The sequence below is a fragment of the Pelodiscus sinensis genome, chromosome 2 (assembly GCF_052426305.1).
Source record: "Pelodiscus sinensis isolate ZL-2025 chromosome 2, ASM5242630v1, whole genome shotgun sequence".
Lineage (NCBI taxonomy): Eukaryota > Metazoa > Chordata > Testudines > Trionychidae > Pelodiscus > Pelodiscus sinensis.
Window position 1 is genome coordinate 141337485 of NC_143053.1, and position 144179 is coordinate 141481663.

At 42.3% G+C, this 144179-nt stretch overlaps 1 long non-coding RNA gene across 1 annotated transcript; it reads left to right on the forward strand.

Moving 5' to 3' along the window:
- The first annotated feature begins 27385 nt into the window (after nucleotides 1-27385).
- LOC142827227 (uncharacterized) lies at nucleotides 27386-88654 on the forward strand. Its single transcript, XR_012901811.2, has 3 exons — nucleotides 27386-33026; nucleotides 36674-36766; nucleotides 88299-88654. It is a non-coding gene; the product is annotated as an uncharacterized LOC142827227 (long non-coding RNA).
- The last annotated feature ends 55525 nt before the right edge of the window (nucleotides 88655-144179 follow it).

Sequence of the window (144179 nt, forward strand, 5' to 3'; positions counted from 1 at the left end):
CCACCCCCTCTCTGCTAGTACATTTTTTGGCAGGCTGGTCCAGCAGCCCAGCTTGCATTGGGTCCAGAACCTACCCCCACTGGTGCTTTTAATACATTGCAATCTAAGACCAGAATTAGTAGAACTTAATTTAGCAGACCCTGTGTTTATTGGGAGTATTAGGAGCCAGGTGGGCAGGCAGCTTGGCTCAGTTCCAGCTTGTGCCGGGTCTGGGACCTCAGACCCACTCCAGACAGGGGCTGCTGCCACCCTGCACTGTTGCCTCTACATCAGAGGCAGCAGCACAGGGCGACAGGCAGCTGGTCCGTGAGAGGTGCTGGTTTTTAAACTGGCTCCCCTCATGGACCAGCTCTTGCCTGGCACCCCATGCTGCTGCCTCTGATACAGTAGAAGCAGCACAATGTGGCAGGAGGCTTCTCAGGGGTGAGGCTGGAGCACACTGTCTGCTGTCCCCACCCCTGGGGACTATGGACTAGTCAAGTAACCGATAAGAATTCATGAGGTTAATTGACTATTCAATTAACCGATATTTAACATCCCTCCCCCAGATCAATATCTATAGTTATTCTAGCACTTGTATAAATGTGACAATGGAGACAGCTCAGTCAATGGAGAGGCTTTCCACCACCCCTAGGTTGGACAAAGATACTCCCTCTGGGGTACGTATTTATACACAAGTTAGGCATTCCTTTTCATGTTTCACCCTCTGACATATCTGGGTGCCATCCATTGATGTATCCAAAGGCCTCCTACTACCTTGTATATGTTGGTTCGATCAAAACAGCTCTATTCCTCATGTTGTCATCCTGACCTCATCTTTAGGATAGGTCATTGCGTTCTTGTTATTGGTGGAGAATGTGCTGATATCGAAGTGTTCTGGTACCACCCTTCTGGAATGTGCTCACATCAATGTTCTATGCCTTGCCCCTCTTAGAAATACGTTTCTGCAGTAGCAGCCCTCTGCTCCACAAATTCTGTAAGCCAGGCCTGCCTCTTGCTCACAACCTAACATTGTTTTGTATCAGCCAAGTTTTGACCACTTAGGTCCAGGCTTCAGGCCTCTGATACACGGACCCTTGTTTCAGGCCCTCTTTCTACTAGAGGGCTTTGCAAAGCTCTGTGTTGAAAGAGGTACCAGCACCTTGCATTGATAACTAAAGCAACAAAATGTGGGAACCTCATAGCCGTAAGTGGAGGAGGCATTTAAAATGAAGAAAAAAACAAATTCTGAATCAAGATACTCGAGTCCCAAAACTTGAGTATCTTATTTCTCTTCTTCCTATTTGGCACTGGTAAGGCTACATCTGGAGTACTGTGTCCAGTTTGGGGCCACTCGCTACAGAAAAAATGAGGAGAAACTGGTGGGAGTCCATCGAAGGGCAATTAAAATAATTAGGAGGCTGGGGCACATGTCTTATGTAGAGAGGCTGAGGAAACTGGGCCTATTTAGTCTGCTGAAGTAAAGAACGAGGGAGAATTTGATAGCAGCTTTCAACTATCTCAAGAGGATTCCAAAGAGAATGGAAAGAGGCTGCTCTCAGTGGTGGCAGATGACAGAATAAGGAGCAATGGTCTCAAGTTACAGTGGGAGAGGTCTAGGTTGGATATTAGGAAAAACTATTTCACTAGGAGGCTGTTGAAGCACTGGAATGGGTTACCTGGGGAGGTGGTAAAATCTCTATCCTTAGAGGTTTTTAAGGCCAGGCTTGATAAAGCCCTGGCTAGGATGAATTGGTTGGAGATGGTCCTTATAAGCCAGCCTTCTCTGTCAGTAAGGCTGCCCTGGAGCATTGGCATCTCTACGTTGCCCCTGGAGATTGTCAGGCTCAGAGTCCTGGTTTCCCATCAATTATCCCTCTTTCTTTTGGTACTGGGAGCTAGCCAACCAAAAAACCTGATTAGTTTTAGTAAGGTCCCAACAGTTTTCTTAGATGGAAAAAAAAAGCACTGTTACAAGAAAATGCTAAACTGAGCATAGCAAAATATAAATGGCTCTTTCTGCATGATCAAATTTAAATATGAGAAAAGTTGGTAAATCATGCCAGTTGAGATAATTTAACTAAAACAGTGACTAAAAGCAAACAACATTCCAAGAACAGATTTTTAAGATAAAAGAAATGATTTCACCCTCCCTTCCAATTTTGCTTTTCTATATTGAATACTGCCAAGTCTTTCCTGTTGGAAGGCTAACAGTATCATTTAACCTGATGCATTCTACAGCAGATCTCAGGAAACAGCCTTCTTTCTGTTACTGGGCTCGGCTTCTCAAACCATATAGGCTAGTTACCCAGCCCTGACTACTTTCCCTCACAGAGTCTGAGTTCAGCAACAGGAAGCATATTGAGCATACCACAAACTATCACACTCAATTCCAGATACTTCTGAACGTGGGGTGCTAATTGTGCATCTGCCTATCAACAAAATCTGATACAACTCATTCCTACTCATCCCAAATAGTTTGCTTAGGGTATGTCTACACAACATTATTTCAGAATAACGTTAGTCGACACACAATCCCATTATTTCAAAATAAATTCGAAATAACAGGCTTCTTACTCTGACTTCTGTAAACCTCAATGTATGAGGAGTAAGGGAAGTTGGAGGAAGAACACTCTATTTTGAAATAAGTGCCATGTAGCTGTGTAGAAATTTTGAAATAAGCTATTTTGACTTACGCTCAAGTTGCATAGCTGATTTCGACATTAGCCTTGCTGTATAGATATACCCTTACAGAGATATCTTCCTGTTAGGCATATGGGTTACATTTGCTCTTGGTGATATGCAAAACAAGAAACCTAATGAGCATATAGGGTGAAAAGAATTTGTTGGCCTAAGGAAGAGAGATAAAGGTTTAAATTACTACATGGGAAACCTGGGAAAGTGACCAGAGGTCAGAGGGACTATAACTCTTATATTATCTAAACCCACAATTTTGGCTCAACCTACTATTTACATATATTACTCACATGCCATTAAGTTCCTTAGCTGTATTTAAAGCAGTTTGCCCTCCCTCAGTCTGGGTTACAGCAATTTTTGCATCTGAGGCAGTCTGCATGGTGTATGCCAAAGGGGAATAGCTCCATTTCATATCTCAGGGCCATGCATCACTTTGAAAGCAAGTCAGGGCCAGTGGCGTAGCGAGGGGGGACAGAGAGGAAAGTTTCCCTGGGTGCCACTCTAGAGGGCACCAGTTTGGTCCCCCTCTGCTCCTCCTGTCATCCCTCAGCTTGCCTGCTCCTTCTCCACCCACTGCTGGTGGTTAGAGCCTCCTTCCCACCTCTCTGCCCCCAGCCCGACCCTCCTCCATCTCCACTAGCAGGTTAGTGCAAGGAGGGGCCTGGCCCCAAACTGGAGGGGGCGGGGGGGATGTAGTACAAGCTCTCTCCCCTCCTCCCAGGGTCAGGCTCAGCTGTGCACCAGGTTTGGGGCCCTGCCACTTGGCAGCAGCAGAGGGGGCACAAATTTTGCCTTTGCCCATGGGTGCATAACACCCTTGCTATGCCTCTGGTCAGGGCTCATACTTAAACATGCATCTCTGTGTTTGATCAGAGCCCATTCTAGGGGGAAAGAAAACAACAAAGGCTGGGAAATGATTCTAGGACAATAATGTAATTTACAAGACTGGGGAACTATATTAAAAGCATTGTGAACAAGTCACCGAAGGTGACATCTATTGTCTTATTCATTTCAGAAGACTAAGGGTATGTCTACACTACCCCGCTAGTTCGAACTAGCGGGGTAATGTAGGCATACGGCACGGGGTTCGAACTAGCTGGGATTTAAAAATGGTGGTGCCCGGTTTATGCAAATGAAGCCCAGGAAATTCAAATCCCGGGCTTCATTTGCAAGTGCGGTATGCCTACATTACCCTCCTAGTTCGAATTAGGAGGGTAGCGTAGACATACCCTAAGATACTGTCCTTGATACTTGTTATTAGATCAACATTCTCCTTTCTGTCTCTTCTCTCTAATAAATTGTTGGTAGTTCCATATTTTATTTTGTTTCCTACAGTTCAAAACATACAGTCTAACCAGTCATCTCAGGCCCATTTGCAAATGGATTAAATTATCAGGATTAAAAAGCATAAATCTGCATTTTAGGTTATAAAACAAAGTGAGAGTTGTCAGTGTAGCCTGTTTATGTGTGACAGCTTTGTGTCTATGTTTATTTATATGTGCTCTTGACCTATGCATCTTTTTATGATTTACAATGAAAAAAAATTTTTTTTTAAAGTATAAAATGCGTACTTCAGTGGAGCACAACCGAGACCACAGACACATGGAAAACTGGTGAAAAATGTTCAATCAGCATTTAGACCTGCAATGAATCTTATATTGACGGTGAAAGCAGGGCCACAGAGGTATGCAGAAAAGCATTAGAATCCAGAGAAAATAAGGAGAAAATGTGAATAGTCAGATAAAATAAAATGTGACACCTCTCACCTCCACCCCAGGCTCCAGAAAAACAAACAGAAGTAATCACAATGGAGAAAGGAGAATGCACAGGACAATTAAAAGCATTGGATCAGATGCAATGCAAAGTATCACTTAAAATCTATGCCCAATCCAGAAAAACAGTTCAGCACATACATATGTTTAAGAATGTAAATAATTCCATTGATAGTAATGGGACTATGCATTTGCTTGAATGCTTTGCTTTCCTAGGAATTATGTGTGCACACACATACACATGTTTCACAGATGAGTAAAGTTACAAAGAAAGCTACAAGAAGAATAAAATTATTTCCTAGAGGGAAACATCAAAAAGTCAGTAGAAAGATTTGAAGACAGGAGACCCAAAATGATACTGCATAAAACTGGTATTCAAGTTGTAGTAAAAAATTGCCTCAACTGCTCATAACATAGCAGCTACAGGAACAATTTCCTTTTCAATAACGAGGATAAACTGATTCTTGGTGACCTCATTAAAGGCTGCTTCTGCTGAGGTGTCTAGAGGCTAGCTGCAAAGCGAGAGAAACAAAACAAGAGTAAGAAGCTGAGTGTAGAGCTAGATGGGAATTTTCTGACAGTAAACTGGAATGGAAAAAAAATCCAAACTTTCCAAAAAGTTGGCATTTTCCTTCCACTAAAGGTTCTACCCAGGAACCAGAGGCAGGGACAATTAGAAACCCCTCTGCCAAAGGAGCGCCAGGGCATGAAGTAGCTGCACAGCCACAGTGAAGAGCATGAAGTGGGAGCGCTCTTTCCTGTCTGTATCTAGTTCAGTGACGAAGGCAGGAGGAGTAGACAGGACAGCAGAAGATAAAAATCCATTGTATAGGGCTACTTTCCTCTGATTATATGTATCCAGAAGTCATATTCTGCCTTTTCCATTTCCTTAAGACATTGGAAAACGTATTCCCCTATTTTGTCTCCCTCTCTTTGGGTACATTTACACTGCAGAGAAAGATTGAAGCTACTGCTGTCAGCCTTCAGGGTTCGCATTAGCAGTCTAGTGAAGACAGCTAAATTGAAGTGAGAGAGGCATTGCGGTTGATGCTGGTAACCCTGCTTTCATGAGGAGTAAGCAAGTCAAAGGAAGAATGTTCTTCCTTTGACTTCCTGCAGCGTGGACAGCACCAAAAGCTGAGTTAAGCTACTTCTACTTCACCTATGCAATTAACGTAGCTGAAGTCATGTAGCTTAATTTGACTTTGTCCCATAGTATAGACATGCCCTTTAAGACCTTGAATGTCCTGGTTTGAGGGACTTCATCCTAACTAATATAAGAGGAATGGTCAGAATACTGCTTAGGCTTTACAAAAATATTTTAATGTATTTTATGGATTAAAATGTTCACAATTGTATGATTTTCACAATTACAAGAGAGGCTTAACAGTGGGGAGGTGGGATCAAACAGTAATTATTAAATGACAATAGATATTGAGATTCACAAAATTCAAGCTTTATATCCATGTAATGGGTTCTGGCCTCTTTGTTCACCCCCTTGTTCTGGGTGTGGTTTGCAAGGGGATTGGGGGGAACCCAGGCCCACCCACTCCTCTGGGTCCCAGCCCAGAGACCCTAAATAGCAGTCACTGCTTAAGTTTCAATGTCCCAGTTGCTGTCACATCCCTGGGCCACTTCCCCAGGATCCTGCTCCATCTAGCCCCTCTCTAGGATCTTGGGATTGAACCCCTTGTCTGGGTTTGGCCCAATTGTCCTGGTTTCTTGGCAAGCTTCCAGCTGTAGAACCAGGCTCTGTCCAGCTACACTGCACAGCTCCCACACGGAGCTGTCCAAAGTTCCGAGGTTTCCCCAGTCAGCCCTGAGGCCTGCTAGGGTTGAGCTCCAGGAAGAAACTGCCTGGCCCTGGCCTAGCAGCTCCTTTTGTATCGGGCTGCTGCACCCTGATTGGTTACCACAAGGACTGCTTCTCTATCCAGCTAGGAGGACCTCTCCACTGCTCCTGCTGCTGGCCAGGGTGCTGAAAGGTCTCAAGCAGGAGGGTCGGCTTTGTCCAGCTCATCACAATCCATTAAAACACTAATTATCAACACCACTTATCAAAATATACAAAGTAAATATCTTTAAATCAAACTCCAGTAAGTTCTCAAGCATCATTTTCCTTCATTTTTGTCTATCTGTAAATGTCAATTTATCTTTGGGAATGTTTTTCCCATGGTTTGTGTGTATATGGTGACATTGAGCTTGAGGCTTTTCATCAATATTGCTAATCCTCGCAAGCATAATACAGCCAGGAAAGTGGCAGACCCTAAGAATGGGATGAGAAAATTGCACAGACAGGCTTCTCTTTATATGGATCTAGTGGTACAATGGGATCTTGTGTGAGGTTACCCTGGTTCAAGGAATGGTATCTCTTTTGCTATAAGCTAACACAGTGAAGTTCCTATAAATACATGCTTTGCTGTGTGATTCTTCTCCCACAATAGGGAGCATTGAGAGTAACTTTGCTGAAATCAGTGGAGTTGGAAAAGGATTAAATAGTAATAAGAAGCCAGTCACATTTTTTATAAAGAACAGAATCAACTATATAGTGAGAAACTAATCAGATATCACATTATGACTCTATGGATCAAAAATTACTTGATTAAACACCAGGGTCATTTAGAAGCTGTATAAGAAAAAAAAAAGACACTTAAAACACCTTATTCTACAGATATTTGGTCCACTGGTTCATCTTGTTATTATTGCCTCATTACTGCCGCCACGAGGAGTAACGGTAGTTCGAATTAGAAAGCCTAATTTGAACTACCTACTCCATGCCACGTGTAGCCGCGGGCACGGAGTCTGAACTACTGGGGCTTTAAAAATGGCAGCGCCCGGCAAGATGCAAATGAAGCCCGGGATATTTAAATCCCAGGCTTCATTTGCAACTTCGGTTGCCTACATTAACCACCCTAGTTCTAACTAGGGTGGTAGTGTAGACATACCCTAACTTATCTTTATTCAGCAGCTCCTTATATACCAGGCTGCCGAACCCTGATCGGCTGCAGGGCCAGCTGCTCTTCTGCCCTGGTTGGAGGCCCTCTCCACTGCCCCCGCTACTGGCCAGGGTGCTGAACGGCCTCCAGTGGATGATGGGGCTCTGTCCACCCCATCACATTCCTCCCCCCTCAGAGAGGTTCAGGAGGGTTATCCCTGTAATCCATCTCTGCAACTGCCGTGGAGAAGAAGTCTGCATTCCTATGGTGGGAGCCTGGTTGGTGTTCCACCATGAAGGCATATGGCTGCAGTGCGAGATACCACTGTGTAATTCAAGGTTTTGTGTCCTTCATCTCGCAGCCATTTTAATGGCACATTGTCTGTGATGAGGTGAAATGAGGCTCCCAATAGGTAGTAGCTCAACACTACCACTGCCCAGAAAATAGCTAGACATTCTCATTCCACTGTCAAATATTTGGTTTCCTGTGGGTGCAGTTTTTTGCTTAGGTACAAGATAGGGTGTTCCACTCCCTGGAAATTCTGGGACAACGCTGCCCCCAAACATACTGTTGAAGCATCCGTATGCAAGATGAATGGTCGGGAGAAGTCAGGGCATTGGAGCACTGGTTGTTGTCCCAGAATGTCTTTCGTGCTTTGAAACGCCTTTTGGCATTTGGGGGTCCACTTTACCACATTAGGTGTGGAGGCTTTGATAAGATCAGATAATGGAGCCACCAGGGTGGCAAAGTGGAGAATAAAGCGGCAGTAATTGTTCGCCAGTCCTAAAAGGCCCACACCTGCTTTTTAGTTGTCGGAACAGGACTCTTGTCCAGGGCACCCGTTTTGTCTTGGAGGGGTTGTACTTTCCCATTTCCTACTAGATACCCCAAATATTTGGTCTGCTGCATATCCAATTTGCATTTCTTGGGGTTTGCAGTAAGTCTTGCTTCTTGCAACACCTGTGAAATGGTCGCTATGTGGGTCAAGTGTGATTTCCAGTCTTCACTAAAGATGACTACGTCATCTAGATAGGCTGCTGAGGATTGCCTACAATGTTGCAGCACGTGATCCATTAGGCGCTGGAAAGTGGCTGGCGCCCCATGCAGCCCAAAGGGCATAGTTATGAATTGGAAGAGTCCTAGTGGGGTGGGAAAAGCCGTCTTCTCTCGTGAATCCTCTGAGAGTGGTATCTGTCAGTAGCCCTTCGTTAAGTCTAACATAGTGATGTATTGGGCTTTTCCAAGCCTGTCCAGGAGCTCATCCACATGCGGCATCGGATATGCGTCAAACTGGGAGATCGCAATGACAGCTCTAAAGTTAATGCAGAAACGGATGGTGCCATCGGGTTTTGGTACAAGGATTACTGGACTGTACCAAGGGCTTTGGGATTCTTCAATAACCCCCAAGCTTAACATGTCCCTAACTTCCTCTTCTAGGGCCCCTCTGAGTTTTTTAGGAATTCAATAGTTCTTGTGCTGGGGTTTAGCTGACTGAGCTATCCAGATCTGCTGGGCCACCAGGTAGGTTTGCCCTGTGAGCGAGGAGAAGAGATCTCTAAATGGTTTCAGCAGATTCCTGGCCTGCCATTGCAACCGTGGAGGTGTAGGCAGTCTGAAATGGGTACGTCAGCTGGGCCTGTTGAGGGCTATACGTCTGGGCCTAAATCTTCTGTAGAGTCGTGGGGTTCTAAGAGCAGGACTTCTGGTGCTATCCAGGGTTTTAATAAATTCACATGGAAAATCCGTTTCTCCTTATCAGGACACCGAATCTCATAATCCTCGTCTCCCACCTGGCGTATCACCTCATATGGGCCCTGCCATTTGGTTCAAATTTTGCTCTCTGAGCTAGGTAGCAGCAGCAAGACCCTGTCTCCTGGCTGAGACTTGCAGCACCTCTCGTACAGCAATCATTAAGTATGGCAGCAGTCGGTCCCAATTGCGGGGGTCTGTACTTACGAATTTCCTTAGCATGCTTTTTAAAGACTGATTAAACCTCTCAATGAGGCCATCTGTTTGAGGATGGTAAAACGGAGGTATGAAGGGGCATTACTTTGAGGAGAGTCCAAACATCCTTTAATAGGCGGGACATAAAATTGGTCCCTTGGTCAGAATTTCTGTGGTAAGGCCTACCCATGGAAAAAGGTGTACTAGCTCAGAGGCCATGGTGGAGGCCCTTATTGAGTGTAGGGGAATGGCCTTGGGGTAGTGCGTAGCATAGTCTACAATGACCAGGATATGTTTGTGGCCCTGGGTGTTTTTCTCTAGGGGGCCCACCATATCAACTCCTATTCGATCAAGGGGGTTGCTTACCAGGGGTACAAGTACCAGGGGAGCCCACCCTGTCCCCTTTGGGGCAACCCATTGACAATCTGGACAGGAGGCACAAAAATCTGCAGCTTCCTTATAGACCCCTGGCCAAAAGAACTGGACCAGGAGGCTGGCTAAGGTCTTTTCTCGACTCAGGTGGCTCGCAGAGGGGATTGAATGTGACAAGTGTAACACGGCCCTCCGGGCCTCTTGAGGTACCAAAAGATGGCATATGCCCTCTCCAGTAGTGGGTTCCTTGTCTACTTGATAAAGCAGGTCCTTTTGGAGTTCTAAGTGGGGAAACTGTGAGGCAGGGGTCTCCTGGGTAATGACCCCATCAATAACCGCGATCCGAGAGTATGCCTCTCTCAGAGTTTCATCATCCTTTTGCCCTTGGATAAAATCATATGAACTAGTTAAATATTATAAATCCATCTCCGGGAGGGGTCCCCCTTGTGAGGGATGTCTGGGGTCCACTGGGGTACCCTCTTCTTCGGAGGAGGCATCTCCTGCCTGTGACAGTTCCTCAGCTGGGACAATCTTCCCCACCACGTGGGTCTGGAGCCAAGCCTTACCCTCCATCCATCGGGTCCAAGAGGACTTCCTTGGCGTCTCCGGGGATGGAGGTCCTTCACACAGGTCAGAATCAACTATGGGAAACAGTTCCTGCAATGACTGTGGAGTTGGTTCCTCAGAAAGGGAAGCCCTGTCTGGTGAGGGGAGCAATGAGGGGAACTGTTGCCAGTCCCGGCCAATTATGATGTGCCAGGGAAGGCGCTTGGCTATGCACACCTTGATTTTTGCCTCACAATCCTTCACCTTCACTTGGACCTAGGCAGTAGGATAGGGGTGCACATCCCCATGTATGCACGTCACATATTGGAGGGTGCACTGACTCCCTAACCAGGGTCTGGAAGCACCCTGAGTCTATTAACCCCAGTACCTTGCGACCCTCTACGGTGACTGGTACCACATAGGCCTTACGCTGCTGGTCAGTCCCTGGGTCAAAACCACCACACATCTCAGCAATCCCACAGTCCAAAAAGTCACACTCCATGATGGCACATGACCTGCTGCAATGTCCAGGCTTCCCACAGCGGAAGCACACTAATGGTCCTGGAGTGGGATCCGTCTGACTCAGCCCCTTTTGACCCCTTGGAACTGGACTTGGTGATGGTTGGGGAGAAAAGGGCCTCTGTGAGGTATGATGCTCCTTAGTGGTCATGCGCGGGGTAGCACTCGATCATTGCTTGGGTTCCATAGACACTTCTTTCTGTGGCCTGGGGGTGTTCTTCGCACAAGGGGACAGCCCGCCCTCCAAGTGAGACCTGGTGGGATTAGTAGGCTCAGCTGCAAGCAGGAAATCCTCGGAGCTCTGAACCACTGCAGCCAGTGAATTGGGTGCTGCCGACGCACCCAAGTTTGCATCGCTGTTGGCAGGATGTCTAAATACTGCTCAAACACTATTGAGTTCATAATCTCAGAGGCTGAACAGGTGGATGGGGTGTAGCCACCAAGAGACCCAGTCCTTGAGGCGCTGGGCAATCATTCGGGGCCGGGCTCCAACCAGAAAAGATTCCACACAGAACTGCTGTTGGTAGGTCTCAGGGCAAACTCCGAGATGGTCTAGGATGGCCACTTTTACGGCCCCATAATCAGCTGCGGATGCATCATCCAGGGCCCGGTAGGCAGCCTGGGCCTCCCCAGAGAGAAAGGGCACCAGGTGCGTAGCCCACGTACCCCTTTCCCAGCCTGCAGCTGTGGCTACACACTCAAAGGTAACCAGGTAGGCTTCTGAGTTGTCGTGCGGGCTGAGCTTGGCTAGCAGTACCCCAAGTCCTGAACTGAGTGGACTACTGGGCACAGGGGATGCCAATCACTGGAGCATGGCCTCCTGGAACTGGTGCTCCTGCTGTTGCCTCTGATGCTGTACCTGCTGTACCTCCAAGAGTACTCTCTGCTGTTGCAGGGCTGCTTGCCGGGCCTCCTGTTGTGCTTCCAACAGGGCCTTCTGTGCCTCAGCAGTGCTATGCTGCTGCTGGGCCAGCAACCTCACCAAGTCCTCCATTACCCCTTGTATGCAGGGCGGTTCGGAGAGACTCGCTTCCTGGTACCAGTGTAACAGGTTCAGTCCTGTCCACGAGCGCCCCTTAGTGGCTACAAGGGGGCTCACAAGAATGACCTTGCCCACTCGGGGTGAGAGATAGTCCAATTGGCGGTCGAGGTCTAGGGTTCCCCCCTTGCCCGGGGATCTTCCACGTCGCCACAGGCTAGCCTCCTGTTGTAGGATCTAACCTTGGTTCCTTGAAAAGGTCCAGCTCCCACTCAGAGCTGGCCCAGGTGCTGATGCTCCCAGCCAGCCCAGAGTTCTGGCCAGGTTGAGCTCAGGGAAGGAAGTAACTGACCTTCACTCAGCAGCTCCTTATATACCAGGCTGCCGAACCCTGATTGGCTGCAGGGCTGGCTGCCCTTCTGCCCTGCTTGGAGGCCCTCTCCACTGTCCCCGCTGCTGGCTAGGGTGCTGAATGGCCTCCAGTGAATGATGAGGCTCTGTCTGCCCCATCACAGGGGCTGACTAAGTGCCAGATTGACAAACAGGAAAGCCAACGGCTGGCCATGGAAAGAATGCTCAGAAAGGGAAAAGTTGGCTGTAAGGAGTCAGGTTACAGAAGCAAGAGGGAAAACAACCCCAGTATTGTTCCCACAAGCAGAAGGAGAGATAAGTTTGTCTTTCTCAGCCAGAAGGGTTGACACTGGCTCAGAAACCTGGGCTCCATAAAGAAGAGAATAAGTCCGAGTATGGCTATGCCTGTGGGGGCTGACAGCTAGCTGGAACTAATATGCTTCCCTGCACCTGAAGACAGGCAATGGCCAGGACATGAGACTGCCAGGGTGCCACTGTAGCTGAGAGGTATAGTGGCTTCAGATTGCGCTCGAACTCCACCAACCACCTTAGGTTTCTGCAGAGATCTGGGGGTATTTTTGTCACTTTTGTGAATATTTAGAGTGTATTGCTGTGGCATGGGCTGGTTATCTATTCATTTGAGATCCTTGATTCCCTTTATCTGTTCTCTTTCCATTCCTTTAATTGAACCCTTTCTGAAAATAAAGATTGCTCGTCCTTGATCCCCTGCTGTTATAAGCTGTAATGTCTTAGAGGCCATTGGGGTTATCTATTAGTGGATGATCTGGCCATTAGGCAAAAAATGCAGGGCCAAGTAGTCGTCAGCAGGGTCCTATGCCCTTGAATAGTGAAAGCAATGCTTACTTTCAATGTCAATACATGCGCTAGCCACCATCAGAAATATTACCTTTTTAATGGTAATGACTGTACCATTCATTCTATTTTCTTTGTGCTGACATTTCTTGTATTCTTCAGTGAGTCTCCACTTTCTTGATTAACTTCCTTGTAGAGTTTATTATAGTGTTCAGTGTTGGTCTTAAACAGAATTAAAAAGATAAAAATCAGAAAATAGAAAACTGACTTCACATTCTGTACAGGTCCTTGTGCTATAGTATCCAAGACTAAGGTACTGCAGTGTCTTCCCAAATATACAGGTGACAAAAATGCTTTCAGCTCATCCAGAAAAAAATATAGGTGTGTCTACATTCAAAAAGAATGTGTTCTTAATTCATGTTAGCTAAACTGGGTTTAAATAGCACTGAAGACATGGGAAGTTAGTTTTTTTTATAACTCAGGCTAGCCGCTCAAGCTTATGAGGGAGCCTGGGGTTAAACTTGAGTTGCTAATCCAAGTTAAAAACAAATTGCTGTTTTAACTCGAGTTAGCAAAGGTGAATTAGCTAACTGGAGAGAAGGTCACTTTTTATTTCAGTGTAGGAATGATTGTGGTGTAGCTAGCTTCAAGCCTGAAAAAATGACAGACATTTCTCAGTAATATTTTTTCCAGCTTTCCTGCAATTGAAGGACATTTGGATTTCTGGAGTGGGCTGATTCATCACGAGGCTAGAGATGACTGGACACAGAAAATAATTTTTGTGGGCTATTTTATTCACCATAAGCACACTCTTCCTCGAACAAAGATGGATTAGACCAGAGCTCTCCAACCTGTTTGAGCATGAGATCAGTTTTTGAATTTAAGTGCAATCCAAGATCTACCTGAAATATAAATACCCTTGCCCCGCCTCCTTCCCACCCCTTCTCCAAGGCCTTACCCCTGCTCACTCCATCCTCCCTCTCTTGCCCGTCCTCACTCACTTTCAATAGGCTGGGGCAGAGGGTTGGAGTGCGGGCTCTGGTCTTGGATTAAGGGATCTGGAGTATGAGGGGAGCTCTGAGTTGCTTTTGGGGCAGGCAATTGGGATGTCAGAGGGGGTTCTAGGTGCAGGCTCTGGGATGGTGTTTGAAGACAGGGGGCTAAGGCAGGGGATTGGGGTGTAGGAGGGGGCTCATGACTGGGGAAGGAGTTTGGAATGTGGGCTCCAGCTGGCCACTGCTGTTGGCTCCCGGTTGGTGGTGCAGGGGGGGTCAAGGCAGACTCACCCCTGCCCTGACCCTGGACCACTCCCAAAAGCAGCCAGCAAACTCCATCCCAAGTCCTGTTGTGCCCCCTGTCTGCTCTGTAGAAAAAGGATACAGATTAGAAGGGGGCACTGTGACATCAGCACCCCTCCTCTGCTCCCCTGCCCTGCACAGCAACTAGGAGGCTCCTTGGGGAAGGGAGAGCTCCAAGGCAAAAGGCAGGAGATGAGCAGCAGTGGGGTGAGGGAACAGCTGAAGTGCCAGCACTTGATAGCCTCTTGGCCAAAACAGTCAAGATCACCTGTCAGAGGCTCCAAGATCAACCCATAGATCCCAATCCACAGGTTGGTGACCACTGAATTAGACAGAGAAAGCCAACAGCAGTTACACAGATATAATTTCATTTCCAGAGTCCTAGCTAAACAGATGTTTATCGGCAACTTTAGTCAGTAGCGTCTTTACTGATGACTCCCAAAAGACTCTGGCTATGTCTACACTGCCCCCTTTGGCGTAAAAAATATGCAAATGAGGCAAAGCATGGAATATTGCCGTGCCTCATTTGCATAATAAACGAGGCTCTCTTTTTGCACAAGAGGCTTATGTGCAAAAAGGAGCCGTCCACACGGCTCCTTTTTGAGCAAAAACCCCCTCTTGCGCAAGAGCCTTTCTTCCTGAAAAAAAGAGGAAGAATGGCTCTTGGACATGAGGGGGTTTTTGTGCAAAAAAGAGCCGTGTAGACAGCTCCTTTTTGTGCATAAGCCTCTTGCACAAAAACGGAGCCTCATTAATAATGCAAATGAGGCATGGCAATATTCCATGCTTCGCGGCATTTGCATATTTTTTGCACAAGAGCGGCTAGTGTAGACATGTCCCCATTTCTAAATGTCCCCATTTCTAAATGTCCTTTTGTGTCTTAACCCCATCCCAAGTATATTAAAAATTATTCTGAGTCTTGCCTATCCTTTGGAGATGTGTGGTCAAGTGCATAGACTACAGCCACAGGGGGCAGTCTGATGCCAGGCATCCCCCTTCCACCTCCTGCCCTGTCTAACAAAAAGCCTCGGTAGCATGTTATGTCTCCTTCACAATTTGATGCAAAAATAAGCGAGCCATTCATCAGTTTTGTGTCACAAATGTGGTAAGTGGGTTGGCAAAGGTGATTTGCAAAGAAAAAAACTGATCTTTTTGCATTTTATTTCATATTTTTACTTCCTTATGGTATAAAAAAGATCTGGAAGTCTAGGCAAGTTTATTTTTTCATGCTTGATTTTTGTCTTTGAAATGTTGGGATTACAAGTCTTTTCTAGCCTGTATTTACTGGGAGATTTCTTGGATCACTAAGGTTATATGTGTTGGATGATTTCTCAGCGCGAGATTGAAGGGTCAAGACAGATATAACTTTAATTGTCAAACACTGTTTTCCACTGAGTGTGTGAGTTAAATAGGTGCTAGGAAAAATCCAGCAAAGAGAACATCATAGCCTAAATAACATTCTCTTCCCTCTAAGGCTGTGTCCAGACTCAGGGGTTTTTTCGAAAAAAGTAGCCTTTTTTCGAAAAAACTTCCCCTGCGTCCAGACTCAGGCCGCGTTCTTTCGAAATTAAATCGAAAGAACGCGGCTTTTCTTTCGACAGCTGTACACCTAATTCTACGAGGAAGAACGCCTTTTTCGAGGGAGATCCGTCGAAAGTAAGTGAGTGTGGACGGGGGGAGCCCTTTTTTTCGAAAGTATTGGCCTCCAGGAAGAAGCCCTGGTGGACAATCTGGGCCATGGGTTGCATGTCTGTGGTTCCTGGCTGCAGCCATTCCTTAAAGGGACAGGCACCCTCACAGCCACTTGTTGCAGAGAAGGAGCCAGAGCACACGGCTACTTTGCTGCAGCATGTCCCAGCCCCAAGACCGTCCTGGCCCTTCCACAGAGCCTTCTGGGGACCCAGCCAAGGGCTCCAAACGCCGGGCACCATCCTGGTCTGGCCCAGAGCTCAAGAGCCTTCTGGAGCTCTGGGGAGAGGAGGAGGCCTTACAGGCCCTCAAAAGCAGGCGGCGAAATGCCGACATTTATGGCCGCATGGCAGAAGCCCTGGCCCAGAAGGGCCACTACCCCCGCACGCAGGACCAGGTGCGCTCCAAAGTAAAAGAGCTGCGCCAGGGGTACGTCAAGGCCAGGGAGGAGAGCTCCCGTTCTGGGGCAGCCCCCTACTACTGCCCTTATTACACTGAGCTGGACCAGATCCTGGGTGGCAGTGGTGAAGCACGCACACCACGGCGGTTCGTCCAGTCTGGATTGGCAGACCCTGTGGTGGACGTTCCCGAGCAGGACCCAGAGCAGTCTGGAGACGGGGACATGGTGCCAGAGGAGGAGGATAGTGAGGAGACGGCGACCCTCACCCTGGAGCCAGTCACCCAGACCCCAGAGGCCTCCCAGGCGTCATCTGGCGCAGGAGAGGAAGCAGCAGGTGAGTACAGTGAGGTTGTGTTACACCCGGGGGGGGGGGGGGAGGTAGGTGGGTGCACAGTGGGTGATGCACAAGGGAAACCTGTCATGCTCAGGCTGATGCCCAGGTCACACACACACAGTGTAACCTTCAGAATGTCTGATTCCCCTGTCTCAAGGGAGAGGGCATGCTCTTTTGGACAGCTGTTGCACACATGACTGATTGTGATAGAAATGTAGCCGTGTTACTCTGATCTGAGGAAGTGGGTCTGGCCCAGGAAAGCTCATCCCCTAATAAACCATCCTGTTAGTATTTTAAGTGCTACAGAGTCCACTTTTTAGGACTGATTGTGTCTTCTTCTTTTCCTCCACAGCCGGACCAGCCGTGGAAGAGGGCCGCAGCACCCCAGCCCCACCTCCATCTCCATCTCGGGGACATGGGAGCCGCAGACACAGGCGTGTCTATGCGGACATCCTCAGGCAGCACGTGGAGGCCGTTCAGGACCTCAACTCCATCCTCAGAGAGAGGGCGGAGGCAGAGGATCGCTGGCATGACCGGCTCATGGACGAGCTGGTCCTGCAGCGCACGTCCCTGACTGCCACTCTCAGGGAGGTCTGCGGCTTGCCTGCTCCTGTGCCTGGTCCTGCTCCTCCAGCACCCCATGACCCCACCCCACCAAACCCCCCTTCCACAACAGCATCCCTTTCCCCCCTTGGACCTCCCTCTCCCTCAGTCCCCACAGTTCCCCAGCCCCTCTCTCCTCCTGGCCCTCCTCTCCCCCAGGCCTCCACGTCCCAAGAGCACCCCAGCCAGCCACCGACAGGTGCACCACCCGATCCCGTAGCCATGGAGCACCCCGAACACGAGGCCCAGGCAGGAGAGGGAAATCAGGCAAGCACCGTGCAACCTGATCCCCTTCCCCCTCCAGCTTTCCAGTCCCCTTCCCTCCTCCAGGTTTCCAGTCCCCTTCGCCCCTCCAGGTTTCAAGCACCCCCATCACCCCAGTTAAAGCACAAACAAAGGGTTGAACAATATGTTTGTTTATTGTAAATAGTTTTTTCAACAACAAAAATGAAAAAAAATTTTGTTATGTTTGCTACAGGAATACTATTTTTTGAGAATATGTAAAAAAATTAAACAGAACATTTTATTTTGCAACACAACCTGGTGTTACTGATTTGTCCAAACAGGGTCAGGAGATGGGTTGTGGAGGGAAGCTTCTATTGGGCCAGGGCCCAGTCCCCAGGCAGAAGCCCCTCACTACAGTCAGTGGCCTCCACTGGAGAATTGCTCCCGGAGGGCCTCCCGTATGCCAACAGCAGACCGGTGAGCCTGGCGGATGGCAGCTGTCTGGGGCTGGGCAAAGGGCCTCTCCTGGCCATGAGCACCTCTACCCCACCCTGGTAGGAAGGCCTCCCCTTTCCTCTCCACCAGGTTATGGAGAACGCAACACGCGGCCACCACCTCAGGGATGTTGCTCTCCCCCATGTCTAGGCGTGTGAGCAAGCACCGGAATCTGCCTTTTAAACGTCCGAACGCACATTCCACCTGGTTGCGAGCCTGGTTAAGGTGAGCATTAAACCGCTCCTTGCTCGCATCCAGGTGGCCGGTGTAGGGCTTCATCAGCCACGGCATCAGGGGATAGGCGGCATCAGCCACTATGCACACCGGCATGTGCACATCCCCAACCACAAACTCGCGATGCGGGAAAAATGTTCCTGCCTGAAGCCTCCGGTAGAGGTACGAGTTCCTGAAGATCCGGGCATCATGTGCCCGCCCTGACCACCCAACACAAATGTCCGAAAACTGGCCACGATGGTCGACCAGGGCCTGGAGGACCATAGAAAAGTAGCCCTTTCTGTTTATGAATTGGGCTGCTCGATGGGGCGGTGCACGGATTGCAATGTGTGTCCCATCGAGCGCTCCTCCACAATTTGGGAAGCCAAGGGCAGCAAAGCCGGCCATGACGCTGTCCAGATCTGGTAGTCAGATGAGCCTGTTGAGCAGCTCCGAATTGATGGCCCTCACCACCTGCAGAACGAGACAGACAACAAAATGTTAGAAGGGGTGCCTTATCTCTTAGGAGGAGAACCCACTGCCCACCTTCCCTCTCAAACACCCCGGGAATCCCCTCCTCAGAACCCCCCCCCAACAATTCAGGGTGAATGGAGGAGCTCCCTCCCACTCCCACTCTACTTGGCCCTTCCTGACAGTCTCCCTTCCCCCCACCCCAAACTGTGACTGTCCCCAGACAATGACTTACCTCCATCAGGATGGATCCTACGGTAGACCTGCCCACTCCAAATTGGTGTCCCACGGAGCGGTAGCTGTCGGGGGTTGCCAGCTTCCAGAGGGCAATGGCGACCCTCTTTTCCAGGGGGATGGCGGGCCGCAGGTGGGTGTCTTGCCGTTGCAGAGCAGGGGCGAGCCAGGTACACAGCTCCTGGAAAGTGGTCTTTCGCATCCTGAAGTTGCATAGCCAGTCTTGGTCATCCCAGATCTCCATCACGAGCCGGTCCCACCAGTCAGAGCTGGTGTCAAACCTCCAAACACGCCTGTCCACAAAAAAGTTTGGAGGCAAGGGCAGTGCGGCTGCTTGACGGAGGAGCCCCTCGTACCTCTGGTCTGGGTCCAGCTGGGGAAGTAGCCTCATGACTGTGTCATGCAGATGCAGCAACAGCTGCAGTATGATGGTGTGGGGCCATCGCCTGCCCAGGGGCAGCTCTGTCTCCATGCCAAAAAAAAAAGGGTCTCAAACAGAAAAACCTCCAGAGAAAAAAGCTGCTGGGGTGTCCCAGGAAGCTGAGCACTCCAAACCAGCACTGCAATGCCTTGCTTACTTCCTCGAGGGACAGCAAAGGCAGCTGCAGGAGCAGAGCAACGGGTGTTCAGGAGTGTCCCTTTCACCACGCGTCTCTGCAAAGGGCAGGCAGGCAGCACCCGGAAGGAAATGCTGCCCCCATGCCCTGGCAGAAGCAGTTCCGGGTGGCTTTCAATTTCGAAAGAGCGTCCAGCAGTCAGGACGCTCTTTTTCGAAAAAGCAGATCGATTTTCCGATCCGCGCATTGTAGTCTAGACGCGCTCTTTCGAAAGAGGCTCTTTCGAAAGATGCTTTCGAAAGAGCCTCTTTCGAAAGAAGCTTGCAGTCTAGACATAGCCTAAGTGAAAATCCGGTTTCACTGACATAATTTCTCCGGTGTCGTAATCGTGTCAGTTCTCTAATTATTGCTAAGGATTTTCCAAGGTACACAAGACCTGAATGGCTACTGTAAACAAGCAACCAACCCCCCCCAAATAAAATATTCAAAAACATATTGACTTTTTTATACATCAAAATGGGGGACCCAGTCCTTTCTAGCTATTTAAGTTCTTATACATACTCACCACTGAAGAAGCTGATACCTTTGTAAATCAGCCTTTCAGATACTGATGATTCTTTTACTATGGCCCCTTCCCTACAACCATGGTCCGGCCTCCAAACTATTCCTCCTCCCTTCATACATTCACAGAGTTTTAGGCCACAAGATCATCTAGTCTGATCTCCCCTCTGTCACAAACCACCAACACCACCCAACGTCTACATAATAAATCTAACAACAAAAATTAGACAGAAGTATTACAGCCCATAGGAGACTAGATTATGTGCCACAGATAGAGATTAGCAGGGATGAAGGTTCACCTGTGCTTGAAGCCCCCAAACAACAGAGAAATGATTAAATGGGATGCACCCAGATATTCCTGTAAAATGCCCAACACCCACATGCTCCACAAGGTCACTGCCTGTGAGGAGTCAGCACCCACCTTTCACAGGTGCCCCTTCTGGTTGGGTGTGTCTACATTCTTTATACCAAAGCTGGACTGGTTTAAAGAGAGCTGTATCTCCAGGACTTCCTCCCTGGAAACACTATCTTCCAGTGGTCCTCTCCGGGCTCAGCCTCTACTCAGTTCCTACAGACAACCAGGAACTCCTTCAATGCTCCCCTAGTCCATTGGTCCCTGAAGGAAACTATCTTTGGCTTAGTTCTAGCAGTCAGCCAGCAATCTTGCTTCTCAGGTCCCTTCCATCCACGTAGCTGCCCTTTGTGCTACTGTTCCCTCAGCCAGGCCTGCAATCCTTTTTTTATCCAGCTCCAAGCAGCAACTTCCCTGTCTCTGGCTCCGGAGCTTTTTTTTATAGGGGATCTCCTGGGCCCTGATTGGCTGCTTCCCCTGAAGTCTCTCTAATCTGCCCTGGGAACCTCTCCACTGCTCCTTTCCTCATGTGGGTATGAAAGAACTGAGTCCTACATCAGGTCTTATCAGATTGGCAGTGTGATGGGGTGGGCCTGGGGACACATTCCTTTTCAACCCCACATTTGGTGATCAGTTAGACCTTGAGCTTGTGCACAGGGATCAACCAGAAAAGCACCTGATAATGCTCATTGTCTGTTCAGAGCCCCAGGCCATCCTATTCAATGTTCCTTCTCCAGCCATGGACATTTCTGATGCTTCAAAGGAAGGAGTTCAAAAATACCCTCTGAGAATACATGGGGCGGAGAGGGAAATGCCTTCATGACCTCTGCTGGTGTCTGGCTGAAATGCTGAAGCAAAAGATGTAGGAACATAAAATATAATTCAGAAATGAGCCCACAGGCTGTTGAGGTCTTGCCATTGCAAGCAACCCCATCAAATAATTGTACTCACAGATTTGGCCAGTTCTCTCTTTAAAATAATTAAATGGATTTCTCCCTGTGATATCCTATGAAAAGACCATTCTGGAACTTCCCTCTTCTCATGGTTAGAAACCTTATAATTTCCAGCCTGAGTTTGTTTGTGACCAATTTATATCCATTGGCTCTTGTACCGATAAGGTTGTTTAGCACTTCCCCCTCTCTCACTCAAGAGGCAGTGGGAGACAGGTGAAGGAGGAGCCTCCGAAAGAGAAATGAATTAATGATGAGAGAAGTAGGAAGAGAGAGAGAGGAAAATATCACAATATTTCAGACTACATAAGATATAATTAAGTGTGTGATCAATAGTATCAAAAGCAGAAGAGTACAAAGGAAGGCACTCTCCCCATCCAATGTTTATTTCTATGGAGCCAAAGAGAGGATTATAGACAAGGTTAAAGGCTACAGAGATTGGGTGTATAAGAATTAGCTCAGATTTTGTTCTCTCAGCCTGTACAGATGGTTTAGGGAACAATCTGGCCCATGGAATTTGGTGAGTTCCCTAATTACTTTACTTAGGAGTTTTAAACTATAACGTATATTTTAATCATCTATTCATGAATTTCCCTTTTCTTTGTTTTTCACTTATTCATACTCTGCAGATTACTCATTTCATAATGCTGAACAGTTAAATTTTTTTCTTTTTCATGAAATATTAGTGTAGAAGTATAAGAAATGTTAGTCCTGCATTTAAAAGGTCGTAAGGTGTTTGACAGTGACTAGAATTGATGAAGCAAGAACAATGAATTATAAAGGAAACTGTGAGTGCAAATGAGTTACAACCTTACAAATGTGATTTAAAAAAAATGCCAAACATTCAGTGCAGACGCTGACAAAAAACAGGTGTTCTTGTTCTTTTTGACCTCATCTCTCACTTCTTTGATTTCCATTTTATTTGCTTTATGGCTGTTATTATAGGCACCACCAGACACTCCCACTTCAGTGTGCTAGCAATGGCCCAAATAAGTGCCTAACCAACTGCATCAATGCGGAAACAGTTGAGCACATGAAGAGGAGGTGCAAAACTCATTAATCATGCAGTCTTCCTTTCTGGGACCTGAATTGCCTGACACACAAGCATTGTGAGTGGCTCGTGCATCTGTCAAGTCTACCAGATGCCAGTTTTAACCTCACCGTTTTTGTGAAAGCCATTAATCAATATCCATTATTTGCCATTGTAGCACAGGGTCCTAATTAGGCAACTAATGAAAGCTGAATGAAAAGGTAACCCTTCTTTATAGATGGCATTTTAAATGATCACGTGCTCCTCCAGACAAAGAAACTTGCATATTTTTCCTGGATGAAGTGATAATTAAGAAGTGATTGCAATCCATATATTTCTTTGTCATGTATTATCTTGAATTATGATGTCATCTGGCAGGAAGGATGGGACCATGAGCAATAAAGTGAAATGAAGAAACTCTATAGGCTATGTAGTGACTTTGGCTAGGAACAATTTGCATGAAATAGGGTGTTTCAGTGCTGCAGAACAAAGTTGAAACAGGGCAGATATTGCACAGCTCTTCATACCACTCAGACTGCCAGCAGAAACCATATTATTTTAGGGATTTATATCAGATCTGTAATAATTCACTCCAGGCAGAAATAGCACAGATGTTCTCAGAAGCCTGCAGGAGTTCTTTCTTCCTTTCACAAAGGTCACTCTGGACCATTTCAGAACAATTACAATAAAGAGAGAGCACAATTCTCCCCTTGGATGCACATCGACAGCTCCCATTGATATCAATAGGAGCAGTAAATTATCTGAGGGGAGAATATGGTCCAAAGCTGTATAATGTACTTCAGAGCAGCCAATATTATGGTCTGTCATTGCAAAATTCTCATGAACTACTCTGAGGGATTTTCCTCTAATTCTGTCTCTACATTAAAAATGCTATAAAAAAAAAATCAAAAACACTTTTATGTATATACATAATAGCTGAATTTTCTTCCACAACAATATTATTTTTCATGATATAAGGATTTAAATAGGGACTAGATAGATAGATAGATATTGTCCCTGATTTAAATCCTTATATCAGGAAAAATAATATTGTTGTGGAAGAAAATTCAGCTATTATGTAACACATCCAGTACATGATCATGAATACTAAAGAAAAATGAAGCAAACAAACTGGGAAAAATCTTTAATAACATTTATTATGGCAATTAAACACAATACAAAAACTCCTGATAAAGATTAGAATTCCTTATTAATAATCATTGGGATATATGCATATTCTGCAGATTTTGAGATTAAATTGGCAAATTGCTTGTGCTAAATAGTAGCTGACACTCTTTAACAAAACTGTAACAATCTTCTTTCTGTGCTTTCAAGAAGAAATAAGTATAAGTGTTGGATATGAGGTTTTGGTGGCAGGACGTTAGTATGAAAATGCATGCCCATTACTTCTGAGGGAATTTTGCATCATAATATTACAAATTCTTGTCACAATATTTTAAAATTCTGCAAAATCTTCATTTTTTATTTGTCAAAATAACAATATAATCCTGACACTTTCCATTATTTTTTTTCCAAAATATTTGTCAGTGTGTATGTCTCTAGCAATTTAGACAAAGATTCTGGTAATTTATTTTTGACAAATAGATTCCTTACTAGGCATATTAATACAGAACTTAGAGAAATTCATTTAAATTACAATATAGAACTTTGTTACCTGGACCTGGAAGAATTAGTGTAAAGGCTTGGGGAGCATCAGGGGTCATAAAGGAGCTAAAGGAAAGGGAAGAACCCGAGAGTACACCTGAAGGGTTGTTGGGTGTGGGTGAGAGAAATATGGAACATGTATTTGGGGGGGTGGGAGGGATTGCTAGGAGTTGGGGAGCCTTTCCTATGCTGACCCTGGCTGACTCCAAACCTCTTCTCTAACATTCAGTCAGGAATATCTGTTCCATCTCCACACCCTGCAACTTCACTCCCCATTCACCCTTTGGATCAATGCTATCACCCCACTAGCTTCTGTGTCCACATACAATGCTGCCTCCCCCATTAGCCATTCTGAACCCTCAGTCTGTGAGACTCCCTCAGCATCCTCTTGTACCCCCCTGTATCCACTCCAGGCAGGGTGCTGTGATGAACTCCTGGGTGAATTCTGCCCAACAGTGCGCACAAAGAATTTTTCACCCACAGAAAATACATTCTGCTCTAGAAGTGCTGCAGTTCCACACTTTGCCCACCAAAAGCCACTAAGGCATCAGAACAGCTATTTGCCTTCAGGTGAAAGACAGAATTGCAGCACTTCTCAGGAAGAATGTATTTTCGGTGGGGAAAAATTCTGTGGTTTATATGAATTCTGTGAATCTGCAGTGGCGCAGTTTTCCCCCAAGAGTAGTACACATCAGTGTTGTTCAGAGATGTAATATAAAATGTTCTCATCCTCATGAGTTCTTGATGCCTTTTTTAAATAACTTCAATAGTGTGTGAAAAAACCCCAAGAATTAAACATTAACATTATAGATGGACTGACCTCTGGCACAAGCTTATTATATTAAAAAAAAATCTTGAATACATGGGAAATCAGTGCCTCTAGAATGAGCAAATCTGACAGTGCTGTAATATGTTCATTTCTTCTGAAAATTTTACTTCTACAACAGTGTCCGTGATAGAACCAGGGAAAATACTTCTCCATCAGAAATTGATTTCAGTTAGTACACACTTCAAAGATATACAAAACTGAGTGGGAAATCACTTTCTGGTGGTAGTTATCCCAAAAGTTTCAGATTATGGGATTTCTTTTTCTTTGTGTTTTCTTTAAAAATCCCAACAGATTTTTATACTTTGAGCCCCACAAAAAACCTTTTGAAGTTACTGAAGAAATTCCCAATGATTTCACTGTGCTTTATAACGTACCAAAATGGCAAATACTAAATTGCTTCAAATCCAAATGCTATTTTCAAAAGTACCATAAATGACTTAAATACAGGTCCCATTGACTTTGAATTGGACTCACACTCCTAATTCACTTGGGGACTTTTGAAAATCTCACTGATAATTTTTACAAATATTACCTATCTTTAATAACTGTAACTAGATATACAGAGTTATTATCAGTAAGCAGAAGATAATTATATTACAAAAATCCACTTTCAGTTGATTTATGCATTGAATCATATAATTGGAAGGGATCTCAACAGGTCATCTAGTCTAGTCTCCAGCATTCATGGCAGGACTAAATATTATCTAGATCATTCCTGACAGATGTTCTGTCAAATCGCCCCCACATCTCTTCTACAGACCAAGCCCAGTTCCCGCAGCTTCTCTTCATAAATTATGTACCTCTAAAATCCTAAGTTTCATTCCCTTCCACTAGACTCTCTCCAATTTGACCAAATCTTTTCTGTTGTGGGGGGCCCAAAACAGGATGCAGTTCTCCAGAAGCAGCCTTACCAATGCTAAATAGAGGAGAATAATGACTTCCCTCAACCTGCTGGCAATACTTGTACCAGTGCAGCCCAATATGCCGTTAGCCTTCCTGGAAACAGACCCATTGTTGACTCATATCTAGTTTCTCATCCACTGTAATTTCCAAATCCTTTTCTGCAGAACCGACACTAAGGGTATGGCTTTGCTGTGGTGGTTTTTTTTTTTCAGAAGAGGTATGCAAATAGTGCTCGAATTTGCATACCTTCTTCCATTTTTTTTCCAGAAGAGGCTTTTCCGCCATTTGGCCCTGTATATACAGAGCCAAATGTCGGGAAAACCCCCTCTTTTGAAAGCCTCCTTCCTCATAAAATGAGGTTTATAGAGGCTTTCAAAAGAGGGGGTTTTTGCCCCGACCTTTGGCCCTGTGTAGATGAGGCCAAATGGCAGAAAAGCATCTTCCGGGGAAAAAAAACAGAAGAAGGTATGCAAATGCGAGTGCTATTTGCATATCTCTTCCAAAAAAAACCCCCATAGTGTAGCTGTATCCTTAGACTATTGGGCCCCCAGCCTGTAACTGAACATGGGAGTCTTCCATCCAAAGTTCAAGACTCTGCACTTGTTCTTGTTGAACCTCATCAGATTTCTATTGGCCCAGTCTTCCAATTTGTTTAGGTCACTCTGGACTCCCTCCCTTTCCTCCTCTCCCCCCAGCGAGTTTCCTGAAGGTGCACTCATTCCCATCATCCTGATCATTAATGAAGATGTTGTACAAAACTGGCCCCAGATGAACCCTTGGGGCACTCTAATTAATAAAGCAATTGTTCACTACCCATTGAGCCTGACAATCTAGCCAGCTTTCTATCCACCTTATAATCTATTCTTCCAGTACATACTACTTCAAGCTGCTAGAAAGAATACCGTGGGAGATTGCATCAAAAGCTTTTTTAAAGTTAAGGTGTATCACATCCATCACTTCCCCTATATCCAGAGAGCCAGGTATCTCATTGTAGAAAGAAATTAGGTTGGTCAAGTATGACTACCCTTGGTGAATCCATAGCGACTTTTCCTGTTCATCTTCCTCTCCTCCATGGATTCCTTGAGGACCTGTTCCATGATTTTTTCCAGGGACTGAGGTGAGGCTGGTTGGTCGGTAGTTCCCCAGATTCTCTTCCTTTTCTCTTTTTAAAAGATGGGTGCTATATTTTTTATCTTCCAATTGTCCATTATCTCCATTGATCATCATACATTTTCAAAGATAATGGTCAATGGCTCTGCAATCACATCAGTGAACTCTCTCTGCAATCTTGCATGCATTAGATCCAGCCCCATAGACTTGTGCATGTCCATCTTTTTCTAAATAGTCCTTAAACTGTGTTTTCATTACTAAGAGATGTTCACCACCTCTCCATACTGTTTTGCCCACTGCAGCATTTCAGGGCTATGTCTAGATTACCCTTGGCTTCCAAAAAAAGATATGCAAATTAGGTGTGAATTCACATATCTCCTTCCGATCCCTTTTTCAGAAGAGGTTTTTTCGAGGAAAAAAAAAGCAGTCTAGATGGTTTTTTTCGTACAAACCCCCACCTTTCTTGAAAGAACCCTTATTCCTCAAAAAATTAGGTTTACAGGGTTCTTTCAAAAAAGGGGGCTTTTTGAGCGAAAAACTCTGTCTAGACTGCTTTTTTTCCCCAAAAAAATCCAAAAAAGGGATTAGAAGAAGATATGCAAATTCATGCCTAATTTGCATATCTTTCAGAAGCCGAGCGTAGTCTAGACAAAGCCCAGGAGTATAACCTTCCCTGTTAAAGACCGAGACAAAAAAGCATTGGGTACTTGAGCTTTTTCCACATCATCTGTCACACAGTTGCTTTCCCCATTTAGTAAGGGACCTGCACTTTCCCTGACCTTCTTCTTGTTGCTAACTTGTCTGTAGAAATTTTTCTTGTTATCCTTCACATCCCATGCTAGCTGCAACTCCATTTACACTTTGGCCTTCCTGATTACATCCCTGCATGGTCAAGCAATATTTTCATATGCCTCCCTAGTCATCTGTCTAAGTTTCCACTTCTTGTAAGTTTCCTTTTTGTATTTAAGCTCAGAAAAGATTTCTCTGGTAAGACAAGCTGATTGTCTTCCTGTCTGTTTGCTTTTCTTTCTGCTGATTTGATTGGTTTATTCCTGCACCCTCAATAAGGTCTCTTGAAAATACAACCAGCTCTCCTGGACTCCTTTCCTCCTCATATTAGCTCCCTAGGGGATCCTGTCCATCAGTTTTCTAAGGGAGTCAGTCTGCATTTTTGAAGTCCAGGGTCCATATTCTGCTTCTCTCCTTTCTTCCTTTAGTCAGGATCCTGGACTTGATCATCTCATGGTCACTGCTGCCCCAGTTGCCCCCTACTTCTACTTCCCCTACTAATTCTTCCCTGTTTGTAGGTCAAGAAGAGCATGACCTCTATTCGTTTCCTCCAGCACTTACACCAGGAAGTTGCCCCAAACACTCTCCAACAACTTCCTGGATTGTCTGTGCACTGTTGTACTGCTCTCCCAGAAGATGTCAGGGTGACTGAAGTCCCCCAGGAGAACCAGGACCTAAACTTCTATTAGTTGTCTAAAGCCTTGTCTGCCTTATCCTCCTGGTCTGGGGGTGGGGGTCTATAGTCTATTATACCTTAGGAGCATACCAAAGACAATGCTTGTAGCCAGGTCGATACTAAATGAACTAAAGATGTGTTAACTAAGAAAAAGAAACAAAGTTGAAGCAGGAAAACACATGCACAGAAATGCGTCACAGTTTTAGTTTCTAAAAGGTGGTTGAAGCTTCTATAATGAGTAATCTCTGAATGTCTTCTAGAGAACACAGGGTAAGTAGTTGAGGATCTCTTGGTTATGCTTATAAATCGTACCCTTCCAACACTGAAGAAGCACAGAGATGCAGTTTATTCCTGTCAGAATTTTTTATCCTTTCTCCCAGAGTTCAAGCAGCTGGAATCAATCCTCATACATACCTGCCCCTCTTGGGTATGTGGGGAACAGTTCATGAAATCTTTTGTTGTTTGATGTTACACAATGTTTTGTCTGGTATTTCTGGGCCTTTTGCTGGCCAGGAGAACATTTTCTGAATCAAACTATTATTTTGCCTTTGATAATGCCTTTCTCCTCACTGTCAGAAGGTTCCTGGTTTCAGAGCAAGCACTTAAATATTACCTTCTACTATGGGACATAGATATTATAAGTGAGATTAATGTGTACAACAACTTACAGTTCGATAATACTAACACACAGGTAAGTCAAACTGGTTTCTAGCTAGTCTGTGTTCATTTGAGGCTTAGGGGCTTTGGCATAGTGTGAGCAAGCATAAGGGCGTGTGCTTTGCTTTTGAGTTATCTGCACTAAAGGAGTCAAGTCCCACACCATTTAGAACATTCTGTTTTTTGAATCCATTGTTTTAGTCCATATTTTTTGGTTGCCAAATATGGCTCACATTTGAGCTTTGGCAGATTGGGAGGTAAGAGGCACTGTCATGCAGTGACGGCATTGAAGAAACTTTCAGAGTCAGGACCTGAAATTGCTTGGTTAACTAAGACAAAGGTACAATCTAACCCGTGGGAAACTTCCCATTTAAGATGTTATATTAGGCACAGTCCTGAAAAATGTTAGCTGCACCATGCCAGGAGGCAGACATCCTCCCTTGAACAGTTGCCGCCTTGTTTCTTCCTTGCTCTGGGGGATAGGAGGCTAATGAGGGTAATAATTTGATGTATTTGTCACTGGTGAATGCCATGATTCAACAGCCCTCATATTGATTTAAATGAGCTGGCCAATGCACTTGGAGAGGAAAACCCAGCCTCCACTTTCTCTGGGGTCAGGCAGCATATTGGGCACACATTTTCTATTTGCTCCTTTGAAAACAGACAAGTGGTCAGTGCCCAGTTTTATACAGAGAGGAAGCAAAAGATGAAATAATGCCTCAATAAAAAGTTTAAAGGAGAGGAGAAATTTACTATCAACAAAAACTAGAATATGTAAAAAAAAATCTTTTTTTTTATTATAAAACATAAAGGGTTCCACTCTCCTTTTGATATGCAAATCACTCTCCCATTAACATCAGTGAGAGTTAAAGCCACTGGCAGCAGGCACCAGTATCAGCTTTCAGACTTTTCCCTGATCTGAATCAACAAAAAATGTGTATTCCTCAAAGCAGCTGCATTAACAGACAAGGAAGTGTTGAATCTTCTGCTGCCTGTTCTTTGTATGAAACTAGATGCTGACCACTTCTTGTCCTTAAAGAGACAGTATAAGTTTTATATAGGCCAGTCCCAAATGTCGATTTATTAACTAGTATTTTTCACTCTTTTATAACTTAACTCCTGGGAGGATTTAACCTCCATAACTCTCTCAGCCACCAACATATAAATAAATCCCAAATACTCCCATTTTAGACAAAAGGCTACCATGGAAAAATTCAGTCCAGAAGGTGAAAACATAAAATAACAATATGTAGAAATATGGGTAATTGTAGTGTAAACAATCTTACTACCTTATATCTGGGTTGACTTGTAGAGCTCATGGGCAGAGGGTGAATCTATGGGTTGGGGAGACTAGTCTCCTAGTCCTGCCCCTTCTGCCACCTTCCCACTTGTTCCATGCTCTCTGGCATCCATCCCCAAGTGTGGCCACTAGCACCTGCCTCAAACTTGTGCCCTCACCTTCCTCGGCCCTGGAGCACTGAACAGTGCAGCCCCAGTTCCCCCCTGCTCTGGAGTACTGGAGGGCCAGGGAGCATGGCCCCAGCCTACCCCTCTAGATGCTCCATGTGGTCCAACCCCTGGGCAGCATGCCTCAGTGCTCTGAGCCACACAGCCTGGCCTGACCCCCAGCCAGCCACCCCGCACCTGTCCAAGCTGCCTCACTTCCCCCACCGCACACAGATGGTGTCCTGGCCCCAACACCACCCATCCCCACCTAGCATTGAGTAGCACCAATCCCAACAGTCTCCCTAGAGAGCAACCTGTCTAGGCTGGGGCCTCCTTGTAGCTGCACACTGCATGTAGGAGGAGGCGTGGCCGGAGGTGAAGCATGGGCAGTACCACCCATGGCTATTTGGATAGGCACAGCCTTTCCTACATTATGTACCACCCATGTTTACAGCACGGCTTTAATAATAGTAGAGGGACACAGAAATAGCTTGACAGACAAAAGACAATACATGTTTTCATTTGTCACTTAGTCACATCTCCAATGCCACACAAATTATGCCAACTTAAGCTATAGTGTAGACATAAAGTTATGTTTGCACTGTACGTTACGTCAACTTAAATTACATTGATGAACGTCAACTGCTGTAATTAAACCACTTTTGCACATCCACACAATGCTTCTTGTGATGTCAGAGTGCAACCATATTTGGTGCTTTTGCATCAAAAGAGAGAGCAATGTACCGTGAATAGTTATCTCACTGTACAACTTGCCTCCATCTGCCCCTTGGTGCTCTTGGAAGGGATATCAGTGCTTCATGGTAATGGACTCACCACCCCATTATGTAGTCCCCTCTGCTCTGTTATTCTATACGTTTCTACATTTTGGGCCACTTTTAAACAGCCCCTGTGAACTAAATGCCTGCTACCTCTGTCTGAAAGCGTGGATCCTGCACTACTCTCCAGTTTTGTGATGGGGATTATAAACACAATATGGCTGATAATGCAGTACCTCATGAGCTGTGAATATAAGAATGATACAATGGTGTCTGTTCTGCCATGTATCGTGGAAAGAAACAACTCAAGATTGCTATTGAAATTCACGGACAAGCTGCGTGAGGTGGACTACTGATACTTGGCTCAGGAAAAAGTCCCTGAGTAGCAGGATCACATGGTGATGCAAGTCTGGGATGATAAACAGCAACTGCAGAACTTTTGGATGTGCGAACCTTTCTGGCACTGTGTGTGGAGCTTGCCACTGCCCGTCAAAATGAGAGCTGCTTTCACTGTGAAGAAGTGGAAATCACTGTCTGGAAGCTAACAACTCCAGGCTACCAATTAACTGCCAGTCAGTTTGAAGGTGGAAGGTTGCACTGATGCAAGTGTGCAAGTCTATAGTATAATAGGTTATAGGGGCATTGCTGAGAGGTCAAATCAAGGTAAATTGCTTAGAAACAGGGCTATTTACAAAGCTATTCCTAGGTTAATTTGTACCTCAGATCTTACCCAAAAGAGCACGCTATGAAAATCTTTTAGAATTTAAAATGTAAACGTTTATTAATAAAAGAGAAAAAGAAAAGGTTGGGAGTAAAATCGTTAAAGGATCGAATTACAAACACCAACTGCAAGATTACTGGTGCAGGCTTGTAGCAGAGGTGGAAAAGTCTGCTATCTTATAAGTCTCTGGAATTCATCCTTAGTTAAGATGGGTGATCAGTCCTTTCAGGCTCAGTTCATAGCCAAGATGCTTCTGAAGTGATGAACTGGAGCAAAGGCCAGTGGAGGAACCTCTAGGGTCCTTTTTATAATCTTGCCCATGTGGAGAGAATTCCATTGTTCTTGCTGCATGAAAGTACCTCCCAAAATGGAGTTTGTCACATGAGCAAGTCACCTGTCCATGCACGATTCAGTCCTTAGCAGCATTTGCCTATGTGCTGGTTTGAAGGTTCACAGCAAAATTCCTTAGATGTGGATTGCACCACTCAATGTCCATTGTCAGTGAAGTACTGCTATTCACTTGAGTAGCCTCCTTCCCCCTTTCACAATAGGTGGGAGAATCCTTTTGATATCTCCCAGAAGCAAATACTTGGAATACCAGTAGAGAGCCACTATTTATAACTTTAAATACAAACATCATACATGCTTATGAATAGTATAAACCAAATCAGCTAAGCATAAGCTTTCAGTAGATACCTCACTTGGCCCACTTTGTACAAAATTTTGGGCAAGCATACTAGAGTAGATGCAATAATGTTCATCTCAGAATTCAAGGGTCATTAATCAACTCCTGCTGAAAAGAAGTGTTAATCTATGTAATGTGTGAAAAATTGTGGATGGGTTTATGGAAATGGGATTCCATAACTACAGTGGGGTGATATATGGCATGCATATTCCCCTTTTAGCCCAAGACTATCTGTGATATAATACATCAACGGAAAGAGCTACTTTTCTATGGTATTGCAAGCACTGATGGATCACTTGGGTCATTTCACCAATATCGACATGGGCAGGGCTTGAAGAACGGTGGCGAAAGCCGCTCGCCAGCCCCGCACTGCGCATGTGCAAGACCTGCATTGCACATGCGAACGCTGCAAATGAACAGGGCACCCAGCTGAAATCTACTTGTCACGGGTGAGTAGATTCAATACTTTGTCAAGCCTTGAACATGGGGATGTCAGGGAAGGGACCACAAACTAAATATGAGTCAACAGTGTGACACGGTTGCAAAAAAAGCAAACATGATTCTGGGATGCATTAATAGGAGTGCTGCGAGCAAGACACAAGAAGTTATTCTTCCTCTCTACTCTGTACTGATTAGGCCTCAGTTGGAGTGTTGTGTTCAGTTCTGGGCACCACATTTCAAGAAAGATGTGGAGAAATTTGAAAAGGTCCAGAGAAGAGCAACAAAAATGATTAAAGGTCTAGAACACGACCTATGAGGGAAGACTGAAAGAATTGGGGCTTGTTTCGTTTAGAAAAGAGAAGACTGAGAGGCGATAGGATAGCAGTTTTCAAGTATCTAAAAAGGGTGTTACAAGGAGTGGGGAGAAAAATTGTTTTCCTTGGCTTCTGAGGGTAGGACAAGAAGCAATGTGCTTACATTGCAGCAAGGGAGGTTTAGGTTGGACTTTAGGAAAAACTTCCTAACTGTCAGGGTGTTTAAACACTGGAATAAATTGCCTAGGGGGGTTGTGGACTCTCCATCACTGGAGATATTTAAGAGTAGGCTGGATAGACATCTATCAGGGATGATCTAGACAGTGCTTGGTCCTGCCTTGAGGGCAAGGGACTGGACTTGATGACCTCTCAGGGTCCTTTCCAGTTCTGTGATTCTATGATTTAGAGTGGGAGTTTGCATTGCTCAGCATTGCTTAAACTCTGCCCTTATTGAAGTCAACTGGTGTATTATCATTGACATCAATCAGTCAGTGCTGGGTTAAACCAACACTGAATGCTCTGAAAAATTCACTGTTAACATTCTACACTATACCTGTCAATGACTTCTATGACAGTTCTAATCTATATCTTTAGAGACCTCACTCGATAGACATATACATCTCTATGGCTCCATATTGCAAATATTGTATTGCATATGGGATAATTTAGGATGAAAGGTACCATATGTATGTATATATAGCAATGCTTGTGTGTGTGTGTGTGTGTGTGTGTGTATATATACAGGGCTCACCAAGCCGCAGCAAGCCCTGCTCACCAGCCGTGCGGTTCGGCACGCTGCGCATGCGCAGACCACGCTGCACGGCTGTGCTGGCTGGTAATCTACTTTCCATGGGTGAGTAGATTACATTAATTGTCGAGCCCTGTGTGTGTGTGTGTATATATATATATATATATATATATATATATATATATATATATATATAAAGCGAGCAGCAGAAAGGAGCATATACCCATTGTAATTAAACACTTTCTGGGGAAAAAAACTGCAGATGTTCTTGCAATAGAGTGATATTTGTCTAAAGAAAAACAGCAGAATATGTGCTGGAAGACCCATTCATTATAATCAGACCTTTTAGATCCTAAACCTGAAAAAATTCTTCGACTGCTAAGATGCATCATGCTAAAGTCAATCCAAAAAAAATCTCAATGTATTGAGAATGATAGCACTACAATAATTTCCTGAGTTGCTTCACACAGATGTTTCAGGTTGGCACTATTTGAGATCTAAACAGGTAAATACTCAACCCTCCTCTGAACACCCTAATATCTGTAACCACCTGGTTTCTCTGGCCAATAGCTGAAATGGGAGAAAAACAAAAGTATCAATCTGCATTCAGTTCAGATGAGCATCCAATAATGTGGATATATCTGAACTATTCAAACATTTATAATCCACAGAACTGGGTTTAAAATTTCTCGTGAGATTTTATGCACTTCAGCTTCTGGCCAGAAATACACGAGAATATACTTTTTGTTATGTTTGACACTCTCATTCTTACTGAAACTTGTGCATTTAAATTGTGTGCAAAAATGAAAAACAAACAACTCACTTCTCTTTCTACCTGAACAATTTCTAACTTTAAGTCAGACAGATCTGAGTTCTATTTTTTAAAATAGATTTAGAATAGAGGCAAGGAAAAGTAGTTTATCAGAATGGGCACACTCATTCTTAACCTCTAATCTATAGCTTCTCACTGATGTTCTTGTCTATAATCTAGAAATTAAAAAGATGTAAGTACTTTATCAAAGTAAAAAGTGGATCATACTATTGTTTTCATCCCTCTCTCTGTGGTTAAAAACAAAACATTGATGTGTCCAATCCATATAATTAAAGGAAATTTCTGCGTGAAGCCCTTTAAATATCATTTGGTAGAAACTACATTTGACTGTAGTTTTCCTTTTCATGTGGATGCTCATTCTATGCAGACCATACATTTATCATTAGCTTTATTAGAATATGCACAATATTCAGATCCCAAATCTGGTTTGTTGCAATAAATACCTAGGAATTTATTTAGATGCCTTTTGCATTTTCAGGTGTACTGAGGCAGACTCTAATTTCACTTACACTTGTATGAAAAAGGAATGAAATTTCATTGTCAGTTAAACTACTCTGAATTTATTCCAGTATAAATTACATACTAATTTTTCCAATAAATATTTTACATAGTGTAATCCTTCTGCCAGGCAGAGTTGGTAACACCAAGGGCTGGGTTCAATATAGAGGGGTTCTTCTTAACAATGCAGCACAGAAATGGCTTGAGTCCCCACCCAGTAATCTGAGAAAATTAAATGTTACCTCTTGGTCCCTCTAAAATGCAAGCACTGAGTCAGTGTATAGCAAGGGAAACTTTTAATAATAAAGGGGACGGGGCCCAGCATTAATCTGGAAAAATGCCACAATGATAATTTGCAAGCATATAACTTTGAGCAAAATGCCCCCCTCCAGAATACATTAGGCACTTGCCTCAAGTCCTCACCTTGTCTTAAGTGGAGGCTTATGATTAATTTATACTTAACTATATTAATTGAATAGTGATTTCTTACTCAAGAAATCTGCAATTGTCATCATTTTAATAGAACAAAGCAGCAGAAGGAAACTGTTTTTGAGGGGGCCTGTAACTCATGAACCTGTTGGTCGAATGACCCCAAATTTTGATCACTAGTGTGAACCTGTGCCTAACAAAGCACTCCAAACTTCAAAGTAATCACAGTGACCATTTAGATTTTAGATCATTAAAGGAGTTGATCTGAAAAGCATATAAATTAGCAGAAATTGAATCCTTCTAGCTATTCTTCTGTATTTGTGCATACACAATGTAAAAAATGCACATTTTCTTAAATACTGTACCCACTTTGGGTTGGCATCAGACTTAGTGGTTGCCCTGCACTTGGGTAAAACTAAACAGACTGCGATCATTTTGATCTGTGCCATATCAAGATTTTGATCTTGTCCAACCCCTGCTCCTAAAGACTCTTTTTTAAAAATAGACATTCTTCAGGGCTTATGTCTCTAGAGCCTCTGTCTCAAATTACTCCAAATTTGGGCCCTTTAAATGTTCAGTGTCTCTTCCTGGGGTACACCAAATTTAAAACAAATCTGACTGAGCATATCAAATTTAGAATTTGGAAAGGTCAACTTTTAAAAAGACATTGTGAGCCAACCTGAACTATAGTGGTGCTTGTACATCACTATAATATATATTTGTGCTATCTCTGTCCCAGCATTTGCAGGCACTGATCAGCTTGTAGTAATAATTCTTGATTTGCATGCCTCAGAGAATCGCTGGTTGAATGTATATATATTTTCCCTATGCTAGGACTCCATCTTGGATCACACATGGCTGTGGAGACACAGAAGAGGGAGCAGGCAAAAGAGAGTTCTTCCATCTTTAGCTGAAGCCATGGAGAAGGTAACAACCTTCATTACAATTATGAGACTGACCATAAGCAGGGAAAGCTATCTCTATTACGTTGTAATAGTCTCCTTAACAATATATCTAACATGTTTGTCTGCATCTTACAAGACTTGCTGGAATGCTGGTTTCTTTGCTCTGTCCTTACAGGTCCATTCCCCCCTACTCCTCCTCAAAGAGTCCCTGGGACTTTTGGCCCAAGGTCTTCTTGGCTATGCCTTGAAGTGGGCATTGCCCTTTGTTCACTCTCTGATTCCAGTGCTCCCAGAGTCTTCTGATTCCTCTGTTCCCACTCCAGTGTGAATGCCACCTAGGATGAAAAACAGGTTCAGTAGGAAAGCACTGACCATTTCCTAGAATGGGCATGTTCTTGATGAGTTGCCTGACTGGGGTTTATGAACTTTAATCTGCTAGTACGTGGTATTGAGGGATTTAATTTTTCCCCTGAGTCTCTGCTGTAAAAGCAGCCAGTAAATATGGGGTTTAAATACCAAAATGGTGTCTATATATTGGTAAGTGACTCTTAGTGCAGAAAAGGAGAGCATATGGAAGACAAGAAAATACAGCTCTGGAGGAATTATGACAAGGCATTGGAAGACTATCAGTACCCAAATTCATTAGCCTGAATCCTCGCTGCAAAGTGGACAGGTTTCCAGCCTGGAGTTAAAGTGGAACCTGGGCTCTAACCGTTATCCAAACCTGAGGCAGCTAGCCCAGGATAAAGGCACCATCAAACCAGGAGGTTTTGTGTGTGCACAGCAGGGAAAATGGGGACAGCACCAAGGTAAGAGTCTGCAATCAAGAGAGAACATGCGGCTATCCAAGGATGCAAATATTAACAAACCCATTTTATAAACTTAAAAACCAATAAATGGTCTGGTAGCACTTTAGACTAGAGACTAACAAAACACGTGGATGGTATCATGAGCTTTCATGGGCACAGCCCACTTCTTCAGATGACCAGAGTTTTAAAACCCGTTTTATGTATATCTACATTCCAAGGACTGTTCTAGGACAGAGAGAGACAGGCAATTTAGACAGAAGCCATGTTCGTGAATTTGGGCTGAGATGCACTAATTCAGCAAACCCATGGCTCAGTCTTAGTGGATTTGAGGCTTGATCCAAAGATGACAGATTGTTTCTCCTTTTGAAAGACACTCTTATTCAGAATGATGATAAGGTACCACACACATTTATTGTTTACTGTGCACTTCTCTCACTGGATATTTAGGTGTTAAAATAACCCTTATGAAGGGCAAATTTCGTATTTGTACTACCTTCCTTATCTGTTTAATAAGAGCTTTATTGTACTCCTCTAGGTTGGTCAGTAACAGAGATTGAAGATCCCCTTTTGAGCTTTTATTGCTTTGTCTGAGCCAGTATCATTTTTTCCTGTTTGCACTTTTCTATTTGTTTGTTTGTTGTTAATACACACTCCTCCTCCCACTCTCACCTTCCTTCTCCTGCCCCTTGTAACCACAGCATTTCTTTCATTATTGAAGTTGCAGTAGCGTAAATTGTCCTCCTACATTTCTGTTATGTTGCAGTTTTCATCATATTGCATTACCTTGTATTCATTTCTTTTTTTATTACTTGTGGTTCCTGGCCCCACTGTACATAGACACCTAAGAGGGTCTTTCTGTCTTTTTGTCTTCTTTTCGCCTTTGTTCCTTTCTCTCTATTAAGTGCATTTGTACATAGGGGCATTTGTGATCCCTTTCTGTTCATCTTCATTTTACAGTCCGAAAGATCAAACTGTCCACTGTTTTATCTGACCTCTGTTTTTGATCATTAAAAAGGAAAAAAATCTTCTTCCTGTCAGATTAAAGTGATGAGAAGCTTGATCAGATACAAGCCCTAGAGATGGGTATCTTATTGTTCAAGGAGAAAGCACCTCCCCCCCCTAAAAGGGGGAGGGGGAAATCAGTAGTACACATTCTTCCCTCTATTCCATAGATTGGAATCTAGAATACACCCTCCTAACACTTTCCAAATACTTAGTTTTATTGTTGATTATAATTGCTTATATGGCACTGCATTTACAAGGTACATTGGAAGACATGTCTCCTGTCCATCAGAGTTTTAAATGTCAGCCAGAGAAGACAAAAACAATGAAACAATAGTTGCAAGAAGAAGATATGAAGCATTCAAGGCAGAGAAAAATGTAGAGCATTGGTTCTCAAACTGGGGGGGCGTGAAGAAATTCCAGGGGGGGTGCGAGGCGACCCAGCCCCCTCATCAAATTTTGCTGTTCTGGTCAGTTCCTTTTTTTTTTTTGTTCAACAAGTTTTGCTCCTATTTTTTGGGGGTGGGGTGGGGTGGAGGTTTCTTAAAAATCAAAAAAGGGGAGTGATGCTGAAAAGTTTGAGAACTACTGATGTAGAGGCAGTTTGAAGCATAGGAGGCTACATGACAGAAGGCACAAAGTTGAGAATGGGAGACAGAGATAAAAGGAGCAAAAAAAATGAGACACCTGGGTAGGGAAAGAGAGAACATAAGATTAGATTTTTAGCCAATGAAGACACTGAGGCTGTGTCTACACTGGGCCACTTATTCTGGAAAATCAGCCGCTTTTCCGGAATAAGCTGCGAGCTGTCTACACTGGCCTTTGAATTTCCGGAAAAGCAACGACGCTCTACTGTACAAAATCAGCCACTATTCTGGAAAAACTATTCTGTTCCCACTCGGGCATAAGTCCTTATTCCGGAACACTGTTCCGGAAAAGGGCCAGTGTAGACAGCCCAGTAGTCTTTTCCGGAAAAAAGCCCTGATCGCGAAAATGGCAAAATAGATCGTGAAAATAGTATTCCGTTTTAAGCAGTTCCGGAAATTCATGCCAGTGTAGACACAGCCTGAAGGAAAACATTTATGTGTTATGAGAGATGGAAATGATTTTTGGCAGTGCATATAGTAAGAGGTTTTCCATTTATTAAATGGGAAGAAGTAATAAAATTCAGTGAAGGAGTGAATATGAGAGGAAAGCAAAAGTTCAGATTGAATACTGATGTTGTGAGGACAACTATTTCATTTGACAGTTCTGACTGTCTTTGGAGACCTATGGCAATTTCCGCCTAGTACTCCCATTTCCAAGCACTAACACTACACTGAATGCAACACAATCCTCCAAATCAGTCCTAGCAGTAGTACATTATCATCTAGAGGAGAAAAACATTAAAAGATTTCTGTGTAAATATAAAGCTATTAATATAGCAATTAATATAATAGCAGATGGTTCTGATACTGAATAAGAAGAATTTGGCAATGTTATCAAGCCTTTATAATTGTATAGCTGCTCTCATCTCAGCATCTTAAATGCTGTATAAATAATCTGACAATGTTTCTCCTTCCTTACTTATAATTTACCTAGCATAGCATGTAGTGCTCTGTACACAGTTCAAAAATTTAAATACCTACAAAAATCAGCCCAGTTAACATGCAGTCAGGAAAAACAAACAAACAATAATGTAAGCCGTGCCCACTCAGTGTGGAGTTCTGCCCTCCTCTTGTGGTGCTTAGGCTACTGAAAGACTGATGAGCCTGCAATGGCAGCAGCTAAGTGAGGCAGATGCTGTAGCTCAGATATTTGAGGTTCATGTCTAATAACTCAGAGATCCTGTGTTTGACCCCTGCTGCCGGCAATGTGTGCTGGGATATCAGTATTGCAATAACATTATATAATACTCACTCATCCAGACAAAGCAAAAAACTAGACTCTTCCAGTTTCTTGGAGAGAGCCTATGGGCCTTGCAAAGTAGTTGGAAAGACAAAGGACTTGTGGGCTGTGTCTAGACTGCATCCCTTTTCCGTGAAAGGGATGCAAATTAGACATATCGCAATTGCAATGAAGCGGGGATTTAAATCCCCCCCCCCCCCGCTTCATTTGCATAAACATGGTTGCCACTTTTTTCCGGCTCGGAGCTTTGCCGGAAAAAAGCACCAGTCTAGACGGGGATTTTTCGGAAAATAAAGCCTTTTCTGAAAGAATCCTTATTCCTCTTAAAATAAGGGATCTTTTGGAAAAGGCTTTATTTTCCGAAAGATCCCCATCTAGACTGGTGCTTTTTTCCGGCAAAGCTCCGAGCTGGAAAAAAGTGGCAGCCATGTTTATGCAAATGAAGGGGGGGGGATTTAAATCCCTGCTTCATTTGCAATTGCGATGTGTCTAATTTGCATCCCTTTTACAGAAAAGGGATGCAGTCTAGACACAGCCATGATGTATAGGACTCGGTATCCAAAATCAAAAGCCTCCACTGGGAATGCTGTTCCCCAATTGCTTGATATTAAAATCCAGCAAGTGTCAGTTCAAGTATAACAACTGAAACTGTTATGAGTGAGCACTAAGTCTCTTAGGCTTGGTCTACACTAAACCAGGAAGGTTGCTTAAGATATGCAACTGCAGCTACGTACCTTAAATTGAGCCTTGGCAAGAACCACACTTCAGAAGGCTGACGGGAGCAAATGTTCCCATCTGCTTGCCTTACTCCTCGCAAAAGGAGGCGTGGGAGCTGCCCTCAGTTTTCAATTTATACTAGACCCACTAACTCTAATGCCAGAAGATTGACCCCTGGAGTGTCAATCTTCCCATAAATATAGACGTGCCTGTAGAGGACAGAACTCTCACTGAAATAATAGGCTAAATTCACCAATGATGAATTCGATGATCATACTCCATGGAATTACATACAAATTGGATTTGCTACGTGTCTTTACTGATCTGCAAATAAGTAAGCAAATACCTGTCAATGGCAAATAAGAACTCTGATACAATATCATTCTACAAAAGGACCACTCTCTCCAATACAACAAATAATGATAGATCCTTGGGGTTTTGTAATCATTTGTTGTTAGTTCCATTTTATGTGCATTGGCGAAGTTATGCATGTAAAATGTCTTTGTGCATTATTTCTGTAACAAAACTAGTGCAATAAATCTTGAATGTTACATGTCATAAAATGTACTTTAAAATCTAAAATGGCACAAAAATATCTAACATCAAGTTCAACACCAAACTCAGCCACAATCTGTTGCACACTTTTCTTTTATATGCTTTTCCATAATTTTGTAAAAAAATTATGCACTTGAACTAAGATTGACTTGACACAAGTGATAAGGTGACCAGATGTCCTGACTCTTTTAATATCTTGTTCCATGTCCTGATGGTGTTTTTTATTATTATTGAAATGGGCTCTTCCTGCATCTCTACTTCCCTTGAATTAATAGGCAATTTAGACAGCCTGCAACTGTGTCTGGACATGCAAATCAAATACAGCTGGGAGAAGGTAATAATGCCGAATTACCCATCAGAGAGAATAAAAGAAACTGTGTACATAGGAACAAAGTATTTTATGTTTGGTGTATGAAAATGTCTTCACAAACTCTTCTGGGGGCTTTCTACTTTAAAACTAACAACATGCTTCATGATTGTAAAAATGAAAAAATAAAAACTCTTACTACATTATCTAGAGACCTTCCAGTTATTGTTCTGTAGCTTAAAGATTTGAATCCTGCATGCAGATTAATAAAAATCCAGTCCTGCTCTGAGGTGACATTAAACTCTGTGGGTAGTTCTAGAAGGTTTTTCAAATTCTACTTCAAGGTGTTGTGGGTTTTTTGTGTTTTTTTTATGGCCACTTGAAAGGATTTGCATGTAGTCTTCCCACACAGATAATTTTATATATAGCTGGTGTCCCCCCCCCCCCCTCAAAGTCTTTGTTTTCCTTGGAAAAATTTGACTTTTTTGTTTAAAGAAAGTTTTCAGTTTTATGCTTTTTTTAAATTGGCTTTCAGTCAAAAAATTGTTAATTTTTGGGTTTTAGGTGAAGTAAATTTTTAACAGTAAGGAGACCCTTTTTATGAATTCTGTTGTCTAAAACAGTTTTTAAGAATTTTTTTTTCAGCCAATATTACCTATATTTTACTTTATTTGAACAATGTCAACTAAAGTCCTTGGTAGTGTAACAAGCCAGCAGATGGCATCTAAGTGTAAACAGCAAACATCTGGAGGATCAATGGCCAGTACTGCAATAAACTGAAGGATTTCAGGACATTTGGGAGAATCTTAGAGGGTGGACTCTAAGAGTTTGTGGGTGATGGGCCTCAGCAGAAGAAAGGAAGACGGTGTTCGCCAAGGAGCAATGTACTACACTGAAAGTCCAGAAGTAGCAGTTACCTGAGATCTACAAAAACCCACACAATACCACACCTCCCAATCTCATGGGTTAACAGAGTGATTCAATCACTGCCCTATAACCTATCAAAGTGGTATCCAGTCTTCTACTGGATATATATAAAGTTATATAGGTGGGAGATCTGCCCACCTCTTGAGCTCATATCTGGGATAGATGTATTAGAAGTGTTAATCAAGCCATCTGAGTGTGTCATGTAGATAGGAGAATATCTTGGTTGTGTGAGCCAAGTTCCTAAGAGGCATCAGGGTAAGAAAGACAGAAGAAATACTATGATCTCAGTGTCACTGAGCAGTGTCACTGAGCAGGGATGGAGGCGTTGGTGTGGATTTGGGATCAGATAAGAAGGAAGTTGGCAGTGTAAAAAATCATGCAGAAAGTTTAACAATCCCTGCATAGTCATGAGAAAATAGTCCAGAATGCTAACTGTCTGCTGAGTCAGGCAATCTTTTGTGGCCCAGTAAGTGAATTCACAATGCAGGGACACTGATACTACACAGAAGCCTTGAATAACCATCCATCCTGAGCCAAAATACTCTGAGGTCCCATATTGCAGCCAGCTGCAGTTCTAACATGCAACCTCTAAGGTCAGAAATCTCAGAGTAGGTATCCTGTCACAATGAAGATGGGGATAAGAGGTGAGCCATCACTTGAGGTGGTCTCAAAGCAAGGCACAACAGGGGAGCAATGCTGAGATTTATCCATGGCAGACTGCAGGCTCAGGAAACCTAGGGCAGACCACAACAGGTGTCTTGACCATTCAGGAGATATGAGGACTATCCGAAGTCACTTCAGCAGAATGCACAGTGCATCCTTTCAAAAAGGTGGAGCCTAAGTGCAGTAGCCAAATCCTGGAGGATCAATTGCCAAGAGCAGCAAGAAACCAAAGGATATGACAATTCCAGGAAGCTGGAGGGCATTCTCACTTTAGAAGGGTAGTACATGAATCTGTCTGTGGCAGTGGGTGTCGGGGAAAAGAAGGAGGACTGTACTATTCTGAGTGGGAAGGGCTGCATGAGCCTGCGGGAAATGACTCTGATGAACACAGAAGTACAGGGCTGGTGGTGAGCACTTTGGACTCAGACTCATGTTTGTCCAGAGGGGCAAGAATAGGCCAATAGCTGAGGAGCAAAATACCATCAGGCCCAGAGGCCCGGACTGAGTAGCCAGCAGAGAAGCAGATACCTCACCAGGTTAGCACATCTCAGCTCTGTGTCTGCCACTAATGGGATTAGAGATAGCAGGTAAAGGTTTGGGGGCATCTGTGGAGGTGGGAGAAGAGACTGTGCTGTTGTTTCACTGTTCCACTGTTGAATTCCATTAAGTTTACAGGCTTCAATCTGGCACATTGGTCTGCCCCAAACCATGGTCTAGCAAAAGCCCCACTGTGTTCTTTCTGGACTTATGTAAGCAAAGGGGACAGAGAATCGTGCAGGCTCACTACCTTAGTTTGTTTCCCAGTGCTTGTGTCAAGCATGGAGGGTGATGGGGGATGGAGGATGGGCCAACAGTATCAGTTTAAAGCCAGGGCATCACTTACTCTGCTTTCAGAGTTATCTAAAGAACAGACGAGAGAAAATTTACTTCATTTCTGTATTCATGTGTCATGAGGTACACTTCTATCTTGTATACAAGAGAGTTGCACATTAGCAACTTGCATGTAACTGAACAGTGGGCTTTTAATTCAGGAATTCAGAAAAAAAAATCCCTAGCCATCCCATAGCTCCTAACATCTAGGGCAGACAGATATTCAGATTTTCTCCAAAGAATGCTTTGAAACCTATTCTGGACAAGAGCCATGCATAGATCATAAGGGACCATGGATACTAGGCCTCCCTTGAGCTTCTGCCAGACTGAAGACCCATAAAGTTTATTGTGGTGCACAGTAAACTTTGATTTCAGTCCTCGTGGAGTTACCTTGCTTTAATTATTTTAATTTATTATCCAGTAAATGTTGTTTAATTTTTGTTTACTGTTGTGTTTTGTGGTTTGTTTTGTAGGTTCCCTAGGGTCTCCTTTTCTTCTTGTATTTCCTTCTAGGACCCAGAGATAAGAGTTGTCTGGTGTAGGGGAATAGTATTCCCCAAAGCTCTCTATGTGGCCCGGTGATTTTCCCCACCTCCCTTCTCCTGTCAATTGAAGAGGAACTTGTGTGTAGAAGGGTGGGGATATTGGGTAGTCAGGGGGCAGAATGTATTGCTCTGGCAAGATGACAACGGTTGGTTGTGTATTGATTTTTCTGGGGATAATGAAGAGCCGTGAAAGCCATGCTGTGTATCTTTTAATTAATGACTCTTTCCTGTTCTATCATATTCATTATACTCTATAAATACCTACAAGGGGAACAAATACATAGTAATGGGCTCTTCAAGCTAGTAGAGAAAGATACAACATGATCCAATGTCTGAAAGATGAAACTTGACAAATTCCGATGGGAAATAAGGTGCACAATTTTAATAATTAACCAGTTTACCAAGGGATGTGGTGGATTCTCTATCACTGACAAAACTGGATTTTTTTAAACTAGCAGGCTGTGCCCTATGCTCACTACACTCACCAACCCTCCTCTCTGGCCACTTAATAGTCCTATATAAAGAAGTATATCCCATTGTGCTGTGTGTGTATTTGACTGAAAATTAAATACAATGAGTAATCCTGTGGCACCTTAGAGACCAACAAAAATAAATAGAGAGAATTATGAGCTTTCATGGATAAAACATGAAAAGCTCATGATTCTCTATATATTTTTGTTGGTCTCTAAGGTGCCATAGAACTATTCATTGTTTTTAAAGCTACAGACTAACATCACCACCCCTCTGTGACAAAAGGTTAAAAGAAGATTCTGTTGAAATAAGCAAGTTGACAAGAAAGCAAGAGATGTCTGTATTGAATCAGGAAGAATAAGACTTTTGCCCATCCTGTAAGCCAAACCTGAAGTCTCATTTGGTCTGGATGTGAAATTCTGGGGTTTTACTTAGCAAGGAATAATGAACACATTTTTGTTTATTTTGATCCATCTGGGTATGCAGCCTTGAGTTTTGAGTTCAGATGACCCTTACCCAGAACTAGTGTGAGGATGCTGCAGTGGCAGTCCCATAAAGTGGGCTCTTGTCATTAGCAGAACATTGTTGGGGAATCTTTTGACTTATGCTAACAGCTGATTTCACAGGTGAGGTCCGTTGCACAACTGCTGTGAACGTTTACATCCATATGGTAGGTAGATTGGTTGACGTTGATGTGCTTACTCCCAAATTTCCTGATTGGGTAACTGGAATGTGCCAAGTCTTTCAGAGCTGTGCTTATTATATATACCATTTATTATACCATTGCAAATATTATCCACTGTGGAATCTTGATGGCTTGGCAAATCTCTATCATATTAGCTCTGCCCTTGTGAATGCCACTTCACTTTGCTTCTCTTCCTTCCACTTAGGTTCTCAGATTTGTTCAGTGTGCTTGCACATTGGGGGTAGAAAAATACCAGTTAGGTTACTGCACACAGGAAATACTTGACAACTTTCACTAACAACAACAGCTCCCTGTGAAGAGTGGAGATTCCCCATAATTCTTAGTGTGGAATTACAGTACATATGGACCTTCTGATGATTCCCTAGCAAGTCAACATCAGGGGATAATAGGGCATTTGCCTTTTTTCAGGCCATTGGCAGTAAGAGTGTATGGGTCTAGTGCTTCATATCTACTTCTTCAAAAGATGTTTCATAGGTGGGGTGGCAAAGGAATGTACCATGCATGGCTCTGTGATATGCCAGAATCCCCAGAAGACTCGGGGAAGGGGACCGAGAAGGCTACCTGGCTCTTAGAAGATGGAGAGGGTATAAGGCACCAGGAAAAGGACAAGAGCTAAGGGTAGATGTTCCTAGGGCCCAGAAAAGAAGGAACATCTGTTAGGGTATGTCTACACTTGCCCCCTACTTCGAAGTAAGGAGGCAAATGAAGCATACTGAAGTTGCAAATCAAGCCCGGCATTTAAATATCCCGGGCTTGATTTGCATGTTCTTGGCCGGTCACCATTTTAGAAATTTACTAGCCTGGAATAACTGCCTGCGTTTACAATCGGCAGAGAAATGGGAGTCTGATTTAAAGCCCCTAATTCGAATTATCTGGTAAACCTCATTGCAGGAGGAATGCCGCGTGTAGATGTGGGCAGTTAGTCCAGGCTAGTGAATTTCTAGAACCCATTGTGAACCTTTGCCAATGTTCATAAACAAAACAAAGCCTGATCCTACCCTAATGTTGGTAGAGCTCTAGAGTCCATGGAAACTTTTTATCCTAGTCACAATATCTTTATGAGATAGGAAAATATTATCAATCTCATTTAAGAGGGGAAGGCAGAGAAAGTTTAAGTAATTCATAGAGGTGTTGTGTGGATTAATTAACTAATGGTTGTAGAGTGCTTTAGACATATGAAGTGCTATATAAAGGGTAAGTATTATTATGCTTGTTAGAACTGTAGCAAGCTGTTCACTACAGCTTCTAACAAACAAGCCTCCATAGACTTAGTTTGCAAGTCTACAATTTCCCTGTCATTCTGCCAACTCTCAATCTTGTGATTAGTTGAGAGTCTAGGAAAAAAAACAGGACTATGTAGCACTTTAAAGACTAACAAGATGGTTTATTCGGTGATGAGATTTCGTGGGTCAGACCCACTTCCTCAGATCAAATAGTGGAAGAAAATTGTCACAACCATATATACCAAAGGATACAATTAAAAAAATGAACACATATGAAAAGGACAAATCAAATTTCAGAACAGAAGGGGGATGGGGGGGGGGGAGGTAAATGTCTGTGAGCTAATGATATTAGAGGTGATAATTGGAGAAGCTATCTTTGTAATGGGTAAGATAATTAAAGTCTTTGTTCAAACTTAGGCATAAAGTGTCAAATTTAAGCATGAATGACAGTTCAGAGGATTCTCTTTCAAGTGTAGTCTTAAAAGGCCTTTGAAGCAGGATGCAGGTAATCAAGTCGTTGAGACAATGTCCTTTCTGGTTGAAATGGCAAGAAACTGTTTTTTCTTTGTGATCCTGTCTAATATCTGTTTTGTGGGCATTGATCCTTTGGTGAAGTGTCTGAGACGTTTGTCCAATGTACATAGCAGACGGACACTTTTGGCACATGACAGCAAAAATTATATTTCTGGATGCGCAGGAATATGTGTTCTTGATCTTATAACTCACTTGGTTAGGTCCAATAATGGTATCAGCAGAGTGAATATGTGGACAAAGCTGGCAACGGGGTTTGTTGCAAGGGAAGGTACCAGGGTTGGTATTAGTGTGGTATGTCCTGTGGTTGTTGGTAAGAATCATCTTGAGGTTAGGTGGTTGTCTATAGGGGTATGTCTACACTACAAAGTTAATTCGAACTAACAGCCGTTAGTTCGAAATTAACTTTCATAGGCGCTACACAGGCAAACCGCTAGTTCGAACTTAATTCGAACTAGCGGAGCGCTTAATTCAAACTAGGTAAACCTCATTCTACGAGGACTAACGCCTAGTTCGAATTAAGTAGTTTGAATTAAGGGCTGCGTAGCCACTTAATTCGAACTAGTGGGATGCTAGCCCTCCCCAGCTTGCACTGGTGGCCACTCTGGGCACCACCAGGGAAACTCGTCTGCCTCCCTCCCAGCCCCAGAGCCCTTAAAGGGGCACGGTCTGGCTACGGTGCCCGTGCCAGGTGCAAGCCTGCCAGCACCCAGCCAGCAGACCCTGCACCTGGCACGGCACAGCACGAGCCAGCCACCCACTGCCACCCAGCCCTCCGCCTCTTCCCGGGACCAGGCTGGTGGCTCCCAGGAGCCTGCCTGGGGCCGCAAGAGGCGGGCACCCGCTTGGTCTAGTGCGGAGATCGTGGACCTCATCGAGGTTTGGAGGAAAGCCTCCAACGTCCACGACCTCCGCACTAGGCACAGGAAAGTGGCCGTCTAGGGCAGGATAGCTGCCAGCCTGGCCACCCAGGAGCAGGTTTGCATGAAAATCAAGGTGGTCAAGTGAGACCCCGACCCTGAGCCCTGAGCCCTGAGCTTAGAACATAAAAACATAAGAATGGCCGAACTGGGTCAGACCAAAGGTCCCTCTAGCCCAGTGGCCTGTCTGCCGACAGCGGCCAACACTAGGTACCCTGGAGGAGATGGACCGAATACAATGACCAAGCCATTTGTCTCGTGCCATCCATCTCCAGCCCTCCACAAACAGAGGCCAGGGACACCATTTCTACCCCCTGGCTAATACCACTCCATGGACCCAACCTCCATGAATTTATCTAACTTCTCTTTAAACTCTGTTTTAGTTCTAGCCTTCACAGCCTCCTGCAGCAAGGAGTTCCACAGGTTGACTATTTGCTTTGTGAAGAAGAACTTTCTGTTATTAGTTTGAAGCCTGCTACCCATTCATTTCATTTGGTGTCCTCTAATCCTTCTATTATGGGAACTAATGAAGAACTTTTCTTTATGCACCCTCTCCACACCACTCATGCTTTTATAGACCTCTATCATATCCCCCCTCAGTCTCGTATTTTCTAAGCTGAAAAGTCCCAGTCTCTTTAGCCTCTCTTCATATGGGACCTGTTCCAAACCCCTGATCATTTTAGTTGCCCTTTTCTGAACCTTTTCCAAGGCCAAAATATCTTTTCTGGGGTGAGGAGATCACATCTGTACACAGTACTGAAGATATGACGTACCATAGTTTGATACTTCCCTCCTCCTCCTACTCCTGGCTTCCCCCTTCCAGCTCCCTCCTCCCAGGTTTCCTCCTCCCCTCTCCCACCCTCTCTCTTCCCCTCTCCCACCTCTTTTTCCCAGTCTCCCCGAGTTTTGTTCAATAAAGAGAGTTTCTATTTTTGAACACACGTGTCCTTTATATTGTACATCAGCAAGGGGGGCTAGGGAGGGTAAGTGGAAGGAGGTGAGGGAAGAATGGGGTACGAGCCCCCGATGGGGAGGAGTGGGGTGGCTCTGTGGGCTCCTTGGAGTGGAAGCTCTCCTGCAGCCCCCGGATTGACACCCCCCCAGATGGCAGCCTGCGGCAAGTGCAGCCGGGCTGATGGCCGAGTGCTGTGATGTGTCGAGTGTGGGCCCTCCGGGCACTCCAAGCCAGGACTGCTTTGCTGTCCCTCATCGAGATAGACAAGCGAGCGGGGAACCCCTGAGAACTGTCTGGCCGGGGTGGGGACCGGGGTGGGGGTCGGGTCCCTTTAAGCACAGCCCTCGGCTAGCCTGAGACAGCAGCTCCACGCTCTAAGTCCTCATCTGATGCCCTGCTGGCACTGCTTCCGGCCATCCTTAACCTCGGTTCAGGGTCCACTCAATGTGGACATGCTAGTTCGAATTAGCAAAATGCTAATTTGAACTAGTTTTTATGTCTAGATTCACTAGTTCGAATTAGCTTGGTTCGAATTAACTAATTTGAATTAAGTTAGTTCGAATTAGCACTGTAGTGTAGACATACCCTAGGAGACTATGGGTCTGTCTCCCAGAGCCTACTGGAGTTTAGTATCCTGTTCCAGTATAGGCTGTAGTTTATTGATAATGTGTTGGACAGGTTTAAGTTGGGGGTTGTAGGTGATAACAAGTGGTGTTCTATTGTTGGTTTTCTTGGGTCTGTCTTGAAGTAGATGGTTTCTAGGTATTTGTCTGGCTCTTTCAATTTGCTTTTTTATTTCTCCGGGTGGGTAGTTGAGGTTTATAAATGCTTGGTAGAGATCCTGAAGTTTCTGGTCTCTGTCAGTGGAATTAAAGCAGATGCGGTTGTATCGAAGGGCTTGGCTATAGATGATGGATTGTATGGTGTGTTCTGGATGGGAACTGGAAGCATGTAGGTAACTCTATGAGTCAGTGGGTTTTCTATAGAGAGTGGTGTCTAATTTTCCATTGCTGATTTGTACTGTCGTGTCCAGGAAATGGATCTCTCGTGTAGAATGGTCCAGGCTGAGATTGATGGTGGGGTGTAGGTTGTTAAAATCTCTGTGGAATATCTCCAGTGTTTCTTGGCCATGCGTCCAGATCATAAAGATGTCATCAATGTAGCATAAGTAGAGAAGGAGTAAAAGGGGACAGGAGCTGAGGAAACGTTGTTCTAGGTCAGCCATAAAGATATTAGCATACTGTGGGGCCATGCATGTACCCATGGCTGTGCTGCTGATCTGGAGGTATAAGTTGTTCTCAAACTGGAAATAATTGTGGGTGAGAACAAAGTTACATAGGTCTGCTATCAGATTGGCAGTGGTGTCCTCTGGGATAGTGTTTCTAATTGCTTGTAATCCGTCTTCATGTGGGATGTTGGTGTATAGAGCTTCTACATCCATGGTGGCAAGGATGGTGTTATCGACGTTTTGTAGTTTCCTTAGGACGTCAGTAGTATCTCGGAGATAGCTGGAGGTGTTGGTTGCATAGGGTTTGAGAAGAGAGTCTACATAGCTGGATAAACCAGGAAAAAAAGTCTTCCAGCCTCTTACATGGAGTGGAAGTTCTCATCAGTTGCATGTGTAGCCTGTAATAGTTTTATTGAAGTGCAGCAGACACGAGAGAGTGATTTTTCAGGACAAACAGCTAGATTCAGTAAAGTAGTAAAAATGTGCTATAAAGTACAATGTTAAGCTGCAAGGGGTTGGCTCGAAAAGCCAATAGGCCTCCTTCATTTCTAACTGATGATTGAAGCTACGTAACAGTGCTCATATGGGGGAAAATGTGAAGCTGGATTTTGTGTGCTCCAGCCATGTGGTGGGAAGGAGTCTGGAGCACCATCACTGACTCCCCAGTGCTGGTGGGGAGCCCTGAACCTCAGGGGCTGGATCCAGGCAAGTGAGGGGCCATATCTAGCCCCCAGGCCTGAGGTTCCCCACCCCTGTCTTAAAGGCTCAAGATCCAGGAGGCAAATAAACAGAGACTATCATCAGTCTTGTTTATTCACAGAACAGGAAGCAGCAGTATAAACTTGCTTATGCTGCTTTGATACCTCTGGGAGTATGAAGCCAGTTCAAACTCCGTGAGTTGAGAGTGTGAATTTTTTAAACAAATTTGTCAGTAAAACTGAAAAATACAAAAAATGGGCTTTTTTGTGTGATTTTGTTATTTTACTTGTCTCCTTGTAATGCTTTTCTTCCCTCCCTCCATTTTTTTCCATTAGAAAAATGGAAAAAAGGTTTTTGATCAGGTAATATTTTTATTTAGTGAACAAGCAGACAATAGGATTATACAAGAATCTTTCCTGGCAGAGTTGGTCAGATTATTCACTGCAAATCACTTTATTTGTGGCTTTACCTGTCTCTTCTCTTTGTGAATCATTCATATGTCAATATATTTTCTGCTATTGTATTAGTTATAAATATTTGACAACTAGATTGCATAAAAATGTTCAAACAATGGGCTGTGTGAAAATGCTTTGTGAGGACTACTCGTGTATCACATGGTAATTTTTGCACCCATTTCAAGTGCAGGAGTAAGATTGAGACTAGGAAATGACAAAAATACACTTCTGGTATTAATTTTAATATGAATATTTCTTTGTGCTAAAATGCTTGAAACTCTGGGAATTCAGATATTTCACAAATATCTGGTGGTTATCTAGATGCTCATGTATGACATGACACCATGAAAGAAAAATAGTCTTTATTTGCGAGTTTTATCCAGAAAATTATTCATGAACCATTTTAATGGTTTTTCTAAAGGTCTGCTTCTTTATACTTGCTCCTGATTTTAAAAAGTAAAATAGAATTTATGTGGCTTCATTTAACATGCACTAGCTTTGCAATTACAGAAGAGATCAGAATAGATGATCTCTTCTTCCCTTGGAATCTACAAACCGTACGAATCTGTGATCTGTCCCTTTAAATACTAAGGAACAGGTCAACTTCCAAAATGTCCCTACAAGAATTCTATCCAATCAATAGGTCAGGGAATACAAGATCTAGTGAGACCTTATGATCATTCACTAGCCACTGCTATCAACAATCTGGTACCATTGTATCCCCTTATGTTGGATGATTATGGTTCTTCAAGCTCCAACAGATGTTAAGAGAAGGAGATTTGGAAATGTGTGTGATTAACAAACAGAGAGATGTAGTAGATACGAGCAAAATAAATAACTAACAAGCCTGTACCTCGGGTACAAGGTAGACTAAGTGATTCTATTTCTCTTCTGGCATCACAACTGAACCTCTCCACATCATGAATGGCTCTGTTAATCATGCCTTCTCTGAGGGCTTGCTTACATACAATTTTTATATCACTATATTTGTGTGGATACCAGTATAGTTAAAGCAGTACAACTATCTAGCATGGATGCAGTTATACCAGTACAAAAGTAGTTACATCACTATAGCTTATTCTGCTAAATCTACATTTCTAAACTGATAATAAATTTATCGTAATATGAACATGTATTTAGAGCTGCTCATAAATGCACATCTAATATCCCTCACTGGAAAAAACTACCAACCTACTTTACAGAGTGTTCCTAAATTCAATTAAAAATTGAATTCCCAAGGAAGATGTGCGTCAATTTTTATATCCCCAAAGATGTCCACTGCTACATCTTCTGCTGCTCATGCCAATATGTTCTCCTGAAGATGCTGAATAACTGCAAACTCTGGGTCTTCATGTACCAAAACAAACACTGCTGGCTACTTGGTTACTGAATCTTGAAGTGGTGAAGAAGGAAGTTTTCCAGAAAGGCAGAAATGGGGGTCACAGACTCATCCTAAATCATTACACTCACAGTACACACAAGGGAGCATGAAATAATCCTTGTGTTGCTAATAATAATGGGAAGGTGAAATTGGAGGAGGCAGAGTGCTGAACAAGACTAAGGGGATATCTAGTTACGCAAGCGTACGCAGTACAGTATGGTAGCTAAAATGGAATTTTAGGCTGTGTTTGAAGAGGGATCATATTTCAAGCTTGGAAAACAACAGACCATCTTTAAAGGGGTCTTGTGCAATAACATCTGGAACATAGAATTTAGGTATGACAACCTCATAGCCAGCCATATTGACAAACAAGAGGGACCTCAAAGAAACTGACTTAAAATGATAAGGGAGTCTGGAAGAATTGATCAGTGAGGAAAGATTTTAAAACCTTAACCATGTAACTTGGCCGAGTTACAACTAAAGGGGGAATGTGACTTAATTCTGTAAAAGTGGAGGTATAAACAACAGAGAGAGGGGACTACTGAATAACACTGAAGAAATGGGCTGTGCCCATGAAAGCTCATGATACCATCTACATGTTTTGTTAGTCTATAAAGTGCTATGAGATTATTTGTTGTTTTTTAAGTAACAAAAGTGTTTGAGTAGAGGTCATGGGATAAAAAGAAAGGGTAAATTTAGGCTGCAGTCAGGAAACATTTCTTGATAGTGAGCTGTGGTATGCTGTTGAAGTTTATTGGGAGCTAAAAGAAACCCATTACTTGGCACAGTAAACCAGTCAAAACTCAGATAAAACCACAAAAGGAAAACACTCCTTTACTGATGGAGAGATAGAGTTGATGAACAAACAGGTCTTTGCAGTCATTAGCTTCAGCAAGCCAAATTAAATCTGGGTGTGACTCCATTCACACATCAGACTGTGTAATATTTAGGAGAACTACAGCTCAGGTTTGAACCTCTGGTGATGTTGTATTGTGCTTTAACAACTGCCAAAATCTCTAGGAAAAAGAGAAAAATCTGGGTTTAACTTTTGCGACATAAATTACTTTCTCCCAAAGCCAAAACAAAGCCCTTAAAATTATCACAGTGAGATTGTTTATATAAATTCATAAAGGAAAGGTGCAGATCACAAACAAACTTTAGTTTCATAGTTCATCTTTAAAACTCCAAAAATTAGACATACATGAATGTAAGTGATGCCAAGATCATGCCCGGTATTCTGAGAAGTAACTAGAAACCATTTAGTGTAGACCATCCATTAATATGACTATGCAACAGAAATATTCAACTCTGCGAATGTTGCTGAATTTAGCTGATAATTATTGTCTCTAGAAAATGTATTATATGATCTGTCCCTTCCTAATGAATATTATTTTGCAGTTGAATTAGTGAATTGGAGTCTTCTTTCTCCACACACTAGCTGACATATTTTTGCAACATTCATGACTTGCAAAGTATGGGTACCTTAAACCACAGCTCTTCCCTTGTTTCAAATGGCATGTAGTTATCCCCTTGGAAGTTCTGAGTGGTTGAGCAGAAGCTGCACTGAAGTCCCTGGATTTTTATTTGGAAATGAATATGTTCAGCATCTTGCAGGGCCAGGCCATGCAGTATAATTCTTATCCTTTCCCGATTGTCCCAGTTTTGTTCCATTAGCAGATGAAAGGCATCATATGCTTGACTGCATTATCTATAAATCTGGTGTATCTTACACAGGGCTAATGGCAATCTATAGTTTATCATGCTTAATGCTATCCTCTGGGAATAAAACAAAAGATGCTATTAGTGCATTCTCCCTTATTATGAAATTATGCTGTGCTAAACCATGAGTGTATTTAAGACATCTGTGATTTTTCATTTTCAACTTTAAATATGAAAGTACTGTTAATTTGTTGACTAAAAATAATTTGCAATGGTTTTTTAGACTTTCCCCAGGTTCTATGCAGCCTTCACAGTGTGATTGCTTTATTTGGCACATCTTTGTGCTTATTTACAAGGTGATTCTTTTATACAATCCCAGTGATAAAAAGTCAATATTGTAATGACAACATTGCAGAAAAAGACATGTTGTGGTGGTTCATTCTTCAACATATTGATGGAATATAGCAATGGCAAAATTATCATAAATTTACACCTAATACATTTAGGGTGATAAGCAGAATACAACAAACTCATTTCTTGAATGTTATGACAGAAACAGTTACATGTAGCTGCTAGGAATTTCAAACTATGAAATTTCAGACATGCAGTAGAATGTATCCACTTGATGAGACAACATATTGCTCAATATTTACATTATTTCCGTTATCTAATTCAGCCAATTAAAAATATTGATATAGCTATCTAATTTCATTAAGATCCTACATGACTATAAAATTAGCCAAAAAAGCAAAGCTAAAATAATAAGTAATGACGTTAACACTGATTTCTAAGACCCCATTGCAGAATTACCCAGGTCTGCTGTATGCTACTGATTGTAACCATTAATCACAATCTGGCACTGGTCTTGCTTAGGGCTATTTCTTTCCCCTCCTCCCTCATTTTAATCTCTGAATTTTTATTTTGAAAATTTCTCTGAAGTTTGTTATACAGTGTTAAGTTTCCACAATTGTTTTGTATCATCAGGTTCAATTTATGATTACTTTCCATTTACTCAGATACACAATAAGGTAGGATCTATATAGGATAATGTGGAGCTTTCTACCTTTAGGACTGAAGGAGTTTATCTAGTCTTGGAACAAGACATTGGTGCTTGAATTCACAGAGTTTGGGGGGGTTTCCCCCTGAAATCCTAGTTATCCACCAGTGTTAAGTGTCCTCTTTCAACTGTCTGGCTAGATACGTCAAGTGTTATTTTTTAGTTTTGGAGCGGAACCTTTTCACAGAAAATTAATCTTAAAATCTATACAACCGGTCCCTGACTTACGAACAAGTTATGTATCAAACACTAGGTCGTAACTCGATCTGTTCGTAAGTCGGATTACATTCACTTACGTATGGCCGCGCTGTTCATAAGTGCAGATTTTGTTCGTAACTCGGGTTCCAGCTGCATAGGAGGTTGGTCGTAAATACGAATGGTCGTAAGTCAATGTGTTTGTAACTCGGGGATTGTCTGTAGTGTCTTTTCTCCACTAACAGTGTGCAGGAGAATAGCTAACACATATTAGTTACTTCCATGTAAAAACATCATTCTCGGCAGTGAAGGTGTGCTCATCTGTCTTACTCTGGGAAATTACATCATGTTAGATCACATACCCTAATGTAAAACACTCTGTATAGACATGGTCATGCTCAGATGACATGTTAAAAACGACTTCTGCTTAGCAACATAAAGTGCTAAGATGTGTTTAACATCACATTATTGAACACATTCTAACAAAAGATTTCTTAATATAGATTTTCTGTTCCCTTAAGGCATAGTGCATGTCTTTTCTAAAGTGCTTTCATGAGGGATAATGGTGAGTGGAATAGAAGAAGAATTTGTGTAGAGGAATTGTCATTTCCCTCTCTGATTCTTAAGAGGCAAACTTGTGCACTGCTTTAGTATAATTGGTACATGCACCTGGATGTGAAGTGGATGGAGCACATTTTATAAATTGAAACATAAACTAAATCAATATACTGGCACAGATTGCTTTGCTAATTAAAACAAAAAAACAAAAAAACTTTGCCATCATAGGAAAAATCAAGACTTTCAATATAGATATAATTGGAACATTGTTAAAGACAGCTTTTAAATCAAACTCACAGCAGCTGGCACTGGACACTTTATGACACTATAAAAGATGCCAATTTACCTCTACATGTTACTATAGTTCTTTTGTCTCTGTCATGTTTTGACCAATCACATATTTTTAAAGATAGCATTAACATTTTCAAATTTTATTAAGGAAAAAAGTGACCATCTGAACAATACTGGCTTCCTTTACCTGCATAACCCCTCACTCTATACTAAAGATAGCCCTCAATTGCCAAAAAGACAATTGGCTTTTTAGTAGTAGACGTTTGGTTTTCTGGATGAAAGCCTTTTTCTGCAAGTCGTGTGCAAAACTTAACAAAATTTCACAATAATTGATTCCGAGCCTCAGGTGCAGAAGTAACTCTAGTTGCTCTTTGGACTCCAGGCATCCTATTCTGGTTCTATTTGGTAGGTCTTCAGTGTGATAAAAATCCCACAGGACTGTGTGTCAGAGTCTGGGTTAGCTGACTTGGGTACTGTCATGATTATGAGAGAGGGTTAGCAGCTGGGGGAGTAAGGGGTTAATTACACCTAGCTAGGTGGAGTGGCCAATAGAAATGTAGGTAAGACTTTCAACTGGGACAAAGGAATTTTGTTTTTTCCTCCTTTGTCTCTGGGGGGTTTGCTCTGTAGCTACTGAGAGAAACAAGCATGTCTCTCTCTCCCTCGAAGAAAAGACTCTTTCTTCACTTTCTGTAAGTAGGGTAAAGTTTAGATAAATCAGTTAGGTTTTATTGTTTTCTCTTTGGGGATGAGGTCTGATGTCTGGGCACACTTTAAGAAACGGTTAGTTTTTCTCCGTAACTAAGTTACAACTTTGTCCCAGTTGAAAGTCCTACCTATATTTCTATTGGCCACTCCACCTGGCTAGGTGTAGTTAACCCCTTATTTCCCCAGCTGCTAGCCCTCTCTCATAATCATGACAGGTACAATGGACTTAGGTGGTGTAGCTGAAAAATTTCAATACAGATGTTTGAAATTGGGCGGGGAGTCCAGGCCATTGACTTTTTATCATGGTGTAGATATATTCGCTAAAGTCGATGGCGGTGTTGCTATTGATGGCATCGAGGTCAGGATTTCAACCTATGTCTTTAGTTCTTACAAAAACAAAGAAAGTACAGTCTTCTAGAATGTGGGAGGTTGGTACTACAAGTTACACTCAGTTTTGACATAGGTACTGTGCATGCTACCTCTCACGAAGCTATGTGACTGACTACAGCTCCTTTGCTTTCTAACCATGGCTCACTTTTTCATAGAGACTGACTGTCATGTCAAATTGTGCCAAACAGTGGGATACTCTTTTTAATCAGGATTGGTGCTTCAACCTTGCAGAAGTGAATGAAAGGAGGTCTTTCACTGTACCACCTGCTTTCTGATGTTTTTCTTATTTGTTGTTTCCCTTGCTTTATGAAGAACAATTAATAATCAGCTCCTCAACCAACTGCTAGTTCTTTTCTCATTTCCCTTAGTTTCTTAGGCTGCTTCCATCTGGTCCTGAGGCTTATCCCCTTTGAGATTCAATAACTTGATTACACATTCCTTATTATGGTTCCTGCAATGTGCTACACGGCATGCATACAACAGGACTGGTGGTTTAGAAATTAAGGGAACTGAAGTTTATGTGATGAATTCAGTATTTCTATACTTCACTTTGAAGCTGCAGAGCTGTTCAAATGTTTTCAGCAGCTCAAAATATGCCCATGACTCTTAGAGAGAGCTCACATTTCCAGGCAGAACTTGATTACACATTCCTTATTATTATTTCCTGCTATGTGCGACACAGCATGCATACAACAAGATTGGTAGCTTAAAAGTTAAGGGAATGGAAGCGTTTGATGAAAATTCAGTACTTTATACTTCAATTTATACCCAACTCCGTCTGCCTTCCAATCAGATGGGGAATCCAAATCCTCTGCTTAGCGAGGTCAGTGCATTTGAGCATGATCTCAGAACATGATACGTACAGTCCTGCCAGCTTTTATTCATACAATATGGATAACAACATTTTGTTACCCTGAATTTAGCACTAAAGTGATTTGTAACCCGACACCAGCCAAAATTGAGAACTTGTGCAACTCAGCTCTGTCTGTTAGGGTGTGTCTATTCAGCACAGTTATTTCGGAATAACTGACATTATTTCAAAATAATAACATGAGTGTCTACATAGCAATTCCATTATTTTGAAATAAATTTGAAACCACGGACAGCTTATTCTGACTTCTGTAAATGTCATTCCACAAGGAATAACGCCTATTCTGAAACAGCTATTTCAGAATAGCAATAGTGTGGACACTCCACTGATGCTATTTCGAAATAGCTCCTCCCCAGGACCATTCAAACTAATTACTCCCCAATGCCTCTTGGGGCTCTAAATCGAGGTAGCACGACCACATCAGGGAAGCCCACCCTGGACTAATTTGGAGGCTTCCCTGTAATGTAGATGTCCTATTTCAAAATAAGCTATTTCGGAGTATTTCTTCTGGAATACAGGCAGTCCCCGGGTTACATGGATCCGACTTACATCGGATCTCTACTTACAAATGGGGTGAGGCAACCCCGCACTAGCTGCTTCCCCCCAGCAGACCAGGGAGACGCAAAGCTAGCGCCTCCCCCCCCCCCCCAGCAGACTAGGGAGACGCGGAACGGCTTTTCTCAGCAGACACCTCAGCTTGAGAATAAAGGACTGAGGGAAGTGAGGTGTGGGAGAATAAAACTGAGCTCTGGAGAAATGTTTGGCTAGAGTTTCCCCTACAATATGTACCAGTTTCGACTTGCATACAAATTCAACTTAAGAACAAACCTATAGTCCCTATCTTGTACGTAACCCGGGGACTGCCTGTAGTTTATTTTGAAATAAGTGGGCAGTGTAGATGTTTCCTTAGATACTTGGACAGAGTAGGTGTGTTTATGTAAATACAGCCTTGAAGTCTCCCCTCCCCCCATTCCCAGCTCATCACCCGATGCCAAGGGAGAGTTTATACAGATCTCTCACACTCACACTCACACTCACACACAACCTTTTCCATTTTTTTTGCCTTTCACAAAAATTAATAGGATTTCTCCCTTTGATATCTGGAACACTCCCTGAAATGTCGCAGTTGACCAGATACAGCGTTCAGAACTCATTACCTTACAGAAAAAATAATCCCACTGATTTGAGTCTCACATTGCTCTGGCTACTAGGAAAGCATGAGAGACATAATATGCCTGGAGTACAAAAAAATGATTTCTGCAGAGTTCCTGATGAAGTCTTATTCAGAGTCTTTACCCATGCCAGGATTCTAGGACGGGGGTAGGATTTCTTGTCATTTTCACTCTCCTTTTTAGTAAAATATGGCACAGCAGACAAGGAGGTGTGTCCAGAAGCAGGCAGAAGGGAATTCTGGAAGGATGGGCCCCACCAAATCTCAGATACAGACTTGTCAGTCTACTCCATCCCTAGACAAGCAGAGAGACAAGGAAAGGAAGCTCTAGTTATCATCACCTTCCAACAGGGGAATACAACAACATTGCCTCTTAGTATGGAAAGAATCACAGAAATTTAGGTCTGAAAGGAATGTCAAGAGATCATCTAGTCCAGTTCCCTGCCCTCAGGGCTAAGCATTATCTAGACCATCCCTGACAGGTGTTTCTCTAAACGGCTCTTAAAAATCTCCAAGGATGGAGATTCCACACCCTCCTTGGGCAATTTATTCTAGTGCTTAAATACCCTGACAAGTAGGAAATTTTTCCTAATGTCCAACCTAAACCTCCCTTGCTGCAGTATAAGCCCATTGCTTCTTGTCCTATCATCAGAGGTTAAGAAGAATGTTTATTTCTGCTCCTTCTAACAACCTTTCATGTACTTTTCCAGGGTAAACAAACCCAAAATTTTCACTCTTCCCTCATAGATCATGTTTTCTAGACCTTTAATAATTTTTGTTGCTCTTCTCTGAATTTTCTCCCACTTGTCCACATTTTTCCTGAAATGTGATTCCCAGAACTTGGACACAATACTCCACTTGAGGCCTAATCAGTACAGAGTAGAATGGAAGAATTACTTTTTATGTCTTGCTCTAGAGAAACATTTGTTCTATAAGAAAGCAATTACAGAAACCTTTGTTAATGGATGAGGTCTAAAGGAAACAAAGAAGGCATCTTCAAAAGAAACAGATTTGCATCCATGTGAAATTACTACTGTTTTACACAGGAACAAGACAGTGTGTTTGGAAGATGTTACCTTAGAATGGCAGCCTGGTATAAGAAAAGGACTCCAGGCTAGAATATCTCAGTTCTAATAATTTCTGCCATTGACAAAATGAGATCACTTTTAGGTGCTTCGTTTTTAATGCAGATAGAGAATAAAGATATCATTTACTCATAAACATTGTAGGATTCTATTTGCAAAGCACGTTGAAGAGATAAAACACTTTAGTCAGTGGCAGTGCCAAATATTACTTGTAATACATTTCTAATCCAGTCTAGAAAAATAATTAAGCCTATATCCAGTTTAGAAAAAATAATTAGGTCTAGAACACCTAACAAATCTGAATGCGGAGAGAGCCATTTCAGTCCCCTTTTTTATAGCACCATTCTCCTTCACCACACTGCAAGAAGGCTTTGTTGCTGAGACAAAAATCCAGGATGTGGGAGAGGACAGAGATGTAGAAGTCTTAAGGTTGGAATGGCAAGAGGAGAAAATGTTTGAGCAGTATGAGAAAGTTTGACTGGTTTGAGGGTGCATGGGTAGAAGAGTGTAGAGAATCAGCAGTGAGGACAAATATTGTTGCACATGATAAGGCCAAAAGAGGCTATTATGATCATCCAGTCCAGCCTCCTGATGACATAAGCCATAGGACTTCACTGAATTAACTTGTTTGAATAAGAGCAGGTCCCTTAAGGGGGGGGGGAGGGGAGAATCAAAATTCAACCAAACCTGATTTAAGATTTCTACTGACTGAGAATCCACCATAACCCTTGTTACATTGTTTCAGTGTTTAATTATCCTCACTGTTAAAAGTTCACACCTGATTTAAAAACATTAGAATGGCCATACTGGATCAAACCGAACCATTATCTAGTTTTCTAAAGTGATCAATGCCAAGTGCTTTAGAGAGAGTGAACAGAAAAGGTAATCATCAAGTAATCCATCCCATTCTATCTGGCAGATAGAGGCTGGAGACTCAATCCCTGCCTGTCCTGGCTAATATTAAATTCTACTCTGAATTTCTACTCTAATTTCAACTTTCAGCTACTGGGTTGTCTTATACATTTGTCTGCTAGTTGCTAGCCCTTTATTCTCCAGGTAGGGACTTACAAACAGTGCTCAAAAACTGCTGATCAAGCCTTAAAATGATACCATTGAGAAGAGCACTTTTTATACGAGATGTCATTTTTTGTGTACTCTGAATGGCATGTTTTCAGAAACAGGGAAGCACCCTGGTTCCATATGAAGTATATTATCTTAGAATAAATTTAGCAAGTATTGTTTTGCAGAGTTAGTATTTATTATTTTGGAAGGGTGATAGATGAATTGAAACACTTGCTATTTTAAGGGGAGGACACACTTGATAAAATTATTGTAGAGAAACCATTATCCTTATAAAAAAAATCACTTTGCCAGTGATTAGGGGATTCCACCATCCTAACTGAGGTACAAAACATACAAAACAAAACAAACAAATAACAGAGTAATTCAGAGTTTTGAGATGCTGTTCAATTGAGGACGGAGGATGCAGTTTCCATTTATTGTGCCTGATGTTTCTCTGCTCAATTCCTTTCCCAGCAACTATAATAAAGAAAGGCAGTTGAAACATAATCCAGACAAGGGGACTGCTGGTGAAAGAGAGATCGCAATAAACCTGAAACATGAGAGAAGTTCATGTAGGATAACATGAAGCAAAAAGCTAACCAAACGTGCTGTTTTCATTTCCTTTTCCACATGCCATTTTGTATCACAGCTTTTTCTAGTTCAATAATTATGAAAAATATTAGGAAATATTTTCATAAATAAAAGCCCCTGAATTTAGGGGCTATGCTTTGGAGAATCAAATCATTTTCCTTCATGAACATTGGGACAAAGATTGCTACTTTTCAAAATTCAACCGCTGAAAGTTCCATGAATTTTAGAATGAATTATCATTACTCAAAAAATCATACTGTGTATTAGTAATTATTTGCTATCCATCTTATTAAAATATTGGTCAGGATTGTCATAACTTTTAACAATGTGAGATCTATGATCAATATTATATTGATAAATTATTAATAAATTCTAACACTTGGTTACCATAATAATAAACAGACTTTAAATATTTTTGTATTTGTGTCCTCATCTAAATATGACACACACAAGTAAAGTTCCTTTCACTTTCCCTTAATTTTCTTCTCTAGCTTTTTGTGGAATGACTTCATAGAACAGCATAAAGTACAAATCTGTATTGTTTTGACCTGGAAGTGTTGACCTTTGTTAAATAAAGTGGCATTGTTTTCTGCCTGGGGACCAGATCGTCTAATTGCAGAAAGATGGCTGTGACACAGCTGGTGTATGGGTTTGTTCCCAAGGTAACTCTTCCATAAAAAGTAATTCAAAATCAATCACTTGGTTTATAGAAACAGAGCAGGTGCTCTGTGCTCCATTAGGGGGAAATATTGTTTGACATCAGAGGGTAATGTTTTAATTCAAATCCCACCCCCCTTAGTAAAAAAGAATGAAGTCCTTTGTCAGTGTCTGTTACAGCTGATAGGAACATAGCTATTTCAGTTTGAAAGGTATTCAGGGATTTCTGTTGTGGTGTACTTGAGTTAGCCCTCTACCCTTGCTCTCCAAATTTCTCCTTGAACCCAGAAAACTTGATAGAAAATTGGCTGAAACCTTTTTAGTTTTCCCAGTGTTGATCTAAAACCACAGGGTTAGGGACTAATGGGCTATGTCTACACAGCAGCGTTATTTCAGAATAACACCAGTTAACAAGCATGTTATTTCAAAATAAATTTGAAATAATGGGCTTCTTATTCTGACTCCTGTAACCCTCATTGTATGAGGAGTAAGGAAAGTCGGGGGAAGGGTGCTCTATTCCAAAATAACTGTTGTGTAGATAGCTTATTTCAACTTTTGGCGCTATTTCAACGTAAGCTATGCAATTAGTGTAGCTCAAGTTGCGTAACTTATTTTGAGTTTAGCCCTGTTGCGTAGACGTGCCCAGGATGATATTATTGATAACATCTATTACGCCATAAAGTGCCTCTCACAGAAAAATCTAAAATTGTTCAAGGAAAAAAAAAAGATCTTTTAGTTTAAGAATTTTTATTATTTTTATTAAGAATTTTTATCTGATTGATTTCTGTGGGCCTCTTTCTGTTTAAATCAGTGGGAGCTGAATTGGGCACTTAATAGTTAATTATTGTAACAGGTATGGAAAAATTCCTAAGCAACCAAACAAATTCCCTCGGGCTACCCCTTTCTGAAAACAAACTGACAAAGGGAGAAATGGGCTGGTGCCCTTTTTGTTTCTTACATGGATGAAGGCCTGAAAGGGTTTCCCCCTCATCCTCTCCACATAACTCATGTTCTTTTCCTGCTTCCTTTTTACTTCTGATATTGGTTCCAAACGAAAACCTGGAACGTGCTATGATTTAAAAATATTAGATATTATCAGGAAAATGAAGTTTAGGGCTAGAGCCACAATGGGTACTTAGACTCAGTGTTACAAAACAGAATTTTTAGGTGCCACAAGTGGAATTCACCACTTTATATTAGGCACCCAGGCTCCCTGTACACTTCATGGGGAGAGTTAGGCAGATTAGAATGAGATCCACAAAAGAAGCAAGCTGAGTAGGAATCTAAGCAGTAGAAAATGCCGAGGAGAGGGGCAAGGCCTAATCCCACTTCTACGAAGCCCAACTCTCTTTCACAGTAGGCACTGTGCTCCCTTTGGGACTCATGGCTGTGAACTCTTTCCTGCAGTTAGGTGCTTACAACAAGTCAGTCTGTTTTTGTTCACTAGCTCTGTGGCTAGAGCACTCACTTTAAACAGGGGTTAAGCTTCCCACTTTGCTTGATGTGCAGGAAGAATTTGAACACAACTCTCCCACTAACGTGCCCTACCCTCTGCACTTTGATGAATTCTGGGGGCACTCTCACTGTCTCCTGTTGAACCTTGTTTCATTTTCTATAAAATATTTAAATAGTCCTTGGAGCAGGAACTTGGACTTGGTCATTCAAATGAATGCCCCTACTCCTGGGTGACAGAATCATTGTCACTTTTGTGCAATGAATATTTAGTTAGTTATACAAAGTTGAGCAGTTTCAACATGAGAAAGAAACAGAAGCCAAAGTGGGGATTTGAGCCTTCATCTTGTGTTCTAGGTGACAGGCATATTGGTTTGGGCAGGGGAGGGGGGAAAGAATGAGCAGAAAGGTGAAAGGAAGCTACCATCTTGTCTTCTTTCTTTGTTTCAGACAGATTTGATCCTGCAAGGCACTGAAGTGAAATGTGATGGTCTATCCCTGGCGGTAAGTATAGGGATGGTGCAGTAAATTGTTCCATAGTTACTATGGGCAATATTGATTCTGGATGACACATTGCTCATGAAGATGCCAAAGAGTCAGATGAGGCATGTGCTCAAGGTGGCTCAGCGCCCTTTGGGCCCTTTGTCTGTCATTGGCCTCTTCACAAGTATGGTGCCATTACAGCTCACTGTGAGGTGTCCTTCTGAGAAATATTTTGGCAAAATTCAAGGAATACCTGTTTAAAAGCCTTCTTGAGGCTGTGTGAGATGACAAAAGGGAATTCTGTGGAAAAATCAGTGTAGTGATGCAAAGGAGGAGTGTAGTTGCTGCTTCCTGGCTCTGATGGCTAATTCAAATGCAAATACATCAAGCCAGTAAAAAACCATCTCTTCCTCCTCTACATCTGAATCCAAGCACCACATTCAAGCAATTTATTTTGGACTTGAATTTGCAGACTGGAAAATCAAAGACCTACATATTCAGAAGTTTACAGTACATGTTACAGAACATTTCACCAACTGATACTGTATGAACAGTTATTGGTTTAAAAAACTGCACTTTTATTTTTCTTTTGGGAATGCTAGAAGTTTGTGTGCCCATCCTGGTGAAATATATTTTGTTTTTACTATTGTGTTGTCTCTTTTTCCAGAACTGCCAGTGCAGCAAGTTGTTCAAAAAAACCAGTTACTTCAAAAGGCAATTCTTTAATTATACAATTCTGACAACTGTTATGAGACAGGAAAGGAAGAAAAAGGGCAGGACATTCTAGGCCATCAAACAAATATATTTTAAACAAAAGCCAAGAAATAAAATAGCTACCTGAGCTCCCTTCCACATCCTCAGTGGTTTTCTCCAGGCTCATCTGAGCTGGGTCTGCGTCACCCTCAAATAGCTGTTGTCTGTCTGTAGTATCTGCATCCTCTATATCTTTCTCCATTGCTGTACACTACTCAAGTTCCTTCATTTGGATCTTGAGGTGTTTGAGGATGAGGTCCCAATCACATATGGAATCCAGTTCTGCATAGAAGTGGCAGATAAGGTACCATCCCAGATTTTTTTGTTGTCTTCTTTTGCTTTGTTGCTACCCTCTTTTGCTTTATTGTATGATTACTTCCATTCCTTCCCCTTGGTCTTGCATTGGTGCTCATCTTAGTTGTAGCTCAGCTACTACATGACCTCTGCAATGTCTTTAGGGATGTATTTATTTCTGAGGTTGTCACAGCTGGGCTTTAACAGTTCATTCTCCCTTCATATGTATTCTTTCCAGGACCAGACAGCAATATGAAGTTTAGCTGGTAAATAACAGAGGACAGTCACTGACACACTATGGGACACCCAGTGCTTGTTGGTAGTGCTGCTAGTGGGCATGTCAGTTCTCCCTCATGACAGTAGCAGCCTCCTCTTGTCTCTTGGCCTTCTAGCCAGATCAGTTCCAATTCTCTCCCCTTTCCCTTATACAACACAACTCAGCTAGCATGTGAAAGGGGGAAATACCTCCCCCTCAGGCTGCATCAGAAGCAGGTATCCCTCCACTCAGAAAGGTACCTTCAGGCAGTTGTGGATGGAAGGGTCCTGCCTTCTCTCAGACATTGCAAGTTAAACATCCTTTCTCCTCCCTGGTCTGCCCACAAATGAGCTGTTTTGCCTCCTTTTAACTCAGGTTATACATCTCTTGCACATGTGACAGGGTGGGGTTGTCTGAGCCCAGTGCAGTTCCTTAAACATGCATGGCCAGGTGTGAGCTTTGACCACTGCACCACACAATGTGATCTGGATCACTTGGGAAGCTGGGCAGAAGCAAACAATGTGTGTTATAATACAGCTACATGTAAATGTGTACATCTAAGAGCAAAGAACATGGCTACATCTACACTGGCATGATTTTGCGCAAATACTTCTAACGCAAGAGTTTTTGCGTTAAAGCATTTGCACAAGAGAGCGTCTACACTGGCATGTGCTTTTGTGCAAGAGATGTGCTTTTGCGCAAAAGCATCCGTGCCAGCGTGGACTCTGTCTTGCGCAAGACAGCTCTGATGGCCATTTTAGCCATCGGGCTTTCTTGTGCAAGATTTCATGTTGCCTGTCTACACTGGCCACTTGCGCAAGAACACTTGCACAAGAGGGCTTATCCCCGTGCGGGAGCATCAGAGTATTTGTGCAAGAAGCACTGATTTTATATATTAGAACGTCAGTGTTCTTGCACAAGTACTCGCGGCCAGTATAGACAGGTGGCAAGATTCTGAGCAAAAGTGGCTGCTTTTGCACAAAATCATTGCCAATGTAGACACAGCACATATGTATAGAATGGGAGAGTCTATCGTAGGAAGCCCTGTGGCGCATAATCAGCTGGACATCAACTCCCAATGCAAAACTTTGGCCAAAAGAGCTATTGTGTTCTTTGGATAAATAAAACAAGGGAATCTCAAACAGGAGAAAGGAGTTCATAATGCCTCTGTTGGGTTGAGGATCTCTGGATTTGAAGCCAGTGTGGAGGGTTGGGCCAACTTCCCTTACAAGTCACTGCTGTAGTAACACACTAAGGCTATGTCTATACTGCAGGCTTCTTGCACAAGAATGGCTGTTCTTGCACAAAAACTTACAAAGCGTCCATACTACAAGCCAACTCTTGCGCAAAAAGTTCTTGCACAAGAAGCCTGCAGTGTAGACATAGCCTAAGGGTGCGAATAAACTGCAGAGTTTTTTCAGAAAAACAGCCATTTTTCTGAAGAAACTTCACTTACGTCCACATTGCTATTGCGTTCTTTTGAAAAACAAATCGAAAGAATGCAGGATTTTTTCTGACATTGGTAAACCTCATTCTACGAGGAAGAATGCCTTTTCCAAAAGAGCTCTTGCAGAAAAAGGCATATGTGGACACAGAAGAGGGAGATTTTTCAAAAGAAGAGGCCTCCAGGAAAAAGCACAGGTGCCCAGATGGCCACTCCACCCATTGTAATCACAGCTTAAATGTGAGATAGTGTCCATTTAGTGTGAACACTATCTTTTGAAAAAGCAGATAACTTTTTCCATGCTCTTTGACAGTGTGGACGCTCTTTTTCGGAAGACTTTTTTTGGAAGATCTCTTCCAAAAAAGCTTCATTTGAAAGAAACCTGCAGTCTAGACATACCCTAAGAAAAGCCCATTTGGGGAACACTGGAAGCAGTCTGAAAGATTTAGATGATACCCTGGTAGGGGGAGAACTTTAATATGACTTAGCTGGAGGATTAAGCCAGAAAGAGAAAAGTGCTCTAGCTCCTAGTAAATGATGGAAGCTATGGGCTGAGTAATGGCAGGAAAGAACATCAGATCATATGGAAGAGAGAATTTCTCTGAAGTGCTGCTAAGAGGTGCCATTTTAACAATGATAGTTATTAACCAACTGGAATATTCTACCTGCAGTTATGTTGGATTCTCCATCATTAGTAATTTTTAAATTAAGTTTGGATGTTTTTTCCTAACAGAAACGCTCTAGTTCAGAGGTGGGCAAAAAGGCTTCCTTTGGCTGGATCCTGCCTGCCAGGCAAGTTGATCCAGCCCATGGGGGCCCTACCACTCCCTCCACTCCCAGGCCAATCAGCGTCTGGGGGTGGAGGTAAGCACGTGATGTCTCCTGCCCTACCCCAACCCTGCAAGGAGAGCACGATGTTTAGAAGCTCCACGATCTCCTAGCCAGGCAGGAGGAGACTTTGTGAGCAACCCCTGCCCCCAAGCCCTGATTGGCCTGGGGGAAGGGAGAGCGTGCAAAGTCTCCTCCCACCCTGTGAGGGGCCTGGTGCTTGTAAGTGCTGCCTGCTCTTTGCAGGATGGGAGCAAGGTGGGAGGAGACTTGACATGCTCCTCCCATACCCAGACCAATCAGGGTTTAGGGGCAGGGGGAGCACGTGAAGTCTCCTCCCATCCTGCAAGGGGCTCAGTACTTAGTCAACCAGCAGCTGCTACTCAGCTGGCAGTTGACTCGAAGCACGGCGCTTCCTTGCAGGGCAGGGGTGGGGAGCGAAAGACTTCATGTGCTCACCCTCCCCAGGCTTTGATTGACCTGGGGGCAGCAGGGAGAGTACACAAAGTCTCCTCCTGCTGCCAGGGGCACAGGTACCTAGAGGGAACTCCCAGCTGTTCTGAAGAGCTGGCGGTTCTCTTAGGGGGTGGGGGAGAATGACTAAGACTTTGTGCGCTCCCCAGACCAATTTGGATCTGTGGGTGGGGAAGCACAGAAATGTCCCGGCCTCGCCCCTTCTGCCTGAGGTCCCGCCCCTTCCAGAGCAGCCCGGGGCCACTTAAAAAATTTCTGATATGGCCCCTAGTTAAAAATTATTGCCCACCCCTGCTCTAATTCAAACAGGAATCAATTTAGGGAAGTCTTGTAGCCTGTGTTATACTTGATGTCAGACAATTCCATCCAGATGATCTATTAATTATTAAATCATTCAGACTTTAAATAATAAAATGATAGTATTGGAGTACTTTGCATTTGTCTCTATTTACCTTGGACTATTTCTCCATTTGTCCAGATCATTTTGGATCATAATCTTATCAGAAAAGCACCAGCTTGGTATCATCTTCACACTTCATAAGTGTACTCTCAATGCCATTATCCAAATTGTTGATGAAGATATTGAACAGAACCGGTCCCAAAACTGACTCTTGCAGGACCCCACTTGTTATGTCCTTTTAGCATGACTGTGAATCATAGATGATTACTCTCTGGGAGTGGTTCTCCAATCAGTTTTGCACTTATCCCTCCCCGATAGTGGATTTCTTTTCTTTGTTCATGTCAACATGAGTTTTCTATTACTGCCTGTTTTAAAATTAAGAGTGGATGTTTTGCAAAAATCTGTGCTCTGTGAATTATATTGGAGAAGTTCTGTGGCCTATGTAATACAGGAGGCTAGAGAAGGTGATCACAGTGTTGCTTTTGGCCTTGGCAATCTATGAATCTGGACCTAAATGGTTTAAAGATTGTATTAATATAAATAATATAAAAGAAATTGTAAGTACTATTCTAATATGGTGTTTTTCATTGGTAAATCTCACAAAGCTTTATAAAGGACATTGCTTCATTATCCTCAATTTACAAATGGGGAAACTGAGGAACAGTTACTTGCCCAAGGTCATCCCCTCCCCCACTAATAGCTGAGAACAAATAGAAACCAAATCTTCTGAGTCCTTGTCTACTGTTGGATCCACTCAAGACCACTGTCTCCCTACAGAAAAAGGAAAAATTAATTTCTCAATACATTAAGTATATCTGTAAAGTAGAAATTTAAATAAATATATAAACAATGGTGACTTAATCCCAGATACTTAATCCTATAGCCAGAGTGAAAGTGTAGCATTCCAAGATGGGAGTCACAAAAACATATTTTTCCATTTTTTTCCCATATGCCCTCAGACATTTTCATCTTTCTTTAAACAATATCACAAGGGTCTCCTTTTGGTTACATAAGATAGCTTTCTGAGGTCCCTGAGCTTTGGAAAATCAATTTTTGGGTTACAGTAAAACGGACTTTTCTCTCAAAGCCTATTCAGGATTTCTGCTTTATCCAAGTGCAACTAAATGTACTATAAAATCTTAAATGAATTTGACCATTGCCTCGCCCGTCTGACCACTGCAAAATTATGGTTACAAAAATCTGGCCATGCATCAGCTAAGAAGTTGAGATATTTTTGGATGCATTTAGTACTCAGTAGAAAGTATTCACCATCATTTGAGTAAGTCTCTCAACATACTGCATCCTTAATTCCCTTGCCTAAAGGAAGGCTTTTTGTGTCTGAAGAATTCACATGAATGAGCACAACCAACTTTTACTCAAATATTTGTATTACATTATCGGTGAAAAGGGAATGGTCTAGAAAATATAGTGAGAAATTGATTTATAATAAAGCTAAATCCACTATAGGATTTAGAAATCTTTCCCAAGAAGATTTGGTTGCCTGAGTCAGGTCTGGAAAGATATGAATCTTTTCTTTCTTGTATTACAAAATATCCTTCTGATGCCATAATTCATTGATAACTCTGTATTTGCCCCATATAGTTGTAAGAGATTGTTAAAAATCTGTAAGTCTGTAGTGATAAGAAGAGCAGTGAAAGACATTATTAGTGAAATTCAATACTACATAAGGATTTGTGAAAGAAAGAATTGATGATATAGTATGAAATCTAAAAAATATGTAGCCAGTAAGTATGTTCCTTACTACTTAACTGGTCTCATTAGTTGTAATGAGACAACTTGACTTGGGTACTATTCAACATGTGTGAATGTGGTAAAATCTGCCCCCTAATGATTTTTGAACCAATTTTGGGGTGTTTTGCATGCCTAATAAAGAAATATTGTAAGTATTAGCATGGCTTTCCAGGACCTCAAATTTGGAATTCAGAGACAATTACACTACTTAAGATTTTACACTGTTGTTCTGAATTGCAGTTCTCAGATTTCCTAATTTGGAAGAAAATTCTGTAACAGATTTTATTTATCATTAGGTCCCACAGTTTTCAATTAAAACAATCATTTCAATATTTCACTTAATCAAAACATTTTTGAGACTAAACACTTACAAAATTGTGTCTAAAATATCTTCCAAAGTTAGAGTAGAAATGAAATAGGAGAAGACAATTTGTGAGGCTAAGGGCTCGACTCTATGCCCACTGAAGCCTATGGATAGACTCACATTGTTTTCAGTAGGCAACAGACTGTGCCTTGAATCCTAATTATATATGGTACAGAGATACAAAACAGTAAAAAATGTTTAGGTCAGGAAGTCTGCTGCTGTCAGACATCTCAGAAAGCACAATACCCTCACAAAGTAACCCATTGTATTTCATGGTGGAGATAGAGTTCCTTACTGCTTTCCTTAGTAATTGTAGCAGTAAGGAGGAACAGTGAACAGGCTCACTCTTAGCAAGGGGAAGTAATAATGTCTCTGATGGAGAAAAGAGGAAAGATGACTCATTTCATAGTTGCCTGTCCCAGACCTAAGGACATAGTCTGCCCTTGTATGCATGCCCATATCTTCCACTAACTTTAATGGGAGCTAAGTACACTTGAAGATGAGTGTTACATTGGCCATTTATTTAGATGCTGCATAATAGTTTGGAGAACTTATAGTCTAAATAAGCTTCTGAACACGTGTTGTTTCCATATGAGGATACTCAAGTATATTCTTGCTTACTTCATCACTGTAAGGAAATGCAGTCACAGCCTGGATATCAACCAACCATACACAAGCTATTTTATCCAAGTTATTGTACCAACTGATTCCGTAGCTACTTACTTTGGCTGTACTCTATTTACAAAGAGTGAATTCTATTGTACAGCATTAACTTCTCTAGTACAGCATCCTCGGGACCTAACCGGTGCTGAACCATGAGAGGTCAATATTGTCTATCATCATTACCAACACTTCCACTGCTTACTGGACTCTTAGAAGACAGTTAGGGGTATATTAGAGCTAAATAACAGCACAGAACACTGAGAGCCAGGTGTGATAGCTGTAAACAAACTTTATGGGACTGCAGGAAACTTGGCCATCCCCATGATAAGTGGACATCCAGCTAACTAAAATCATGCCAGACCACAGATGTTACTGGACCAAAGGGTCCTGGACTAGAGAGGGTCAACCTGTAGTAAAATGAGCTTATAAAATATTCATATTTGTGCACTTGCATGTGGTGGCACAAATATTTATATATTTATTTAATGCAGTACATAATACAACTCCTTTAGTTCATGAATTCTTATAGGGCAGACAATAAAAATCATGCAAAAGTTCAGACAATAAATACAGGCATATATTTACTAATATTACCTTCCCTAAAAGACATGAATGATGATTAAAACAACTAACTATCTTTATTAATATTAGTCACTCAGATATTTACATTCATATTCAAATAATGTCTAACATCACTCGATATCATGGACTACTGTGTTTAAGGCTGAGATTTTCAATGGAGACCTAAGAAAATTAGGTACTTACTCCCAATGAATTCTTAAGTCCCTTATAAAAATCCCACCCTTCAAGTCTCAGCATGCTAAGACCATGCTATTGCAGAATTATATCAGATTTTCTAGGTTTTTTTTTAAATTAAGTTTTGAACTTACATTTATGCTTTGATGGAAAAATCTGATACATTTTTAAATTACTCAGAAATTTAAATAAATAGCATTTTTTGAGGAAAAATATATTCTGTTTCTAGAAGATAACTCATTATTAAGGTTAGGTTTAAAGTTCAGTTCCAAAAAAAAACCCCAAAACAAAAAACAACCTGTGCCTTTTATATATTGAGTCCCTATATTAACATGAACTATTATTACCTCTTTGCTACAATGCTGTGTCTAGACCGGCATGATTTTGCGCAAAAGCAAATGCTTTTGCGCAAAATCTTGCCGTCTGTCTACACTGGCCGCACGTATTTGCTCGAGAATACTGACTTTGTAATGTACAAAATTAGTGGTTCTTGCGCAAATACTCTGACGCTCCTGCCCAGTGTAGACAGAAACGTTAATTTCTTGTGCAAGAAAGCCTGATGGCTAAAATAACCATCGGAGCTTTCTTGTGCAAGAGAGCGTCTACACTGGCACAGATGCTTTTGCGCAAAAGCAAATCTTTTGCGCAAAGGCACATGCCAGTATAGACGCTGTCTTGCGCAAATACTTTTAGCGGAAAAACTTTTCCATTAAAAGTATTTGCGCAAAATCATGCCAGTCTAGACGCAGCCCTATTGTTAGTATGCTAACTCAGATGACAGCAAGTAAGATTAGGCTTGCATAAGAACATAAGAACATAAGAACGGCCGTACTGGGTCAGACCAAAGGTCCATCTAACCCAGTATCCTGTCTGCCGACAGTGGCCAGCACCAGGTGCCCAGAGAGGGTGGACCGAAGACAATGATCAGGCGATTTGTCTCCTGCCATCTGTCTCCAGCCTCTGACAAACAGAGGCCAAGGACACCATTTTATCCCCTGGCTAATAGCCTTTTATGGACCTAACCTCCATAAAATTATCTAGCTTCTCTTTAAACTCTGTTATAGTCCTAGCCTCCACAGCAAGGGCTCAAACCTTAAACTTGTACTATAGATGTAGCCTGGTTCTGCAAACATTTATTCACAAGACTGACTTTAAGAATGCGAGGATGCATTTACAGATCTGGATCCTATGGGAACAACAGATTCCATTCCATCTTGTGTATCATCACAAGAACTGTGTACTTTAGTTCCAGTCTGTTACAGCTATAGAAATTCATTGAAGGCCATGGGATTGCATAGATGTCACTGAAGGTTTAAATGGGCCTGCAAAAACTTTTTAATTTGGATGATGATGCATGTATAAAAGAAAACCCACCTTACATGCCCAGGCTGAGTTTTCAGCACTTTCAATTAAAAAGTCTCATCTTTGCATTGAAAACCAAGTAACTTTGATACAGAAAGTGAAAGAAAATAAACATAGAACTTCTCAGTGCATTTTTACAAATCCACTTTATAGGGTAAAATAATTTTTAATGTAATTTGCAAGGATTGAGATGTTAATTATTAACAGTTTGATTTTTATGATGGAAAAGCTAGTTCAAGCTGCAATAGAAACAATAATATTGCCACTGTAATTCTAAAACAATCACATTTAAATTTCCAAATGGGGGACAGGTTGGATTTGAATGAATTGTTATGTTGCCAAAGAAAAATGTAGTATGTTCACTCCCTTCATGTTTGTAAATCTTTATTTCAGGCTTTACTCTCTTTAGCTAAATTATCAAGCCCTAATTACATCCAAGTCCTATAATTCTTATCAGCTTTTCACCATAGTCCATCCTTTCTTTTGTCTCATTGATCCTCCTTTTTTCCCATCCTTATTAAATCTCACTTCTCATGACTATGCATTGTGTCGACAAAGTGGCTGGTATTTGCAAAGATCTCTGAACGTCTTCCTCTATTTTCTCTGCCCTGCTTCTTTTGCCATTGTCAGTGAGACACTTTGTGGGCAGAGGGTTCACCATGTGGACATCTCATTGCAGTATGTGGCCTGAAATTTGGTTTTCTTGTAGTTATTAATCTACAATTATTTTCTCATTCCTCCTTTGAAACCGACCTCAAATGCATTGGAGTCATATGGTAAATGAAATGCAGCGTATCATTTCTGGCACATCTATAGTGATATATTCTGGTTGCTGCAAGCTTTGAACCTGCTAATTAAACAACATATGACACCAGTCCTAAGTCACTGCTGCCCAGGGTCAGGTAGTGTGTCTCTTATGGATTTTTCTGTTTTGTCTTCATAAAAAATAATAATCTGTCCTTCACCCGAACCAATGCAAACAGAATGTCAGGCTATTCATCTGCAGCCTGAAAAATCTTTGTTAATGATTGATGACAAGATGTGCAAATTAGGTCATGGATGGTTTAAGGTATTGTAGGAACAGAGCCAACAAACGGGCACATTTACAACCTCGTTATCCATCATACCTGTCTTAGCTGCCATATGGAGAATAAAATGCTATTACCTTGCGGAATAACAATTGCATCTGATTATTTTGCTCAGACCACTGTTAATCTTCTTTTCCATGCCACCATGTTGAGAGAGTAATTATAATGCTTCTATGAAAATGATTGTTAATGTGGGCATGTAAAAACCCTATGCTTCTATGCTTGGGACCTACTGCATGAGTATTTTGGCCCAGAGCTGGATTCAGTTTGTTTTTATTACAATAATTGGAGTGAATCCAATCCTCAAGAGACTAAGGACTAACAGGTAGCACTGCTGGATGGACACACTCTGCCCCCTCTCTCTCCCCTCCTCCCTGCCTCCTCCCCCCCCCCCCCCGAGAGAGAGAGAGAGAGAGCGCTACACAACCCTCCCCCTTCCTACGGTCCAAGAGCCTGGGCTCCAGTCCAAACCCAAATGTCTGCACCACAATTGAACATCCTTTTAGCCTAAAGCTGCAGTGTAAACATATACCTAGTGTGTAGGGCTACGTGGAGATCCTTTGCTGGTTCTATGGAAGTCTATTCCTAGACCCCAATCAGGGTCCAGCCAAATGCTGCCTATGGACACAATTAGTGCTATTTTCCCTATGTGTGTGTGTCCCGCTTTCCAGTATGCATTTACCTTTTGTTTAGTGTTCAGTATTGTGTCATGCCCATCCTTGTATATGCAGATCACCTTGGGTATGTTTACACAGCAGTGTTATTTTGGAATAATGTTATAGAATCATCAAGCTGGAAAAGACCTCAGGAGGTCATCAAGTCCAGCCCCCTGCTCAAGGCAGGACCAATCCTAACTAAATCAACACGGCCAGGGCTTTGTCACGCCGAGACTTAAACACCTCTAGGGATGGAGATTCCACCACCTCCCTAGGTAACCCATTCCAGTGCTTCACCACTTTCCTAGTGAAATAGTTTTTCCTAATTTCCAACCTAAACCTCCCCCATTGTCATATTCTGAAATAACATATTGTGTGTCTACGCAGCAAGCCCGTTATTTTGAAATAAATTTGAAATAACAGGTTTCTTACTCTGACTCCTGTAAACCTCATTGTACGAGGAGTAAGGGAAGTTAAGGGAAGAGTGATCTCTCTAACTGCGGTGTAGACTGCACCAAAAGTTGAAATAAACTATTTCAACGTAAGTTATGCAATTAGCATAGCTCTAGTTCGGTAGCTTATTTCAAGTTTAGCCCTGCTGTGTAGACATGCCCCTTCAGGCCAGGCTAGCTCTTTTGGGAGTCCCTTACCTTCATTTGAAGAAAGAGAGAGAATGTCCTGTCAGAGAGAACAACTGGGACCATTTTCAGAACCCTTTCTCTGCCCTTTGCAAATACGCCTCATCCTGAGAGCAGCCACAAAGGAGAACTCTTTTCTCTCAAACAGAGTCCAAAGGTCCCTCTGAAATGTGCACTGTGAAAGCATGTAATCCAAACTTCAACAGGGGTACATATGTGAAAGGAGGCAGAGCAAAAGCTGCTTTGTGAATTTTAATTCAGAATTCCTCACTTTTGCATGATTACAGCTTCAGATGTGAACTGGTTTTGCCCATAAATATACAGTAAGAGGGATCTAGAAGCTACATAATACAAAGAAGGTGTATTTAGACAGATAAAGTTCCGTGGTGATGGATGTGAATGGTACTCTCCATGAAACACAAACAGGAATTTAGAAAGGTCTCTAGCCATGAATTCAATAAAAGTAATGATTATGAAGGTAGCAGCAGAGCTCTGTCATTGCTTAGCAGTCACAAAGGTATTGGCAGCGTGAAAATGCTTGTTCTAAAGAACTCTAGGGAAATGTATAAATCTATTGTTGTCCTTTCCAGACTAAAAGAAAGTAATTATCTTGGCAGAAGTGAAATTCCTGTTGTGTTTGCTTTCCTTAGCACTTTGCTGAGAGGTCGTCCTTTAAACTTTTGTTAAAATAAGTAATGGCTTCTATCTTTTCTGCTGTATTGATCGCATAAGTATACCCATATTTGCCCATATTTCATTACATATAAAGGGAAAATATGTACTTGTGTGTAGTATTATAATGGGCTCCTCTTTGCCTTGATGGTTCTGAAACTCAGTATGAGACCAGAACAACATTAATGCTGTTTTCCCCTGACATTGTTTATTTTTTATTGCGGGAAAAATATACAACAAACAATGATGGATTTCTGACAATAGTTGCTTTTTCAGCCCTGTAATTTGTTCTCAGCTAAAAGAAAATGAGAACTGAGAGAAACTGTGAAATGGGAAATGTCTCCATGGATATCTGACACTTAAGCACTCTCTTGTGTGTGTTTTGTTTTGTAAGGTAGGTCAGTTCAATTGATACCAACTGGTTTACTAGAAAGCCGGGGGGCCTTATGTAGTCATCTGACCTGATTAAAGTTATCAGTGGCATTGGTTCCTGGCCCTACCTTGGCTATTTAACTTTTTTTTTTACCAATGACTTGGAAGAAAACATAATATCATCTATTAAAGTTTGCCGATGGCACAAAAATTGGAGAAACAGTAAATAATTAAGTATACAAGTTACTGTTACAGTTTCTTGGCACACTGGATACAAGCAAACAATATATGATTTCATATGGTTAAATACATACAGCTAGGAATGACAAATATAGATCATGCTGACAGAATGTAGGACTCTCCTAGGAAGAGGAGATAAAGACTGGGAGGACGGGGGGACATTTTAGATAATCATCTGAACTGGAGCTCCCTATGTGACACTGTGGCCAAAAGGGCTAATGCAATCCTTAGATATATACATGGGAATTTAAAGGCTGCACAGAATAGGTACTTGCATACCCTAATGTCCACATTTATGGGACAGATTTAGATGGACACTTGAAAACTGGACTCCATTCTGAAAGTGAAGGTCAGCTCAGAATGCAACTGAGAATACCATATTCATTAAATACAGAGAATTATTATTCACTGGTACAATGAATTGTGTATAAGAAACAATGCTTAATAAACAGTCTCCTGTCTTACAAGAGTGCTCCAGAAGATCTGTAACAATTGGACTCCACTGAAGCCAGATCTACACTATGGGGAAGGTTGGCTTAACGTATGCAATTCCAGGTGTGTAAAAATTGTAGCTGGAGTTGACGTACCTTAAATGCTCCCATTGACTTCCCTTATTCCTTGTGCGATGTAGGAATTCCAGCATCAATGGAAGCGCTCTCAGTGTTCGATTTAGCGGGTCTTTACTGAACCTGCTAAATCAAACTCTGGAAGATCGAATGCCGCAGTGTTGATCTTCCGGCCTTAGTCAAGTGGCTCAGCCCAGAGGTGGGTGGCAGTGCACAGCGCTGCTGGGAGAAGCTCTGGGAAGGAACTGCACCTTAAGAAGACACAATTCCACCTTTGTTTCCCACTTGCTCTTGTGAGCAAGTGACTCCTCCCTTTCTTAGGCTGTGTCCAGACTCAGGGGTTTTTTCGAAAAAAGTAGCCTTTTTTCGAAAAAACTTCACCTGCGTCTAGACTGCAGCCGCGTTCTTTCGAAATTAAATCGAAAGAATGCGGCTTTTCTTTCGGTGGTAAACCTAATTCCACGAGGAAGAACGCCTTCTTTCGAAAGTGCTCTTTCGAAAGAAGGCGTTCTTGAAAGCAAACAGGCTTTTTAGAAAAAGAGCATCCAGACTCACTGGGTGCTTTCTTTCGAAAAAGCGGCTTGCTTTTTCGAAATTCCGCGTGCAGTCTAGATGCTCTCTTTCGAAAGAGGCTCTTTCGAAAGTATCTTTCGAAAGAGCCTCTTTCGAAAGAGGCTTGCAGTCTAGACATAGCCTTAGGGAATAGCACCTTCTGCCTCAGGGAGTCCAATCTCTTACTCTGGCCAGCAAGAAAGGGAATAGCTTGCCAACTAACTCTGATCCCTCTACCATCCTTTTGCACACAGAACAAAGTATGGGGGTTGCTGAGTAAGGACTTTGGAAACAACGTAGGCCTAGGTGCCTACATTTCTATTCCCTCTGTTTTAAAGGCAACAGATTTGTCAGACCCAATGGTGCAGGCAATAGGGAAGTTCAGGGTGCCAAATAAATGGTTCACATAGTTTCTAGTATCAGCACCCCCACTATAAAATTATTTCAGTAACTCTGACCCATTTTGATACCCATTTCATTATTTCTATCTTTGATTAATCCTTAAGGGTTTGTGCAGGAAATCCCAGAGAGCTACTGATAATGAAAATGCGTCTCTTTTAACTGAGCATCAAATATGGGCCCTAAGCCAATTCCCTGGATTCAAACACCATCAGACTTTAAGAAGTTTGATAGCTAGCTACTGATCTGAATTTCACAGGCAAAACCCACCTCTGCTCTAAGTGCACACAATGCTGAATGTGTGTTCTTCCCTCCCTGCTCTTCTTTGTTCTCCTCCTGCATCTGGCTTAAAAAAAACCCTGATCTAAGAAATGCTGCATCAGATCTGGGAGGAATATATCACTGACTGTGGGTTTGTAGGCAGATGTTCAATACTGCATCCTGTGCCAGGGGACTTACTGGTTTAAGAATAAATCCCAGAGTTTATAACCCGGAGAACAGCTCGTCACTCATAGTTAGCAGGTTTCCAAGTTCTGCTTGGCCTGGATAGTTTGTTTTATCATTAGGCAAGGCCTAGGGCAGTAAAACTGCACTGCTGCTTCCCTCTGAACAGAAGGTTCTCTTGGTTGCAAGTAAGCTATTGTGTCAGTATAGAACAGCCAGAAAGCAAATGCATGGAAGGCCAGACACCAGAACGTAATTCACTGTATTTGTGGACATATTGCTAAAAAGAAAGTTGTCCTGTTTTTTCCATGGGATCCTGTACATCTCTAAAGCTGTTCAGTTTGTTTCTTCATGTGTTTAGTTGGATGTATGGACAATGTATCTTTTTTTCAAGGGTCTTTTTCTATGGTACTCCAATATAGAAAGCTGGAAAACCACATCTTCATCAAGTGGTAGCACAGCCAGTAACACAATAGTTCCAGCAATGATGTCCTGACATTGTGTAGCGATACTCATATCACAAAGTTCTGTCAGCATGATTCAACTTCATCATAAAATATCATGGCAAAATATTGCAGCACTAGGTTAGGAGGCCTCACTATGTCATGTGACTGCATGGAATGATGATTCTTTGTCCGTTTTGTATGGCCAATTAATTTCTGTAAAAACCCTTAGTCTCCTTATCTGACTGTAAGGAGCCAATTCCCAGTCGTGGATTGCTAAACAGAAATAGGCTTCTCCCTTCAGTGTGGATTTAGGTGCCTATTTCTGAGAGAGAGGTAAATTTTAGCGTCATCTAAGGTAGGTGGCTCCCTGCCTAATGTGCTGTCTTCTCTGAAGTGTATTCTAAGGCATCTCTCTCTCCCCGTTGATTGCACAGAGATCCTAGGTGCCTAACTCAGGTTTAGTGGATTACAGCATTATTCCTGTGATTCTCTAGGCCAGTGTTTCTCAAACTGTGCTCCGTGGAGCCCCAGGGGTTCCACGAGACATCTCCAGGGGCTCTGCAAGGTTGACAAACTGGAAACATCGATAGGTACAACACATACAATCAGTGGACTGCTGGGGCTCCGCATAAATTTTTATGCATCTAAAGGGCTCCGGAGTCCAAAAAGTTTGAGAACCGCTGTTCTAGGCATTGAAAAGTTAGATGCTGTGTCATTTAGTATTGCAATGCCTTTTGCGGCTGTGGCTCGTTGTCTGGATTACCTCGGTAACCTCTATTTTTCACCATTCTGTGAGGTTCAGGTTTTAATTAAATTCATTTTTTCCCCAAAGATTTTGTTTATATCTGTCAATATGTAATGAATGTTTAGCACACAAAAGTGCTGATACTACAGATTGAATTTAATTGCCTGGCCTCATCTGCCATGGGTCAGTATTACAAAAGATTAAGACCTCATCACATTACAGGGCTCCATATTCATTTTTGACTCCCATAGCTATAAGTGCAGACAAAGTTTTTCTGAGCAGCAGCCACATATTTCTTTATCTTTGATATGGTGCCAAATTCAGCAACAGTGCGGAACAAATTACAAATAGTAATAAGGAGATTAATATTCCTTTTACAGCTCTTCATTTTAAAACAATTTATGATTATAAAACTTGCAAAGGGTTTTTAATAGTAACACCTTCTTTTAGCTACTGTTCCTAAAAAAATCCACTTACCTTGTGTTGAGCTTTTCACCACTGAGGTAGATGCTCCTTGTAGTGCACATTAGCTGACTCACAGATACATAGCATTTCTGTTTCAAACTTTCAGTCAGAGTTGATACCAAATTCTAGGAAATGGTTTGGCCTTTGTGTTCTTAGAAGTGAAAACATGGAATATAAAATGAGGTAGATGTGGTAGGAAAATTGCTCCTAAAGTTGCAGAGAAATACTGAATTGTGCCGACTGCTCAGATTTGCAAATTCTTCTGGCTGAAAATGGACCTTTTTAGTTTTGAAATTATAAAATGAAAAAATTTGAAAATGTAGCGATGGCTGCACAACCTGCCAATTGCTCTCATGGCCAAAGAAGTTAATATTAGTACCTGCAAATTACTAGGAGTGGAAAGAAAGTTTGGATTAGTTTGTTAATATATGCATGTTGTTTCATTCTCCCTAAAGGATCCAAGAAACAAATTTATGTATGGACATTTAGCCAAAGGGCATTAGGGATGTTAAAATGGTTAACTAGTTAAATGATGGTGTTAAATCAGTTAACTGTTTTAATCTAGGTCCTGGTACCTAGCCCACTTCATGGCTCTGCCATGGCTGTAGGGTCCTGCCGCCTGGCCTGCTGACCCCTCCATAGCAGGAGCTGCTTTGGCCCCATGCAGATGGCTGCTGCCAGGGTTCACTAGCAAACGCCAGTTAACCATTTCACATCCTTAATGGAGATCAGCAATGCCAGATTCTCTAAATACTCAGTGGGAGTTTAAATATCCACAAGCATGCATCAGACCTAATTCTATGCCTTATCTCAAGGACACAAAATGTATAATAAGGCTATTAGTATACTGAACAGCAGTGCTAGAGGATGGAGCTGCTAATCAAATCAGCTTTTCTGACTGAGAAGAGCATAAAATAATAAGTAGACTTCCCTCTAGTAAAACTTGTCAGTGAACATCTGCCTTTACATAATTTACTTAATCCACGTGTTTGTATATTTCTTCAAAAGATCAATAATATATATGGAAAAGTACAATTTTCAAACTATAACCCTAATGTACTTACTCTAAAAAACCCACCATCTTGAATTTCTGCTTCACTATCCTCAAAAGAATGAGTGCTAGATCGAAAACTTATCTTTTTAATCATTATTTATCATCCCATTTTGATGGGACACAACTTCCTTACTATTACCCAGAGCCTGGCTAACAAACTGAAAAACTTCAAATATATCCTTTTGTCCTCCACCTTCCAGGTGGATACCCTTACCGTTGGAATACAGAATCTTTCTGGCTTTCTTTCTCTGCTGTTAAGACTGTTTCTCTGTGGACAGAGAATCAGTCTGTTGTCCAGTAGTTAGAACACTCACATGGGAGATGCAGGATCCAAAACTTCTGCTTCAGTCACAGCGTTACTTATCCCAGCAGATATAGCATTCACAGTACTCTGTAGTTAAAGCACTACTGTAAGAGGTAGGAGATGCCTATTCAAGCCCCCCCCCCCCCCCCGCCCCGGGTCTGGCAAAGCAGGGGGAATTGAATCTGGGTTTGCCACATCCCAGTGGGCTAAAAGTTATGAGGTAGAAACAGCACAACCTCCTCTTCCAATCAGAGTTTGATAGAGACCTTATCAAGAAGGCATGCTAAGAGGGTTTTATTTAGGCTGCTGACTTCCTATCTCCCCCCACCCATTTATTAATCACTTTGCAGTTTATATGAGAGAGAGTCCTGTAAGATCTGAAACAAAAAACAGGACTATGTAGCACGGCTACATTTCTATCACTATTCTGTAAGATCTGAGGCTGTGTCTACACTGCAGCCTTTGTCGGCAGAGACAATGCAAATGAGGCATTCATTAGCATTTCTCGCACTCTCATTTGCATAGTCTCTTCCGATCCATTTTACAGAAGAGGCTTTTTGGGCAAAAAACCCGCAGTGCAGATGGGGCCATTTTGCACAAAAAACTCTTTTGTGCAAGAACCCTTATTCCTCAAAAAAGCAGGTATACAGGATCTTGTGCAAAAAGGTTTTTTGCCCCGTCTACACTGCAGGTTTTTTGCACAAAAACCTCTTCTGCAAAACGGATCGGAAGAGACTATGCAAATGAGATAGCAAGAAATGCTAATGTGCACTTCATTTGCATTGTCTCTGTCGACAAAGGCTGCAGTGTAGATGTAGCCTGAGGCCTTTTTCTGCAGCAAAAACAGCAGCCAGAAGCTAAGTTTCAGAGTTTATATTCCATCATTGCACCAAAACAATGTAATATCAGGCTGTTAAGAAGGCACCTCTGTCCTAATAATACTTACTATGGGGTGGACAATAAAAAAAGTGGTTGCACTCCAGGGTTAGTATCTGGCAGGCTATTGTCGCTATGTTCACCTGCATCTCTGCTGGTATTGGGTGATTGCAGTTCCCATTGGCCACAGATGGCTGTTCACAGCCAAAGGGAGCAGTGGGAAGTGGCAGAGAATGGGACACGGCTTCCCACCAGTCCCATTGGCCGCAAACAGCCATCTGCAGCTGAGACCTGCGCTTGCCCAATACCTGCAGAAGTGCTGGTAAATACCTGTGGACTGGATCTGTCCCATAGGCTGATATTTGCCCACCCCAACCTACTATCACCAGATAAAGAAACAGGTCTCAAGTTGTTTGAAGAAAACTTCGATCACATTTGATCTGGCAAGAAACCACTTATCTACAGTTGTGATTGTGAATTTTATACTTCTCTTTTGTTTGTAGTCCCTACTTCTCTACTGTAAATTGATTTGGTCTTTGTCTTATTCTTTCATTGTTTCTGTCTGTCACTTAACTAATTTCACAAGCTTTGAATCAACCAAAGTGATGGGATAAGTTTAGTTCAAGAATTGTTTCAAAATGGCCAAGGTCTGATGAAAAATACTGCTTTGCTGTACTTTAGTTTAAAATGATTGGCTAAGGTATAGCTATGTAGGATCCACATTTTAACTGTATAAACTAAGGTTTAGTTGGAAGATCTTAACTTAACAGCCCAAGGTCAGAGCTGTCAGTCCTCACCACTCTGCTGACCATATTTTATAGAAGCCAGAATCCCCAGATAATCTAATCTTGACTGGCCATCAAAAAAAGTTAATTTGCTTTATTGGGAGTGATGAGCATAATATGCTTAGAGAGCGCCTTTTGTCGATCAATTGTTAATAAATAAAGGTTTAAGATATTACTGTGCCAGGCTCTTTCTCTGGTAAAAGACCCGGCAGATCCATAAAGTCCTGAGTCCACTGGGAATCAGTGTTATCCCTCACCTTACTGAGTGGTACAGTTGGGTCCCTTACTCCTTCAGGGTATGTCTACGCTACCACCCTAGTTCGAACTAGGGTGGTTAATGTAGGCAACCGAAGTTGCAAATGAAGCCCGGGATTTGAATTTCCCGGGTTTCATTTGCATCTTGCCTGTCGTCGCCATTTTTAAATGTCCGCTAGTTTGGACTCCGTGCCCGCGGCTACACGAGGCACGGACTAGGTAGTTCGGATTAGGCTTCCTATTCTGAACTACTGTTATTCCTACCGTTATTCCTATGCTATGGAGAAGATCGACCCTCTGGAGGTTGATCTACTAGTGTTTGAGTTAGTGGGACTAGTGTAGATCCCAAAAATTGAATGCTAAGGGCAGCCCCCAATGGTATACTGTACTCCTCCTTCTGCAAGGAGTAAGGGAAGCTGATGGAAGCATGTGTTCCTGTTGGCCTCCCGCAGTGTAGATGCTGTGGTGGCTTGGCTTAAGGGAAGCTGAATCCAACTGTGCATTTTGCCTAGCTAGATGGTATATCTTAAGCTGACCTGCCTGGTCTAGTGTAGACGTAGGCTGAGTGTGTTTAGATGCCTACCAACTTCCCCTCCTTCTTTAGGGTGCATGGGGAGGGAAGACACTACTATCCAAACTTAATTAAGATATACTATGGTGTTATTATTATCTATAGAAATGTTAAAACTTTTTTCTCAGTCCTACTGAGATCTTGGCCTCAATTATATCTTGTATTAATAGAGTTCATAGGTTAATTATAGATTGAAAAAAGTCTTTACTTTTATCTCTTTTACATTCATCGCCTTCCAGTGTCATTGGCCGTCCCTCCCTTCTTGCCTTTTGAGGAAAGGTAAATGGAGAAAATGTGATTCTATATCAAGTATTATTCCATAGATTTTTATCATGTACTCTCTTATTCCCCCTCTAAATGTAACAATTATAATATTTTTGATATTACTTCCTTTAATCCTTTCAATACGCCTTTTTGTCCCCACAGTTATATTATATTATTTTTGGGACATGCTATGCATTATTATTGCCTAATACACATTTTCATCTCTTACAACCTTTATTGGTTGTAAGAGATGGTACTTGGTCCTGCTGTGAGGGCAGGGGACTGGACTTGATGACCTCTCAAGGTCCCTTCCAGTTCTGAGATGGTATATATCCATATATTATTATTATATTCCATGTTTAACAATCAGCCTAATTTTCAATCTAAATCAAAATGTAGGTTGCAATCTTTCAACTTATCTGGTTTGTAATGGGAAAAAGGAGTGGATAGTGAGGCAATAGATGGGGAAAGAGGTTTTCAAGCATAGTTTTTAAAAAATGCATTTTCACCCCATTTCTCAGATGACAAATATAACATGATTGATTACATAGCAAAAATTAGCAATGTGAAAGTCTGAGTGAAAAATAAGTATTTTCTAATACAATCTGAACTCAATTGTCTGGCAAGATAGCACAGCAATTACTTTAAGACCTTTCTGAACAAGCTAATGTAATTTTTAAATTCCACTATTTTAAGGCTTGACAGTGATACAACAAAAGGAAATCTGTACAAGATCGTATCCTCCCTTGTCTGATACGCAGTGCAACTCCCCAAGTTGGAGCAGAATTGGGCCTAAGATGCATTTAGAATAATAGTCAGTGGGCTAGAGTCTGGTCTTATTTGCCATGATGGAAAGTAATTCCAATGGCCTTGGAATTATATTATTTAACTGCTGAGTTCGTATAAGTGCACAATTAAGTAGTATAAATGAAATGGCAATTAACAAAATAAAGTATTGAGAAAAATTTTCTTCCAGGCACACAAGCCAAAGCCTACTGTGGGATATGTGCATACATTTGAAGAATAAATTATCTTCTCAAATAGGGTGACCATAATTCCCTATGCCCAATACAGGACACTCAGGGGAGCGGCTGCCAGTGCTCGGGGCTTTAGCCCAAAGAGGATGGAGGGCTGCTGTTACTTGGGGCTTCAGTCCCACAGTGTGTGTGTGGCGGGGGGAGGAGCTGCAGGTGCTCAGGAATACAGCCCCTGTGGGGAGGGGGAAAGAGGAGCTGCAGGTGCTGTGGGCTCCGAGTGCCTGTGGATTCCTGTCAATCCTGTGCTGCTGCAGGGGTGAAGTTCAGTGCTGCAGCATGCAGGGTGGAGAGTGCGGGGGAAGGGGGAGAGCCGCTGGCACTTGGGGCTCCAGCTCCATAGTGGAGGGCGGGGAGGAAATGCGACAGAGTGGGGACCAAGCCCAGGAATTGGGGCCTCAGCCCTGTGGTGGGAGCTGCCTGAGAACGGGGCTTTGTTTTGCAGCTGGGACCGCCCTGGAACAAAGCTGAGTTTCATGGTGGCAAAAGGGCTTCGACCCCACAGCAAGGGCCACGTGGAAATGGACCTGCAGCCAGTGTTGAGGGTGCCAGAGAAAGGGTTTCAGCTCTGGGGGGAGGGGTGCCAGAGGTCAGGGCTTCAGCTCCATGTTCTGGAAAGGCTGGCAGACTTTCCCCCTTCTTTAGGGTGCATGGGGAGAGAAGACACTACTACCTGGTTTCTTTCGATGTTTCTCCCTCAGCACCCTGCCTGACTCCAGACCCCACGTGCTGGTACCTGCTTTATCACCAGTCACAAATAGGAGGCTGCTGTGGCTGCGCTGACCGGGGAATTCCAGGACTAGCAGGAGGTGAGCAAATATGGGATATTTTGCCCCCTTTAAAAAAAAAAGGCAGTCCCGATAAAAACGGGACGGGTGGTCGCCCTATTTTGAAATCTCAGCAATGAAGTCACAAGGAAATCAGGATTGCTTCTTGAAACTGAAAGAGATTTTCAGATCCCAGAAAAAATGTGTACTAGTATTACAAATAAAACATTATCATTGCTCGTTCATCTGGAAAAGAGACTGTAATAGGGAGCACTGTCTATTAAAGAGAAAATAAGGGCAAAAGAAATGTTGAAGCTTTTCTGCAAGGTTTCTTAGCGTATATCTCCAAAATAAAGAAAACACATTTTGTCCAGTCCAAGCTTCTGGCACTGAGAAACATAAGGACACCCAGAGTACTGGGGCTGCATCCGTGCTCCTCTTGGCTAATAGTCATTGACAGATCCATCCTCCAATAACTAATCTCAGTCTACATCTAGACTACAGGTTTCTTTCGGAAGAAGCTTTTTTAGAAGAGATCTTCCAAAATAACTTCTCCCGAAAGAGCATCCACACTGCCAAAGCTCATCAAAAAAGTGATCTGCTTTTTCAAAAGATATCGTCCACACTGAATGGGCGGTCTCTCTCGCATGTAAGCTGTGATTACTATGGATGGAGTGGTCACCAGGGCACCTGTGCTTTCTCTTCTTTCCTCTTCTTTCAAAAGAATTCCCTTTTCCCCATCCACACATGCCTTTTTCCAAGAGAGCTCTATTCTTTCTATTTTTTTCCCCTGAAAGAACACAATTGCAGTGTGGACGTAAGTGATTTTTTTTTCAGAAAAACTCTGTAGTCTAGACATAGCCTCATTCTTTTTTTCAACCCATTTATACTTTTGGCCATCACAGCATCCCCTGGAAATGAGTTCCACAGGTTTACGGTGCATTTTGTGAAGTACATCCTTATGGTTTTTTAAGTCTACTGACTCTTAATTTCATTGTGTGACCCCAGGTTCATTGAAGGGGTAAATAACACTTCCTTATTCACTGTCTCCACACCATTCATGATTTTATAGCCCTCTAATGTATTCCCCATTAGTCATCTCTTTTCCAAATTGAATAGTCCCAGCCTTTTTAATCTCTCCTCTTATGGAAGCAGTTTCATTCCCTTAATCATTTTTGTTTCCTTTCTATACTTTCCCCATTTCTATTACATCTTTTCTGAGATGGGCTAACAAGAACTACATGCAGCTTGCCAGATATGGGTGTACTATAGATTTATATACTAGCATTATGATGTTTTTTGTCCTATTATCTATCCTTTCCCTAATGGGTCCTAACATTCTCTTTGCTTTTTTGACTGCTGCTGCACATAGAATAGATTTTTGAAAGAGAACTATCCACAATGACTACGTGATCTGTCCTTCAGTGGTAACAGCCAATTTAGACCCCATTATTTTGTATGCACACTGGGGATTGTTGCTCAGTGTGTGTGTATATTACTTTGCCTTTATCAACACTGAATTTCACTTGCCTCTTTGTTGCCTAGTTACTCAAATTTGTGAGATATCTTTGCAGACAGTGTTGGACCCAACAACCTAGAGTAATTTTATATAATCTGCAACTGTTTGCTCCTTTTTCCAGATAATTTATGAATATGTTGAACAAAACTGGTCCCCTATAGGCCCCCAAGAATGCTGCTATTTACCTCTTTCCATTCTAAAAACAGTTTCTATATTTTGTTTTCTGTCTTTTACCAGTTACTGGTCTCTGAGAGGACCTTTCATCTTGTCCCATGACTGCTTGTTTGCTGAAGTCTTGGGGCAGGGAATCTTTTTTTGCATCGGGGAACAATGACCCACAGACAAATCAGTTGGAGGCCACACAAAAGTGAGAAGCAAAAAAACAAAAAAATAAAAAAAACCCAGCCATGACGTGGATCCTGCTTAGAAGAGAAACACCAGTTTCTGTGGGCCCTAGGGTCCAAATATGGTAACCCTAGTGGGGCCCAGATTGGAGTGCAGGAGTGGGCTGGGTTATGGGGTCTGGACAATGGCAGAGGAGGGTACTTACCTGGCTCAGCTCCCTGGGGATGGACCTGGCTCCATCACTTCCAGATGCTGCCCTCTGTTGCTCCTATTGGCCACTTCAGACCCTGCTTTGCTGAGCTGCCATTTCCCCATCAGGGGGAGAGGGAGGAAAAAGGGTAGCAGCAATGTGTGTAGCTGCTTCCTCCCCCATGCCAGGCAGAACCTGTGGATCAAATTGGGCCCTGGCTTACCTGACTCTGACCTGCAAGGTTCCAGGCTCCTCTCTGCAGCAGAGAGCCAGCACTGTTGGAGTTGCGGGGATGGAGGGAGATGGAGGAACACAGGGCTGGAGCATCAGCAGTGGCTCATGATGCTGGGGGTGGAGGCACCCCGAGTCTCAGGGGCCAGATCCATGTAGACTGGGCTGTAGGTTCCCCACCCATGAGAGCTCTTTAACAGCTGTTAAAATGATGGTGAAGGTTGCTGAAGTTGTGCTGACTGAGTCTCCAATCAGAATGTTAGGTGGGTGTGCATCACTTAATAGAAGGATGTAAGTTGGTTAGGACAGAAACAGTTGGAGTTGGTCCTGCTTTGAGTAGAGAGCTGGACTAGGTGACCTCCTGAGGTCTCGTCCAACCCCAATTTTTATGATTCTATGAAACGCTAAGAATATCCTAGCTAAAAGGAAGTTTAGGCTGACAATTATGTTGAGTTGTAGTTTGAGAAACCAGTAAAGCCAAACTTCATAAAAGGGTGAGTTTAGACATTAGACACAGGTCTATCTAATCTCACAATTTTATATTGAATACAATTGGATGACAGTTTTCACATAATGCTTTAATCACTAGGAGGATTTGATTTTTAAAACTTGCCTCTTTGCCTCTATTTTTTTATTCTGTTTAGCCATGGTGGCATTATTTTTGGTCCTTTTACAATTCTTTATACTTTGGGGTCTCTATTATGGTGTTTTTTAAACAAAGTTTCCATGCAGCTTGCAGGCATTTCACTTTTGTTATTGTTCCTTTCCATTTCCATTTAATTCATTACCTCATCTTTGTGTAGTTTCCTCTTTTGAAGAGAAATGGTATTGTGGTCAACTTTTTTGGTGTACTACTAAAAATTTCAGCTATAATCATTTTTTTGGGCTCATATTCTATGCTTCACTTGGGACTAAATCAAGAATTGCCTCAGCCCTTTGTGGTTTCCAGGACTAACTCCAAGAAGCCATAATTAATTATGTCTAGAAACATTCTAGAATTTCTGAATAGGTATATATCTAGTAAATATGGGAACAATTGAAATCCCCATTATTGTTTTCTATTTTTCACAGTTTGTTTCCCTTGTATTCATGAACATTCATATTACTCAATCACCACAACAACTTGTTGTTAGCGCATTGCTGATATCCCATGACTTCAGAAATAGTTAGAATACTTTTGCTGTCTAACTGGCACATTGCAACACTCCTCGTGGAATGAGGAGTAACAGTAGTTCGAACTAGGAAGCCTAGTCCGAACTACCTAGTTCGTGCCGCGTGTAGCCGCGCGGCACGGGGTTCGAACGAGCAGGGATTTAAAAATGGCAGCGCCCAGTTTATGCAAATGAAGTCTGGGAAATTCAAATCCCGGGCTTCATTTGCAAGTGCGGTATGCCTACATTACCCCGCTAGTTCGAACTAGCGGGGTAGTATAGACATACCCTATAAGGTTTGTTTCAGATTCTGCTAAATGCATTTCAGTGGATGTTCATGGATTTCAGTAAAACCATTGATTTACAGCTATGCTTTGCTGGAGGATATTGATGAGTACATGGATGGGAGATAGTTGGGCATGCCTTGAGCAATGTATCACTGGAGCAAGAGGAGATATTGCCTAGAAAGGTGTGGGATTCTTTGTTATTTCAGAGTAGACAACATTCTACTCCCCACACCAGATATTACAGGTTGCCCTGGGAGACAAGTTATATGAATTTGCACTGATATGTATACTATCTTAATTTGTGTTTATTTTACCTTGCAGTAGTAATGACTGGGGAATCTATTAAGAAATTCTCTGACATCTAAGTAAGGGGTTACCACTTCACTCTATTTTGTTCATTCAGGTTGAGTCCTGGGTCCCCCTTCACTTTGTTTAATTTGTGGTATTATCAGCCAACAAATATAGGGGCCAAGGCTGGCTGAACAACAAAAGAAAACCTCACCCCAGAAATGGGTGAAATTTATATTCTTTCTACCAGCCTCTGCAAAAGCCCGATCGTGGATACCAATATGTGAGAGAAATAATGCAGTGGATCATCTGTCTCCAGGAAAACTCAGTCTTAGACACCCAGGTTTAATTAGACTTGTGTGGTCTGTTTTCAGAACGGCTACAAGACAATGTTTCACTTGTATGTATTCCCCAGACAAAGAGCAGGAACTCAGGTTCCAGTTTTCCATGAACATACATTTTAAGATAATTATTCTTGGGTAAAAACACATGTTTAACAAAAGTCTCCACACATTGAATTGAAATGAAAAGGAGCCAATATGGATGGGCATTAAACTATCTTTATGTTATTAATCTCTGAGAATCAACAGCAGATGGCATGTCCCTGTGGCACATAGGTCCAAGGGCAATCAAGGAAGCTTCATGTGCTCTCCCCACCCTCAGTATCAGCTCCACAGTTCTCATTGGCCAGAAACCATTAGTCAAGATGTTCAGGAATGCAATCTCCATGCTCTGGGAATCCCTAAGCTTAATGGGACCGGATGACAAGTGATGGATCACTCAATGCCCTGGTCTGTTTATTCCCTCTGAATCTTCTGGCACTGGCCACCATTAGAAAACAGGATAATGGGGTAGAAGGACCCCTGGTCAGACTCTACATGGCTGTTCCTATGTAAAAGTTTAAGTTCTTTCACTAAAGTTGCATAGTTAAATCAGATCATTAGTACGAATATTATATATTTTCTCTAAGATGCTCGTGCATGAATTTGATTCTCTCAGTTCCCAAGCCAACTTTCACACAGCCACTGAAAGTCTGAAAGGAAAAATGCCTTCAGTATTGAAAAACAGAGCAAATATTAATCAGTTGCCTTTTGTCAGGAGGACAATAAAATGAGGTTTTAATAAAGACCTCTTATTCCATCAGCTACTGTGAGTGAATGAAAGGGAGGAGAGACAGATGAAACTAGCTCACCAGCAGTTCCAAACTAACCTAGCTATGCTAACTGACTCAAAAAGTTGCCAAATCTTGCCTTTTTTTGTCTCATGATAGTTTTGGTTTTTTTTAAAGCCACGGCTCTTTGAATAATTTAAAACAAAACAGAGGTTTCCTCATGGCTGTAGAGAAAAGCTTAAAAATATGAACACTAAAGGCTGTGACTATAGAAAAATAATAAAACAGGCCAAACTTCGTTAGTTTAAACATGATGAGATTTTTAAACGAATCTCAGGACTTATTCATGCATTTGGAATGCTTAGGGTTAACAATACTGAAGACTTTACTTGTGAAATCTGTCCCTTGCATTGGAAAGTTAACACAGTTTGGGGCTAAACAACACTCATTGTAAGCTACCTGCACAAAAAGAGCTGGTTTCCCATTAGAGCACAGATGACTATGTCAAACTCTCCACCACAATTATTACCCTTTCCAATAGGCTTGAAAGGCAAGAATTTCATGGGCCATGGATCCTAAGATAAAACAAAAAATTATTCATCCTCTTCCCCTGGAGAGCAGTAACATTAGTGAGGCAGGGCTAGAAAACCTGCATTAGCACTTTCTACACTGCAATAATAATAATAATCATCCATGGCTTTCAGCTAAGATGTGAATATAATGCTCCTGGAAAAAAATTACTTGATTACAGCAGTTATATGGGTCCAGATCTTCAGAATTCAATACAAGTTAGGACCCTAAATACCTATGAAGAGCTGGACCATAGTCACTTTTCTGTGTCAGTACCAGACATTTAAGAAAAGCTCTAAAAGAAAAGTACCCACTCATCCACATATTCAGTTAGTTTGCAGAGGGGTTAGAACACTGAAACACAATTGTATGACAGAGGAAAGAAATGTTTTTGTTCCTCTTTTATGTTACTCTCAGAATATGTGGTAGATAGCACACGGATTCAGTTTCTAGACCTATAGCTAATTTTCCTTTCTCTTCAAGTGTATTATTTGAGTCTCACACAAAATTGACACACTTTCATAGGCCAGTGAGTTTCTGTTATAAGATAAATAGGAGTCTATTCGGTTTATTGTCTCTGAAAGTGGAAAACTATAAGCAAAGGGCTCTAAAATTAAATAGCTAGTAAGCTGCAACAAAACAGAGATGTGCTCTTTGTGTCTATAAAATTTTCTATTATTGCTTTTGGCTCGCAAAAAAAAAAAAAAAAAATCCTAGTTTTCTTTACTTACATCTTACAAGGACCGAAGTTCACAAAACCATTTTTTTTACTGGACAGAAAAGTCAGCAACATGTACATATTTGATCTTACAGCAGCAAAATATTGATCTGATTATTCTGACCTATCTTTTGACTTCAAACTCATTGATCTGGCCCTCTGTTTCATAAAGTTGATCTAATTCTATACTTTATGCTTTTATGATTCTGTGCAAGCCTACTGAATCTTAGCTTTCTCATTGATAAAAATCACTAGATTTACCCAGCATTGCTTGAGTCAACTCAAGTAATTTTTGTGTTTTGGAAATGAAAATGAAAATGTACACGCTTTATTTAAATCATTCCTCCGGGGTGGGACAGGAGATGGAGTACAGCATGCAGGCTTCCCCAGGAAAAGAAGATTACCTTGGCCTGGTAGCAGCAATCTCAGAGTGGGCCGTGGACCACTTTGAGAAACACTGATCTAGTTCAATGCCTGCTCAAAGCAGGATCATCCCCAACTAAATCATCCCAGACAAAAAATGTATAAAGATGGAGATTCCACCATCTCTCTATATAACCCATTCCAGTGTTTCGCCTCCTTCCTAGTGAAATAGTTTTTCCTCATCTCCAACCTAGACCTCTCTCACTGCAACTTGAGACCATTGCTCCTTGTTCTATCATTTGCCACCACTGAGGACAGTCTAGCTCTATTCTCTTTGACACTTTTCCCTAGCCCTTTTCAAGGGCACCTGCTTAAGGTTTCAGACTCCCAGCCATTACCTCTCTTGGACTGTGAGAAACCCAAATCTATCCTGTCCTTTGGCTGGGCAGAAAGAAGTCTCTATATCTGTTTAAGCAAAGCCTTTCTAAGGCAACCCCCGTGTTCTTCTTCTAGTCTGAGTTGCCAGATGTCCATTTTTCAACTCAAACAGCCAGTCAAAAAGGGATCCTGGTGGGTTCAGTGGGCACTACTGGCCTAGTTGTTAAAAGTAAGAGGCACAATGAGAACCCAGGACTTAAGGCAGCCTCCCTATCTGTGTTGGCTTTGTGTGGCTTCCAAAGTGGCCGCCAGCATCCTACAGCCCCTAGGAGGCTTCATCCACATGCTGCCCTTGTGCCTGCAGGCATCACCTGCACAGCTCCCATTGGCCAGGAACGTGGCAACTGGGAGTTGTGGGAGTGGTACCAGCAGATGTGAGACAGAACCTCCCTGTGATTAGCAGCTGCAGGAAGCTGGCTGCCATTTTCTGGGATCCAGGGTAAGAGCCGCTGGGTCTCTGCACCACCAGCTGCCTCCACACTTCAATCCCCTGCACCAGCCCAGAGTCCCCTCCTGTACCCAAACTCCTTCCCAGAGTCCCCACCTCAACTCCCTTCCCCACCTCGGACACCCTCCCCCACACCAACCCTCTCATCCCTGGCCCCCTTGTGCCTTCACACCCTAACCACCTGCCCCATTATGGTGAAAGTGAGTCGGGGGAGAGCCAGCAAGTGATGGAGGAAGGGAGGATGGAGTGAGTGGCGGGGGTGGGGGTTGGAGAAGGAGTGAGGCAGGGGGCAGGGCAGGGAAGTTAGGTTTTGTAGAATTAGAACATTGGTAACCCTAGCTGGTCTCTGGAAGAGCCATTTTGAATCAAAATCTTCAATCCTCGCCAAGGGGTGGTACCTCTCTAGAGATATTTACAACCGTGGTGCTTTAGCTTAATCGCGCCTCACTATCTTTAGTTTCTGAGGGTATGTCTACACTACCCTGCCAGTTCGAACTAGCGGGGTAATGTAGGCATACCGCACTTGCAAATGAAGCCCGGGATTTGAATTTCCCAGGCTTCATTTGCATAAGTCAGGCGCCGCCATTTTAAAATCCCGGCTATTTCAAACCCCGTGCCGCGCGGCTACACGCAACACATTCCACAAGGAGTACAGCTAGTTCAGATTAGGAAGCCTAATCCGAACTAGCTACTCCGTGCCGCGTGTAGCCACATGGCACGGGGTTCGAATTGCCGGCATTTAAAAGTGGCGCCGGCCGGCTTCATGCAAATGAAGCCCGGGAAATTCAAATCCCGGGCTTCATTTGCAAGTGCAGTATGCCTACATTACCCTCCTAGTTCGAATTAGGAGGGTAGTGTAGACATACCCTGAGAGAGCAGTGGCCGTTCTCCCCTCCAAAATTGCACATAATCCCTGATCCACAGTAACACATTGTGATGGGGCAGCTGCCCCTCACTGCCTGACAATGGGGTCAAAGCAGCCCTTGGAATGGCGGTACATAAATGAGTCACTCAGAGGGAGGCTTTTCCTCCTCCCCTCTCACAGAGTAACAACCTAAGGCTCCTGGGAATATTTTAAAAGTAGCAAAATTAGTTTTAATTACTGGCCACTATCGTGAAGCAGTTCTGTGCAAAACCAGCTTATTTTGATTTTCATGGATTCCACAAACCTAAACTAATAGGCGATTTGCACATGGATTGGCAGGAGCTTAGAGTGGGATTCACAAAAGGATTTAAGCTTTGCAGATCTGAGAATCAGGCGGAAAAAAAACCACACAGGAACAATACTGTGATCCCCAAAACCACATTTGGTATCTAGGCTCCCTACAAAATGAATGGGAACAGATAGTTACCTTAGGCAAGTGGCTCTCAACCTTTCCAGATTACTGTACTCTTTTCAGGAGTCTTATTTATTTTGTGTTACCCAAGTTTCATCTTACTTAAAAACTACTTGCTTTCAAAATCAGACACAGAAATACAAAAGTGTCAAAGTGCACTATTACTGAAAAATTGTTTACGGTCTCATTTACCATGAAATAATAAAAGAAATCAATTGGAATATAAATATTGTACTTACAGTTCAGTGGAACTAGTCAGTATAAACCAGTCATGAACTATATGAAATTTTAGTCTGCAGTGACTTTGCTCATACTTTTATGTAGTCTGTTATAAAACTAGGCAAATATTTAGATAAGATAATGTATCCCAAGAAGACCTCTGCATACCCTCAAGGGTACGTGTATACCTGGTTGAAAACCACTAGTTTAGAGTGTGATCCACAGAGCCAGCACACAAGTTGGAGAGTTGCCTAATCTGTTTTATGGAAGATGCTGATATCTGGGCTGTGTACTAAGCCTCGCCCCTGTTTTGCAGATAAGTACCCAAATTAAGATTCTGCTTAACAATCCTTGAATAGGAACATACTGTCAAGAATCAGATGGCTTAGTGTCTTTGGCATTTCTTGCAGGAATGAGTCAGGAGTATGCCTTGATCCAGGCAATGCAGGAGCAGGAAAAGATGGGTAATAACTTGTAGCCAAGTGGTGAGGACTCTTGCCTGAAGCATGGGAAACCATGTTTCAATGCCTCTTGTTCTATTAGAGGAGAGGGAAAGGATTGGAAACTTGCCACAACTAATCTATAGAGTCAGTTTAGACCCTACACTGGCCCATTTAGTATTTAATTATTCAATTAAAGTAATTATTTAATCAGGCAAGATGGAGGGAGCTTCCATCAGATTGAACCATAGATGAAGGGTTAGGCCACTTCCTGAGGGATAGTAAATCCCTGATTAAATCCCTTCTCAACAGCAGGAGAATGGAAGATGTGAACCATGGATCTCCCCCCTCTGGCAGAATACCTTAACAATGAGCTACAGGTTATGAGGGAAGACTGGTTGCTTCCCTCACATGTTCTGTGTAAACTTGACTGAAAGGGGTGACAAGACTTGTACCCAACACTGGAAGAAAGAGAACAATTATTTTACTTCTATGGTACTTGAGGATCCTCCTTATTGCTCAACATCTCTCATCTGGGGTCCCTTTTGCGTCTGAGTGGAGACATGCATCCCAGTGGCTTGCAGCCCCTCCCTCACTGCAAATCTTTCTTCTGTGGTGGCCAGCTGCCCCACTTATGGTTTTTTTAGTGCACTTTGTAGCTGTTCCATATACATTCAGTTTTTGAATGGGGGGGAGGGGGGGAGCGCTGAGGAATCTACTGACACTTCCCCATCAAGTTCCATGTTTTCCTTCAAGGCCTTTGAATGGGGAAATTGTTGCAGATACAATGGTCTATTCTGAAACGTCTTTTAAACAATGAAAAAAAAAGGGAGGAAAAAAACATTTGACAGAAAAAGCAAAAACCTGCTTATATAACTTGAAAGTAAATAATTTTTTATAACATTCAACTTCAGTGCTAATGTCACCATGGCTCTGACAATGAAAACATGATTTATTCCCTGCTTGAAGAAACCTGCAGAGAGGCATGCTTCCACAACCACACTGCAACAGTTAATCTAGTAACTTATATTATCTTTCAAAGTCATTTGTGTTAAAGCATGAAACAAAACTAGCTCATAAATAGGAAATGCAGAGCCATAAAATGTTCACAGAAACTCACCCTCCTCTTCTCCAGACAGATGTGAGCCAGACAGTTTTGTCTTAATCAGTTAGATAGCTTAAAAGAGTTAAGGGAATTTGGTTATCAAGGTATCCATCCTTGAAGGTTTTTCCATACAGCATTATTTGTAAAATTGCCCCTATTGCTAAAGTAGGCACTGTTCATTATAGAGACATTCCTCAGTAGCTGAGTTGCCTTTATCAGAACTTCTGAAAGAGACACATTTTTCAGTGGAATAAATGAATAGACAAATCAGCCTTAATTGCATTAAAAGCACCTGTGTACGAATTGAATTGGTGAATATCCTAATTGTATGATCATGACTCACAAATAAAAGATGCTTTCTAGCTTACAGCCAGCATTTAATAGTTTGGAGAAAAACAATTTCCTTTGTGAGGCTGTCTAAGGGATCTGCTTTGCGTCTGCAAATTTAATTTATCCAGTTTTGGAGAGTGGTAACTTGTATACAATAGGCAGCTTTCTTTATTCAATTAAATTCAGGATCAGCACAATGCTAAATGTAAAGATGCAAAATGATTGACTTACTTTTTTACATTTTAAATAGTGGTCGCCTGTTGCATTTTGAGCACTTGACTCTATTATTATTATTAAAGTTATTTGTAAAAATATGTAAGTTTTTCAGCACGGTCTCATTGAATACTATGTTATCCCTTGAAATGAGCCTCTTCAAACAGTATTTTCAGACTGCATTCCAAATTTGTTTGTGCATTTGTGTTGGTGTACAAAAGCATTTGTTGTTTATTGACAAAATTAACTCCACTATAAAGCAAGCATAGGAAAAAATACAACATTTAATTAATGTATGAATGTATTGATTATTTATTCAAAGATAAAACAAGACTCAGAAGCATCTTCTCAGTCTTCTTATGATAAATCTATTATTCTTTTTAATTTATTTCATATTAGGAATAATAACTATTTATATGATTAATGTAATTAGCTCTTTTTCTAAAAGCAAGGGCATCCTGGCTTAAGCAAAGTTCACAGGACAAAAATGAAGTGCCCTGCTATGGGTAAAGGAGATTTAGTACAGGAAAAGAAAAACCATTAATCCCTTGGGGTATGTCTACACTACCCCCCTAGTTCGAACTAGGGGGGTAGTGTAGACATACCCTTGTAGACTAGTATAAACCATTAAATTTTTACCAGCAGTGCTAGACAACAAAGACTGAATTTGGCCCCTACTGTGCATATGATCTATTATAAAATAAAAAAAAAAAGGTAAAAATTACTTAGGCCTTGTCTGCACTATGAGAGAAGGTTGAATGTATTAAGGTCGATTTCTTAGCACCCGGTTTTTTAAAGTCAAAAGTCTCCACTGTGAGCAACAATTTGACATAGTTTGAAGTGGTATTTTGAAGAAAGGGAGAGGTACTAACCTTTCCTACATATCCCAGACATTCAGTTAGCTAATTTTCCTGTAAAAGGTTTAAACCCAGAGACAAGTGGTTCCCTGAGAATCTCCAGGAAGTGTTGTCAGGGATCTAGAAGTGTCAATAGGAAAAAAACATGAGATTTGAATTGAAACAGGTTCTGCCTGTTTCAGGCTTTTGTGTGAGCAGAGCATGACCTGGGAGAGATGAGTTAACCTGGGACAAGGCATGGATTTTCCAGCAATATCCATATTTAAGAAAAGGACTAAACTTTGGAATAACAGATATGCAAGTGAGCAGGGAATGGTTAGTTAGATATGATCAGGTTATTTTCTTTAATTCTGATTTTGGTTGAACTCTTCTGTGCTGATTTATGTACCACTCCCTCTCCACACACTGTAACCTTTAAACTGAATCCCAGGGAAGCAATTCTCTGTGCTTTTAATCCCCCCTTTTTAGTCGTTCTGTAACATCTAGCAACTAAGTATGCTTTACCACATATATATTTCTATTTTATTAATAACCTCCCCCCCCCCCCACACACACATTTTTAAGACTGTGATCTGATTCCTGTGTGCTAGAAGGCAGGAGGTTCTGTGTGCACATGCCTGAGAATGAAGGTCAGCTATTAAGAAATTGCCATTTGTTTTCAAGCCTTAAAGAATTTGGGAGTACCCCGCAGGAAGAAATTCCCAAGTGTGTATTCCTGGGTTATCAAAGGGGGGTTTGCATTTAGGTGATGGCAACATACTACCAAGGACTGGAGAGGGTGTCTGTGCACGTGGCTGTCCTGGAAAGCTGACATGAAGGTCATTAGATCTGCCATGACCATCAAGGCACTCTCCTAGTTCTTTGCTTCCAGTTCCCAGTACTCTCTCCTGTCTTCACACTCCAGTCTCATTTCCTGTAACAGCATATTTCTCCACTCACTTAATTGCTCCCTGTCCAAGTGGCTGGATTGCATTTGCTCTTTGAATAGCTCATCTCTAGTATGTTTCCACCTTCAGATTTGTGCTAGACAGACAGCTGATGAAGCCAGGGCAGTGTGCACCATGTTTGCTGCTACACCTGCTGCAGTGAAAGTGAAGGGCAGATTTACAGAAGATACATTGAGTGTAAAATCAAATCTGTTACAATGAAAGGAAAGTCTTTCCAAAGACAATAGGGATGTATTATGTACAAGACCACAGAGTTATACTTTTAAGCACCCATTATGCAGCAGGTACCCCTCAGAGATCTTAGGGGATCAGCTGAACTTGGTTGGCTTGGTGGCAGGCATGGTAGGGGGCAGGCTGGGACTTGAGCCTGAGAGGAAGAAGGGATCTGGGTGTGGAGACAAGGCAAGACAGGGCCAGGCAGGGCTCATGCAGTGACCTAGGCATTCATGGTCATGTGTGCTGCTCAGGTGTGCTGCCTGTGCTGAGGTCTGCTCATCACACTGGCCCCACTGGAAATAAAATTCAGATTTTCCTGGGGCTTTTCATTTGTAGCTGGAGAGCAGCAGAGTGGAAAGTCCTGGCTAGAGCCATCGCAGCAGGGCCCTGTGGTACACCTCCTGGAGGCCAAGAATTTCAGCTTTCACAGAGCTGAATTTGCACTACCCTAAAGTTGACCATGCAAGGTCAAATTTAGCATTACTCCTCGAGAAAATCAGGATTACGGAAATAGACTTTAACAGCCCTTAAAGTTGCTGGAACAGGCTTGGTGGAATGTTTAGACATGTTAGATGTCTTCAGATCACCGAGAGCCTGATGAAAGACATCCTAGAATAATCAAAGAGCTGGCTAAAGAGATATCTAAGCCATTAATAAGTAGTTTGAAAATTCTCAGAGGGGTAGCTGTGTTACTCTGTATCTACAAAACCAACATGGAGTCCTGTGGCAACTTGGAGTACGTCCACACAGCAACACTATTTCGGGATACCAGAGTATCCCAAAATAGCTATCCCGCATCTTCACAGCAAGTCCGTTATTTTGGGCTTGCTATTCTGACGTCCCTGTAAACCTCATTCTACGAGGAGTAAGGGACATTTCAGAACAGCGTTTTATAAGCTATTTCTAAATAGCATAAAAATAAGATGAGCAATTTGCATAGCTCAAATTGCATATCTTATTTCAAGTTACAGTACTGTGTAGACACACCTTTAGAGACTAAGGTGGGAGGGTATGTCTACACTACCCCGCTAGTTGAACTAGCGGGGTAGTGTAGACATACCCGGAGAGATTTTGGAGGGCTAGAATTGGGTGAATATAGTCCAATCTATAAAAAGGGAAATAAAGACAACCTGAGGAATTACAGACCACTCAGTTTAACTTTAGTACCCAGAAAGATAATGGAATGAATAATTAAGCCATAAGTTTACGAACACCTAAAAGATGATAATGTGATAATTAACAGCATGGATTTGTCAAGAACAAATCCTGTGGAACCAACCTAATAACTTTCTTTGACAGTGTAACAAGCCACCTGCATGGGGGGAAAACAGTAGATGTCATATATCTTGATTTTAGTAAGACTTGTGGATGACCTTCTCATAAATAAATGAGGGGAATACAATTTGGATGGCTGGGTAAATACCTCATTGGAAAGCTATTCCCAGAGAGGAGTTGTTAGTGTCTCACAATCAAGCTGGCATATCAATTGGGCGGAGGGGGAGGGGGAGTGAGTCCCGCAGAAATCAGTTCTGTATCTGTTCAATATCTTCGTCAATGATTTAGATAATGGCACAGAGAGTATGCTCATAGAGTTTGTGGGTGACACTAAATTGGGAGGAGTTGCAAGTGCTTTTGGGAGTACGATTAAAATTATAAATGTTATGGACAAACTGCAAAAATGGTCTGGAGGATGAAAATCAATAAGGATACATCCAAAGTACTCCACTCAGGAAGGAACACTCAGATGCACATATACAAAATGGCTATGTCTAGACTGGCATGATTTTCTGCAAATGCTTTTAACGGAAAAGTTTTCCGTTAAAAGCATTTGCGGAAAAGAGCGTCTAGATTGGCACAGATACTTTTCCGCAAAAGCACTTATTGCAGAAAAGCGTCCGTGCCAATCTAGATGCGCTTTTCCACAAAAAAGCCCCGATTGCCATTTTCGCAATCGGGACTCTTTTGCGCAAAACAAATCTGAGCAGTCTACACTGGCCCTTTTGCGCAAAAGCTTTGTGCAAAAGGACTTTTGCCCAAACGGGAGCAGCATAGTATTTCCGCAAGAAGCACTGATTTCAGACAGTAGGAAGTCAGTGTTCTTGCGGAAATTCAAGCAGCCAGTGTAGACAGCTGGCAAGTTTTTCCTCAAAAGCAGCTGCTTTTGCGGAAAAACTTGCCAGTCTAGATGCAGCCAATGGGAAATGACTACTTAGGAAAGAGTGCAGAGGAATAGGATATGGGAGTCATAGTGGATCTCAAGTTAAATATGAGTAAACAATGTAGTACTGTTGCTAAAAAGCTAACAATTCTGGAATGTATTAGCAGGATTGTTGTAAGCAAGACATAAGAAATAACCTAATTTTTCTTCACAACTCTGCTCTGATTGGGCCTCATCTGGAGTATTTTGACCAGTTCTGGTGCCACATTTCAGGAAAGCTATTTTCATTTTGCTGGCCCTGGAGCTACTTCTCCACTGTCTCCCTATCAGGTGTCATTTGGAAGCCACTTTTATATTTTCCACTGAGAGAATCAAAATGTTTTTGGTCAGTTACATGTGAATCAAAAGACTTCAGCGGAGGTCAACTTGTCCTTAATCTCCATTGCCTGAGCTGTCATTGTGCCTGTTGTGGGTTCCACTTCAGGTGCCAGATTAACAAAAGTATATAAGCACTTTACTGCTATTTTAGGTGCCTACATTCCAGAATGAGGCCCCATTAGGATTCACAAAACCACTGCTCATTTGCCTCCACTTTCACCACCTGAGTTTGCGCAGTACAAGTTTCCTAGGGGCAGGGGAACAGACCCTCTCTGCAAAGAAGACTGTGGAGGTCCAGCTCTCCTAAGAGGAGAGACATATTGGCACTCATGCTTTTGATCATTTTGATGTGCATGCTCTACATTTCAAATCCCATGCATTCAAATAGCAACATGATTTGTAAACCAAAACCAGCCAAAAATGATTGATTGAGTAAAGCAGCTCCATTATGCTGAACATTTAGGTACAGTAGATATCTCTATGCAAAATACAGTCAGCTCCTAAGGTCTTTTCCCCTCAATGTATCATTAGATTTTCAGAGAAGAGTTCATTCAGATCCTGCTCACATAAGAAGTTATTCAGAAGTATTTCAAATTCTGTTTCCAAATATATATGACTGTACTAAATGTTTATGCACTAAGAAATGGCTAGGTTCTCTTTCTGAGACTGACTGGTGCCAGTTATTAACATCTCTGGAGTCAGGGTGTCACAAACCATAGCTCTGAGCGTTCCTGGAATGCTTTTCTGAAAAGACCAACCTGTGGCCTGTGGTTCAGAACAGTGGTGACCTGAGGTGCATGAAAAAGGGGAGTATAATACTGTGATACATAATATTACTGCCAGTCCCCTCCCATTGCTTGTTGGAGGACACATCCTGGCAGGAACAGCCACGTAACAAAACTACCCAAAGAAAGAAGAGCAACCTGGACTGCAGAAAATGAAAAAAATTCCATCTACCCCCTTAGTTGTAAGTCTTACAAGCAGTCCAAGGAGTGATATCTCCATTGCTGGTCCCTCTTGGTCATGATTTAGTCACGTTTTATAGGAAAGCTTGTACAGGCAGTCCCCGGGTTACGTACAAGATAGGGACTGTAGGTTTGTTCTTAAGTTGAATTTGTATGCAAGTCGGAACTGGTACATATTGTAGGGGAAACTCTAGCCAAACATTTCTCCAGAGCTCAGTTTTATTCTCCCACACCTCACTTCCCTCAGTCCTTTATTCTCAAGCTGAGGTGTCTGCTGAGAAAAGCCGCTCCGCGTCTCCCTGGTCTGCTGGGGGGGGGGGGGCGCTAGCTTCGCGTCTCCCTGGTCTGCTGGGAGGAAGCAGCTAGTGCGGGGTTGCCTCACTCCGTTTGTAAGTAGGGATCCGATGTAAGTCGGCTCCATGTAACCCGGGGACTGCCTGTACTGCATTCGATAGAAGAATAGGAATAAAGACTTCAGATCTGATCTTGAATGCCTCTCCCCTTGTAAAGTGAGTTTCTACCTGGGCTTCAAACTGGATGTAAAATACAACTGTTCTCATTCAATAGAGTTTTGCATTCACTTTACACAGTTTCAAATGGCTACAGAAGGGGCAAGCTGTGCAGAATCATGTTCTTCATTCTCCAGAGTCCTCAGTCCAGTACATCTTACAAGAATTATATTCACATAACTTTGTTTTAAATGCCCCCATTCTAACCTTCTCTTCTGTCTCCTTTTGAAACACTTCTAATGTGCTTGAGTTGTCACTAGGTGATACCTGGACCCCTCCTCTTACTCAGTTATCTTTAACAGGAAGGCTTATCAAACCTCAACTCAAATATAATGTCTGAATAAAAATATTGTAATTTGAGTTATTCAAAATAATGTGATACTAAAAACAGAAAAACAGAAAAACCAGCAAAACTGGTTTTATCTCAGTTCATTGATGCATGCATCAGTTCATATCCTGTTCAGTGCAGGAGCACTACTGAATGATAATGAGCCCACAATAACAATGAATATAAGAGGGTCATAGAAAGGGATGCCCTGATATTTAAAAAGATGAGGAAATTGTACGGAACATAAGAACAGTCACACTGGGTCAGACCAAAGGTCCATCTAGCCCAGTATCCTGTCCTCTGACAGTGGCTGATGCCAGATGCCCCAGAGGGAGTGAACAGAACAGGTAATCATCAAATGATCCCTCACCTGTCATCCATTTCCAGCCCCAGCTAAACAGAGGCTAGGGACACCATCATAGCTAACAAGTATTGATGGATTTAACCTTCATGAATTTATCTAGTTCCTTTTTGAGCCTATTAAAGTCCTGGTCTTCACATCAAATAACAGCATATAACAGATTTATATGCCTATTGTGGGAAACCATCTATTCCCTCCTCAAATGAGGTGGTGTTGATTTGTTACATCATTGGCATTTTTATAGCAGATTCCAGCTGAGGGATTCACACCCCAGATCTGTCCTGTGTTCTTTTGTATTCAGAAGCATGTATTTTCTTTTCACAAAATGAAAGGGGAATGCAGTTGACTGAAGTGAATGGGGTTCTCTCAGCTATGAGAATTAATGGTAATTTCTGGGTTTGAATTAATTCCATGCACACTACTTGGTGGATCTGCAGCAACATTAATGGAGGTATTTCTGATTCTGTTAATTTACAGAGACATTTCTCCCCACATATAAGTCACTTTCTTTTCTTTTTCAAGGTTCCATGAGAATCTTTTGTCTAAATGATTAATTCTAAATTTGAAGGATATTAAAATAATAATAATAATTAATAATAAATAATACCATCTCTTACGTAGTTCTTTGTTGTTTGGTTTCACTCGCCTTAATTTTGAAAATGGCACATACCTGTGGAAGAAAGATAGTTTCATGATCCTAGGGACTATTCTGTCCTCAGCACATTTTAGAACAGCCTGCTCCCTTGCAATGCTGGCTTTATGAGGTCTATAGATTTCCTTATTCAGAGAATCTCCAGAAGAGATCTCCAGAGAATCTGCCAGAGAAAACAAAATGTTGCTGAAGATGTGACTCAACAAGTATATTCAGGTGGCTTCAGTTTTCTGAAATACTAATTTTTATTATTGGGTCTCTGCCTCTCATCCTACTTCAGCATGGCATACATTCCTCCCTCATCTTATATCTTGTATAAAAGGGTATCACTGCACTGCTGTGGTTGGGTAGATATTCTGCATACATGATTCACATGAATTCAGTATGTCTTCACCAATATCCTTTGCTATAGTGAGGAGAAAAAAATTAACAGCATAGCAAAGCCTAATGGATTACTACTCAGCAATCTGAATGGGCCTTCTTTTGCTTGATTGTAAGAAGGGAATGAAACCCGGTAAGCTCTCCTTAAGACTTTGTTACACATTTGTTAAAAATAGAACATTATGCTGTAATGCTATACTCTATTGACTTGAGCACTGAATACTGACCTGCAACTAGATTTTGCACTGATTTAACATTGCTACCAACACCAGGCGGGGACGTGTTTTGTGTTTTGTTTTTTGTTTAATATGCCAAACAGATAAGAAAGAAACAAAATCTGGGGAAAAAAATCCATCCATTGTAAATCATGGTCTTTTAACTTTCACATAACCAGACTTTGGGTCTTATATTCCTTTTCATGACTCTTAGGCTGAGTCTAGACTGCAGGGTTTTTTCGAAAAAATAGCCTTATTTTGAAAAAACTTCACCTGCATCTAGACTACAGCCGCGTTCTTTCAAAATTAAATTGAAAGAACACGGCTTTTCTTTCGACAGCGATACTCCTCATTTCACAAGGAATAACGCCTTTTTTCGAAAGTGCTCTTTCGAAAAAAGGCACTATGTAATGCAAACTATGCTTTTTCGAAAGAGAGCATCCAGACTGCCTGGGTGCTCTCTTTCGAAAAAGCAGCTTGCTTTTTTGAAAGTACCGATTGTAGTCTAGATGCTCTTTTTCGAAAGAAGCTTTTTCGAAAGTATCTTTTGAAAAAGCCTCTTTCGAAAGAGGCTTGCAGTCTAGACATAGCCTTACTGGGAAAGGAGAGGGTCTACTATGTAATATTTCTACCCACTATTTGAAATATTAATTTCAATTGGGCACCATATATGGACTACAGTACTTCTACTTAAATGTGTTTACTAAATGTCAAGGGACTATTTGGAGAAGAAGGGAATCTGCAGTGGGTTAATAAACACTCATTATAATGAATATATATTTTTGAACTGTTGCTAAAAATCAGTATTAAAGAGTGAGATTTTGCAGTATTCTCTGTAATTATTTGACAGCATTAATTCTTTTTAAAAGGAATTTTATTGATTTGATAGGAAGGTGATAAAATTACTTTCTGTGCATGTGTGTATGTAACACATATTTAAAGGAAGTTTTAACATTATCAATTTTTACTTATTATTCAGTTTAATGTGCCAAAATAAGATGATCTGTTTCCATTGCTTTTCTTGTTGCAGAGGAAATAGAAAAGAAAGGGATGTGAGTCAGAACTGCTGCTTGCTTACACTGTTCTTCCATGCATGGAGCTGACATTATTGTACAAAGGATTGATATAGAAGGATTTCCCATTTCATTACAGAGATAGGAGTAGAGGTTCTTTCTCAAATGGCAGTTTTGATGAAATCAGCTATGTAATAACTAGCTGTTGATTAATGGCTACTAAACAATATGACAGAGCAAAATTCTGCACTGAAGCTTGTAATGAATGGAGAGCTCTGAAGAGCTTTTCATAAATATCTTCCTACCATATGGGGAAATAAAAGCCATGGGTTAGGGCACCCAGGCCCTTAGTCAGGGCAGGTCAATACAAATCTATAGCCCAGACCTGTACTCAAGTCAAACTGCAAATATAGTGAGGGGGCCCAGGGCCTGAGTCAAGGTGGAATAATACAAATATGCAGCCTGGACATGGGTTCAGGCTAAGCAGCAAAGCGGTTTGGGAATCCTAGCTCCTGTTGATGACAAATGAACACAGGCTTCGTGGCCTAGAAAAGGTGTGATGTTAGGGGGTGGGGGGAGGCGGGAGATGTAGGCCCATCCACTCCACTGTGTCCCAGCCTAGGGCCCTACCGGGGCAGAGTGGTCTGCCACGTGGTCAGTGGGGAACTTGACCGCAACATGCTAACCTAATCTCATGCAGCAATGCAGCCAGACTAGGCTCAGCTGTCCCTGGGCCACTTCCTAGCTCCCCCCTCAGGGTGTACCTTGATCTGAAGAGGGTCCTCCAGATCATCCATGGGCTGACCAGCATACGGCTCCTGTGACCCTGGCCAGTCCTCAGCTCCACTTAGGCCTTTGGCAGTCTCCCAGGCCAGAAGTAGACAGAAGGGCATTTAGTTCCCCTTCTGTCTGCTGCCCAACTGAGATCAAAGGCCCATCTTTTATACTATCTTTCTTGCCCACTGACTTGTGGTGGGAAGAATGAACACAGCATAGCTCCACCCATTAGGGCTTAGTGAGGCGTTCTTCCCCCCGGATCCATGAGAGGCCACTCCCCTTCACCACAGGGAAGCTCAGGGAAATCCAGAGAAGGGAATAATTTTAATTATAGAAACTAATATCAAATGTTGTCAATAGTTCTTTGCTTGTGGGCATCTTGGAAACTGTGAGTGTGATGGGTTCATTCACAAAGATCCCCTTAACACTATCACTATCACTTGATTTGATGAAATACCACTGAGCCTACTTACCTGCCCTCTGGGGCACCCTACTACTCTGTCCCACTGAGCCAGACTCTCTGGTCTCCTCCAGTGATTACATCAAGTTAGGGTCATAGCCCATAGCAAAGCAACACTGACACAGATCAGTTCAGCTGTGGGGAGACTCAGTCAAAGGGACTTGACATAGCACTCAGGTGCACAACCCCAATGAGTCCAAAACACCAAATAAATCTGTCTTACTATGTATAAAGTTTTATACAGAGGAAGTTCATTTATTTTTTGCTCCCTTTATCAATGAGAGAGAGCCACAGATTTCCCCACCCGCACCCCCCAGATAACAATGAATTGCATTCTGACTATTAATAAACAAAAAATGATTTTCTTATGTATAAAATGCAGGATTTAAGACAAGTAGTTACAAGTAAGAGCAGACAGATCAAAGTAAGTTACTAAGCAAAATAAAACAAAACATGCTAGCTAAGTCTAATGCTCAAATAAACTTGTTACATGCATGTGATGTAGTGTTGGTACCTTGCTGGTCTCTAGGCTTGGGCTGTGGGTGACCCCCACTGGTTGCTGTCGATACCACGGCCCAGCAGAGTAGCTGATGGAACAGGAAGGTAACCTGTTCGACCAGTTACCTCCCAGGGAGAGGAACAAAGGAAGGAAGGCAGAATGCAGCCCCTGGCTAGGGGGCAGGGCTGGAAGTTGGGCAGTTTCTGTCTGGTATCATGGAGGAAGCAGCCTGAGCAAGGAGGCTGGGATTTAAGGACCCAGTCTCCCCCATCTCAAGGGGGGCTGAGGCATCACAGGCCTAGCCCTGTAACTGGATTACATCTGTGCTGTGCTGTATCCTGGAAAAGCAATAAACTCCCTCTATTCTACGGGCTGGTGGAGTCTGTTTGTGCCACTACGGGGGTACAAGAGGTGGGGGACCCCCGACTGCGTCGCCACAATGCAATTTCTGTAATAGAAAATTATTATAGTAGTTCTAATAATCTTCTCAAGCCCAGAAGCCTCCCAACTTGAACCTGATCCTTCTCTGTGTTTGGTCTTAGATGTTTCCAGCAGTCATTTTGGGTGGTAAGAAGGGGTCTTTTGGTATCTGGGAACAGGCCCTTTTGTTTGGTTTTGCACCTTTATATTCCTGTTGCCAGAGATGAGAATCCTTTGTGTTCAGTTAAAAATTCACATATCCAGTGGAAAAGTACAACATTCAAAATGGATTCCAACAGCAGGTGACCTGGCCACATGTCTTGGTGGTACCAACCATCGTCCAGGCTTACGAGAAAGCAAGACTATTCACAAATTATTGTCCTGAATAGCAAGCCATTAAGTTCCTTGAGTAATAGTAATGGTCCTCATTTAGCATGTGTACATTAGTAAACTGGTTTATATTTCATATTTATAACTTAAAATACATTCCTATCAATAGAATGTACACATTCAGCAGATTATAAATTTTTCAATGATAGTATTGCACATAAAACACATTCAAGTTATATCATATTCCTATTCGTAAGCATATTTTCATAAAGATTACAGAGTGCAACATCAGTGAGAATTAGGATGGATTTGAATGTAAAGAGTTTAATTGTGTCTCTTTGATGTATTCTACTTTGTTCTTCACTGAGCATGCTCGCTATTCTGGAATACTATAGTTCTTAAAGATTATGATTGATTCCAGGTGCTACACGTGGAAGTCAGAAGTTAATCCGAACTAAGTCCTTAGTTCAGATTAACTGTTACACTCATTGCAGGAGGACTTAGTTCGGATTAACTTCTGACTGTCGCATGTAGCCACGGGCAGTTAGTTCAAACTAAGGGGATTTAAAAATGGTGCCCGCCCGGGAACATGCAAATGAAGCCTGGGATATTTAAATCCCGGGCTTCATCTGCAAGTTCGAATGCCTACATTAGCCAACCTAGTTCGAAGTAGGGGGCTAGTGTACACGTACCCTTTAGAATACAAAAAAGCAGCTCAGGAGATGGGGGTCAGGACTAGGAACTCCCATATAACTTGGGGACATGTGTACACAGCAGCGTTATTTCAGAATAATTCACGTTTCAGAAAAAAAGGCAACAAGCAAAATTTTCAAAAGTTTAGATGACTTAGAAGCCTAAGTCACATTTCAAAAGTGAATTAAGTGTTTTTGAAAATGGGAGTTAGGGGGAGATATCCCAAGACTCATATGGAAGTTAGGCACCTGTCTTCCCTGTGGCAAAATGGCCACTATTGATGGGGTGAGCTCTGTACTTTACTTGGCAGAGACTAAGATATCACCCTTACCCCTGCTCTTGAGGCACCAAGGGGCCCACTGTTGGCCCAGATAAGTGGTAAAGAAGGGAAGCAAGGAAGGGACACAAGCCCCAGTCTCTCTCAGACTCTCCAGGTTTCTTATCCTCTTCCCCCTTAGCTAGAGTTTTGTCATTCAATTGGTAGTTTGATTTCTCTATAAAGATTTGGTTCTGAGTAAATAGTGCTTCACTTTATAGAGGCTGGCCCATCATCAGCTAACCCTATCCTTGCCCCTGAGAAAACAGGACAGTTGAATTGGTCACACTGGATTGCAAGAGGAAGTGAAATCTAGAAATTTAATCCTTGGTCTAGAGAGAGAATCACAGGACTCCATGCTGACAAGGCTAGCGGACTGCAATCTAAGTGGGGTACTCAATGTCAGTGGTGCTGTAACCTTGGGAATTGTGTAACTAGGTTATAAAGCTATTATAAGATGAGAACAGCAACACCTACTTTATGTTCCTTCATGTAACTGTCTGTTGTAAATAAGAATAAGGCTACCTTCGCCAGTAGTTACATAATCTGAAGGAAAAGTCAAGGAATACTCAACCATAAAAATAATTACATTTTTTCCTTCAAGTTGCACTACTCCGGAGCATGTTCTGGCTGAAAGTACAACATAATCAGAACAAAAAATGTGCTTCAAACATTCATTGCTAGTACAAAATGCAGAGGAAAGGAAAATCAGTTTATTTTAAATACGTAGCTCTCTGTCTTGGGGCTCTCATTGCTCCCTCAACTGAAGTGAATCTGAGCTGGGTCTTTCTCCATCCCTCAAACGGCTCTGATCCTGATTCTTTACTGACAGGCTTGAAAGTGTAGTCAATGAGTCACTCCTTTCTTTTCACCCACACCTGGCTTCCCAACAACAGGCTCTGATCTGTAGCAACCTTCTGCTCATCTACCATCCTTACTGAAAGACACGTGGGGCTCAGATGAGTCTTTCCTGAGGCCTTCACTATGAACTCTCTCACCTCATCACAGGCAAGAACAGGTTAAAAGTGTAGTTAATCACATTCACTTCAGTGAGGAGCATGATGCTGTAGGATTGAACTATGGTCATGTATATCTTTGTTGCTACCAGTTATGCAATTGCAATAACTCCTACACAGAGTAGTCATGTGCGGTATTAATAGAAAAGTTACAAGCCATCACATATGATGATCCTGTTTGAACACATGAATGGTCTTTGTCTATAAAGTTATGATAGGGTATGTCTACACTACAGCACTAATTCGAACTAACTTAATTCGAATTAGTTAATTCGAACTAAGCTAATTCGAACTAGTGCATCTAGATCTAAAAACTAATTCGAATTAGCGCTTTGCTAATTCGAACTAGCATGACCACATTGAGTGGACCCTGAACCGAAGTTAAGGCTGGCCAGAACAGTTGCCGGCAGGGCATCAGGTTAGGACTTAGAGTGTGCAGCTGCTGTCTCAGGCTAGCCGAGGGCTGTGCTTAAAGGGACCCGACACCCACCCCAGACAGACAGTTTTCAGGGTTCCCCGCTTGCTTGTCTACCTAGATGAGGGACTGGAAAGCAGTCCTGTCTTGGAGTGCTCTGAGTACCCGCACTCGGCACATCAGAGCACTCGGCCATCAGCCCGGCTGCACTTGCCGCAGGCTGCTATCCAGGAGAGTCAATTGGGGGGCTGTCAGGATCCAGGAGGCCCTGCAGGAGAGCTTCCACCCCGAGGAGCCCACAGAGCCACCCCAGTCCTCCCCATTGGGGGCTCATACTCCATTCCTCCCTCACCTCCTTCCACTTACCCCTCCCTAGTCCCCCTTCCTGATGTAAAAAATAAAGGGCATGTGTGTTCAAAAATAGAAACTCTCTTTATTTAACAAAACTGGGGGGGGGGGAATTAACCTCTGGGGAGACTGGGAAAAGGAGGTGGGAAAGGGGAAGAGAAAGAGTGGGAGAGGGGAGGGGGAAACCTGGGAGGAGGGAGCTGGAAGGGGGAAGCGAGGGGAAGAAGGAGGAGGGGAAGTATAAAACTATGGTACACCATATCTTCAGTACTGTGTACAGATGTAGTCTCCTCACCTCAAAAGAGATGGTTTGGCCTTGGAAAGGGTTCAGAAAAGTGCAAGTTCAATGATTAGAGGTTTGGAACAGGTCCCATATGAAGAGAGGCTAAAGAGACTGGGACTTTTTAGCTTAGGAAAGAGGAGACTGAGGGGGGATATGATAGAGGTCTATAAAATCATGAGTGGTGTGGAGAGGGTGCATAAAGAAAAGTTCTTCATAAGTTCCCATAATAGAAGGATTAGAGGACACCAAATGAAATGAATGGGTAGCAGGCTTCAAACTAATAAAAGAAAGTTCTTCTTCACAAAGCAAATAGTCAACCTCTGGAACTCCTTGCCACAGGAGGCTGTGAAGGCTAGAACTATAACAGAGTTTAAAGAGAAGTTAGATAAAGTCATGGAGGTTGGGTCCATGGAGGGCTATTAGCCAGGGGGTAGGAAAGGTGTCCCTGGCCTCTGTTTGTGGAAGGCTGGAGATGGATGGCACGAGACAAATTGCTTGGTCATTGTCTTCGGTCCATCCCCTCCGGGGTAGCTGGTGTTGGCCGCTGTCAGCAGACAAGCTACAGGGCTAGATGGACCTTTGGTCTGACCCAGTACGGCCATTCTTATGTTCTAAGCTCAGGTCTCAGGGTCGGGGGTCTCACTGGACCACCTTGATTTTCATGCAAACCTGCTCCTGGGTTCACATGTGGCCTTTGGTGGCCAGGCTGGCAGCTATCCTGCCCTAGACGGCCACTTTCCAGTGCCTAGTGGAGAGGTCATGGACATACTTTTTTCGATAGTACTCTGTTGAAAAAAGGTGCTCCAAGCAGAGCCGGGGAGAGACCCATTGCCACATATTGGTAGAGCAGGGCCCTGGCTCTGTAACTCGCCGGCACTTCCGGGTTCAGGGGCGTGAGGCCTCCTTAGGCATGGGGCCTGATTCGACTGAATAGGTCGAATCGGCCTAAGGCCGGCCCTGTTTGTGAGGCATCTCAATACCACCTTCCCTTAGTGTGAGGGACTCTTGTCTGTGCCTAACAGAGATCAGCTCCCTGACTTCATTAACCACAGACACCACAAGCCCTCCCCTTTCTGCCCATGCAGGTATTCACTTTAAACAGCATGACAGGGGAAATATTTAGTGTGTATACATAGATTAGATTTAATTCAATTCAATTCTCACAGCAAAACGACTACGTATTATTATTTTATTGACTGCTGTGACTGAGTTCCCATGGGAGCCGCATGGGGATTGCTCAAACAGGGCAAGAATGGAGCAGACAATCTCCACAATTGGTGTCTAGTCTAATACTTAGATCCATGGTGGGGAACCTAAGATCCAAGCGACTGGATGTGGCCCCTGGCTTGCCTGGATCTGGCCACTGATACTCACCTCTTCTCCCTCCACTCCCCCTCCCCCAATACTGAGCACAAAATCTACTAGCCTGGCCCTTCCTAAGTTCTAGTGTGTGAGAGGAATATGGGGAGTGTCTTTCTCCTTCTCAGTCAAGCTACATCTACACTGCAATGCTATTTTGGGATATCAGAGCATCCTGAAAAAGCTATCTTGCGTCTTCACAGCAGACCCGTTATTTCAAAATATAACAAACTCGCTATTCTGTCGTCCCTGTAAACCTCATTACACGAGTCACAAGGGACGTTTTGGAATAGCAGGTTATTTTAAAATTTGGTGCTGTGTAGACAGCGCCAAATTACAAAATAAGCTATTTTGAAATAAGATGTGCAATTTGTGTAGCTCAAATTGCATATCTTATTTCGAGCTATGGTGCAGTGTAGCCACATCCTCAGGAGCCACGTTAGTGAAGGGTTTTTTGTTTGTTTTGTTTCTTGTTTCTTGCTTTTTACTTTTGTGCTGCCCTGACTGATTTTTCTGTGGGTCAGTGACCAAAAAAAATGACTCCCTGCCCCAGCTTTCGATCCACTAAGCTGGCAACAAAATAGCCTCTATGATACCTTATTGTTACCAGTAGCCAAAAGCACAGTTTCCTTAAAGCAACCCAGCTTTCGAGCTCTCACATAGACAGCCAAGTCAAATACGATGAGGATTATTGAAAAGCATTTTCATCATATAAAAAGTTCTATCAAAGGATCAGACATACTGCATCTCAGGTAAATTAATATTTCAGATCTTACCCAAATACATGCTTAAAGCAAATCTTATTAACTAAATCAACATTAATTTAAAAAAAGAGTACTAGTTAATAGCTCATTATACCTACAGACTTAAAGAAACTTCTTAGGTTAGTTTCAGAATAGAAATGATGGGCATTAGAGCTACAGAGAATTCTTTCAGAATTAGTCCATAAGTTCAGTCCAGTGTCCAATATCAGGGTGACCCAGAACAGAACTGGGGAATTCAATCTTGTGGCTTAAACTTCCCTAGATGAAACATACACAGATTTGGGATGAAAGGATCAAGTCCCAAATTCCCTTTATACATTTTCTGGGCAGCCACTTGACAGCATACACTCCTCAGTGAAAAAAAGTGTCTTTGAAGTAACTTCCTATTTCCCAAACATCATCAGTAATTAAGTACATGAATTAACATAAGGCAATTGCCTATCTCCCACCAACCACCTGCTGGTGAATTGCTATATACTTCATAGAGAAATCAAGAGAATGCTATTGCTATATTGAGTGTTAATTGAAATCTTAATATCTTCTTTTGATCTCTGAATTAACTGAATACAGCAAGAGATAGGAACTGCTTGATTACTGCTTGTTAACTTCTAATAGTATATATGTATACACACAAAAACACAAACATTATCTACTATGTATCTCTAAATGTTGAATTGGGGTCAATTAGCTTAATAGTTGTGTAACCCTTTCTGGCTCTGTGACAACTACAACTGGTTAGTTACATAGTAAAAGCACCCTGATAGGCTAATAACTTAATAATTAAATCATACAGTGTTTTGCTATCATGTGTTGCAAAGAGCCACAGGAGAAACTTGTGGCTCAGAATACTCGGTCTGAGTATAAAGCATAATTTCTGATCCTTTAATCATTCTTGTGGTTTTCCTCTGAACCATCTCAAATTTATCAACATTTCTTGAATTGTAGACACTAGAAATGGACGTAGCATTCTAGGCGTGGCAGCACAAATACCAAATACAGAGGTAAAATAACCTCTCTATTCCTATCTAAAGTTCAACCTATTTATTAATGATCTGGAGAAAGGGGTAAACAGTGAGGTGGCAAAATTTGCAGGTGATACTAAACTGCTCAAAATAGTTAAGACCAAAGCAAACTGTGAAGAGCTTCAAAAAGATTTCACAAAACTAAGTGATTGGGCAACAAAATGGCAACTCAAAGTTAGTGTTAATAAATGAAAAGTAATGCACATTGGAAAAAATCCCAACTATACATACAAAATGATGGGGACTAATTTAGCTATAACCACTCAAGGGAGAAATCTTAGAGTAATTGTGGATAGTTCTCTGAAAACATCCACTCAGTGTGCAGTGGCAGTCAAAGAAGCAAACAGAACATTAGGAATCATTAAAAAAGGGAAAGAGAATAATACAGAGAACATCTTACATGTAAATCCATGGTACACCCACATCTTTAATACTGCGTACAGATGTGGTTGCCTCATCTCAAAAAATATATATTGGCATTGGAAAAGGGCAACAAAGATTATTAGAGGCTTGGAATAGGTGCCATATGAAGAGAGATTAAAAAGACTGGGACTTTTCAGTTTAGAAAAGAGGATACTAATGGAGATACAATAGAGGTCTATAATATAATGACAGGTATGGAGAAAGTGAATAAGGAAAAGTTATTTACTTGTTCCCACAATATAAGACTGAGGGGTCACCAAATAAAATTAATAGGTAGCAGGTTTAAAAGAAACAAATTATTTTTTTTTTCACACAGTGCACAGCCAACCTGTGGAATGCCTTACCAGACGATGTTGTGGAGACAAGGACTTTACCAGGGTTCAAAAAACAGCTAGATAAATTCATAGAGGTTAGGTCCATCAATACTTATTAGCCAGGATGGGTGGATATAGTTTCCCTAGTCGCTGTTTATCACTGGCTGAGCAGTGCTTATCATGCCCATAATGACTACTACAGGTTTGGAATTTCTATTGGAATGATTTTTTGAATGAAAAATGCCATTTTTTGCATAATTGAACATTTCTGTTGGAAAAATTCGATGTTAGAAGAGATTTTAGAAACTTCCCCCCACCCAATGAAAAGTTTTTCCACAAGAAGGAATTTCCATTTTCTAATCAGCTCTACCAGTGACATAGTTTCTTTGAAATCTGTTGAAGGGATTAGCAGGGATTTCTGCTGGTATAAACGTCATGCATATAAACACTTCACACCACAGTGAAGAAAAATATGATGTCCTCAATGCAGTAAAACTGGCTGGAACATTCTTGATGGAAAAAGTTTTTTCTTTGAAAATGGGAAATATTTTAATGAAAAAAGTCATTCCTTATGCCACGAGGCAGACTCACTACCACAGCGCTTCCTGTTGATAGCACTGGGAATTAGCTCGTATCCGCCAGCCTGATGCCTCCCTCTAGCTGGTATCTTTCCATGTCAGTTCCAGACCTGTGTCGCTCCCAGACTGTGGGGTTCTCTTCAGGACACTGCCTCTGGCAGTGCCCAGGATTGTTGTCTCTCATGCCCCTTGGGGGGGGGGGGGGTATCTGTTTCTGCACTCTGCGGTCCTCCTCTCCCAGGAACCCCCAGTTCCCCTATATCTACCTTGCCTCAGTGACCTACTGCCTGTCTTCATCTAGCCCCTGCCACAGGGGCAAACTACAGTCTGAAATGACCACTCATCATGGGCAAGGGGGTGTGGACTTGCTGCCTTTGCCTATCCTGGCTGCATCCCTGCAGCCCTAGTACCTTCAGGCCTCATGTCAGGCCCTGCAGCGTGGGAGTGACATCAGGCCAGAGCTCCCCAGCTCTGCCTGCCTTTCCCCAGCATTGCTCTGTCTTGGGAAGCCACCAAGCTTCCTTAGCAGCCAGGTCCCTCCTGCTCCCCAGCTAGAGCAAGTGTGTCTCCCTTCCTCCCTTAGGGAGCCCTTATTTATACAGCCCCAGCTGGCTAATTGGCTGTATCTCCCTCAACCCCAGGCTTTGCTCTCAGCCCTCTCAAAGAGTTGGGTTTTACCCTTAAAGGGCCAATGTGGGGCAAATGCCTTGTCACACCATACCTTACCCAAAATTCCAAGAAGCTCTGTAAGGGCATGTCTACACTATGGGACAAAGTTGAATTAAGATACACAAGTTCAGCTATGTTAATTGCACAGCTGAAGTCCAAGTAGCTTAACTCAGCTTTTCGTGCTGTCTACACAGCAGAACGTCGAAGGAAGAACACTCTTCCTCAACTTCCCTTACTCCTTGTGAAAGCAGGGTTAACAGCACCAACAGGTGTGACCCTCTTACTTCGAATGAGCTTTTCTTAACTAGACCGCTAATTCTAACCCTGGACGATTGACAGTGGCAGCTTCAATCTTCCTCTGTAGTGTAGACATGCCCTAAGTGGTCAAAACTTTTCCATTAAAAAATAATTTGACACACATAAGTTTTGTTGAATATTTTATTAACTTTTTTTTCCTATGTGGCCAATAGTTCGTACAACTGACACCTATGCTGAGCAATTTCCATTCATGGTTACAAGTATTTTAAATAACCTAACTCCACTAAAACTCCACTAGAGTTTTAATTTCTAGCATACTGGAAATTTGAAAAACAGGTGTCTAAAGTTAGTGCAAAGAGAGAGTTATGCTCTTCAAACAGGTACCCATAAAACAGCTGAGCAAGGAGCTATTTCCAATGCACCCCTGAATTCACTCCCTAAATGCCTTGTTTCCATCCTCACAGCGGGAAGGAACTTTTTTTCATCTAGGGGTAACCCACAGGAAATTGCACTTCAGAGGTGACTGCAGTATAAAAGGGGCAAAACCATCCCAGGTATTCTCTCTCTCTCACCCACACCCTCACCCTCACCCACACCCACACCCACACCCACACCAGAGGAGACAAAGAAACCGGACCTTTAGGGACAGCTCCTTACTTGGGAATTTGGTCATCAATGTTGCTTGGAACATGTGCTAAAATTTTTGCCTTGAACCAAATTTGTTTAGTTTAGTCACTAGAAAATTTTAACTTTATTTCTCTTGCAACCATTTCTGATTTTACTACTGAAGTAGGGGTATATTACAGCTTGAAAATTACACAGAAACCTTCTTTTGTATACATTCTACATTGTATTGCCTTTATTATACATTCATGCACTAACGATAATTAACTTGTTTTTTTACCTTATTTTTACATTTTTTTGTTAATTTATAGTAAATGTTTTTTTAAAAATTTTGCTTAGACATTTTGATTTTTTTGACCTACTGCCTATTTATTTTTTATTATTTTTTATTTTATTTAACAAGGCTCCTGAAGGTGCCAAGTACTTATTTTGGTCAAGGTCTTAGATACATTTTACTACTTTCATTTTTTTAATATACTAGAATTTGTTTTATTTCCATGATTTGGGGTGGGGGGGGTGCTTTTTAAACATTTATTACTCTGCAGAACATTTTTAAGACTATACTGATAGTAAGCATTATCAATATTAGGCTTAAAGGACAAACCAGGGAATGCAAGCTTACCTCTTCTGGTACAGCCCAGGGTATATTCATTGTTTAAAAATATATTATGTCTAATTGCTTTTTGCTCAGTATCAGGCAATGAGCACCAATTGCTTTATTTTTCTTTTTAAATGTGCCCTAGTGAGTTGCTTATGGTACCTACTAAGTAACTTTTATAAGCAATACAATATTTTTTACCAGTTTGGGTTTTTTTCCATGCCTTCATGAGGCTTGCTGTCATTAGTTAGATTTTATCTCTGTGTTGTTAAACCGTTTAGCAATGTTATGCACATTGTAAATGATGTAAAGAAATAATACAGTAATAGGCAATAATACAGTTGCTTTTACATAGTAGGTAAGTTTAAATTGACTGACAATGTTTTTTAGCTGATTGTCAACGTAATTGTTCATATTTGTTAAACTGAGGCACAGTTGAGCAGTCTTTCATTTATAAAGTATTTTATTATTTTTCCTTGAGGGTTGTGGGTTCCTTTACTATATACCCATATTTGCAGGTATTTTTGAGCTATATCATTAAACAGCTTAAATTAATATAATGAAGAAGGTTGTTTTGTTTTTTAGTAACTGAAATTTAATACACAGCTTAACTTAGGAATCCTTTCAAGTAGGAATAAGGAATCTTCTGGAAAAGGGCTTATTTTCCGGAAAATCACATCTACACTGGCGCTTTTCTCCGGCAAAAACCCCGAGCCGGAAAAAAGCGGCAGACATGTAAATGCAAATGCCGTGGGGGATATTTAAATCCCCCGCGAATTTGCAATTCTGAAGTGTCTCATTAGCATCCCTTTTCCGGAAAGGGATGCCAATGTAGACACAGCCTCTGTTTTAACAAAAGAGTTAGTAACATAAGTTTCAGTACACCTTTTAGAGTTAATTTGCTTGTGATACCAATTTCATTTTTAATTGTTTAGAAGCATAAACTTTAGCAACTACTATTTTTCTTTAACATAACTTAAAAGAAAATAAACTAAACCAAAATGAATTTTAAATACAGATTTATGAAAATACCTTGAGGTTATTAAACTTTCATGATACTTTGTAGTGTTTGGGAGCCAAATATTAAAAATGTTGAAAATGTCTGGTTAGTTTTATGCATAAATTGTTGTTTTAAAAACATTTTTACTGTGACATTTGTATAACTATATTTAAAATGTAAACAAGTTTATAAAAACCTAAACAAGAAATTGATGTTTTGTTAATATTGCCATTGCCTTAATGATGAGATATCCCCTTACATTTTTTCTTTCAATAAAAAGAAAATTACCCCCCCTCAAAAAAAATGTTATAAAAAAGAATTATATTTGTTTGTAATTGCATTATTTATTGAGGCAGAGAAATAATGAAACCTTTTGAACTTTGGAAAAAATAGGTATGTATAATATTATGATAATTATACCCAACAATAATATTAAAATAGAGTGGTACCATTTATATTTTTTTAAATATAAAATTGATGTTTGTTACAACAAAAATCAAATAATAAAGTAGTCGTCTGACACATACAACACAAGACAACTTATAATTAAAAACAAATGCCACTAGTATGCTATTTATAGCTATCCAAAAAGGCAACTAACAGGGCTAAACATTTAAATAAGTTATTACCTTTTAATTTAAACCTTTTATAAAAAATTTATAAATTTATATTATTTACCAAATTTGCTATGTTAATTTAGTAACTTAAAGATCTTTCATTACTTTATAAAATCTTTGCTTTATGGAAATAAAGAAAGCCCACTTTTTAAATATTAGTTAGAGAGGCAGAGTCTGCATTTCTGTTGCTTGGCAACCATATCTTTAAGAAAGTTAGGAGTAATTTCAGCCATTACATTCCCAAAGGGTTAAAACAATTAATTTAAATGATTTTTACCTTGGCTTTTCTTTATTTTTTCTTCTGTTTTGTTTTCACTTGCTTTATCTTTTAGAGGGGTTTGTAAAAAAAAAATAACAACTATGATTTTGAATTTTTTTTTAAAACAGAGAGCGAGCAGAAAGAGGTTGGGGCAGGAGCATGAAGAGGTTGGGGCAGGAGCATGAAGAGCAGCCTGAGAAGGTAGGGAGCCAAGAAATTAACTATATCAAGATATCTGAATATACAGGCATCAACAGAGAGTTTTGCAAACTGAGGAAAGTTTTCCTTTATATCCTAACTGGTTTGTAGAAATACAGTATTTGCGAAAGGATATATTTTTAGCTATGAGTCTGGAGTGTAGTTCTGGGGGTCAAAGCAGTTGGGAATCCACACCCAGAGTTTTTATCTGCAGTCAGAGAATAGTGGGGGTTGTTACCTGCTCTTGCAAAACTTGAATTTCTTCCCCCAGTGTTTGTTCCTTTTGTGTCCATGTAGTACTTGACCAAGCCATACTTGCGACCTGGGCAGCGGGCGTGCGGCGCATGTGTGGCCCTACCCCCGGGCGCCAACCTATGGGGGGTGCCTGATTGAAATGGTGAGGGGTGCCACGCACCCAGGAGCATGGTGTATACCTGGCCTCGCCCCCGGGCGCGCAGCACCCCTTACCACTTCAATCAGGCGCCCCCCATAGGTTGGAGCCCTAGGCACCTGCCTAGCTAGCCCTCCCTTAATCCGGCCCTGTGTTCATGCCAAATGGATTGTGGGAACTAGATAAATTCATGGAGGTTAGGTCCATCAATGACTATGAGCCAGTATGGGTAGGAATGGTGTCCCTAGACTTTGTTTGTCAGAAGCTGGGAATGGGCGACAGATGGGGATTGCTTGATGAGTTCTGTTCATTCCCTCTGGGGGCACCTGGCATTGGCCACTGTCCAAAGACATGATGCTGGGTTCAATGGACCTTTGATCTGATCTACTATGGCCATTCTTTTGTTTTTATGTTTCTTATGTTCCTTCATGCAGTTAATTGTTTTTGGGCGACTCCATGTATTAATTCTTCAATTTTAGGTCTACCTATTTAGACCCCCAGTAAACCTCTCCTCTCTCTCCCTAGCCATCTCATTCTTTTCACCAGAGAAGACAAAAGAAGCAGCTGTTGGACTCTGAGGCTATGTCTAGACTGCACGCCTTTTTCGACAGAGGCTTTGTCTACAGACACTGTCAACAAAGCCTCTGTCGAAAAAAGAGCTTCTAGATTACGTTATGAGGATCAAAAAATCTACCCGTTTTTTAAAAAAAGAGCATCCAGACTGCCGGACGCTCTGTTGAAAAAAGAAGGCACTCGGAACCACTTCTGGCAGGGCATGGGGGCAGCATTTACTTCCTGGTGCTGCTGCCTGCCCTTTGCAGAGACACGTGCTTAAAGGGACCCCCCCCCCCCCCGAACAGCCGTTGCTCTGCTCCTTCAGCAGCCTTGCTTACCTCCTAGAGGGACAGCAAATGTTTTGCAGTGCTTGCTGTGAGTGCCCTGCTTCCTGGGACACCACAGCAGTTTGGGGTTTTTTGGAAGTTTTTCTGATTTTTATCCCCTTTTTTGCCATGGAGCCAGAGCTGCCCCATGGCAGGCGATGGCCCCACACCATCATTCTGCAAGTTCTGCTGTATTTACATGACACAGTCATGATGCTCCTTCCCCATCGGGACCCGGACCAGAGATATGAAAGCTTCGCCCGGGGTACTGGACCAATGCCCTTGCCTCCAAACTTCTTCCTGGATAGGCGTTTTTGGAGGCTTGACACCAGCTCCGACTGGTGGGACTGGCTCGTTCTGGAGTTGTGGGATGACCAGCAGTGGCTCCACAACTTCTGGATGCAGAAGGCCACATTCTAGGAGCTGTGTGCCTGGCTCGACCCTGCTCTCCAACGACAGGACACAGATCTGCACCCCACCATCCCCCTGGAAAAGGGGGTCACTATTGCCCTCTGGAAGCTCGCAATGCCGAACAGCTACCGCTCCGTGGGACACCAGTTTGGCGTGGGCAGTCTTGATGGAGGTAAGTCGGGACAGTCACTGCTGGGGGGGTGAAAAAGGGGACTGTCAGGAAAGGGCAAGGAGGAGTGGGGGATGGGGTGGAGCGAGAGTGGGAGGGAGCTCCTCCACTCACCCTGTGCTGCTCGGGGGGGGGGGAGGGTCCTGAGGAGGGGATTCCGAGGGTGTTTGGGGGGGCAGGTTGGAGGTGTTCTCCTCCCAAGGGCTCAGGCACCCCATCTAGCATTTTATTTTGTCTGTCTATTTGTCTCTTTCTGCAGGTGGTGAGGACCATCAATTCTGAGCTGCTGAACAGGCTCGTCCATGTAGGAGACCTGGACAATGTCGTGGCCAGCTTCGCTGCCCTTGGCTTCTTGAACTGTGGAGGAGCACTCGATGGGACACACATTCCAATCCGTGCACTGCCCCATCGAGCAGCCCAATTCATTAGTAGAAGGTCTACTTTTCAATGGTGCTCCAGGCTCTGGTCAACCACCGGGGACAGTTTACTGACATTTGTGTTGGGTGGTCGGGGTGGGCACATGATGCCTGCATCTTCAGGAACTCCTACCTGTACCAGAGGCTGCAGGCAGGAAATTTTTTCCCACATCGGGACCTTGCACTTGGGGACGTGCACATGCTGGTGTGCATAATGGCTGATGCCGCCTACCCCCGATGCCATGGCTGATGAAGTCCTACACTGGCTGCCGGGATGTGAGCAATAGCAGTTTAATGCTCATCTTAGTCGAGCTTGCATTCAGATGGAATGTGCATTCAGACGTTTAAAAGGGAGATTCCATTGCTTGCTCACACGGCTAGAAATGGGGGAATGCAACATCTCTGAGGTGGTGGCTGTGTGTTGCGTTCTTCATAGCCTCGTGGAGGCCTTCCTCCCAGTGTGAGGTACAGGTGCTGATGGAGTGGAGAGGCAATTTGAGCAGCCCCAGACAGCTGCCATCCACCAGGCTCACCAGTCTGGCATTCACATTTGGGAGGCCTTTACGGAGCCATTCTCTGAAGGAGCTCACTGAATCTCCTGAGAGTCTCCTCTATGGGGGCTTGGCCCTGGCCCAATACAACCTTCCCTCCATAACCCTCACCCTGACCTTCTTTCTAGAAATAATAAACATCAGGTTTTGTTGAAAAGAATAAGTTCTGTCTTAATGTTATCAATATCATTAACTGAAAGCATCTAGAAATGTTGCTAAAATATAAAATCTTTTGTTCATTGTACATAGTTTTCTCTCAAAGCAGTTTCTGATTAAAAAATAAACATTTTTTTAAATAACCAATATTGTCTGTAACTGAGGTGGTGGGGGTGCTTAAAACCTGGAGGGGAGAGGAGGTTCAGGTGGAACGGTGCTTCCCTGCTCGCAAGCTCCTGCCGCCTTGTGCAGGGACCACCATGGCCTCAGTGTTGGGTGGGGCGACTGACAGAGTGCTGGACAGGAGAGGGGAGGCGCACTTGGGTCTGGGAGGGCCGGGGGAGAGGAGGGCTGGAGGACAGGGGGACTGGGGGAGAGGGAGTGCAAAGGGAGAAGGGGATGGTGGTGGTGAAGGGGGGTTTAGTGGGGCAGGGTCATGGCAAGCCGGAGGAGCAGTACAAGGAACAGGAGCAGGCAAGCCACAGACCTCATGGATTGTGGCACAAATGGAAATACGTTGCTGTACAAGCTCTTCCAGCAGGTGATCATGCCACAGAGCCTCTGCCTCCATCCTCTCTTTCAGGGTCTTGTTGAGATCCTGCAGGGCCACCACATGCATCTTCAGAACCTCTGTATAAGCACGCCAGTGCTTGCGGCTCCCGTGTCCCCGAGATGGAGGTGGGGATGGGGTGCTGTGGCCTTCTTGCACAGGTGGTCCGGCTGTGGAGGAAAAGAGGAAGAGACAATCAGTCACACGTGCAACTGTTGTCCCCGAGGGCATGCCCTTGCTGTAAGGGACTCTTCTTCAGACAGGGGACTCAGAGGTTCTGAAAGTAACATCATGTGTGAGCTGGGCATCAGCCTGAGCATCACAGGGGCCCCAAAGTACCAATGGAACCATATGCCTCCTCACACGTGGCACACACCCACTTCACACTCTACCACTGAATGTATTTGCACATGCACAGCCAGTTGCATGATGTCCAGGCTGAGCATGACATGTTTCCCTTGTGCATCACCCACTGTGCACCCACCTCCCCAATCCTGTGTGTGGCACAACCTCACAGCACTCACCTGCTGGTTCTTCCCCAACTGCTGAAGACACCTGGGAGGCCTCTGGGATCTGGGTGACCGGCTCCAGGGTGAAGGTCACGGTGTTGTTGTCATCCTCCTCCTCCTCCAGCTACAAGTCTCGCTCTCCAGATTCCCTGGACTGCTTGTGCTCCTGGTCTGGTTCATCCACCACAGGCTCTGATAACCCAGACTGCATGAGACACAGTGGACTCTGAGCTTCCCCACCACCAAGAATGTGTGCCAGCTCTGATTAGTATGGGCAGTAATGTGGGCCTGCCCCAGAATGAGAGCTCGCATCTCATGCCTTCACATACTCCTGGCGCAACTCTTTAACTTTGGCCTGCACTTGCTCCTAGATGCGGGGGTGGTGCCCTCTCCTGGCCAGTCCCTGGGCCATGAGGCTATAAGTTTCTGCATTTCTGTGGCATGTGTGAAGGACTTGTAAGGATTCCTCCTTGGACCACAGCTCAAGGAGACTCTTTATTTCTGGCCCATACCATGCCGGGGCCCAGCATTTGGAGCCCCTGGGTGGGTCCTCAGAAGGGTTCCTGGAAGGGCAAGGATGGTCTTGGGGATGGGACATGCATGGGATCCTTTGGGACAGGAATAGCTGTGTGCTGTGGCTGGTTTCCTTCCACTAATGGCTGGCAGGGTGCCTATCCCTTTAAAAGATGGCTGAAGACAGGAACAAGAGAGGAGCCAGGTATGCAGATGGACTCTCCACCAGGGCTTCTTCCTGGAGGCCTTTTTTCCCAACAGAACTGGCTCCCTGCACCCACACATACCCTTCTGTTGACAGATTTCTGTCGACAAAGGTGTTCTTCCTCATAAAACCAGGTTTGCCACTGTCGACAAAACTGCCGCGTTCTGTCGACTTACTGTAGACAGAACATGGCGATAGTGTAGACGCAGGCATAGTTTTTTCGACAAAAGCCAACTTTTGTTGAAAAAACTCTGTAGTCTAGACACACCCTAAAAGTGGAGGCCTGACAGGAAGAGTTTGGCCAATAATGCTGTTGGCAGCATGTGATGAGAAACTTTCTTTTAAATCTAATATCGTGTGTTAAATTAGGCACTACAGGTTGTATGTCCTTGGTCTGGTACCCTTGGGACCTGCTGCTGGCCTCCAGGCTCTCCTGGAAGAGCTGCCTGCCTCTTGGCCACCAGACTTTCATCCTCATTCCCAGCTCTGGCCATGGTCCTGGTCCCAGCTGCTGGTAAAGCTCCCTGGCCCCAGCCATGCTCCTGGCCCCTGACACTGGCTTCCAAACTCCCAGCCAGCCCTTGCTCCCTCTCTGGACCAGCAACATCCATGGTCCTACCAGACCACAGATATTGCCAGACCAGAGACTCCCAGATGAGAGAGGTCCTACCTGTAGAAAGTGATTTTATCTTTTTTTAAAATAATAATTCTAGCTCTTATGTCTCATTGCTTGTACTCACTTAAAATCTCTCTTTTTGGTTAACAAATGTGTTTTACTGTTTGTCTAATCCAGAGTGTTCAAATTACCATTTCTGGGTAATCCTATTTAAGGAAAGAAGCAGGTGTACACTATTCTTTTAAACAGGCTTAATATATTTGAACTGTCCAGGACAGGGGTAGGCAGCTCAAGACATACACTTTTTTTGGTGGAGGGAGGAGGGAGAAAATCCAGCAATGGGCATTAAGTTCATCCTGCAGAAATAGCCAAGGCTGGTGGAAAACAGAATATAACCCAATTGTATCTGGCAAGTTGAAGCTACTTGCAGACACTAAGGGTAGGTCTATACTAGACCTGGAAGGTCAGCTTTAAGGTACACAACTCCTGCTATGTAAATAGCACAACGAATCAACATACCTTAAGCCAATGTTTCTTAAACTTTTTAAGACCAAGGAATGCCAAACAATCATTATTTTTATGAGGAACACCAAGGATTTTTTGTTGAGGAAAAAAAAAGGGTTGGGGGAAAGTTATTGAGCAAAAAAAAAATAGTCACTTGCCCCTTTAAGGGTTACCATTTTGAACTCTGTTGTTCTCCTCAGCACACCGGTGTGCCATGGAACACAGTTTAAGAAACACTAAGAATATGTTGGTTACATTAGTCATTGGTCATCTACCATGATAGAGGAAGAAGAAATATGCTGGTGATTCTTTTAGATTTCTCAAGTGCTTTTGATATCATTAGGTCCTATTGACATGGATTCAGTTCCTGGTAAATACAGGTGTAGTCAAATAAGTTGCTCCATTATTTTATTTATAAAATCACTCAGGAAGGTTGATCCGTGACCCCAAGAGATCTCTCTTGTGAGGTTTTTTCCTGTCATAATATACAGATGCCAAAACTTCATAACAGTTAAGGATATGTTAACCCATAAATTCTATACTTGAGCAATTGCTTTCCAAAGAGAAATGCACAGTGCTTGTAAGGCCAAGACACAAATAAGCTGAGCTTGGCATCATCTCCACAGTTGGAGGTTGATGGGAGCAAATGTCTTGTTGGTTTCTCCTTGGCTGTGTCTAGACTGGCCAGTATTTCCGGAAAATCAGCTGCTTTTCCAGAAAAACTTGCCAGCTGTCTACACTGGCCACATGAATTTCTGCAAAAGCATTGACTTCCTACTGTAAGAAATCAGTGCTTCTTGTGGAAATACTATGCTGCTCCTGTTCAGGCAAAAGGGCCAGTGTAGGCAGCTCAGATTTGTTTTCCGCAAAAAAGCCCCGATCGCAAAAATGGCGATCGGGCTTTTTTGCGGAAAAGCGCGTCTAGATTGGCACGGATGCTTTTCCGCAAAAAGTGCTTTTGCGGAAAAGTGTCCGTGCCAATCTAGATGCTCTTTTCTGAAAATGCTTTTAACAAAAAACTTTTCCATTAAAAGCATTTCCGGAAAATCATGCCAGTCTAGACGTAGCTCTTGTGAATAGAGGACTACTGGCACCGACTGGAGGTACCCTCAGTGTTAGATTTAGCAGTTCCTTACTGGACCCGCTAAATCGAATGCCAGAAGATTGATCTCTGACATGGTAGGTAGAGAAGTGTCCTTAGAGTGCTACCTGCATACTAGATGGCTGTATGTAGGAGGTCCAGGTGAGTACTACAGGAGCAAAGCATTGAAAAGCACCCAAGGTTGCAAGGTAAGTATGACACAACTCACTGTTCTTGATTGCACTCTAGTATATCACACTACATGAACAATTCATATTTGTGCCCAGGATTTTGTTATCCATGTCATTATCTATCTATCTATCTATCTATCTATCTATCTATCTATCTATCTATCTATCTATCTATCTATCTATCTATCTATCTATCTAAAGGAAGCTCCTTCAAAGCATGTGGTCCAGATCTCAGATCTAGAACACTCTTTTTCTTTTTTTCTTCATGTGGTCACCTGTGTGTGTGTTTGTGCAGTTTTTTTTTTAAATTCAGCACTTTAATGTGCTGTTTGAAATTCCTTTCTATTTTGTACGCTGTTCAGAAAAGAAAAGCTGATAAGCCTGCCAAAGTTTCAAAAAGCTTAGTTCAGCCTCAGGTTGTCCTTGTTCTTTTTCCAACCATGATTAAAATAATCTATAACTTGAGGTTGAATAACATTAATGCTTTCTTCAGATGATCAGTAAAATATTTTTTTAAATCACTGACTTAACATATTTAGTAATAAACTTTCCACCAGTCTCTTCTGTCCCAGTAGTAACAGGAAACACGGAGTCAAGAATGTAAATTAGGTTCCTGGCTCTACCAATAATTTGCTGTTATGATCTTTGTGAATTAATTTGACCTGTATGTCCCTCAGTTTACTCCTATGGAAAATAGGGATAATACTCATCATCTCAAATGGGTGTTGTGATGTTTAAATAATTAGGAATAGGGCCTGGTCTATTTGCTGTAAGTACAGAGGTGAGTAGGTTTAAGAGAGCTTTAACAGCTTTCCCTCTCCCATGAAACAGATACTTGAAGCTAAAATTTAGAATGTTTGTCGCCTGAGCACAAGGGGAAGGGATTTCATGGTATTTCCAATAGTACTAGATACCCAATGTGGGCAGGGTGGGGCTGAGTTCAAGGTCCTGCCACTTCTGGAATTAGCTACCAGTGCTGGTAATGGTATGTTACACCCCCATACGACTCATTATGTGCTTCCCAGAACTGCCAGATGTGTTCTTTCTGCTTGTCTTTTATACCCAGGAACCCCTCTGAGAATTGCCAGCTGGCACTGCATCTTGAATTTTGCTTCAAACAGCTGTGGCTTTACACACTACAATCTGGTACTTTATAAATGGATTCAAATTGCAGCATGGGAGGTTTAGGTTGTTAGGTTTAGGTTGTTAGGTTGTTTAACCACCCTAACTGTCAGGGTGGTTAAACACTAGAATAAATTGCCTAGCGAGGTTGTAGAATCTCCATCGCTGGAGATATTTAAGAGAAGGTTAGAAAAACATCTGTCAGGGATGATCTAGATGGTGCTTGGTCCTGCCGTGAGGGCAGAGGGCTGAACTGGATGACTTTTCAAGGTCCCTTCCAGTTCTAGTGTTCTATGATTCTGTGAAAGTACCTTGGGCTAGATTCACAAAGGGGACTGTAGTGTTGCGATGCCTAACTCCTAGATGCTCTGTCACGCAGTGGAGTTTACAACGCTGACTTGCTCAGAGTCACCATTCATTGGATGATAAGAGTTAGGTACCTATGAAAGGGATTCACAGAAGCCAAGACAGCAGGGAGATACCTAAGGCAGCCAGAAGTGAACTGCAGATGAAAAGGGGATGTGGCTTTGGGGTCAGACGCACAAAGATACTTAGGTACACATCTTTCTTTTTTTCTTTTAAGTAAGGGCTGAGGGGGCCTAACTCCATAAGGGGGTTCACAGCTCCCTCCAATCTACTCTTAGCCGACTGACAGATCGGAGGAATACGCCTATCTCCACTTTTTGAACCCTCTCCTGGAAGTAGGCACCTAAGTCATATCAAACTTTTCTTTAAAAAGCCAGTGAGAATTCCTTCCTTCCTCTGTAGTTATAGCTAATAGCCCACTGGTCAGGGTCTTCACTTGGGAGATGTGACAAATCTGGGTTCAAGTCCCTGTTCCAAACCAGGAAGAATGGGAATTTGCACCATGGTGTCACACATTTCAGGTGATGGCCCTAGTCATGGGACTATTGGGTATTCTAGGCCACATACATCTACCTGTCAGCTCCAAAAACTTCTGATGTGCTTGCCTCCCCCACTCCTTCATGCAGATTGCATGTGCTCAGAGCATGTGTACTGGAGAATGCCTCATTTGATAATTCTGATGGAGGTTAGGCTTGAGCAAGGGTTTACGAGCAGCTTAGTAGCTGTGGGATCTGGGCCAGCCCACATTTTGGCACCTGAGGTGGGGAGCCCAAATGACGCCCCCGTACCTCCTCGCTTGGGCCAAAACTTTGAAAGGTCTCAGTTCTGCCTTCTTCCTGTTCTACTCCTCTCATGGCGCTCCACCATCTCTGTGTATCTAGAGCAGAGAGAATATATATGTACTAGCAACAGATACAATTTTCTACACTCTGAGTCCTAGTGGCATCTCCCTCCCACCCCCACCCCACGGTCTGGCACCTGAGGCAGCCACCTCAGTTCACCTCATGGTAAGGCCAGCCCTGTGTGGGACAGTGTCAGGACGTAGGCAGCTTTGTTGATGCTCATCACCAGAAACTTAGGTGCTTCTGGGGCTCTACGCTCCTACAGGATTAGGCAGAAGCTAAATAGTGGTTTTGTGAATATCAGCGACTCCTAAGTGTTGGACTTAAGCACCTAAAGAGGCGGTTAGACTAGATTCACAAAGGGACTTAGGAACCTTTTTGTGAATTTCAGGGTATGTCTAACAAAGGCTACAGTGGCACAGCTGCTGCACTGCAGCTATGCTGCTGTGGTGCTTCAGTATTGACACTGTAAGTTTGCTTCATCAGACCCTGATTTGAGAAAATTCCCTCTCCTATTGTAGTGAGCATTTCCTGGAGGCCTATTTTCTTTCAATGTATTTCAGCTGAGCAAAAAGCTCTGTTACAGGGAACAGTAACTTGGCAGGGTACTTTATTTAATGAACGCTCTAAATTAAGCCTTCACCATCTGTTCTGCTCTCTAATTACAAATTCAAAGCAAACCTAATTCGCAGTTGTATCATGAAAATGCAAGACATTGTACAAGGGATTTAAATGCACGTCTCCAGTACGTTCTTTATTCAAATGGCATGCATCTGCTGTTTTGTTTTTGTTTTCCTCCCCTTCACAAGTCTGAGGCACAATTCAGAGATGGGGGAAGGGATGGAATCATACAGAGCTAAATTCTTCCCTCGGGTAAGTACGTGAGACTCTTTTTGAAATCATGGGGAATCACTGGGAATCTGAGGACAGAGCATGGTCCAGGAAGAATGCATAATTGTATTATTGCTTCTGGGTAAGCTGGAACTCAACTTTCAGAAGGATTTCATTGGGCTCTTCTATTTTAAATTCCTGATAGGTCTGTAATTTTAACCAGTTTTGGGGATGAGAGACTTAACTGAGAGCCCTTCAAACATAAATTAGTCTCATTTGCAAAGGCTAGGCCCACTAGTGTCTCCTGTGCACAGTCTGAAGCCATTTACTGAGTTTAATTGCACAAATATTGTTCTGCTCCTTTATTCCACTCAAGTGGGTTTATCAGTCAGAATCTACATAAATTAAACTCAGATGTGCAAGGATTAAAATACACTACTTGCTCAGATACCTGCAACTATCTGGGCTTAAAGTGTGAGTTGGTGGATGTCCAGAACACGAAAGAGCGATTAGTAAACATGTCTATTACAGTAACATCCTAAAGGCCACAAACAGAATTAAGGCCAAGTTTTGTGGTGAGTGTACAAACAGAAGTAGACATAGTGAACTAAAAATAATTGACTGATGCCCAGAATATAGAAAAGAAAAAAAAAAACAAGAAATGCTGAAAAATAAAAGGGTAAGTTTAGAAGAACCAATTAGTCTTCTTTAGAGTGTGCAGAACTTTCTCTGTTACTGCTCCCAAATCACCCACCAGATACTTGGAAACCTACCTCCTCTGTCCTATGCTGACTTGGTGACTCTCGGACCAGCCCCCAATCATATTTTCTACCACTGTGGCCAGTGGAGAGAAAACTCACCACCAGAAGCCATTACTTTCAGCAATAGAAAGTAATTCATTACATCCTTTTCCATATATATTTGAGTCACCTCAAACTGGTAAGCAAGGCCTGATTATCCTAATGTGAAACACATACTACAGGAAGTTCTCACAGTGTCTCCAACAGTACAGAAGAATCAGTGAATACTGTTATGATGCAGGTCAGGCAAAACATTATTGAAGCTGATGCATTTGGAGTAAGTTAATTGGAAGAATAGGAGCCATTTGCAAGGCCAGTCAGAAACTAAGTTATGTGTGTGAAGGGGTTTCACCAGGTATAGTTAGATGGAAGTGCTCATGTGAACTGAATCAACCAGGAACAGACAGAGAAGAATCAGGAAGCTAAGGAGAGAGCCAGCAAAGTACTGGAAGAGTGGTCCTGAGACTGAGCCTAGAGCACTTTTTTAGTGGTAGCCCAGAAGTGGCTTAGAACTGTGAGCAAGAAAACTGCTTTTTATTGTTTGATCCTGCTATGTTCGGGGATACAGGGTTTTGTACATTCTTTGTAAATACACCACAGCGTATCAAAGAAATATTGGACTCAGTCATCAATTTCTCCTCTTTATGGAAGTGACTTGCAAGGCACAAAATATTTGGGTAACAATATGAAAGGGATATTTTCCTCAGGGTGCAGCATACAGACCTTGCCATTCTCCTTGACTCTCTAAATCCTAACATTACTAAACACAGACTGCTTAATGCTATAACACTGACCACATTACAGTGTGTTCTGTAGATTGTTCTTTGATTTGTAAGTTAAATATCTCTCTTGCTTGGCTGTGCAGAAACAGAGATTCTATTGACCATTGTAAAAATGAGGGGATCGTGTTTGCATTTTGGACTATTTTAATGCCATAGGTTCTACTTTCTCTAATATTCTCCTTTATTTCTTGTCCTAAAATTTGTTGTGGTATTTCTGAGTCCTCTTAAATAGTAGCCCTTGGTCTTATCTACAGTGGCATTTTTGTTGCCAAACCACTGCCTTTTGTTGACAAAACAATGGGAGTGTACACACTACAATGCTACTTTTTGTTGGGAAAAAAGCCCATTTTGGCAGTGAAAAACTTCCAGCCCAGCAAGAGACTTTTTTCTCTTCCCCTCCCTTTATTGTCAACAAGGATCCAGTGTGGACTCTGTTGTTTGTTTTGTTGAGAGAAATAGCGTCTACCAGTGTGCTCAGTGTTTTGTGATCTCTGCTGCCCTGCAGACATGCACCTCTTCCCATTTCAAAGCCTGGGGACATATCTGACAGCTGAGTGAGCTGCTCCATTTGCGGAACAAACAGAAAGAGCAAATCATTGGAATGTTCCTGTTCTGCCCTGCTAGAAACACAGCAGCAGGCAGACTGCTGCTTCAGGGGGAGGGCTGAAGAGACTGCAGTGCTGCTTCGACATTCCTCAGCATGGAGAGTTCACAGAGCTACTCACGACGCTGCTCTCAGCTGCTGAGACATCTGTAGGAGAACTTAAATAGAACCCGAAGAAGCATGTGGATCAGCTCTGCCTTCCCACAACACTGCACCTACCCACATTGCTTTGCTCTATCTTTCAACAGGAGAGCTAGCAATGTAGCCATGAAATGTCCACAATAGAAGGCAGAAAAAACAGTTTGACAGGTTTTCACTTTTGCCGACTTTTGCCTGTTGACAGCACTTTTGTTGCCAAACCTTCCCAGTGTAGACATAGCCTTTAAAGTGCCACCAGACTCTTTGTTGTTTTTGATGAAACAGACTAATATGGCTTCCTCTCTGAAGCCTACCTGTAGATCTCTCAACTCTTTGCTCAATAATGTTCTTAATAATCCTTTCCCAAGAGGGTAGTACATTCCATGCACTACTTAGGTTAAATGATGAGTGCGCAATTTGAGTAACCATGCATATTTTAGAGTGCTTAAAAGAATCACCTATTAAACAGAAATTTCTTCACAACCTTAACTTTAGAGAATGTAGGACTCCCTTATATAAGACAATTGTAAAACATTTAAATGTTAAATAAATAAAACAACAATGTATAATTAAATATTTTGAGGACTAAGCAGTAGAACACATTAAACAATCAAATACATTTAAACTCTTTTTCTTGTTTAGCATGTGAGAAATAACTTAACATTTTTAGCCTAGTCTATGGAAGTATTAATTACAAGCTTTCATCGTCAACACTGATGCTAAATTTGTGTATAAAGCTATATATAATCAGAAAATCATAGAAACTTAGGATTGGAAGAGACCTCAGGGGGTCATGTAGTGCAACCCACTGCTCAAAGCAGGATCAATCTGGTGTCTTATCTGAGAATGCTCTTCAAGGGACCAGTGTTTAGAAATTGTTGCAGTCTCTTCAGTCTAAAACCTATCATGTGAACAAATGCTAGACTTCCAGATCAATTTTTTTTAAACAAAGCATGTAATACTTTGGTGTTTGTGTGCTATTCACAGAACATCTGCATCACTTTCTAACTGAGGTACATTGATACACTTTCTCTTTTCTCTGAGTCACTGATTGATTGAAATTCCCCACGCATTACTAGAAGCATGAAACTAAGTAACCTGCACAGACTGCCCTTGTTGCTTTGTTTACCTGTCTGAATCATTGCAGTTTGACAAGATGAGGGAAGCTGAGCAAGATTTAAAGTCTAGAATACTAATACCTTACCACTTCACCCTGTCCCGTTAGGGGTAGTATAATACTTCTCCTCTCCTGTTCACTTGTGGGAGGAAAGGGACTAGCTCCTCTCCCTCTTGTCCAAATCCAGAAAAGCAAGCAAGAATTGCAACATCATAACTGACAACATTACCTTGATTATGAGCCTTCTCAAGCCACTCCCTACATAGCCAATAAACATGTAGGTCTCAAGCTCCCCAGGTGGATAAAATCTAGGCTCTGTTGAACCAAACTGGTAAAATACATCTCAGAATCAAGCAATAATCATGGTCCAGAATTTTTAGATCAGAACAAGTTCAAGAATGATGGATAGTGAAATTTAGGAGAGAAATATTCCTTTCAAATATTTCTACAAATCAAATTAGGAAAAAACACACCAAGAACATTTCTCAGAGGAGAAGTGTACCAGATTAAAAAATAAAGAGCATCAGTTCACCTTACTAGCTGGAAGAGATTTTTGTTTATAACAACATCTTGCAAAGGAAAAAAAACACCTCTGTACATCAGCTATGGAGAAATGAAGAGTTTGCCTATGCTTTCTCTACAAGGTTTCTATGGAGACCGGGCCTGTTGGTTAGCATACCACTGACACACAGGTTTGTTTTCAGTGGCAACATTTGAAAAAAATGTGCAAGAAGAATGTGTGGTCGTGACTTTTTGTCTTAACGGGAAAAAAAGGAGGAAGTTATCTGCTGGAGGGCTTACTCAAGGCCTTGCTTAATCATCATACCATGTCAATAAAAAGGCCACCCACAACAAAGTGAGCAGGTGACGTAAATCATTGATGATAATTCACACTTGTCAAAGCAAGAAGCAATAGGAGGATGTAACTCCAGCCTGCCAGGGGAAGTGAAGCTCTGCTAAATGAAAGATGATGTTTTATTTAGGAAGCTGGTAATGGAAATATGAAAGGGGGCTAAATAATGTATAGTCGTGAGCTTCTTTTGCTACCCCTCCCTCCTCCTCCTCCTCCTCCTTTCTTTGATTAGCATGATAATGTCATGGAAACCTTCAGGGGACACGGAAGCAGGTTAGCAGCTTACTTAGGCAGTACAGGAAACATACTTTCAAATGACAACACAGAATGACTGTTTTCATAGCACAGGAGTAAATGTCAAACTCCCCTCTATACATTTCTCCTTTATATGCAGACAGCACTCAAGAGGTAAAGAAGAGTTTAATTAATACCTAGACCTTACGGGATCATTCTGATAGTATGTCATCGGACTATTAGTGTGCTGCCTCCTTCTGGCTACTCCAGGTATTAGCTCATCAGGTACATTACCTGTGGTTTCATGCTGTCACTTTCAGTAAGAAAGCTGCCTGAAATATAAGGCCTTGTATCAAAGGACTGATGTGAGGCCTTAAGCCTGGGCTAAAGTAGAGGTCAAAATCTGACAAGCACAGAGCTGATATTGCAAACACACACAGTCCTACAAGGTAAAAGTCTCAAAAGCATACATAAAAACACGTTCCAAAAGGATGGTACCAGAACACCCAATGCCCATACAGTCTCCAAAAATAACAGAAACACACTGACCCATCCTAAACATATGGTCAGGATGGCAGCAAGATGGATAGAGAACTTTGAACCAAAAGGTACAAGATAATGAGTGGTAGTTAGCTAAGTCAGAAGGGGGCATCTAAGTATGACAGGGAAAGATATGTAACTTGTTTGTATTAGTGGATAAAGATGTGTCTCTGAGGCAGTGTCTTTGGCTGGCTGAGGGGAGAAGGGAAAGTTCTGCCAGTCACTGAGCATTGCCATAGGCATACATGTGTTAATGTACTTGTAACCATTGAGCTGGGGCATTAGTACAGTGCCTCATTGGTAATAAACCTAGGGGTGGATTTACAATGAAACACACCATTCCCTGGCACGGGGCCTCGCCAGCAACTCAGGGTCCTCAGGGCCTCCAGGGCCGGGCAGTCCAGCACTGGGTCCAGCACTGCACCCCGACCCTGCAGGGGTGGCCACTCTGCAAGAGAGGAGCAGTCCCTCTTCAGAGAGGGCTGTGGGGGAGGGGGAGCGGAGCAGGAGAACAAGGAGGCTCACCTGCAGGCTGAAGCCTCAGGAGAGCCAGCAGGAGGCAGTGAACAGTGTGAACACAGCTGAAAGGCTTCAGAATAGCATGGGACAGTCACACGGCCGGCTGAAGACAAGCAGTGCTTTGAAGCAGGAAAGCAGTGCTTCTCTCCTTCTTTCCGATAGCCGGCTGTGCAGATACCCAGTGTCCCTCTGCAGCCTTCCAGCCTGTGTTCGTGCTGCTATCTGCCACCAGGTGAGCGGTGGCTGCCTATGGTGGTATGGGGGAGGGTGGCTGGAGGATTGAGAGCCCACAAGCTGCGTAGCCATCAAGAAAAAGCGCACGTTGAAGCAGGAAAGCACTGCTTCTCTCCCACAGCTGGCTGCACAACTGCACTGCCTCCTTCTCCTGAGTCCTCAGCCCCTGCAATATTGCACTGCTGTTGGCTGCCACCTGGTGAGTGGCTGCTGCCTGCATGTGAGCAGGAGAGTGGTAAGGGAATGGAGAGCCTTGGGGGGGGGGCACCCCTCACCTTTAGGTGGAGCACATGTGGGTCTCTGCCCACTGAGGCACCTGAAGCTGTGCTCCTTGGCCATGGAGATCTTCATATCTCCTCTGTCAGTCTTTTTCTCCAGCCCCACCATGGTGGTTCTGCTCCTTCACTGGTCCCCCAGCTCTGCCCATTCCACCCTGAGCTCTGCCCTTCTGGTGGTCAATCCCCCCCACACACACACCCCTTGCCCAGAGGCCTGGCTATTCTATCAGCAGCCCTGCCTGAACCCTTAGTTCCTGTGCCTGTGGCCCATACCCAGGTCTGGAGCTGTGCCTAGGAGAGACAGGGGCTGGCTTTCAGCACCCTACTATTAAAAATATTCCAGTGCACTGGTGTTAATCCTAATTGGGGAATGGGTAGTCCAGACCATGGCCCAGCTAGGCTCACCACTAGCTACATCCCTGCTCTTTCAGAAATTTTTAATCTGCCTAAAAATCAAGGTCAGTTTTTTAGCGAGAATGAAGTGATACTGTGAGTCTGACAGTCAAACACACACACACAAAATGTGAAGCAAAAAAACAAAGCTAAACAAAAAGACAGTTTGTCATCTTATTTTAAAAATCTTGAAGTATTGAATAGACGACATTCATCAAAAAGTGTGGACAAGGAAACATCTCAGTTATCTGATCACTTGCCAAGTTGTGCGGATACCATGACAGCTGCAAAAATTGAACAAGTGGACTCTAAAGTGGCAATGGAATGACAAAATATTGGTAATTTTTTTTGAAGTAAGGGAAGAAACAGACACTGAAGACATTTCATTATGGACAAAATCTATTTAATCTATTTCTATCTCATATTCATGAGAGAGTATTTCTTAGTAAATAAACAAAAAATCATAGTTAATATGGAAAATTTGAAAAAAAAGAGTGTGAGATTGGAGTATGAAAGCAATTTAGATTTTCTCAAGTCCCATTTTCAGAGAATGAAGAAAAATGCGGCCACAAAAATGAGAAATTGGTTGATTTTTTCAGAAACCACTATGACCATCAACTGTTATGTTTGCAGATTATTTTCTGACCATAGTAAAGGAAAACAAACATTTTTGTTTATCGAAGAGCATTCTAATTGGAGAAATGTTGCTTATTAATACTATGTGTAAGTTTGTTCAAAGATTCTGCATTATTGGCTCAGTTTGAGAAGGCGTGTTCTTATTGGAAGAAAGCGCTGAGATGTGTTGTTGCCACGGTGAAAATGATGTCTTCTTTGGGACTATTGTTAAGAGGATATGATGAGTAATCAGTGTCAAATTGAAAAGGTAATTTTTAATCTGACTTGAATATCTTAGCGAATTTGACAATTTTCTCAATGAACATTCAAAAAATTACCAGTATTGTGGCTCAGGGAAGACCAACTTTTACGCTAAACCTGCAATGAATTCATTAGAATAATGGCAGACCAGCTCAGAAACCAATTTACTGATGAAGTAAAGGATGCTAAGTACTATTCCATAATAGTTGATTCAATACCTGATGTGAGTCATATGGACCAATTAACATTAATTTTAAGATACGTGACTGGCAACGGTGAAGTTGTAGAGTGATTTCTTTGTTTTGTACACTAAAATCCCACACTTCTGAATGTCTAAAGACAACAGTTGTAGAAATAATTGCAAATTTAGGTTTGGACATCAAAAAATGTTGTAGGCAAAGTTTGAAAATGCTACAAATATGGCAGGAAAATATTCAGGTCTATAGGTAAGAATGAAGAATGCAAATCCCTCTGCTTTATCCATACCATGTTCCAGCCACTCCTTACATTTAACCCGCAATGCTGCAGCTGCATCTTGTGAGAGAACTACACTTTTTTTTTTACTTTTAGTTTTAAAATATTTTTTTTATTTTTGGTTTCCACACATTGATGGAGTATGAACAGGCAAATGGAAAATATCTGACAACCAAAAGAATTTGTAACACCAGGTCGTCTGCTCATGCAGCTGCTGTTTTGGCTTTGAAAATGAGCTATGATGTTATAAAAAGAACCTTATCAGACATAGCAACATCAAATTCTGAAAAACCATGTATAGAAACTGAAGCTAAAAGTTTTAGAAGTATGATATTGCTGTTTTTACTATTTTGTGGGACCATTTACTTGCAATAATTAATGCTGCCAGCAAATCACTGCAAAACATTGATACAAATGTATTGAATGCTGCACAATTGTTAGCCTCAGTTTCAAGTTTTGTCATGGAAGTTCAAAATGACTATAGGTCTATGGAAGCAGAGGCACTAATATTAACAGAAAATATAGGTGTCTCTGATATATCTGATGAGAAGCATAAAAAAACAGGAAGTTATTTTTCAATGACACTGGAGACAATGAAATCAATTTAAAGGGGAAAGAGAAGATCATTGTTGAGACTGTCAATGTTATTTGTGACACAATAATAGTTAAATTTCAGAGTAGAGGTGAACCTTTAAAGAAAACTGTTGGTTTATTTTGCATGTTTTTGATGAAAGTATAGATGAAGATGCTAAAAGCCACTACAGTAAGAAATTAAGTGCATTCTACCAAGAAGATATATACACAAATCTTTTTGAAGATGAAAGAAACATTTCATTCATTTTATTGAAAATGATTAGGTCTGTGCTTTGAGATCACCAGTTGATTTGTATAGACTTGAACAGGATGGTATGTAGACAACCTTTCCAAATATGGAAACCATTCTGAAAATATTTTTAACAATACCTGTTACAAATGCTTCTGGTGAACCTTCTTTTTTCTGCATTGAAACGAGCTAAAAATTATTTGCAAAATATGAGTCAGGAACACTTGACAAATTCAGCAATATTGACAATTGAAAGTGCCTCTTTACAAAATACTTATGATGACTTAATTGATGATTTTGTAAAGAAAAAGGGGAGAAAGAAAGCTATCTTAATAAACATTTTTTACAAATTGAACAGAGTAAGTTAACTTTTATTTTTCCATTCATGTGTCATCTATACATTTTTTGTACATATTTTTGATGTTAGCTTAATGCAAATACAAGCTTTCATTGAGACCTGAAGTTCTCAAAGTGTGCTCTAAGATCTTCATTCAGATGGATTGAAGTTAAACAATTCAGATCTGGATACAATACTGAAGGGTGTTCTGGCTTCATGGATTTCATTCAGCCCATTACAGAGATAGAGGTGATTTTTCAAATTCAATTCCAGATTCAGATTTGGATATGAAAGCTTCCCAATGTTTACTGGTGTTTTTATCCAGGATTCCAAATAGGGCCTTTTCTACTTGATACATATTTGCATAAACATTTGTGCACAAGATTTTGTATCCGTACACTGTATGTCTATATCTACTCAGCAGTGTTCTTTTGGAATAACTGATGTTATTCCAAAATAACACAGTCCGCATCTAGACACAAGCAGTTATTTCGACATAATGACGAAATAACGTTGAGCTGGAATACTGCTTACTGCAATTCCTGTAACCCTCATTATATGAGAAATAAGGGAAGTTGGGGGAAGAGTGCTCTTTCTCTGACTTCCTGCTGTGTAGACAGCTCCAAAAGTTGAAATAAGGTATTTCGACTTAAGCTACGCAATTAGCATAGCACAGGTCACATAGCTTATTTCAAGTTTATCTGTATATGTGCCCTATCAGTTCAGAAAGTTGTCATTCATACTTCAAATGTCAAGTGTCTCATCTGTTGTTAGACTGACCTAACTGATTCTTTAGGTTGCTGATTAAACCCTGCTTTTCCTAGCACAGTTAACACAGCTCAGTTTTCTCATAACTCTTATATATTGATAAAGTAAGTGCCACATTCAACTTAAAGTAGTCAGAGAAGTCAGAATTCAACTTGGTAAGAGAGAATTGAGCTCACAAATTATGTGTATGGGACAGTTGTTAGCAGCTTGGAAGACTATGAGGTCTATGCTTTTTCAATGCAACCATCGCTAATTAAAAAATGAAAGTAGGAATAAGAGATCCTCCGGAAAAGGCTTTATTTTCCGGAGAATCATGTCTAGACTGGCGCTTTTCTCCGGCTTATCTCCAATCCGGAAAAAAGCGGCAGCCATGTTAATGCAAATACCGCGGGGGATATTTAAATCCCCCGCAGATTTGCCTATTCCAAAGTGCTACATTAGCATCCCTTTTCTGGAAGAGATGCCAGTGTAGACACAGCCAACAAGTAAACAAAATTAAGGAATTATTTGTTGAATATTATATTGGGGGAAATGGCATTGAATTCATCAGATAAATTATTAGATGGCTATATTCACAAAGTATTCAGACAACTCTATGGACAGGGAGAACAATAGGGGAAAATAGATGTTGAATGTTTTATTCTAGAACTATCACTGAATTCATAAAAACAGTAATTTTAATATTATTTGATCAAATGTAGTTTAGTCCTATCCTTTCTTCAACATCTGCAGCAGTTTTAACTGTGTCCTGATTGTATTCAGTTAGGGTATGTCTACACAGCAAAGTTATTTCGAAATAACAGCCCTTATTTCAAAATAACTTTCCTAGCGTCTACAAAGCCAAACTGCTATTTCAAAATAAATTTGAAATAGCAGAGCGCTTATTTCAAATTTGCTAAACCTCATTCTATGAGGAATAACGCCAAATCTGAAAAAGCTATTTCAAAATAAGTGCTGTGTATTTCGAAATAGGGGGCCTCCAGCCTTCCCAGGGTGCCCTGGTGGCCACTCCAGCCTCAACCAATAACACTCCTCTCCCTCCCACCTCCCCAGAGACCTTAAAGGGGTAGCCTCTGGCCACAGTGCCTGTGCCAGCTCCAAGCCTGCCAGCCCAGAGCCAGTAGCCACTGCCCCGACCCAGTGGCCCCAAACCATGAGCCAGCAAGCCACTGGCATCAAGCTCTCCACTGCTCCCCAGGAGCAGTCTGCCAGCTCCC